Here is a 107630-nt window from a genome sequence, read left to right as displayed (position 1 = left end):
CCCCCCCCCCGTGAAGTGATTTTACCATTCATTGCAGCCTTCAAGTGCTTCCTCAGAACAAACTCAAAAGAAAAGGGGACCAATCAATCAACACCAAAAGTTCTGAGACTATGAGACAAAATGAAGCTTTTCTTGTTATAAGTTGATTTATCTTGGGCATTTGTTATAGTGATGAAAAGCTGACTAGCACAGAAACTATATGTAAAAAATCTTCCAATGAAAAATATCTTCTAAATACTAGAGAGAAAATAGCATACAATGCTACACATACACTAGGCATCTTCTTTCATCCTCAGGTGCTTATTCAACAGGGATACAAATCGTTTAGCTAAGTAGTACCACATGGACTTTTCGAGCAATGACCCTTTCATCGGGAATAAATATTCTGTGGATTGATCATCTGCCAAACTGTGGCAGCCAGACACATGTGGTGGATTCTGTCCCAAGCATACAAGTTACAGCATGTTACTTATCCCCTTTAAAGACTGAATTGGATTCTTATGATTGATTGTTTGGTGAGTTCATTGGTTGTCTTAATAACTGGTTGCTTAGTTGAATTGTTCGGGTTTTTGTTTTGCTTTGTTCTATCTAATTTTGATAAGACTTTCTTAAGAATTGATTGGACCACCTGAAATATGAAACTTCCAGAAATGAATATGAGGAATATCTTCTTGATGATGGGGTAAACAAAGAATTCTTAGAACCAGCCCAGACAGTACTAAATATAAAAATAATAATAATAATTGAACCTCATTGAAATTAAAACTTTTCTAGTAATCAAAATATGCTTAAGAAAAGAAATAGGTAAGAACAGATTGGGAAATGACATCAATATCTGAGAAAGGGCTTATCTTTCAAATAAATGAAGAACTCTTGTATATCTGTTAAAAATATAAGCAAAATAATTTTGAAATGGGCAAAAAAATTGACAGACACTTCACAAAAAAATATAAATACCAATACATACATGAAAAAAATTGCTTAAGAAGATAACTATTTCAAGGGAATGCAAATTAAAGCCACAATGAAACACCATCTCCCATTTAGTAGAATGGCTAAAATGAAAAATCCCTGACAATTCCAAATGTTGTAAGACTGTGGACCAAAGGGAACTTTCATACATTGCTGGTGGAAATATAAAATAATACACTTTGAAAATTGATGCTTTCTTAAAAACTCAGCCTAGGACCAAGCAATTTTACTCCTAGGTATTTATCCAAGAGAAATAAAAATATAGGTTAACAGAAAGACTTCAATAAAAATGTTCAGCTGGGCACATTGGTGCATACCTGTAATCCCAGCAGTTTAGGAAGCTGAGATAGGAGAATTTTGAGTTCAATGCCACCCTCAGCAATGGTGAGGTGCTAAGCAACTCAGTGAGACCCTGTCTCTAAATAAAATATAAAAAGGGCTGGGGATGTGACTCAGTGGTTGAGTACCCCTGAGTTCAATCCCCAGTACTCTACCTCCCAAAAAAAAGAATGTTCAGAGCTGTTTAATTGATAGTAGATAAAAACAAGAACTATCCCAGGCATTCATTCACAAGACAATGGATATTCATGCAATGGGATATACTCAGCAATAAAAAGCAACAAATTATTAGTACATACATCAATGTGGATGAATGGATCTCAAAAACAGTATGCAGAGCAATGGAAGTCAGACATAAAGAATGTGTACTGGGCTGGGGATGTGGCACAAGCGGTAGCGCGCTCGCCTGGCATGCGTGCGGCCCGGGTTCGATCCTCAGCACCACATACAAACAAAGATGAAGTGTCTGCCCAGAACTAAAAAATAAATATTAAAAAAATTCTCTCTCTCTCTCTCTCTCTCTCTCTCTCTCTCACTCTCTCTCTTAAATAAAAAAAAGAATGTGTACTATATGATTCCAGGTGTATGAAGTTCTAAAACAGGCAAAATGAATCGATAGTGATAGAAGTGAAAATAGTAGTTAGTTCTGGCAAGAGAAGAGGGACTAACCGGTAAGAAGCCTCAAGCAAATTCCTGGGGTGGGGTACATGTGGATAAGTATTTATCAAAAATGATCAGACTCATGTTAAGTGCATTACTGCATTTCACTGTAAATAAATTATGCATCAGTTAAAATATTTGAAAAGTAAATGGGCCATCTGGGGAGGGAGATGATGACATAAAGATGGAAATGACAACATTCAAATTCTCAAGGACTTTCCAGTGATGAAAGAGATTCTATCTATCCACCAAGATGGAATGGTTAGAGGAGGAAAGAATAGGATTACTAAACACATTTGTATTTTTAATTAATTTTTTGTTGGGGGTACCAGGGATTGAACCCAGAGTCTTGAAAATGTTAGCAAATGTTAGACAAATGCTCTACCACTGAGCTACACTCACAGCCCTGTTTGGCCTCCCTTTCTTTAAGTCCTGGTGAATAGAAAGATTTAGAAAAGTCAATTGAAAAGATGTCCCTCAGTCTAAATTAACTGTAGTAGTGGGGGAATAAAGAGTTAGTGTGGCCATCAACAGAAAAATAAACGTCAAGATTATAAACTCCAACATCACAATATTAGCGGGAACCACTTCACAGATTATGTCCCAAGGGCACTGAGTTTTAAGATTATCCACTGCACTGAGGTCAGGAAGTTCCGTTCATCTTCTGGGTAAGACACAATCTGCATGAGGCCTGAAGACCAAGAAAATATCTTCTCCTCCACTCTGTCCTCATATCCAAACACCCACATTACATGCCTTTGGGTTAAAGATGGACACTCAGAACCCAACATATTTTACCATGGTCCTCCTCTAACCCATCATGTTTAAACACCTGGTCTTCCTTTTGAAGGGATTCTTCCTCAAGTGACATCTATCTGTCTTCCCATGACCTTTCCAGCTATATTTTCTGCATCCTTAAAGATATACCTTAGCTGATAAATTCAGCCCTCTTTCCAGAATCTGAATACAAAATATAAGATGAATCCTAAGAAGGGACACTTGGTGCACTAGTATCCCTGGAGACCAGACCAGGAAAACTAAAAGGCTAAAAAAGTAACCTTAAACACTCTGACTCCTAAGCTTCTAGATGATTCTCCTGTAGTCATTGTCCGTTAACCATTAAAACATGGTGGCAGCACCCTCTTTGAAGGTTCAGAGTCATTGAGCACCCATTCAAGCCACCCCCTTCATTTTCCGCACAGGTCACCCTGTCTCAATTCATACTTAGCAACGAACAAGCCTGACCAATACAAACAAACACACTTCAGGCCAACAGAAGAGCCAAGATCTTTTCAAAATAAAAAACCACAAGCACTGAGAGGCAGAGTGGTGTGTTTAATCTTTTCATAAAAGAAGAAAAAGAAAGAACAATCAAACCTGAGAATAAATCCACCTGTGGGTCCCTATCTCTATTGAGGTCACCAAAAATCCCTCCTTTTTATTTGCAAACAGTTTAGAAGCCACTGAAGCAAGCCGGCCAATAAACGCTTTTCAGACCAAGATGAATGGCTGATTTGTCATCTGGGAAGGGAAAGGTGAACCTCCACACTTCAGCCAGAGGAAGCAGACTGGAGGAGGAGGTGGGGCAGTTGATTTATGGGCTTGTGGGGAGACTAATGAGACCCTCATGGTGGGAGATAAGGGAACCAGAGACACTTGGGAGAAGCCAAGAGAGGGCAGGGACACAGCACAGCACTCAGGGCAAACAGTGAGCTGGAGGGAGCAAGGAGCCAAGGAAACAAGCTCCAGAAGCAAAGCAGAGGGACTTGTGTGGATTCCAAGGAAATTCTATGTTTGGAAAGTTCCCAGAAAGTGGGAGAAAGGGTCATGTACCTACACCTAAATGAAATTCAAAAACAAAGTCCTATGGTTTCATTATTTAAAAAAAAAAAAAAAAAACTGACTTGATGGAACAGCCCACACCTTCAGACCAGTGTGCAGGGAGAAAAGTTGCCCAATGTGCCCTCCCATTCCCTTCTTAGCCCAGTGAACCCATGAAGCAGGTTGTTCAGTGGTTGGTTTGCTGAGCAGAAATTGTCACCCAAGACATAGCCTCCACTGAAGGGCCTCATTCATTGTAGCCACTGTGCCCCCCCTTTACTTCCTACATGTAGGGAGGAGACATCAGGGATGCAGAGGGCTGAACTTGGCCCTGGGAGGACCAGAACACCAAGGAGGGAAGACCCTCCACACAATGTGCCCATGAGAGAAGCCGGGACCAGACAGTGCCAGGGTGGCTACTTTAGAGAACAGGCGGGGTGCTCAGAATAGGTCTCAGCAGGACATGGAGCCCCGAGTGTGTCTGAAAAAGAGGGACTGGGGAGGAGAGGACCCTGACTTATTTTGCTGAGAAAAGTCCTGTCTCCAGAATGGCCATGTACCATTTATAGTGTGTATCAGAGAGTGTCCACAAGTGCTCAGTCTTCTCTTGCACCCTTCAAATAATGAAACTAAAGACAAGCTACCTTTATTGGGGAATTTCCTTTCAGGGTAGAAAACATGGATTTGCCTAAAACACAGCAGTCTTTTGTCCTCCCTCATTTCAAAAAAAAATGTGAACAAAGCAGAGGCAGAGAAAGAGGCCAAGGAGGGAGGGATAGGCAGGGAGGAAGAGAGGAGGGAGAGAGAGAGAGAGAGAGAGAGAGAGAGAAGGGGAGGGAGAAAAGGGGAGAGCCAGGGCAGGAGGAATAAAGAGAAAAAAAAAGAAAGAGAAATTTAGAATGGAAGAAAGTAAGGGAGCCGGCAGCTGGTGCAAGAAGAGTCTTTTCTCTCATTGCCCTGTCTTTTAATAAATCACTGTAGCAGTCTGTGACAGCCCTCTGTTATCCCTAAATGCTCAAGCAAACAGCTTTTCTTTGGGACCATTCAAGTGGCTGCCAGGGAGGCTGGAGCTGAGCAAGCAAAGGGGCCCTCAGACTGCCCCCCTGTAATTCAGGTAGAAAAGCAAGCATGAAGTCAATATTCATTGCATGGGGTAAGAATCACCCCGGGACAAAGAAATGGTAATGAACTGGCTCACAAAGGAGAAGAGCCCATAATCAGTGCCTAAAGAGGTGCAGTGGCACACGAGGCTACCAGGGCCTGGGAGGGTGGCCCAGGCACAAGGGCCCCCCACCTGAGGGCATGCCCTACCTCCCACCATCTGCAGTCATTGGCAGCAGGCCGACTGGAAACCAAGAAACTCTTGCCAGGCCCTTTTCCCCTGGCTATTCCTTTCCATGTTGTCACTCTGGGGAGTCTAACATGTGAGGACAAAAAGTCATTTCATAGCCAGGGCCTTTTTACTGACCTTCAGATGAGTCAGGGCAAAGGCTAGCAGGTGGGAAAATTGAAAATCCTGCAGCTGTGCCTGACACACATGCTAATATACTGGGGGTGGGGAGGGGGCAGGTGTCATTACCTGAACAGGTCAGCACACCTGAGTAGGAAGTTGTTCCCAAAATAATGAACACTGTCGGGGGACAGGTAAAGTCAGGTGCTGGGGCTATATGTAAGTCGATAATTTCAAATACACAAAGAAATCTATTTACTTTGCAAAATTTCATTTAATACTGCTTTCTCACAGCCCAATTTTTAAACATCTTTGATAAAAACTGAATTCAAGAATGATCAAGGTGAGATGAAGCCACCAGACAAAAGGCCACATGCAAACTGCCATGGTCATGGTCATGTCCCAGAGTTGAAAGGAAATTTTTGAGACTTCAATTTGAGTTTCTCTTCAGTATTTTCTACCAAATGTCTGTTTCAAGAGGGACCCAAACTTAGGCTATTTTCAATAGTTTCGGATTATTCCAGAGTGAATCTGTTGTTTTCAGCAAAAGCAACAATTTGTCCATGTGCCCCCCTTCACCAGTGCAAAATTAACTTACATGATCCTCAAAAATACACCCCACAGAGCAAGGTGATGTGCTTAGGCAAAGAGGAAGAGAGGAAAGAGAGAGAGAGAGAAAGGGAGGGAAGGAGGGAGGGAGAAAAGGGGTCAAGGGCAGGAGGAATAAAGTGAAAAAAAAAGAAAGGAGAGAAACAGAATGAAAGAAAGCAAAGGAGTAAAATGAAAGTAAGACATGAGAAGCAGTCCCAGGCTCTGTGTCCTTGCCAGAGCTAAGCTGAGCTCTGCTTCTTGGCTTCTAATAATCAGCTCAGAGGGAAAAACAATTTTAAAAACCAGCAAATTTCAATACTACCCCAAAGATTCTAATATATGTGGTCTGAGGATGGGGGTTCCCAGATATCTTCTCCCCGCGCGCACCCCACTCCCACCCTGTGGTACTGGGAATGATATGAACACAGGAGTGCTCTTCCACTGAATACATCTTCAGCCCTTCTTATTTTATATTTTTCAGACAGGGCCTTGCTAAATGGCTGAGGCTGGCCTTGAACTTTTGATCCTCCTGCCTCAGCATCCAGAGTAGCTGGGATTACAGGCCTGAGCCACCACACCTGGATGCCATCTATATTTCATAAAGCTCCCTAGTGAGGTAAAACTGGAACAGTTGCTCAGGAGACAATCATTCTTCATGTCCATTTATTGTGCTACATAGGATTAGGAAAAAAAAAAAAACTCAGTGACCCCTTACAGTGAGATCAGGAATGATCATTATATTAAGGCAAAAATAAAGCAAAGGAGATCCAGAAGGAAGGAGGAAGAAAGAGTATTTCAGGGAAGAGAAATGGCATGAGGAAAGAAAAAGAAGCACACAAGCAAATCAGGGAATACTTGGTATTCCATGGCTGGTGGAAACAGACACATGTGCCAGGAATCCTGCATGTTGATGTAAAGGGGACTGTGAAGAGTCCGGAGTGCCCTGCCTGTCATGAGCACAAGACCCTAAGGAGTCTAACTGCCTGGGTTTGAATCCCAGCTCTCCTACTTACTAGCATATAGCAACTAGGGCATATTGCCTACCTTCTTTGGGTCTCAGTTTCCCCACCTGTAAAATAGCGGTAAGGACAATATCTACCTTGTAGAAATAGATGATAATCTATGTGAAGTGTTGAACACAGATCCTGATACATGACTGCTATAGTCTGAATATCCATGTCTCCCCACCAATCCATATGCTGAAAAACTAACCACCAAGTGATGGCATTAGAAAGTGAAGCCTCAGGAAGTGATTAGGTCATGAGAATGGAGCTCTCATGAACAGCTTAGTGCCTTCACAAAAGGGGTCTGAGGAAGCTCATTTCCCCCTTCCGCTATGTGAGGTTACAAAAAAAAAGAGCTAAGAGGAGTGAGTCTTGCCAGTCATAGAATCTGCCAGTGCCTTGGATCTTGGATATCCCAGCTTCCAGAATGGTGAGAAATAAATTTGCTGTTTATAAGCTACACAGTCCATGGTATGTTATTATAACAGTCTGAATGGATTGAGACAACTAATATTATAATCATAATCATTGCTGTTACTATTCTCTATGCAATGAAAATAAGGTAATAAAATTATTTCCATAAAGTACCTTCTAGATATACTGGTTTTTATTATGTATTATCTTATTTATTTTTGTAACAATCCAGTAGAAGAGGCATTATTCTTATCCTCAAAGCCAAATGAATTTCAGCATAGGTCATTACTATATCCAGAGTTGTACAGAAAGAAAGTGGTGAACCAGATTTGAATCCCCCAAAACTAGAGAATATTCAAAGGATAGAATGAGGCCAATGTACAGTAAAATGAATAAAGGTCGTTTCAAGGGCCTCCTCATTTACTCAGAACCCTCCAAGTCTCTGAATCAAATCCTACATTCACACTTTTATCTTTTTTTTGCTTACAAAGAGCCCCCAAATTTGTATAAGTTAGGTTTCACAAATCTGGAACCAGCTGGATATGGTGTACAAATGGCACAGTATGATCAGAACCGTGTTCCAAAGAGTGAATGAACTGACCCAGGATAAAATGACAGAAGGAAGGCCAGGAGGAAATGTGTTTTGGGGTAGAAATAAAGAGTTGAATGTTAGCACATTGCTTTTGAAAGCACAACAGAGCCCAGGGAGACATCTCAGATGTTTGTAAATAAGATCAGAAGAGTAGGTAGGGCAGGAGGCTAGAAGCAAGGGGGTAGATCGTGATTGAACCTGGGGGAGAAATGATTGCCTGTGCAGACTGTTCTGGGGCTATGCTGCCCAATAGCCACCTGTCACATGTGGCTATTTAAATTTCACTTAAAATTTTAAAATTCAGTTCCTGAAGTCCACTAACCATATACCACTTGCTTTATGGCCCCCAGTGGCCAGTGGCTATGTTGTTCATGCAGATACGGAGCACTACCTCAATTGCAGATAGTTTTATTGAACAGCACTGGCCTGGAAAGTCAGAAGGTGATTCAGGATAGGTTCCTGGGGACACATCTGAGGGACAAATGGAAGAAGACTGGGGAACCTGAGCCATAGAATTAAGAAGAGAACCAGGAGACAGAGGTCCCAGCAAAGAGAAATTCAAAGGAAGAATTTATTCAAGAGCTCAAGGGTGAGCAAAAGGGACAGAGAAGCCCCAGCACAGAGCTTATATGCATTCCAACTAGCTGCCACCAAAGCCCGCGTCCATGTTCCCATGAAGACCTTCAAAAGCCACCATTTTCTTCCCACAAGTATGCCCTGAACTTGGCCCTGCCTATGAAGGAAACCTTGAGAAGGACAAATGTCAGCTTCAGTTAGCGAAGCAGATGCCCAGAGGCTTGCTTTCCTGCCTTTCATAAGGAGAAGCATTTAAAATTGCACTCAAACATACAAGGCACACGCCTGCCCGTGCCAACACGCACCTCACCGAAAGGCGGCTGCCTGCATACCTACGCAACTTCCTGTTTGCTTGTGCAATTACCTGAAGTTCACATAAGAATGCATGTTCTGAGTGCAGCCTTTTCTGGCCCAAACATGTATGTGCATATTTTGAAAGTGCAAATGAGGCACTAAGCACAGTTTTTTAATGTAGCCCTAAGGGGTACATTATTCAGATCAGCAAGAACATAGCCATCCTACATTCAGGCATTGACTTTAGGTCCCACTAGAGGCCACAATGTTAAATAAGCAAACAAACCTAGTTTCCCCATGTGGCCCACCGCTTTCCCCTTGTCCTTTATTCCTGTCTCCTCCTATTAAAGTTTCATTGCCTCTGAAGTGTCCACCTTATCCTAAAAGTCTCCCCAAATCCTTCTCTAGATTCCTGTCTCATTCCCCAGGTTATTTACACGTGTATCTAAATGTCTCCCCCACTCAATTAGGACCTTGTCTTTTTAACCTCTGTCTGCCCCACAGCATCATGAATCAACCTTTTGAAATGCATACCAGTGCACCTTCTCCTAGAATGAGTTCCCCAGTCACAGAATCTGTAACTGTGGCAGAGACTAGGCAGATGTTCAACTAATCATTTCCCCTCCCCCACAACACAGCTGGACCACATTTCCCAGCCTCCCTTGCAGTTCTATTCAGCCATATGACCAAGTTCTGGCCCCTGGGGAGGAGCAGAAGTGATATGTTGACACCTCTTGGTTGAGGTAAGTAGGAACAGACATTCTTTCTGCATAGTTGCGCTCTCTCTCTCTCTCTCTCTCTCTCTCTCTCTGTATGTGTGTCCCTCTCATCTACTGGCTGGAAACAGAGGACCCAATGGAAGGCACCATAGTGTAGAATGAGATAGCAACTAGGTAGAAGGACTCCAGGTACCTGAATGACTGCAAAGCAGAGTCCTTCCACTCCTCTGCCCATCTTTATTTGACTGTGATAATGAAAAGAAGGTAAACTGTATGGTGTTAAAATCCTAAGATCTGAGTTTTGTTTATTAGAGCAATCAGCCTACCCTGATGTGATAAATTAATTGCAGAATTTCTTCCAATTATTCCTCTTCCAGGCAATGTGATTTATCCATCTCTTTTGCCAAATGTGGGAGCCTATTTTCCATCCCTTGGACTGTGGCTTGGCCATATGACTTGCTTTGGCACATGAAATGAAGCAGAAGTAACAGCAGTTTCAAATGCAGGTCTCAAGATATCTTGCCATCTTTTGCTTACGTTCTGGGAACTCAGTCTCCACCAGATGAATAAACCAGACTAGCCTGTTGGAGATTGAGAGACAACAGAGTGGACAGCCAAGTTGTCCCAGCTAATCAGAAGTTGATACAGTTAAGAATCTCTTATCCAAAATTCTTGGAACCAGAAAGCGTATTATATTTCATATTTTTTGGACTTCATAATACTTCATGTACATAATCAGATATCTTGGGGTTAGGACCCAAGTCTAAACAGGAAATTCCTTTAAATTCATGTAGTTCTTATACACATAACCCTAAGGTAAGTTTTTAATTTTGTGCATGATACAAAATTTCATGATGTAGAATTTTCCATTTGTGACATCATCATGTTGCATCCCCAAAAGTTTTCAAATTGGGAGTATTTTGAATTTTAGATTTTCAGATTAGGGATTCTCAACCTGCAATGAATCCAAGCTAAATCAACCAAATTCAATTCAGATCATCAGAACTTCTCAGCAAAACAACCCCCAGACTTAAGAAATAATATGTGGTGGTTGTTTTATGTTGATAAGTTTTAGAGGTCTTTGTTACACAGCAAGAGCTAACTGATATACCCGACTTTATTATATATAACTATTTAAGTAGATTCTGTTCAAGCAGTGATTAATTTAAGCCATAATCATTCATCTTCTAATTAATATACATTTTTCTTTATCCTTAGCCAAATACAGGGCAAGTATAATCAGAGACTCACACAAAATCCTCAGCTTTTCTAAGACACAGATGTGCCATATCTTTACTCTGTGGTAAGTCGCAACTATTTCATATTTCCCTGTCATAGCCAGTAGATCCCAATAGTGTCCAGAGTTTTGCATCCCATTAAATATCTCAATGACTGCCATATTTTTGTTTTGGGGGAAAATTTGCTTTGAAAGCTGGCTGTTGCATTTTTGTTTTATTTGTGTGTCCATATGTCACATACTTTACAAATTATCTCTGGAGAATTCCCCCAAGAGCATTGTAGTTTAAGCTATGAGTTCCTCGTGCTTCATACCCTCCCCCCACCTCAGTTTAAGTAGAAGCAGGGGCAAATTCTGATTACTGAGGACTTCTCTTAAACACATGCAACTTACCTCTTACCAGTCTGCATATAGGAGTACCCACAAATGGGAGAGGAGGGCCATTAAATCTCTCAGGGAGACAGTCTTCACCATTGGGTAATGCAAGTTGATGGAGAAATACCTAGGGTATTTGTTCTTTGGGGTACACTTATGAAGTGCATTCTATATGAAAAATCAAAGGATTCCCCCAAATAGCTTACCCCTAGTTCCTTCTAATACTAACACACTATATAATGTACTCTTTTATTGTCTTTCTCTCTTTCCCCCCTCTTCCCTGCCCCCTCACTCCATCTTCCAGGGCTCATGTTTTTAATAAGCAACTTGTATCCAATTCCTTACAAAATAATAGGCAAAATGCTTTTTGTGTATGTGTGTATGTGATGTTTGGGTCCTTATGGCTTAAACCCATGGCCTTCCTCAATCAATCCTGGTTAAAATGGTTTGAACTCAGATTTGATTTGAACTCAGATTTCCTCCTAAGGTTCAATTATCAAAATGGTATTGGCTCACAAAGCTCTTCTATTTTTTGTTGAATGAATGAATTTGTTAATAAATATGAAACTTGATCTGCTAGCTTTCAAATATGGTCATTCTTTCCCTATTTTTATCAATAAGTTACTTTCTTACTTTCATTCATTCAAACACTTAATAAATATTTAGCATGTGCTAAGCACAGTGTTAGCTACTGTGTACATAAGGATAAATCAGATCCTATCAAACATGGTATGGATTGCATTTTGTTCATTCTTTCATTCATTCATCCACATTTCAGGCTCTAGACCTTCTGTGTAAGATTCTCATTTAAAACCCAACCTAGAATTGGTCAGGGAAGAAAATAAAACTAGCATAATGAATACCAAAGATGGCAGCCTAGAAGACACAGGTAAGGCAGATGGCATTCTTCCTAATTCCCCATGTGGCTCACTGGCCATTGATGGATACAGCTCAAGACAACAGAGTACCAACACCTCAGTTGACCTTCTCCTCTGGGCATACACCTCCTTTTCCCTCCCAACACCTCAGCCCCATCCTACTTTTTCATTCACATCTGCGTGTATCCCTAGAAGCTGTGCTCTCTTCAAGATCTTGTGCTTACAAAGAGCTACTTGGAAAGGTTTTTCTGTTCATTTGCATTCTCACTGTAGGTTTTCAAGACTCTATAATGGTGGAATTTTAAATATTGTAACAAATATCCCAAATGCTCTCTAGGCTTTACCTGTGCTATGACACCCCAAAACTCAGAGTGCTAACCCCAGGATGGAGGATATGGCAGGCAAAAATTGGAGCATCTTAGGGCACCTCTCTGCTTCCTGCACACAATTCTTATACCTTGAAAACCTGTTTGCTCTCCATGGCAAATAATAGGAGATAAAAATACTGTCCACCTTAGCTTGGCCTCACAGGAACACATAAACAACTAAGTAATATATAGACAAGCTTAATCTCCTTGAATAAAAGGGCCTTAGACCACTATGAATCAGATATATGAATATCCTTTTATTAATTGAAATTGGTGTTGCAAATATATTGTATTTCATCAAACAATTGAATATCCTTATCACTAATATAACTCATTGCAGTACTTTTTTTTAAATCAACTCACTTTGATTTAAATGTATTTAAAGAGAAATTTTATAACACTACCCAAAATGGGAAACCATGCCGTTTATCATAAATAGTCATTAATGTAAAACTTAATGTACTTCTTAATTAATCTTTAAATCAATAAAATACTAAGTAGATGAAAATAGACATCCATATGCCATCAAAAATATTCTTATGCATCAACAGGGATATACTTTTTATTCTTTGGAAGCACTACCTTAAAATATAGAGGGAACTAGACATGTCCACACACCCACCTCTAATGGATAAAGGAGGAACCAAGACAAACCCAAGCCTTCATCAGTAACCAAAGTCAATCTAGTATTTCACCTTCTGTCATGCATCAGATCAGTGAAGTTTCATCCACCTACTCTCCACCATGAAGGCCATCAATGTTTCCATCCACTCTCATGTTGAGAAGTTGATCTCAACTGGACAAGAGGCCACTGAATGTCAGGACGCCTTCCTTGGGATCATAAAAGGCTCTTGATGCTGAATGGGGAAAAGAGGAGGCCTTGCTTATCCCAACCTTGGGTGCAGCCTTGCCCGTCCTTGCTCTACAGCCTCTGCTCCACATCTGTCTCATATGCACTCAGTTCTGGAAGATGAGAAGCAGGTGGTCCAAGCAAAACCCTTCCCCACTGCCTTCCAGCAGAAAGTAGCTCTGTGTTGCAGCCAGGCATCAGGAGCTCCCAGTGAGTGCTCCCTCTCTGCATCAGTGAGCTATTGCTTTGTATCAAGTTAGCAAGGCTTTAATGAGCATAAAAAATAATTTATAATTGATCTGTTAAACCCTGCCAATGAAAGACTGCTTCTTAAATCTTTAATGTTGCTTTTAAAAGTTTGTTCTCTTTAGAAATTTAACTTCTCTGCACTAAATCTATTTAATCAAGCTTTATTTTGTAAATTATTCCTCCAATGGTCTTTTTAAAAGAAAAAAAAAAGAAACAGCAAACTTTAACCCTCATCCATTATAAATATCAATTTCCACTAATAATGGCTGGTGATATTTCAGAAATGAGACTGACAATTACGTCTGTGGGTTCGGAGACAGGGAAGGAATTTGATGATTCTAAGATCTTCCATTTAATGTAGAGTCTGAAAACAGTGGGAATCATAACAGCCCTTGAACAGTGGTGTTTTTCTCTGCACTAATAACTGTTATGCCTAAAAACCACATGCCTTTGTCCTTTGTGGAATGAAGCAAGGTATAAATATAAATAACATCTTCCCATACATTCACACTTGAGAAACACTTGAAGCACATCTTTTAAAAAGCTCTATTTGATTTTATATTCATTCTCTATCAGCTCACAACACTTAGCCTTACCTAACTTCATTGATTATTTGAATTACATGCAGTTTTCCAACTTTTCTGAAATATCACCTTAAGCTATTTTTTATTTGACATGTTTTTTTCACTAGCTCACTCAAGAAAGTATCCAGTTGTTTTGAGTAGCACATCTTATCTGCAGCAGGGCTCCCCAAACTTTAATATGCATACAAATCTCCTGGAGATCTTGTTGAAAATACAGATTTCAGTGCAGTCGGTAGGTCCAGGGTCAGGACTGAGATTCTATAGTTCTGACAAGTTCCTAAAGGAGACTGTGATATTGGTCCTCCTAAGGGTCTAAAGTAGTCTTATATTGTGCTGGATTTTCTAACACTTAAAATTTTACTCAGATGAAATATGACACAGAAAATGATAGAGCCACAAAATAGGCAGTGGTTTACATAATATCTATCATCGCCCTGTGATCACCCTCCTGAACTCAGTCCTGTGAAAAAACAAAGGTGTCATCACTTGGTGGGATTTGATTGAAATCAAGACACCCATTTTTGTCGCTGCAGGAAACAGAAGTACTGGGACGTGTTCACATTCTAAATTTGCATTTAAACCACTTTCACATTCTGAAGATTTCCCAGCTTGTCTCTGCAATTCTCTCTCCTTTCCTTGCCCAGCCCTATCTCCAATCTGCCATCACAGTAAGGTATGTAAAAGCTGGGTTTTTTTTTTTTTTTTAATCAAGTTGTTTGATCCACCTGTTCTTGACACCACCCCTGCAGGGGGCTGGCATTCTATTGGGCAGCACATTACAACCAAATCAGTAGGAAAGCATTTCTAAGGCACTGTGTAGCCACTGAGATTTGGTTTAAGCCCTTAAATATCTTTTAATGTCATGACCACGACATTTGGATCAAGGTGAATTTCTTTAGCCATTAGTTTACCATCTCAGAAGATCTGTTTCTCACAACTTGCTATGAAAATTGGGGTCCATGGATTACTAGAAAGGGGTATCAAATCAAATAATAGGAAATAAGTTTCTGGTTCCAACTCTATCCTTTCTTAATTGGGTGGGCTTGTACAAGCCATCTTGTTTCCCTGAGCTTCAGTGCTGTTAATTACAAAAACAAGTTTCCAGCTCTAATTTTTCTGCCAGATCTGACATCCTCTGACCTGAACTGCCTCCAGACCAGAAGCTACTCACAGCCAGTGACCCATATAGTACTAACAGCCCCTCATCCACACCCACTTCTGCAGGTGGGTCCTCAGACCAGAAAGAACATCTTACATCAGTTCTTTCATTTAGCCTAAGGGAACCAAGGAGCTTGAAGTCAAAATGACACCTCCAAGGTCACATGGCTCTTCAAGGCAGAATAGTGACTAGAACACGAATCTCTTAATTCTCAGTCCAATGCTCAGCACAGCAACCTATGAATTCCAGAAGCCAGGCTTGGAGAAGTCCCATCAGGATTAAAAGATGCCCCTCTGTGCTGGTTATCATGGCGCTCCTTATCGGACAGAAGTGTCTGCATATCTGTGAGCCTACAAAAAGCCACAAGGCTCACCCTTCTCCACGTTTCTCTGCACTACCAACTCATAGGAAGGGCTTTATAAATATCTGTTGAATGAAAGAATATGTGACTCCTTTTCATTTTCCCTTATTTCAGAGGCATATTTGTAGTTTATGGTCCTCAAGTATGGAGGGCAATTTGGTGCCCTTCCCCAACTCCCTTAACGTTTTTCTGAATACTCAAAGGATGTTTCCTGCAAACTTGAGGCTCACTTCCTTAAGGCCTCTTTTCTGGCCATAAGACCATGATCAGTCTAAGTGTGGGACATTCCCAAAAGTGCTAGACAATTAGTGTCACTAAAGTATCCCAAAAGCAATGATATCTGAAGAGTTGGTGGATCAGTACCTTCACTTCCTCACCCATTGGGTAGGATAGTTCTAAGGTGTTCTACAGTGTTCCATGGCTGTGCCTCTGCAGGAAGATGTTCCAGCTACCCACAGTAGATATTGGCTTATTATCACCCCCTTTGTATCTTTATTCCCTTCCCTATCTCATTCCCTACTCTCTAACCCGTGCTTCCTGGAATCTCTTCCCAAATAAACCATTTCACCAAAATCTTTGTCTTAGGATTTGTGTCTGGGGAATCCAAACCAAGGCTTGGGCTATGAACTTGGTGGAAAATGGAGTTTTTGCGAGGTCACTTGAATTCTTTTTGAGATGATGACTTAAATTTGATCTGACTTTGTCTTAGTTTGGCTCTCCACAAAAGCAGACCCTAAGAAAAAGATTTGGGTGCAGTTAGTTTATTTGAGGAGTCAGGAAACAGACGTGAGAGCTGATCAGACGTGAGAGCCGAATAATGTTCATGATTCAGCAGCTATGGGAAACTTTGGTCACAGCCCCACTGAGGACCTCCCGAGAGGCCATATGGAACACTATTCAGAAATGTGCAGGGAGGGGTGTTCGTTCACTGACATCTCTCCTGGGGGTATTAGCTCCTGAGTTTCCCTGCGTGCATCATGTAGTGGTGATCATGGAACACTCTAAGGCGGGGACAGCAGGAAGCTGTCAATGTTACTGGCATTGCCTACAAGAGACCACTGGGGAACCAACAGTATCTGCCATGGACTCTGCAGGATTTTGATTAACTCCAAATACTGTTCTGTTGGACAAAATAATCCTGCTACCCCTAAGACACTACTTTCAGCTTCACCAGTTCTGAGTTTGCCCTGTGTTGATTTCCTTGATAGGTACCCCCCAAGTGCCATCATTTCCCATAGTAAAGCTTCTAGATCAACTGAAAGGAAGGGAGAGTGAGAAACAGAATAAATAGTAAAAAATGTTTTAAACGAGCCTGAAACCTGCCCACCCTAGTCATGCGACAAGCCAAGCTAAACACTCAGTGGCTACGTCAGTTCCATGCCTGCCCTGTCTTCAACACCCTCCTCTGGCCGCAGCGCCTCACCCCAGAGGCCAAGCTGCTGTCAGGCTCGCGGGACCGCACAGGCCCTTTCTTTGATGCCTCCCTGTTCAGTGTCACTGAGACTGCCTGATCACGGGCCCCGAGGTCAAGGCACTATCAGGAGTAAGGTTTCTTAAGTGCCATGTGTGAGACACCATCTGACACTGTTTATAGATCGATTTAGCCCCTTATTGACCATGGGACAGAAGTTAAAAGCATTGCTTTTGGAACTCAAATGTGTTAACTTCTGAAGTGATGTTTGAATTAGGGTTAAGAAGAGCCCCAAGTTTTGATCTACTGATTAGAAAAAAAAGAAAAGACCTAAACTAAAAAAAAAAAAAAAAGAAATTTTTTTTTCCAGAAAGGAAATCAGCTTATTTTGACTAAAGCCAAGAGACCAGACTGTAATTAATCTGTCAACTTTGGAGTTGACAATGAGATGGCTACAGAAGTGTCTGGATTCCACAGCCGCCAAAATGTGCATGATCTATCAAAATGCAACTGGCTGGTCCCTCAAGTAGCTCACTGAAAGAAGTAACTTCCCTCTTCAACAGATCAAGGCCAGAAAGGGAAGCACCTTTAGGATACAGACCCCGAACAATCACATTTTCACAAAGTGTAAGTCAAATACAGCAGCATCTCTCACGTAAAGTTGACCATTGGTTGTGGAAGAGTTGCACGGTGAAAAAGACATAAATAGCCCCTTGGCTCCTGTTGCTGGCATTAGATATGCATTCCCTGAAATGTCTCTGGATGTGTGACACAAGGGATCTAGCAAGTAAATTCCCCACACTTTCATAAACTGTGTGATAAAATGCCCGTAATCTATGTGTTATGCTGTGGGGTTGACAACTTTTTAACTGATGTATTTCTTATCTACTATGTGGCATTATAGGAAGCAGGGGCAATTAAGATAATTAGATATGAATAGGAAATAGCTCTTCTGATTAGAACCAAAGACCAGGCATGCTGGATGTCCAACAAGTGGATTGGCCTGTTTGGCATGGTTTGAGCTGGCACAGACACACTTCTGCAATGTGATGATGGTTACTGCATTAGTGATGACCCTGAGGTATGACAAGGCCCTGGGGTCCTTTTTGTACCGAAATGATTGTTCAATAGTGTTTGGAAAGCCTAGTAAACTCTATTGTGCTCTAACCCTTTTTAAATGAATAAAGCAAATTAAATATGGGTTAACTCTCCAGTAAGCTTAATATTTGATGAACCAAAGGCTCATTAGAGAAGAGTTTTCTGTGGAAATTACCAGCTCAGTAGTAAATAGATAAGAATCCATAAAAAATAAGTGAAATGATTCTGTAAACAAAATATCCAGAAAGAAAAAACATTGTGTTGATATGACCTGAGAAGCGATTATAGGCAACTCAAAATACATTTTAAAGCAAATTTAGACATTTTTAAGAATAATAAGAAACAACAGAGACCTAAATTGTTTCAAATTCTATGAAATATATATATATATATATATGGACTGAGATATTTTGCAGGATCAAGACATTTGCTAAAGATGATTTGGTGCATATATCATCTCTTTAATTTGTTTCATATAAGATTTTTAAATTTGTTTTGAGCTCTAGGAACAAATATTAAAACTTTCATCATTCATGCAATTGTTCAATAAATATTTACATTCAATAAACACATTCTAACGATTTGGTGAGGATCACACCCAGACAAGGGAAGCATATTGGAGTGTAGGTATGGGTGGCAGGGTAGAAAGAGGGATGGTTTAGATACATCATAATAGAAAGGGCTGGAACTGATCGCCTTTCAGATCTGAGAGCAATCCCTGTGGTTCAGTCGGATGATGACTTTGCATGTAGACTTTGATAGTTATCAGGGTCACATTCTCCAAGAGCCTCTAAAAAGCTATTCTTTCATTCATTGTTTGGTGAAGAATTATCTACTGAGCCAGGAACTGTTCCAAGTGCTAGGATTTCACAGACTAGCAAACACAGACAAGGTTTCATCTCCCTGTCACTACAATATCTAAAAAAAAAAATTTTAGAAATATAATTTTTTAAAATTTACTCTTTATTACATCTTTATGATATACAGAGGCTTAATACTGAATAAAATGCTTGTGTGACAATTCCATTTGATCTAGGCTGAATTCTATTCCTGGGAAAATCATGTGAATTGAGAATTGCAGAAAAGTCAATTTTCTCACATTATTTTTATGGGAAACAGCACAGAAATTCATCAAAAAATTAAAGTAGGAACTATCATATGATCTAGCAACCCCAATTCTGAGAGAAAATAAAATCAGTCTCATCAAGAAAAGTATATATTCCCATATTCATTGCAGCATTATTATAGTAGCCAAGATATGGAATCAATCTAAATGTCCATTGATGGATAAATGGATAAATAAAATGTCTATATATATACATACATAGAGAACATATATATGCATTGTATTTTGATGACCATGGCTATACCATATATATGTATATATATCATGTGTCTCTATATATAATACAGTTTGTCATAATCAAAACAGCATGACATTAAAAACATATATGTGTATATGTACATATGTATGCATATACACAATGGAATATTATTCAGTCTTTAAAAAGAAGCAAATCCTAATATTTGCAACAACATGGGTGAACCTAAAGAACATTATTCTAGTGAAATGAGCCCTACACAAAAGGACAAGTACTGTATGATATCACGTATATGTGGATTCTCAAAAATCCTAACTCATATAAAATTAGTTTCTAGGAGCTAGAGAGGGAGTTGGGGGCAATTGGAAATGTTGGTCAAAGAGTATAAAATTTCAGTGATACATGATGAATAAGCTCTGGAGAATGAACTAATGAACAGCATGGTGTCTACAGTCAATACATGTATACATGAAATTTGCTAAGAGAGTAGACTGTGAATGTTCTTACCATACATACAAAAGTAACTTGTGAGATGATGGATATCATTGAGAATGTACATATATATCATAACATCATATTGTAAGCCACACACGGTGCTGCATGTCTATAATCCCAGCAACTCAGGAGGCTGAGGCAGGAGGAGCACAAGTTCTAGGCCCGCCTAAGCAACTTAGTGAGGCTCTAAGCAACTTAGTGAGACCCTGTCTCAAAATGATAAAAAGGGCTGAGGATATGGCTCAGTGGTAAAGCATCTCTGGGTTCAATCCCAATGACTGCCCCCCGCCCCTCCAAAAATCACACTATATACTGTAAATATATACAATTTTTATTAATTATATCTTAAAGTTGAAAATGATGCAGATGATCTTCAGAAAGATGTGAAAGTGAAGTTAGTTAATTGACATAAAGCAGTATTAAGCATTCATTAAAATTTAGCTTGTGTTGCTAATATTTCTGAGAAGTTGAACCTAAGTAAAATATTCATGGGAACTTAAATATGAAAACAGGGAAAAGCAGCCTCGTGAAGATGAAATAGGAAAAGCAGCCAATGTGAGAAGTCATCACGTTGCTTTCTGTTGCTTTTACCACTTGGTATCCTTAGAAACCACATCAACTGGTTAGAGGAGAGGATTCAACATATCATTCCAAATTTCTCCATTTTTTAAAATACAACTGTTATAATTTCACTTATTCAAAAATACTAAGAAGCATCTGGAGGAGGGGAGCTTGGGGAAGAGAATAAAAGGGATGGTTGAAGGGAAGAAAGTGCCTGTAAAAAAGGTAAGACCAAGCCACCGTGGACTTCCTCTGTACAGAAAGCTGACTTTGGACTTCAGTTAGATCTCCAAGTACTTACTAATAAAGAAAGGGACTTTTACAGGAGATGACATGGGGGTTTGATGAATGGAATCCTTCCCAGTAATCAAGTTATTGCTCTCTTTTTCTTGGTTTGGGTTTCTCCGAAAGTAGGCCCTTGAGGCAGATTGCTTGGAAGGCAACTCCCGAAAAGAAGATGAGAGAATGGGGACAGACCGAGAAGGGATCTAGGCCAAGCCAGATGTGCTAATGAGCAGGTTACCACTGTGGGCAACTCTGGCTTGGTCCCACTAGGGACACAATTGATTTTTGTATGTTGTCTTAGTATTCTGCAACTTTACCGAATTCATCTATTAGCTCTAACAGATACTTGGTAAATTTTTTAGGATTTTTCCACAAACAAGGTCATGTCATCAGCAAACATAGATGATTTTATTTCTTCCTTTCCAATTTGAATACCTTTTATTTCTTTTTCTTGATTAAATTTCTCTGACTAGGTCTTTAGTTCATATGAGGAGAAGTGGCGAGAGTAGATACCCTTACCATGTCTGGTCGCAGAGAAAGAGCTTTCTGTTTCTCACTATGTAGTATAATGTTAGCTGTAGGCTTGTCATTCATGACCATTATTATGCTGTGTTACATTCTTTTTATAGCTAATATGTTGATAGTTTTTATTTTAAAAAGGGGGGGGAAATGTGAAATTTTGCCAAATATTTTTTCTGCATCTTTTGAGATGATTGTATGCTTTTTTACCATTTATTCTGTTAATTTTGGTATATCACATTTATTGATTTGTATATGTTGAACCATCCTTGCATCCCAGGGATAAATCCCACTTAATCGTGGTGTAGGATCATTTTAATGTGTTGCTGAATTCCATTTGCTAGTATTTTGTGGAGATCTGCTGGAGCCTTGGAATGCAGGAGCAAGAGCCCTGGGGCAGTTCTAGAGCCTGGGTCTAGAGAAGCCTAAGAATATAAAATCCATCCTGACCTAAGGTGGGCCTGATGGAGCTAGCCAGGGCTGACTAGGGCAAGTCCTTTGCTGGGATCCATGGAGAAGTGGGGTACCCCCCCCAACTCTCTTTTCCCATGCATAGAGAAAGGGTAATACCAGTAATATAAATCTTTCCTTCTCAGCCTTCTCAATGCATCTTATTTCTGTGGTCCATGTGTGTCATTATCTCTCACCTGGATTTGTTAATTTTTATGAAGGTATTTTTTGTATGTAGACAGTTATTCCAATTAACATTTCTTCAAAGGAATAAGACCTGGAAACTCCTTTTCTGCCATCTGGCTGACATCACTCTCCCTCCATCATTTCTACTTAACAGATGACTGAAGGGAAATGAAGTACTTTGCCCAAAGACACCCAACTCCCAGTGTTAGAACTGAGATGTAAACTTAGGGAGTCTAGCCAAGAACAACTACTTTATTCCCATGTTAAGTGAACCCCTCTCAGGAAATGCTTATTGCTAAACAGATAGGAAACATGACAGAAACCTCCAGACCCTTGAAGTATGGCAATTAATTATAGTTAAGTAAAAGAAAAGTGAATTCACATCCTTACCCACTAACCCCAGAGCAAGTCAAAGTTGAAAAATTCATATGTTCATCATTTCATGTCAGTGTTATGGTAACCAATGGTTTTTTTTTCCCCTACATTTTTAATTTGATGAACATCAGTTTTCTGGTGTGACTCTAAATAGATGGTGGTGTCCACAGAGTGTTTTGACATTAAATATTTTTTATATAAACATGATTGGGTATTTGACTTGATTAGTGCTATGGAAGTGAATTCTAAGTATGGAATAGGTGAGTTCTACTCTAGGACTGCCTCTTTCTTTGCAGCACCCCAAAATACCCTACAGCTGAAATAGTTGAAGACTTGAGTTAGCACAGCTATTTCAAGTGTTGGTGAAGGGAGATGTGGCTTTTACTGTGAATATCTGGCTGAAGAAATAAGTGCAACCCAGGCTGGGGTATCCTTGTACATACATCTCACCAAGTGTTGTAAATACACTTACAATACAAAGAATGGGACTAGAGCTACTGTGTGTGTGTGCTGGGATGGGGGGATGGTGTTCTGGGGGATTTGTAAGATCTGCTCATGCTTATACATAACTATATAAAGACAAAGATGCATGGCTTTGTATATGGACACATAATTACAACAATGAACAGAAAAGCAGAAAGAAAGTGGAGAAAGACTAGGCCCTATGTAACAAGGAAAAATCAAACTTGTCCACAGGACTCCTAGATCTCTTGCCCATAAATGGGGCTATCAGTAGAAATGGAATGTTGTTGTTAAGGGAGAAATTAATTCAAAATACACATCTAATCTCAGCAAAGCCTGTTGATCTTGTCACAGTGGGTAGCAAAATAATGACAAAGAACCCAAATTTTTGAGTTATTTTTATTGGTCACTTGTACATGATTTTCTCTAGGTGCATGGGTTTTATAAGCATAGTTTGATATACATAAAACTGTAAGCTCTTTAACTTAACAAGAAAAGCTGCGAGACTTGGGTTCTCCCATTCAAACATCACTTTCCCCATCTCTCTGTGGTTTCATATTAAGGGAGGCTTCCCAATTCACTGACCATGCATGACATCACACCCTTGCCATTATTCAACCCTCAGCACATGAATGAGCCACAGAACATTTTACAAGCACAAAACAAGCCATTTTATCAATGGAAAGACTGAATTGTTTCTCCTTGTTTACTTCCAAGAACGGGGTGATTCCATAAACAAGTCTTGCTGGGAACACATGCAAATTTCCAATCAACACCTGTCTTTGAAAATTCACAGGGTCCCTTGTCAACAGTCCAACTTACAGAGTATCAGGTTTCCACTTACCTTTTTTAAAATCTAGCAATAAGCCAGAAAAACAGTCCTTTAGGACTTCTATTCCACTGTGTTCTAAGGAAGCAACACGTGCTGGCAGCTCTTAACCTTACTCTTAAAGGCCATTGAGAATACTCCAATTACACCTTCTCTGGGGTGATGATGGTTCCATTGCGGAGGGGGGGGGGGATTCTTTTCTCATTCTGCCTTTGAACTATAATAGAAGATATGTTTTCCTGATGTCATGGCTATTGCCAAAGAATAATAACAATCCTTACTCAGTGCAATGACACCTTGTGATCTATATAGGATCTCTGCATTCCAAAAGTTCAAAGGTATCTCTATCTTGCACTTCCATTCTCAGCAAGGTAGGTTGAAGCATATATGCAATTCTGAGGTTAAGCCAATTCTTAAAGATTGCACCATTCAGCAGATGGGTAATTGCATTCATTTACTAGACTGCCTTCTCTTCTCCTACTAAGATTCCAAAACATGAAAAACCTGACACTTCTCTAAAATAAAGAATAACAATGGTTATTTAAGGCAGAAACAAATATCACTCTCTTACTATCTCAAAAAAAAAAAAACAACACTGTTTCAGGACCTTAAAAATGGTCAGCTCTGCTCTATATCTTGCAGGCTCATCCTCCATCGGTATGTGGGAAAAGGCTAAAAGTTAGTAGAAGAGACAGAGGTACAAGTTTGAACACCTCAGTGTTACCTTCATCCTTACTAAAGGAAGATATTAAAACACATAAGAATAAAATAAAATTTGGGCACCATATCGCATCTATGCACGATTTCTTAGCAATTCCTACATCAACCTGTAAGGTCAGTAACCTCATCTCTATCTTTAGAGATGAGAAAAGTGGGGCTTGGAAGGTTGTTACTTATTCAAGGACCCCAGACACAAAGTGGCAAACTCATCTAATGTTCCTGAAAGTCTTCAGCAAATAATTTATTTTTGATTCTGTGTAAGGCAGAATGATGAGGCCCCTATAAGCAAACTTGAATGTATACAAGTATTTGCTGATAATCAACCATCACCTAACAAAATGGATACGTCATACAGTTCAAACTATTATCTGGGGCATCCCTGAGATGTACTTGGGGAGAAAAAAAAAATCTCAAAAGTATTTAGCACCAATGGCAAAGTCAAAAGCTGTCTTGGAAAGCACAACGGAGGACTTTAGATGAAAGAGGCAGTCTGATGGAGAATTGTAATTCAAAAAACACAACCGGTTCATAATAAGCTTAGTGAGAAAGGGTGGGTTCCCACCACTGGAGCAGAAACTTTTTTCCCAAGCCCTTCTAGGATTTTGCCTTTCCCATTCATCCTTTCTGATCAAATTCATCCTTTAGGTAAACACAGGAGGGATTAGAGACCTTTAATTGGCTTTGAAGAAGGAATGGTAATCCGAGATGCCTGGGCAGGAACTATCTTGTGGGAGAGAAGCAGGGAGCGAAAAGGAAATATTTGCAGCTTGACAAGCTGCTCCCAGTCAAAGAGGAGAGCATTGAAGAGGCAAGATGTTAAGCCATTCGCCCAAATTTGGCCGTGAGCTACCAGCATGTCTTTCGGATTTCTTTTTCCACTTAAGCTCTTCCTGTTTGAAGTGGAGAAGTTCAGTGGCATCCCAGAGTCTAGATCAGTGGTTTTCACACGAGAGCATGCATCAGTATCACCTGGGGTCTCCGGGGCGGAGCTTGTTAAGGCACAGGTTGCTAGGCTCACCCCAAGAGATTTTGATTGAGCACATCTGTGGAAGATCCTGAGAATTTGTACTCCTCTAACAAGTTCCCAGGTGATGCTGATGCTGCTAGCCAAGGAGCACACCTTGAAAACCACCACTGTACCTTCCAGCTGGGTGCAATTATATTGTATCTTCTTGCCAAGCAATGCAATTACCCAGTCATGCCTGCACATATGGAAGTCATGAACCAAGCGGGATGAAGTAAAGAGATGATGCCACCCAAGGGATTGTGACAATGGCTGCCATAACCCAGGCTCTGGTACAAGCTAAGTTGCAACAAGAATAATTATGTAGGGTTAGTATCAATAATAGCTAACAGTTACTGACTAGTATATGTCAAGCAGTATGCCAAGTCTCTACCTATAGAGTATGTACCATTATTATCCCTGTTTTATGAATGTAGACTCTGAACCTCATTAGCTTAAGTCTATGGTCACTTGGGCAGAGAATGGGGGATCTGTAACTAAAACCCTTGACTGTCTGACTTAACCACTGTACATTTTCCTTCTTGACTTCTAGCAACAAGAGATCAGGAAGAGAGTTCTGCTCCTATGTTGTTTGATGAAGGAATAAATACGGGTGAATGGGAGGCCACTGCTCACTCTTCATCCTGCCTATTCACTTAGGTCTTCTTTGGGCAGCTCTAATATTGTCCTTCAGCCCTGTTCTGTCCTCCACCTTACCAGTTGAAATGTGAGAAAATATTTAATGTGTTAAATAAAGTGCAAGAGGCTGGGGAAGGTGGTGCCCTGACAGCAGAGATGGTGTCTTAGATTTACTTATATTTCCCTGTTGAAACAAATACCTGATTTCTCATGGGAACATCACCCAGTGTTTGGGAACTCTGGCAAAAAAAAAAAACTGTTACTATGGTTTGGGGCTCCAAAGGGAGTTGATTACAAGGGGTGGGTCATCTTGAATGGCAAAACTTCTTGATTTTATGACACCCCATACTTGTCTATGTCATTTTTTTGATGTTGTGAGGGTGGTGAAGAGGGAAAAAGAATAGAGCTAGAGAGACACTGGGCTGTTATCTAATGGAAGATTGCTTTAATTGTTAATGTTCTGGCTTTGATATGCTACTTAATAGTCTCATAACTGGCTCTTTCACCCAGAAAGTTGCAACTTTATAGTTTAATCCAACACCTGGGTTCCAAAAGGTCACTTGCCTGGGATAACAAGCCTCAAGGGTAGGAGTTGAAGCCTCCCCTCTCAATGGAAAGATGCTGTGCATTTTCTAGGAGTTGAGCATTTAGCATACAAAGTTCTCACGCAACCTTATAGGCCATATCATTGACCAGGGACAGACCTTCAAGAATGCTTCCACACAATGACCCATTGCCTTGGCATCACCACATCCAGAAGAGTGGTATTTTATTCTATTTCTATCCCACCTCACCTCTTCATTTTGCTGGACTAGAAGACACAGACACATGGCCACATATCTGCCTCTAGTGACACATATCCTACTTTTCCTAGTGAGTAATCAGGTGGTACATTAGGCCCAAACCAATCACCCTTTTTTCTGACTATTTTCAAACCTGTTCATATATTTCTACGTTAAAATTTCACATACCTTTTGTGTTAGTCAGCTTCTGTCACTAAAACAAAATACCTGAGATAATCATCTTATAAAATGACAAAGTTTATTTTGGCTCATAATTATAGAGGTTTCAATCCATGACCTATTGGTCCCATTGCTAGGGGCTTATAGTAAGGTATCACATCAAATTGGGATGGGAGCAAGTGGCAGAACAAAGTTATTCACCTTATGGCCAGGAAGTAAGAGGGTAAGGAAAGGTTGAGGTCCAACAATCACCTTCAAGGTCATGCCCTCAATGACCTGAACACCTCCCACTATGTACCACTATGTACCACCTCCTAGAGGTTCCACCACCTCTCCATAGTGCCACCCTAGGGCCAACCCTTTCAAGATCCAAACTATAACACCTTTTGACTCAGAAACATTTCTAGCCATTTATTCTACAATAAATGTCTACATTATTATTCTACAATAAATAGAATTTCCTGTAGCATCAAATTATTGGAAACAATCTAACCTATTGAAACATCAATAAGAAACTAACCAAATCATGACTCATCCATAAATGGAGTAACATGATCATCAAGATGAATGAGGCAATCTACTTGTGTTGATATGGAACAAGTCACGAAAATGTTCTGCTAGGTAGAAAAAAGATATATGTATATCTGATAGGAACAGAATATGATTCCAGAATACCTCTGGAAGGAATGAAAAGAAAATAGTAACATTGCTGATCACTTCAGGATAGATACTAGATGATACACACTAAGTACAAGTTGAATGTCCCTAACCCAAAAATCTGAAGTCTGAAATCCAAACCTTCTTACATATAAGTGCAATGCTAAAAAGAGCTTCATCCTTTGGAGCATTTCCGATTTCAGGTTTCTGAACTGGGGATAATTAAGCAGCAAATTCTATGCAAATGTTCCAAAATCTGAAAAACTAAAACTAAAAAAAAAAAAAATTTCCTGAGATGCCTTTGAGATAAAGTGTACTCAACCTATATGGCTGGCATTTATTCATCTTTCTTGAGAGGTCTTGAAATTGATTGTGGACAACACTCCATGCAGCCTGAAATAGAATCAAAAAGGAAAGGAAATTATTTGGAACAAATCTCATACCTATCCTTGCCTCCTCCTCCTTGCTCCAAATGGAAGATCCTCCCACCCGCTGCCAGGACCCACACATATCAAGGGATGCTACTGACATACACACCATCCACTCCGGTTTCTATCAAGCCCTCTCCTGACTATTATAAAGCAGAATTTTCCTGTGGTAACTGTCAGTTTTTGTTAAAGAGAAAACAGAACTTGTAGGCATAGCACAGCAAAAATGAAAAGTCCCAAAGGACTTTGGGACAGGACTACCAAAGAAGGCCATCCCCTCATATGAAAGCAGTTGGGTATAACAAAGACTCAAGAGCCATGTTTCTTAAAATACAGAGCTTCTGGAGAACTTGAACTTCTTCTGCAAGCAAAATATTCAGAAAAATACAGCAAGTGTATACTATTTCCCATTAATCAACTACTATTTCTCAAAATGTACTTCTTAAATCTATCTCATCCTAATAACCTCTCTGCCTCCATGACACTCTTTTTTTATTATTATTATTTTTTAGTTGTAGACAGACATAACACCTTTATTTAATTTATTTATTTTGTTATGTGGTGCTGAGGGATTGAACCCAGTGCCTCACAAGTGCTAGCCAAGTGCTCTACCACTGAGCTACAATCCAGCCCCCTTCATGACACTCTGACCCACTTACTCCTTAACTAACTTCTGGGAGTGTCTTCTCTCCTGGTTTCCACTGCCTCTTTTACTGCTTCTTCTCTTCTTGGAAGAATTATCTTCCTAATCCCACTTTTGAAAGATTTCTTATATCTGATTCTTGTCTTCTTCTGTTCATTTTCCTGGGCTCATCTGTTTTTATAATTGTCTTCAGCCATAACACCGTGAACAAGTCTAATCTTGACTATTTATTTTAGTACTACCTGTGTACCCGTGATTCCCAAATATCTCATTTCCAACTTGATTTGCTTCTATGATCTGGAAGTCACCCTCCAACTTCTTATGGAATATCATCACTTGGGTGTTCCTCAAGCACATCAAACCCACATATGTGAAAATCTGAACACATCATCTTTGTTTCCTCCAAACTGACTAATATAGATTTAATAGGAATAATAATATAATCCTGCCAGCTACCAAAGGCAGGAAAGTTAGTCATCCTTACTTGATGCTTCTTCATAAATCTTATATCCTATCAGTTACCAAGTTTTATTTATTTGTTTGTTTTCCTTTTTCCTTTTGGTACAAGTGACTAAACCCAGAGGTGCTTTATCACTGAGCCATATCCCAGCCATTTTTTTTCATTTTTTATTTTGAGACAGGGACTTACTAAGTTTCTGAGGCTGGCTTTGAACTTGCGATCCTCCTGCTTCAGCCTCCTGAGCCACTGGGAGTACAGGCATGCGCCACTATACCACGCCTAGTTACCAAATCTCAATACCTTCATCTCAGAAATGCCCTTCTAAATGTATACCATTTTCTCTGTTCCCAGGCCATGATTTTAGTTTAAGTCACACTGCCTAGTATTCTATTAAAACTGTGCCCTCACTGTTGGGACTGTCTCTAACCTCTGTCCTTCCTAACCTTTGCCATTTGATGGCATTACTTTTTTTTTTTTTTTGGCAAGTCTAGTATTTGTTAATGGTGCATTATGATCACACATAATACTGGTATTCATTGTGACATGTTGGTATATGCACACAACCAAATTTAATTCCCTGGTCCCTCCCCTTTTGTTTCCCTTCTGTCTACCTCTGGTCCCCTTCTTCAACTTTATTAGCCTCTATTCTATTTTCCTGAGGTCCCCTTTTAAAATATTTTTCTCTCTAGTTTCCACATATGAGAGAGAACATATGATCCATGACTTTCTGTGTTTAGCAAGTCTGGCATTTTTTCCCCAGTGATATTACTTTCTTTGTTTAAATCTCTTCAGTGACTCTGAATAATATTTATATGACATTCCAAGCTCTTTAAAGGATGTACAGGATCTCCATGAACCTTTCCTACTTTTCCAGCCTCATCTCCTGCAGCTCCTCTAACTCTGCCTATATTGAATAGCTTAGCGTCCCTCAAATATCCTGGCCTGCAGCCCACCAGCAGGGGCTAAACATGCTATTGTTTCTGCCTATGATGCCCTCTCTTGCATCATCCACCTGCCTGCCTTCTAATGTTTCTTCATACTCAGCTCAGTTCTAACTTGCTCTGGAAGTTTACCTCATAGTCTTCTCTTTTCTTTTCCTACACTTGTGGATCCAAGGATATGAGAACTATTTTTCACTATACTTTCCATCTTTAGGGGCTACAGTTCTTGTGGATAAGTATAGTGATAGAAAATATTAGGATGTTAATTGTTTGTGTCTATATACAGTAAGTACCTAGCTCCTGGCAAATGATAAAAGATTAGGATATCATTAAGCAATCCTGAGCAAGAAGGGCTATGCTGGAGGCATCACAATAAGAGACCTTAAATTATACTACAGAGCTAGGATAACTAAAATAGCACAGAATCGCCACCATAACAAGCATGAAGACCAATGGGATAGCATAGAAGACACAAAGACAACCCCACATAGATACAATCATCTGATAATTCACGGAGGTGCCAAGAATATACATTGAAGAAAAGATAGCCTTTGTAACAAATGGTGCTGAGAAAACTTGATATCCATATGTAAAAGAATAAAACTAAATCCCCATCTTTCACCCTGAACAAAAATCAACTCAAGTGGATCAGATACCTAGGAAATAGACCAGAAACTTTGCAAATGGTAGAGGAGAACATAGGCACGACGCTCCAACATACTAATGCAGGCACTAACTTCCTTAACAAGGCTTCCAGAACAGTATTCTTTATACCAAATTTAAAATAACCATTTAATGGTTGTTTAAAGAAAAGGGCTGATATATATTAACAATCAGCAGTGATATGTAAAAAATGAGATATAGCTCTTCACACTATTCAGAAATATAACTCTACAAATCTCTTGTGATTTCAAAGACTGGATCACTGGAATTGTGGTCCAAGAATGGACCTAATCCTTATTTAAATGTGACCCAAGAATTAAGTGTTTCATTCAAGCATTTACAAGTGTCAGCCTTTTATTATTGGTTAAAGTTGGAGATGCCCCCTTCTGCCTAGATGAATTTGCAGAAGCCAGTTTCTTTCACAGTTCTCAGAGTGCACTGCAATTTGTAATGACTACTATGCTTCGAAGAGTCTGATTCTGTGGTTCTCATCAGAAGAATTCTTCAGCCGACTGGCAAGATTAGCCAGAAATATCCCAGTCCTTGGGAAAACCCTCAACTGTCTGGAAGACACAGAGAAAGCACTTTGAACAGTCCTCCTCTCCCACACCATCCCATCTTCTTCCACCTTCCTCAGCTGGCCAATTAAAATGTGGGGGTCAGAGAGCCTGATAAATCATGTTTAGACTCACTAAGTTTACAACAGTGTCATTTCCAGATTTCATGCCATAGGACCAACTTACAAGAGAGACTGCTTTAGAGTAAGCCTATTTGGAGGCCTAAATAACGATGAAATCATATTACAGCAAATTCCACTAGAAAACAAACAGAAACTTCCAGCAAAGAGCTCATTAAGCTGCAGCAATTAATTTGTACATAGATGTGTTTAGATCTCAAGTTTATTTTTTCAAAGAATCTAAATTATACTCATAAATTCAGTCTCATCTGTTTGTAATGCCTATTTAGCAGTTCTAACATTTAATTCTGAGAAAATTGGAGAATCTATCTGCCTCTTCCAGAAATTTGTGGGAAACAGTTTGTAACATGCAAAGTATCTGATTTTCTCACAACCCTTGCAGATGCAGAGCCTCTGTTTGAGGGGGACAAGAAGAAAGCCCCCAGAACAAGGCAAAGCAGAGTTGGCATGAGCTCTCAACTGCTAGACTGGAAAGGCTGTTCCTGCAACCAATCACATCCCAAGTAGGCATTGTACCTCAGGAGGCAGTTTATGGAGCTAAAAGGAAATTCCACAACATCAGACAAAATTGAGGGACATTCCACCAAATAACTGGCCTGTATTCACCAAAACTATCATGAAAGACAAAAACTGAGAAACTCTTAAAGATTCAAAAAAACTAAAAATGTGTTAACTGAAGGTGGCATATGATCCAGGATTTACTTTTGCTATAAAGGATTGCTACAATTAGGAACTGAATGAAATCTATGAACTGAATAACAATACTATGGCAATGTTCATTTCCTGATTTTGATAGTAGTACTATTGTGATGTTAGAGAGTGTCCTTATTTTTAGGAAATATGCATTGAAATATTTGAAAGTAAAAAGACATCAAATCTGCAACTTATTCTCAAACAGGTATGGGAGAATATATTCATATGTATAATATAATATACACATATAAGTAGACATATAGATATAATTATATATAAATATTAAAATGTATTATATAATATGCATGAATATATAGACATGAAATAAAAAGAGAAAAAGGAAAGAAGGAAGGAAGAAATGGTAAAATACTGTATGCAAATGTGATATATATACAGGAATTGTTTGTGAGTGTGAAATTATAATAAAAAAAAATTAAAGGATTTTCTACCACATTGTATTAACTCTCAGTCATGTGTCCAGGTGTCATGATTTTCAGTCCTGAGGTCTTGAAATCTGTCTTTTCTTTTGTAATTGTCAGTTGAGTACCAATCAAGCAATGCTCCAAGTCTTCCCAGGTATGGGGTCTCCTCTTTGGAAAGGTCATAGCCTCTGGTTCTTCTTTGCTCAGATGGGTCCTAGTGGGAAGATAGAGTAGGCTTCTAGCCATTTCCAAAGGATAGGCCACTGTGAGTGTTCTGAACAGAGGATTTCTCATTCTGAAGGCATGAGCAATCCTCGACATTTTCACCCAAAATGTTGGCTGAGCCTGTTTAATTTGGCTTTCCTCAGCTTTATTCTGCTATGCTTGGATAACTGCGTAGATCTATTTACAGCTCTCCCTGTTGTCTGAGAATGTGGCTTTGACATAGTGTCATAAGCCATTTCCAACATGGTTGCTAATGATTTCTTTACCATATTGAGATGTACTTCTGGGCACCTCCCCTCCACTCCTCCTGAAGGCCATCTGTGTCATGGGACCTGAGCTGGTTCTCTTTATTCAAGCAACTCACCCAGACAGCCTCCCTTGGCCTTCCTTCCAGCAGCTATCGTGGTAAAATGCTTGACATGGCCCTGCTCAGGCTTGTCCATGTGCCAAAATCAACATGCAATACGTACTTCTGGGCTTTATAGAGCTGACCCCAAAATATCTATTTACCCAGATGTTGACATTCTCATGAGTAATGGGCAAAGTTCCTAGGACACACTGTTGGTGGCAAAGCAGAATTCAGAATTCAATTCAGAACTGTAGACTTCGACAGGGACTTAGAGATCATCAATTCCAACCATGTCATTTTAGGCTAAGAAAAAAGGGTGAATAACTTGCCTATCAGAACTAGGATTAGAACTCAGGTACTCTGTCTCCTGGATTTATTTCTTTCAACTCTACCAAAGGAATGATCTCACTTGGGTGAAACGGCCCCAGGAGGCTGAGTTTTAGGTGGGTCATGGTGAAGGCAGCGTCCCAAATACATATTTTGGGATTAGAGAGGACAACATTTCCAAATCCTTTTTTCAGAGTCCTACACGAAGAAACCTCAAACCCAGGATTCCAGCCAAAAACAATGATTCTCAAGTTCCTATGAAATCCTGGATGGATGTTGAACTGGGCAACGTACAAGCTGACTCCCGTGGCAGATGCAAGCCTCAACAGAGATCCAGGGCGGACACTTCAAAGGGAGTGGATGTGATCATGTGAGTCTGAGTCACACGAGGTAGGCCATTTGCTCCTAGCAACAGGATGAGTTCTTATATGAAAATATGGAGAGCGCTTCTGAGAAGTAAAACCAAACCTTATCCCCCTTGTAACCTGATTCACATGTACTTCACAGCTTCTAGAAAAGCTCACTGAGAAACTTCACACAGAAACTGCCAGGAAAGTATATGGAAAGGGGGATATTTTGCCCTGAAGCCTAGTATAAAACAGGACAAACAAAACTATTAACTCATTCGTCTGTGCACTCCTTCACTTCTCCATTCACACAACACTTGACCTCTATTTTGTAACAGATGTCACATGGGACATCTCACCTTCAAGGGAAGTTAGAGTTCTTGAGTTGGGGTTGTATTCAGAGGTAGAGCACTTGCCTAGCATATGTGAGGCACTGGGTTCAATTCTGAGCACCGCATGTAAATAATTAAAATAAAGGTCCTCCTACCAAAAAAAAAAAATTTTTTTTAAAAAGAAACTCAGAGTTCTAATCCCCATAATATAAAAAGAGATGCTGCAAACAATAGGTTAAAGACCACCATATTGAATTAGGACCAAAAGATATATGAATATATTATTACAGAGAAAAAAGAGAAGCTCACAGAAAAAGGAATGCAAAAGCTGGCTAACAATGAAATTAAGAGTAAAATACCATTTTTAGATATAAATCCACTGAAATTTAAAATATTGACAATATCCAGGGTCTAAAGGCTATGGAAAGACATGATCTTAACCAATACCGTGAGCCCTAGAAATATAAATTGAGATGTTTGACAGTAGCTATCAAAATGCTTAATGTATATACATTTGACACTGCTTTCACTTGCAGAAGCCTATCTTGACTGGACATAATTCCTTTTCTAATCATGCAGCATTCTTTACCCTTTCAAGTAATTGAAATAAGCATAACTCTAGGGAACCACTCCCTTCCCCGTCTGAAGTCCACCTCACTAGGGTAAATGTGCCTAGGCCTGGCCAAGACAAACATTGCATCCCACTAGCCACAATAATTGATATAGGAATAGGCCTGGGAGTCAATGTTACACAATTTGGGAACATTTTCCAGGGTTATTGAGAGAAAATTGCCCTCTGTGTTCCAATGGACTTGGAGTTTTAAAGATGGAAGTTTAGAGATACTGGTAGCTATTTTGCCACTGAAAAGGAAGGCCTATAAAATGGACCATCATGAGGACCACAGAGAAGATGTGACCAGGTTCCTATGATACCCCTTGAGCCCTTGGTAGCTGCCCCTAAAGCCAGACTCATCCTCTTAACAATTAAATTTGCTTTTTGCTTAAGCTAGTTTAGGTTGGGTCTTCTACTGCTTATAACTAAAAAGCCCAAACAGAAACATTCATCTACAGGATGACTAACACATGTGTACAAGATATATGTCATAGCAGAATTTTTAAATAGGAAAAATATCAGCTCTGTAAGTATTCACCAACAGAAAAAATATCTAAATAATTATAGTTCGTCTTATACTGTGATGTACAAAGTTTCGACTATGGAGAAAGCAAGCTACAGTACAATATGTATAATGTGAATTCACATGTGTGAAAAGACCTATCTAGGTATGTGTTCAATTTCATTTATCATTGTATATACACACTGGCAACTGCATTTACATTTGCATGTATACACACATATATGCACAAATATATATATGGAGATAGTTGTACTTTTTAAATGTGTAAAGAAAAAAATGTTGCAAGTACATATGCCAAACAGTGGTTACTTCTGGGAAGGAGAGTAGACCGAGATGAAAGGGAGAATATTTTATTCTCCCACATCATTTTAGATGTTTACAAAAAGGAACAGAAAGAGGAATCCAGACGCAAACAATGCCATATGCAAAGACAAGAGGATGCTGAAAGACAACACAGAAATGTTTTAGGTTAGAATTCCTCCAAAAGCTAATTCTGAAATAAAGATTCCAGTGTGAGTAGTTTGTTTGGAAGCTGATTCCAGGAAATACCAATAGGGAAGTGAGGAAGTAAGGTGATAAAGGAAGAAAGCAAATAAAGGTGCATCAGGCCCAAGCTACCAAGGAGAGTTACTGGAGCTTAAGTGTGCTGGGGAATTACGTGAAACAATTGAACACATGCCAGAGTAAACCCAAGAAAGGAGAGCAGTGAAATATGTAGATACCCATTCTTCCAGGGATTACTAACTCCATAGCACTTGAAGTCTTCCCAACGCATAGGCAGAGTGGGCTATGCTGGTCACAGAGAATATAAGGTGATGGCCACTGGAATTTGGGTCAGTGTGCATAAAATTGTTAAGCGTTGAGGGAATGAGCATAGGGCAAAGAGATCTTCTGCTTTGAATGTGTTCTTCTAAGATTGATAGGGAACTCAATATCAATGGGGAACAGATGGTGTTGGTAGAGGTAGGGAAAGAGATCTGGAAAGATCAGAGTAAGGCTGGGAGATTGGGATGATAAAGAAGTCTTTTCACCGTATTAAGAATTCTTGCCAGTGGGAAGCTACCAGCCTGTGTAAGTAGAGGAGTAATAAGATTCACGTTTTAGGAATTCATTTTAGAACAGCTGGTCTAATTGTGGAAATCTGGTTGTATTTGACACATGGATGTATAAACATTCACTACTGTGTGTGACACATGTAACACCCCTTCAACAAATATTTCTTGAACATCCACTATGAATATGTATAAGGCCCCATGAATATGCTTTTGATAATTTGTTGAAACATGAAGTTAGCAGTACAATCTCTTAATGAAATGTAGCTAACTCCAAAATCACCCTATTTTTTTTTGGGAGCGGGGGTGCTACACGGGATTGAACTCAGGGGCAGTTGACCACTGAGCCACATCCCCAGCCCTATTTTGTATTATTTAGAGACAGGGTCTCACTGAGTTACTTAGTGCTTCACTTTTGCTGAGGCTGGCTTTGAACTCACAATCCTACTGCCTCAGCCTCCCAAGCTTCTGGAATTACAGGTGAGCACCACGGTACCCTGGCTTTATAATCATCCTATTCTATATGAGGTCCCACGTCCTCTCTTAAGGGGAAGAACATAAGAAAGGAGCCACGGCTACATGGGGCTATGCTAGTCAAGGATGCCCGTCTTTTCCCCAGGATGAGTATTACACATGAGTACCATCCATCAGAATTAAAATTTTTAAATGTTGGTTTATAAAATGGAAATAGAGCACAAGCTGGAGACAAGTAAGACAACTGGGAAGGATTCTTGTTTTTCCAGTCATTCAAGAAAGAGATAGTGGTCTTGAACTCCAGTGGCATTTTCAAAAATTGAAGGAATATGAATCTGGACTAGTCATCCTCCATTCATTGCTTATCCTATTGAATCCCTTTTGCCCTTTCTGAGCCCAGGAGCCAGACCCCAATGTCCTACAGTACTGAACTCCTCTGTCCTCTGATTTTTTTTTTTTTTTGGGGGGGGGGGGGCGCGCGGGTCTGGCCTTTGCCAACAGGAAGTAGTGGCCCAAGATCAAAAGCTGGGAGGAGGCAGAGTGGTGGGAGCAACTCCTTCCCCTGCTCTTTTCACACCCACTCTCCTCACGTTCCACTATTCAGTCCCCATCAGACAGCCCCTCTTGCACTGCTCCAAGCTCACATACATAGCACTTGTGGAAGCTCCACTGCCACCCTTTGCGCCTGATTTCCTAGGGATGATCACAGCATGCTGCATTCGTCCCTAGGTCTTTTCCCACTCTTTCTTAGTGCCCTCATCCCTATTCTGTGAGCAGATCCTATATTAATCTCTTTCCATTCAGCCCTTTGAGTATTCAGCTTCCTTCAGGAACTATAATTTTTTATAGAGAATTAAATCTTTCAGAGCGTATAGACATCCTATCCATTGGATGTGTGCACGGGAGGTTGAGAAGACCAAGACAGAGACTCACGGTTTCTGGTTGGAACAGTAAGGCAGAGAGTTGGCAGTGTCAGGTATGAAGCCAGAATCTCACAGGAGTGAGGAGGTTGAGATGCTGTAGGAATAAAGAGTGGGTGGAGTCCCTCACAGGTGTATTATGGAAATGCAGCCACCAGAATAGAGGAGTTAGAGTGGGAGATGAGAAATGGCATCGGGGTTGTAGATAAGCTTGACACACTTCCATCTCTTTGTTTTTCCTGCCTCTGGTTCTCCCTTAGCCCCAACCTGTTCCTCTCCCTTCAACCCAGATTCCCCACATCCCACGTAAGCATACCTTCACAGCACAGTATCCCACGTTTCTAGACTTGACTTTTTCCATCACCACAAGTTTTCTAGTCTAATCCCTCAGAGGCCTGAATACTGTTTTCCAAAGTGATAGTTAACTCCTCTGACATACTCCTCCACCTAAAATAAAAGCAAACTCACATATTAACTGTTCCAAAAGACCTTTGAGAGAAGGGAGGGAAACAGAAAAAGGAAAGAGAGCAAAATGAATCTGAAATAATTTTCCTATGTACTTATATGAATACACCATAGTGAATCCCATCATTAGGTCCATCCATAAGAATGGTTTCCTAACTAGTATGAAATGTATTCCATGCTTGTATAATTATACCAAAATTAATTCTACTCTCATGTATAACTAGGAAGAACCAATAAAAAAAAAAGAGTATTTGTGCAGTTTCAAAGTACAGTGGCTGGACCACCAACTAGACAATGAAGTCCTTCTTTATCATAAGAGGCTTCTCCTCCTGAAGAGAAAAGAGAGTATTCTAGGGAGTACTCAGAAATTCAGGGTAAACATGGTCCATCTTCCTGAAACATCAGTTGCACTCCAAGCTTTGGGAATGGGTGATAGTCTTATATTAAATTAATCATGAATATATTATGGAAAGGATGCAAAATTCCTAGCAATTTTTAAGATAATATTTAAGCCTCCAAAGAATTCACTGCTAAAAAGTTTATGCTGAATTTGACCTGCTGGTCAAAGTGAGGGCACTTGGTGGGAAAGTTGAGCTAAATCAGTGTTTCTCCAAGGACTATTCCAAAGGCAGGAATTTCTGGACATTGAAGGACAAATATTTTAGAGCCAGCAAGTCTTATGATATTCCCATAAATCATGCCTCTTTGGCCCACCCAGACACCACAGACAACGCCTGGCCCTTTAGTGACAGTTCCTTGTTTAGCTGCCTTCCCTAACTTTGGAACTTGGTGCACAAAATACCTTTCCAATGATGTAAATCCACCATCTCCTACAAGCCTTCTTTAGGTTTTTCTGTGGCACACTATTTTAAGTAAAACACATTTGCTTTCTTCCTGCAGTGGACATATCCTGATTACCAGAAAAGTCTGCCAGGGGATGGAGGAAAAGTGCATACACCAACTTCTTGAAACATTTGGCACCTGCCACACTCACCAATAAATCTAAACCGGACAGCTTGACATTTCCTCAAACAAGACCCCACCTCTCAAAGAACACTTGTCCTAACATGAAAAACAATAAAAGCCCAGCTGATAGACTGCAAACCCTTTTCCCTTGTCTGACTGGTGAAGCAAAAAACAAATAATTGTTTGCTTGGGCAGTGATCTAAGCCATTCCACAGTCGGTAAAAGTTATAGAGCTGTTCAAGTGGCATCTGTAATACCTATGAGAATCTTCAAATTAGAAGAATTCATATGCTGTGTCAACCCTCAATTTTCTGAAACCTACCTGTCTAAAGAAAACTGCACTCTGCTCTTCTTGAGCATTGTACAATCTTGAATGAAGGCTCTGGGGCTTGTCCCATCCTTTTCTGCTTTGTAAAAACACAGTTGTCAGTTCCGGCTTTAGAAACAATTCAACTTATAAACAATTTAATGGAGCTTTCCTGTCTCCTCCTTTCCCCTTTAACGTGGAGCTTTCCTCAGTTTTTTTCAAAGAAGACCTTAGCTTCCCCATCAAGGCCTCACTCCCACAGACCCTCCTCCTCCTCTCTACTCAAAGGCTATCAAGTTCTTCCAAAAAGAAGGCAGAATATAGCAGAGCCTCTATCAGTTTCCCAGTCCACAGAACTGCCCCTTCAAAGAGCTGGAAATTTGGGTCTTGACAGCTCTGATCATATTCATTCCAGTTCAGCCACTTGGGGAATCCAGTAGGTCTTTGTGATGGCCAGGGAAGATAACCATCCCTTGGAACATTGTTCTAAAGAAAAAATGCATCCACAGTTCCAAGGGACTTTGGAGCAGAACATTTTCACATGATAGGATGTGATCTACACAATATGTTACAGACTTAATGCATGGTTTCTATGGACTCACAAGATTTCATGGGAGTTTCCTAGCGATGTCACCAAAAATTAATCTAGGGGCCTTTGGGAAAGGCTGGGAAGACCATTCACTTGCTTAAAAAGCATTATTAGCAAAGTCAGGGCCAAAAGTTCATTCCTTGAATTTGGTTTTTGTTATTTTGTAAAAGCATCAGAAATAGTCACATTGGAGGAAATTGTAACTGCCTTGGACTTTCATTTATTTCATGGCTTGATGTTATTTTAAATTCTATATGGAGAAACCAAGCTTAAATCTTTTTAGCAATATTAAACAGATCTTGATGCTCAACAGAGAGGAAAAATATTAATAGTTGTATCGATGCTAGCCTTGGTTTTGGCACTAACTGGCTAATATCCCGAATGTACATTTTCTCATGAATTGAGATTGTCTAAGGATCTCTTCCAGTTTTAACATTTCATTATGCCTGTTATTTCTCCCTGTCTTCATGAATGTTTCTGCAATGGACTTTGTTTCCCTGGATTAATTTGTACCAATACCTTCGTGGTTTAATTATAAACACAATATGCCTCCTACTTCCATGAATTGGCTTTTCCAGATAATATGGAGCAGCAGATAATATGGAGGATCTCAGCAGATTCTATTTACAACCTCAGTACATATCATTTGCAAAACCACCCTAAGATCATTCAGAGACTACTGTTAAAATTTACAATATTCCATCATTACCCTAAGTAAACGTATGAAGACACAAAGGATGTGACTCTACTTTGTGTACAACTGAGATATGAAAAATTGTGCTCTATATGTGTAATATGAATTGTAATGCATTCTGTTATCATATATAACAAGTTAAAAATTTTTAAAAAGCATTTAAATTTACAATATTTAAGTTAGACACTATTGAATTCCATCTACCAAATACCAAACAGTTAGAAAATTTTCCTCAAAATTCATTACATTTCAACACACTTTACTGTTCACATTAACTTAAATGAAGTGGGTAGCAAGACACACTAGATTATGAAAATATCACAAAACTCTGTCAGTTTATGTAAAAGAAAAAAATTGAGTAAATGTTTTCTTCTCTGTGTTGTGTATCCCACTCCCATGTACACACACAAACACACTTGCACTCACCATCCCTCCTATGTGTATCAAAGGTTTCCTTTTAACAGTCAATGCACACTGAGCATAAACCAAGTCTTACTTTGCAGAAAGTCCTTGATTCCAAGGAACTTTAAATAAAACCACTTGCTAAGTCAAAACAGCTTTCATGATCTTTGAAACCAGATTTTTAAAAATGAGTCTGCTTACTATGGGTCAAATGGGCCTATGGGTCAAATCTGGCTTAACTCCTGTTTATGTATACCTACAAGCTCAAAATGGTCTTGACATTTTCAAATAATTGGAATGCAACACCTACTTGCTTCTATATTTTTTCATATCTACTTTCAGACTATTACACATAAGTCAAGAAATTGTAACAAGACTGTATGGCCCACAACTGAAATATTTACTATCTGGCTATTTACAGGGAGAAAAAAATGTGTGCTAACCCATGAAATAGACTTATACTTTGATTCTGCCTCTTAATATTTATGGAATTAAGTGAGTCCCTCACCATCTGTAAGCTCAGTTTTCTCTTTCCAAATTATGATGATATCCAACTTGTAAGTGATTAGATTGAGGCTTGGCCCCACATACATTGGTTCCCTTCTCTTTCTTCATGTAGCTGTCAGAGGCATTGGGCCAGCAGATGTTGGCAAAGTTCTATCTTGCAAAGAGGGCAAACCACATCATATCTTGGTTACAAGAACCAGTACTGGGCTTCTGGGTCTGTTTTATTAAGTAATGTTTGGCCAATACCTGGATTTTTTGTTATTTTCCTTTTAGCAGAGGTGAAAGTGGATATTAAAGAAATTGCATCTACCACTTTTTTTAGTTGACTCCTGGGAAACTCTGGACCACAAGGAAAGTGTATTTTAGTTATTCAACTGATAAACTATATAAAGGTAGTATTAAGATTTTGAGGGTTCAGACATCTCTCTCCATGGAATTTGGAATTATTTATTCAGCATGCAATTACTTCAAAGCATAACAACTCCAAATAAGAACCCCAAATCACAAAGCCCTTTGAGACTTCTCAGCTGTTCACTGAACCTCTGCCCACTTCATTCAAAAACCATTTTACCACTAAGTCAATTCAACATGGAAAACCATAGTCTGAAACCAGTCAAGCAGATGATTCCTACCTCAGAAGGAAACCACTGTGTTTAGAGAAGTCTGAGTACAAAGTTGGGTACTTTCTACCTAACTGGGAGCCGGGTATGCTTTTGTGGAATGAACTTTGGAAGTAAGCAAGCCTATGTTCAGATATCCAAATGACATTGCCCATCTGGCTCTCAGTTTCAGTCACCCTATCAGGGTAGTGAGGGAAACAGTTTTTACCACAAAAATTGATGGTAGTGAAATAAGATGATTTAGCATACTATGAGCTATAGGCAATGCCTTGCATTCAACATTTGCTCAGCAATTGTTCATTCTTTACTCCATACCCAGATTTCAAGTTAAGTGAAGGGTTTGGGATTGCTACTCTATTGAAGGCCTGCCAGCACCAGGAACTATAGCTACATATAAGATGTCAGTTAATATTTGCCAGAGCCCTGCGTGGGTGATGGTTTTAGTCAGTTTTGTGTTGCTATGACCAAAAGACCTGACAAGAACAATGTAAAGGAGGAAAAGTTTATTTTGGCTCACCATTTCAGAGGTCTCCATCCACAAATGGCTGACTCCATAGCTGTGGACCCCAAGGTGAAGCAGAACATTGTGACAAAAGAGCATGGCACAGGAAATCAGCTCAGGACACAGCAACAAGGAAGCTGAGCATTCTGCTTCCCTGAGCACTCTGCTTCCAGGGACAAAATATATACTCCAAAAGAACGCTCCCAGTGACCTACCTCCTCCGGTCACCTTTACTTACCTACAGTTACCACCCAGTTAAATCATATCAATAGCTTAATCCACTGATTAGGTTATATATCTCACAATCTAACCATTTCACCTCTGAATATTCTTGCATTGTCTCACACATGNGCTCGGTGGTAAAGCACTTGCCTCGCATGTGTGAGGCACTGGGTTCGATCCTCAGCACCACATAAAAATAAATAAAGATATTGTGTGTCTATCTACAACTGAGAAAAATGTTTTTTAAAAAACCACGTTTTTAGTATCTAGGGCTATTACTGTGGTAGAAATAAACTTGATGTTGCCAACCTCTTTAAAAAACTTTTTATTGAAAAATAATATACTGAAAAAAAAGAAAGAAAAACCAATATACTGAAAGTACACTTAAGCATACAGTTTGATGAATTTTCCCAAAATGAAGACAGCCTTAGAACAAATACCCAGGCTAAGAGCATAACCAGCCCCCACAAAATCCCCTATCATGCATTCTTCTAAACACTAATCCAAGAATAACCTTTATCCTGACTGCTAACAGTGCAAACTAGTAGTGCTTATTTTCGCACTGTATATAACTATAATCATATAATGTGTGCTCATTTGTGTCTGGCTTCTTTCATTCATCATTCTACATTTATAAAATTTATCTACATTGATTCATGTCATTTAGAAGTAGATCATTCACTGTCTATATTGTACAGTATCTTATTTGGTGAACATGTCACAACTTTTTTATGCATTCTGTTGCTGATGGGCATTTGGGAAATTCCAGTTTAAGCATATTTGAACATTCTACAACATGTCTTTTGGTTACCATTTCACATATTTCTGTTGCATAGACCCCTATGAGTAGGCTTAATGAGCCCTAGGGTAGCTTATATTCAACTGCAGTAGATACTACAAAGCATTTTCCCAAAGGGGCTATATCAATTTATACTTCATGGTACATGTGAGTTCCCATTGTCCCACATTGCTGTGGCTTGAACATACCCCCCCAAAGTTCATGCTTGGGGAGACTAGATGCCCAATGTGGAGGCATTGAAAGATGCAATCTTTAAGTGGTGTTTAGGTCATGAGAAGTCTGTCTTCACCAATGGATTCATGCTACTATCATAGGAGTAGATCTGTTATCTCCAGAGTAAGTTTCTTAGGAAAGGACAAACTCAGCCTCCTCTTGCTTTCTCACGTTTTCCCTCTCTCTCTCTCTTTCTCTCTCTCTCTCTCTCTCTCTATCTCTATCTCTATCTCTCTTTCCTTCCCAGGTGATGCCTTCTCTCATGTTATAATTTAACAAGAAGGCCATTGTCAGATGACATTCCTTCTGTCTTGGATTTCTCAGGCTCTAAAACCATGATTCAAATAAAGTTCTGTTCCTTATAAATTTCCCAGCCTCCTGTATTCTGTTATAGCAGCATGACATAGACTAAGACCTGGATTCTTGTCAACAATCTGTATCTTCCATCTTTTTCATTCTGGTGGGTGACTTTTGCATTTTTACTTGAATCCCCTACCCACAAAATATCCAACTATAAGAATGAAAGACAAGAAATGAGTATAAAGAGAACAGACTAAGGTAACATTATAAAAACTCCATGAAAAATATAAGGGTCTGAATGTGTAATTAGTCACTGGAAAGTATCATTATCAAATACATGTGGAAATCACTTTAGTGTTCAATGACCTCAGCCCTTCCCCTTTTCAATGGTATATTTAAATTAAAGTTGTGTAATAGATTTCTGTTTTTCCATCATCCCACGTTTTGACATTAGAATTGCATTTTCTTCCCACCACTATTTAGGTCTCCCAGGAGAAGCTTAATAAAATTTGGGATATTGGCAAGAAACAAGTAGGATAAATAGGAGAAGATTGAGCTCTGGACTCAGGAACAATCAGTAAACATAAATGTGTACTTCAAAATGGGAATGAGTGGGCAGTGAAAGGCCTGGGTGTTCTCAATACATCCAGTCCATAGGGACCACATCACCAGTTGGGTAAATGGTAATAGAAATACCTTGCATTTGTACAGACTTTTTTAATTTGTAAAATTCCCTGGGAATCTGTGGTATACCTAAAAAGAAGTAAGTCCTGTGAAAGCAACATGAGCAATCCCTTGTTGCTGCTTTGCTGGCTTCACACCAGAACTTTTACTGCAGCAGTCAGATAGGGGCTCCCCTCAGCAAATGTAGGCTGTGACAATAGCAGGAGGACTCTCACACTCCTTTTCTCCTGGTCCTGTGTTCTGTGTCATTACTTTGACCTTGAGGAAGTGCTTAAAATGGACTTGCCGCCATGAAAAATCCCATGCAACATACATCGCCATCTCCCACACCAATCTAAGGCAGTTGCAGTTCACTGAAAGTCCTATTAGTACATGACTGGTACTCCATAGCTCATGATAGCCAACACTTACCAAGTGCCCACTCCATGCTACCCAGTGTACTAAATGCATTACATGCACTATTTATTTTTATTTGGCTTAATCTCCACAAAACTCAGAGTCACAAAGCACATAATTCACAAGGCCCAGCATGAATCCAGATCTGTTCCTTCCAACATCCTGTGCACCTTCTACTTGGGCCACATGATCTAAGAAGGGCTTTCCTCTTTCCCTCTGCAAGCTACACTAGTGCCTGCTGACACTGAAGATTCCACATTTCCAACTTTTAACCCATGTCAAAAAGGGTGTTCATGCTCATATTCACCTGCATTATGTTTGATGAGCACATTATCAAATGATCATACCTTAAAGGAATGTTTACGAGGCAAAAAGACCCTTTGTAATGTAGAGGGTGTGATAATGAGCTTGCAAGAAGTAAAGGAAAATGAACTGCTGAGCAATTGTCTCTACACTTTAGTATTTCTAAATCCACAAATACTTTAATAGATTTCCTACAATTGCAGCCAGCTCCCTGAAACTCTGATGCAAGGCAGTAGGTAAGGACAAAGTAGACACCGAATGATTCCTCCAACCCCAACATAATAAAACAAATGAGACCCCCATTCATTCTCTTTCTTGGAGTTAAGTTTAATTTTGTTACCCAACAATGTATTTGCTCTTAAATGGGTATGGTTTAAGAAAATAACACGGACACTCGAAAAGGTCTTTATAATTCAAATGGGTCCTTGCAACCCCTTGGGATGTCCTGGGTATACATTCTGATGGGTGACATCAGAAGAAGCACATGCACAGCACCACATCACCCAATCCTGATGACACTGAAGTAGGAAGAGCACCATTACCCCTCACTTCCACTTAGCCTATTCTCTGGTTTCACCCAATTCCAATACATTTTCCACACTGTAACGAGAAAGCTTTCAAAATATGAGTACTTTATTTTCCAACTTAAAGCTCCTCCTTGACTACCCTTGCTCTTGGAATTAGATGTAAATGCTTAGCAATGCCAACAATAACCTGAAGAGTCTGGCTTCCAGCTCCTTCATTGAATTCATCTCTCACTAGTCTATGGGTACCTCGTATCCACATTTTTCATAATACACACTGAGCACTCACCCATATCCAAGGCTTTTCCATGCTGTCCTTCTGCATGGACAAATAATTCAAGTTAGTTCCTTCCCCTTGTCACCTAATGAACTCCAATTCACTCTCTGGGCCTCAGGTTTGATTTCTGGAGGAAACCTTTATTAAGTCCCCAAATGTGGCTAAGATCCATATCTTCTTTATGCCTTCCCTTGGGTTAACCCCACACCTATTTTTTTTTCACACTGACTACAATTGCCTATTCCTTTGTTCATCTCTTTGAATATCGCTGTTCAACCGTGTATCCCATGTCTTATCACAAGCCTGGCTCACTAGAAGCACTAAAATATCTCTCCATGTTGAATTAATTGAATAAATTGTCCATTAAACTAAGATCATTTCTTCTATTCAAATAACAGTAGATCCCCAAGCTGCCGTCAACCATCTAAGATAAGCTTGCCATTCTTTCTGAGAAGGGAAACTTAACAGAGAAGAAAGCTTACACTCTGTAAAACCAAATGAATTAATTCCACTTAGCCAACAAGTAAATACAGGATTAGGAATCCAAAGGCTACAAAACCCCCTTTCCTTGGCATGTGCAGAATGCATAGCCAACTCTGAAATGTCTTCTATTTTCCCAGACTGCTTTTGTTGCTTAATTGTTCAGCAAAAAAAGAAGGAAATTCAGGCACTCCCAGGTCGCCCTCCCACGGAAACCTGTTTTACTAGCTGCATTTTATATGGCTGTGGAAGGTCCCAGAAGGAACATATGGAAAAGAACAGGGGCTAACAACTGTGCATCCTTGAAGCTCCAGAACACACATTCAGGCTCATAAGAGACTCTGGATTGGTTAATTTTCCTCAGATTCCTTGAGGAATTCCTTGGAGCTGCCCCGTGTCATTAATTGAACTTGTATTTGGTACTTGTGCAAAGCATTCCCTCTGTGATTCGCTCCCGGTCTTAAACCTTGCATGTGACCACATGTAAATGTGTGTTTTTATGGTCCTATAATCTCAGGACTTTCAAATCTCTGTTGCTTAAAGGCATACGGTGAGTTGAAGCGGAAAAGCTAGGGAAGTTTCTGATCATTTAGAAGCAGTTTATGTGCTGGTTCCAAGTGGCTTCACAGCTTCAGTTCTTTCAGGGACTGGAGCATCACAAAGATAAGTTCCTGGCACCTAGTTAATGCTTTGGGACCTTCAAAAATAAAAATCAAAGAGCATTAGAAAATATGCAACCTATTTCTGTTTCAATGCCTCATTTGCAGATACTCATATCTGCAGACCCACTGGCAAGTTTCCTTCTTGGGGATTGCTTCTCGGCCGACTCACACGGCACATCCTCAGAATTGATCAGCAATCCAAGCTTCTGTGGATCTCTTTGAATGGCTCCAATGAAAGGTGAGAGATATTGACAAGGTAAAGGCAGGAAAAAGGAGAGAATTGGGCTCCAGATCCAGAAAATGTGCTCTTTGTGATCTGCTCTCAACCCCCACTTCTTGTTCTTCATTTTATAGTTGAACATTTTGCTGATCTAGAGCAGGAGCAAACAGGTTGGCAAAAATGGAAAAAGAACACACAAATCTTCTATTTTATATTTGGATTCTATTTTTCTACAGAACGAACATCATTTCTTTGGCATTGATCACAGGGTATCACATATCAAAATAATATTTGCAAGTTTAATTTGATGAAAAATACATTCTCTATTTTAATGTCATTAAATTTTCTATACCCAAAACTCTTATGTTTTTCCATTAAATTGTTTGTTTTTTTTTAATGTCAGTCAAGTGTCAGAATCCTCTTTAACTTTTTTTCTCTATTTCTTCTACCTTGTTTTGTTGTTGTTGTTGTTTAATTTTAAAAATCCATTTGTTTCTGAAAGATTGTCATACATGAAAAAAATAAGCAACAGGTTTTGTAGTTTGTGGAAGATCATACTAAATATAAAGTGACATATTCCCACTAACCAAAAAACATCTGCCCAGGGGTGTTGGTCAAGAATTCAGAAACCTACAGCCTTCTCACCAGATCACTCACTATGTACCGGGCTCAAGTCCCAACATTTTGGTTAACGGGGCCACTTCCAGGAAGTGAGTGGGAGTAGTTACACTTCCAACCACTCTACTTTCATAGTTTGAGTTTATTTGCGGCAAATGTTCTCAAGGTTTTGTTTTGTCTTATTTTGATTTTTTCCTTTCGCTTCCTCTCTGATCTGTATTTGTGTCAGCAGATTATTTCTGACTCAACTAAACTGTTTTACACATAGATGCCCCTGTTCATTTTCACTTGTTAGATTTGGCCCAAACTTGGCTGTTATGACCTTTTGGATTTTAAGACAATTTTAAAGTCAATTTAAGTCTGATATCTAAAAATCACATACTCTCTTCACATCATATTTTCAAATGTTCATCTGAGGCTCTGACTACAGTGTTGGTATAGGCAGGTCAAGGGAAAAGCTTTGGCATCCACAGTTAAGGGTGGATTTTAAAAGACTATATTTTTATTGCCACAGGTTTATAAGCAGACATGAGGAATGAGTTTTAGCAGTAACAACTGCTGAGAGATGATGAAGGTGTTACATTTTCAGCATTTGAGTTCTCTATGAATGAGAAAATTTACAGAAAAGACTGTCTTCTGATGAAGTGGAGGAAAAATCAGATAACCTCTTTAGGTTTTTGCTAAAGATTTATGAAATTGTTTTGCCTGGTATCTTGGAGAAGAAAAATGATCCTTCCTATATCAACATTTCTGTTTTGCATATTCATACATATTATAGGAGTTGGCCCTGAAAAACATGAGTATTATGTCAGCTTCTTTTGGGAAAATGAGTCTCATTCACATTTTGTAGGATTTCCCTAGCATGGGATCTTCCACTAGTTGGCCCTGCACATTCCAAGAATAAGCAGTGAGGTTCTTCTCTCTTTAGTGGAGGCTCAGCAACATTTCATAGCCTTATAGTCCATCCCTGAGCAGTGAGTAAAATCTAAGACAGGAGTTTTAGTTATCTCTTTAATTATATGTACCTATTCTTGAGCTATAAAAACATTTGAATTTGATGACCTAATGTTAATATAAGAATTTCCCCCAACACATTTCTCCCTCTCCTGAGGGTCCAGCTCACTTTGGTGGGTATTAGATATAGCATGAACTTTATGTAACATGGAAGGTTTCCTTCAGTACTCTGTGTACTTATTTGGTGTTTGTGAGCTCGAAGCCACAAATGATTATGCACTTTCTGTACTCATGGGATATAGTCAAATTACACCCATTCACAAAAGAATCCACATTCACCTTTTCCGTGTGTGTGTGTGTGTTTGAAATCTAATAAGAACCTTTAGAAATTATAATACCTACCGTGCAAGTGCATTTACAATGTGTGCACATTTGTAACTGTCACATTCTGATGGCATTTATTACTTGGGGTAAACAGTGAGAGACAGGAATTCAGTGATGCAGCAAATGAGTAATTATGAAAACCAACCTAAATCTCAAGAAAAGGAGATGTGAATCTCATGTTAAATACTGAATTTTCTCCACAATGTACTTTGCATACAAACCTATTGTTTCAAGCAAGAGTCATTGAGTAAAATTAATGGGTGAAATTATAATGAGAAACCAGATTATTTTTTGCAGAATCTCAAAGTATTTCTATTGATAAGAATACAAGAAGATATGTGATTTTATAGTGAAAAAACTAGCAGACACCACCTTATTCAAGTGACCAATGTTAATATCAGCAGGGATAAGATAGCAACATCATATCCCTCTGATATGAAACATTGATGACACATTGCTTCTATACTATTCTGACCCAAAGTGTATAATATGAAACACACACACAAAATGAAAAGACATTCCATGCTCATGACTGGAAGATTAATACTGCTAAAATGTCCATACTGCACCACACAACTTATAGCATCAATGCAATTTCCATCAAAATGCCAGTAGCATTCTTCACAGAAGTAGAAAATATAATCCTAAAATATTCATATGGAAACATTTATATGGAAACACAAAAAGACCTTGAACCCAAAGCAATCTTGAGCAAAAGGAACAAGATTAAAGGTATCACACTACGTAAGGTCAAAATATACTTAAAAGCTATAGTAATCAAAAAGGCTTGGTATTGGCATTTTTAAAAGACACACAGACCAATGGAATAGAACAGAGTTCCCAGAAATAACCCCAGGCCTTTAGAGCCAACTTATTCTCAACAAAAGCTCCAAAAACGTACTTAGAGAAAGGTCAGTTTCTTCAATAAATGGTGTGGTAAAAATGGGATATTCACACAAAGAAGACTAAAATGAGATCTCTGTTTCTCATCTCATACAAAAATAAACTCAAAATGAACCAAAAATATAAATATAGGACATGAAACTACTAGAAGAAAGTATAGGGGAAACATTTGGAAACATCAGTATAGGCAGCAATTTTTTGGATGTGACCCCAAAATAATAGGAAATAAAAGCAAAAATAGACAAATGGGGTTATATCAAACTAAAAATTTACTGATCTGCAAAGGCAATCAACAGACCAAAGCAAAAGTGAAAGAACAGGAGAAAAATTTACAAATTTCATCTGACAAAGGATTAATATTTAGAATATATAAAGAACTTTTAAAACTCAATAACAACAAAATCCACCCAGATGCAGTCACCTGTAATCCCAGTGGCTTGGGAGGCTGAGGCAGGAAGATTGAAAGTTCAAAGCTAGGGCTGGAGTTGTGGCTCAGTGGCAGAGTGCTTGCCTAGCATGTGTGAAGTACTAAGTTCTATTCTCATCACCGCATATAAATAAAGAAAATAAAGGTCCATCGGCAACTAAAAATATATTTTAAAAAAAGAAAAGAAAAAAGTTCCAAATAAATAAATAAATCCAATTTTAAAATGGGCAAAGGACATGAATATATGTTTCTCAAAAGAAGTTCAAATGGGGTCTGGGGTTGTAGCTCAGCGGTAGAGTGCTCATGTAGCACATGTGGGGCTCTGGGTTTGATCCTCAGCACCACATAAAAATAAAATAAAGGTATTGTGTCCAATTACAACTAAAACAAAATATTAAAAAAAGAAATTCAAATGGGCAACAAATATATGAATCACCCAAATTCATAGCCATCAGGAAAATGCAAGTCAAAACCACAGTGAGCTCTCCTCTCACCCCAATTAGGATGGTCATTATCAAAAAGACAAAAAACAATAAACACTGGTAAGGATGTGGAAAAAAGGGAACTTTCATACAAGTTTAAGGAGATATCAAAATGTACCTTAGTATAGCCACTATGGAGAACAATATGGAGAATCCTCAAGAAACAAAATATATCAACCATATGATCCAACTATCTTACTTCCTGCTATGTATCCAAAGGAAATGATAACAAAACATGAAAGATACACTTATACACTCATGCTTGTTGCTGCACTATTCAAAATAGCTAAAATATGGAGTCAACCTAAATGCCTATCAATGGATGAATGGATAAAGAGGATGTGCTATATATAAACGATGGGATATACTTTAGCCGTAAAAAGAATGATACCCTGTCACTTGCTACAGAATGGATGGAATTGGAAGACATTATATTAAATGAAATAAGTCAGATGCAGAAAGACAAATTCCATGCATTCTTTCTCATATATGGATATTTAAAAATTCAAACAGAATGTATAATAGTGGTTACTAGAAGCTGGGAGGAGGGTGATGGTGGAAGGTCATATAATGGATACTCAAGTACAATTAAATAGAAATAATAAGTTTTAGTGTTCCTCAGAGCAGTGGGGGCATTATAATTCACAATATGTTATAATCAACTAGAAGAGAGGAGCTCAAAGTCTCCAAAAACAAAGTTATGATAAGGAAAATTAACTACCCTAATTTGACCCATACACATTGTATCCACATATTGAAATATCACATTGTAGAATTATTATGTGTTAATGTTTAATGAGAAAGAAATTTGGGGAAATTTTACTACCTTCATTTGATCATTATACACTGTGAGTGTGTGTGTGTGTGTGTGTGTGTGTGTGTGTACCTCTGTGTTAACTTTTTAAATATTCACTTAGCACTTAACTGGGCAATGTCAACATTTAAAAATGAAAGTAGAAAAAGTATATATGAATTCAAAAATGCATTATCTGGCTAAGATTTGCCTCAGAAATTGTTTATCATCTCTGATATTGACACTGAAGTATTCAGTGTTGTTTTAGCAAGGGTATTTTGTTCTGCAAATATCTATATGGTGGGAACCCACCTGGAAAAGCACCAAGGGATTCTGGCTTTTTCTTTGCCTTTCATCAGACCTAGTTTGACTTCCTCAGCTATAAACAGAAAATATTGGGCAAGAGGGAGACTTCGGACGGACTTCTTTGACTGCCTGATGAAGTTAATGACCTCCTCAGTGGTCTTATCTGTGACTTCTTTTCAGAATGTTTGAAAATAGATTCGAGAATATACATATAATCCGCTCCCCCCAAATACTACATAAGCCCAGTTTTTGACATAATTTTAAATGTGTGATATGGAAACACATGTACTTTCATTGATAACAAATTAAATAGTATCTAGTAATTACAATGAATGAATGAGCATAAATGATCTCTTGCATTATTTACAACACTGTAATGTGATCTGAAAACAACTTTAATTTCTACTCTGTCAAAATCTTGGGTATAGCTGATGTTCCTATGCTTTGTTAACCCCATTTGAAATAGAAATTGTAGATTTAAATTAGAGGTTAGTAAAAACAAAAAAAAACACATTTCCCCACCCAAATTTACAGATCTCTTGGATTCTCTCCAAGGATCCTTTGATTACATGAACCTCTGAACCAGATGACATCTGGGTTCCCTTCTATCCCTGAAGGTTTGTCATTCTGTCTTCTCTAGCCATGCACCTTGAGAAGAACCCTAATCAACTGTGTGTGTGTTTGCGTGTGTGTGTGCACACAGCCACCTCTCTCAGAGGACCCAAGTTTAATGAGATATCAAAATATTTCATTTGCAAGACTTGGCTGCTGTACAGCACTTAGCAAAGCAAAGCCAGTTTTCCTAGTTGAGATTGGTCAACACCAGGTTCATTTGTCTAGCATTTCACAAAATATTTTCCCACATTTGTCCAACTGTAGTTTGAAGGCTATAACTGACAATATAAATGTGCCCTAAGGTGGAAAGTTCGACCCCATTTCCCTGAGTGATCTCCAGGGTTGGCCATTACCATGCAGATACCCAGAGTCTAGGGATCTCCACAGATCTGCTAATTATTCCCCAGACTTTTCCACCAGCAATAAAAATCCCATTTGTTGCAGTTTGTTTGCAGAACAGCCCCCATTTCCACAGTGGTGGTATTAATTAGCAAAAACCTGTGAAAATGACCAGAGTTTATATGCTTAAAGGCGAGGGACGAAAGGACCCTGAATTACCTCTAAATATTCCTATGAATTTCCCTATAGGAACCAGGGGCTAAAACTCACTTGTCTTAGATACTGTGAGTTTTAACACTTGTAGCTCTAAGTGGGAATTAGCTGGGGTCTCACATCCCAACTAGAGTAATGACGTGGACAAATCCTGAATGCAAAAAGATGGTAAGTTTCTCACATAATCAATCACCATTTCCTGATGGCCTAGTGGCACATCACACTGGGGCTGAAAAGAACCTCGGTGCATCCTACTTGGAAGGAAGCCCCCACACACTTAGTGGGGAACTGCTGAAACAAACCATCTCTCCAGGATTCTAAGACATAGTCCAGATGATGATATTGGGGGGTGAGGATTAGAGAGCCAAGGAAGGGTGTCCCAGCTAGTCTAGAAAGACACAGCAAGTTTAACCACAGAGAAATCTGATATACACACCCGGGGAGAGAGAGTAGAAAATTTTTCATCAATGTTTTCATCTAGTCTTTGTTTTAGAGCAGTATTGGAGGTTTTTGTCTGTTTGTTTGTTTGTGTTTGTGTTAGTTTACAAGTTGAGTGGCCCTCTAACAAGATATCCATAAGGAGAAAATGATCTGTCCTAATCTAAAACCCAGGACTTAATTGCTTTGTAAACAAGTAAGAGTCTAGCTCTACTTCTAAAGGGTTAAACAAATGGATAAAGGGTAATAAATCTTCCCTCTTCATGTTCAATGAGTGTTTCAGAATATTTTACTCCCTAATTTCTACCCTGAGCCAACAATCACTGCTGACTTTAGCTAAGAATTCTATTTTTTAATTTTTTTATAGTTTCAATGTGAGTTTCCCATGCAGTTTTTATTAACTCTGTTTCACTGCAAGGCCTTGCAAGCAAAAATGGCTCTTATTTTTATTTGGAGAAATCTATTTCGGTGACAATCTAGCCTCAGGGTAGCTATATGTCAATCTCTTTGCTTTTTTTCCTGTTGAAACAAGCATGGGAAAGTTTCAAGACAAATGCCACACAGGGCAGGGCTGAAGGAAGCAGCATACCAACCCTCATCTGTGACCAGCTCAATATCAGAAAGTGAAAAAGCAAGTGAGTGAAGGCAAAGTCCTGCTGAATAAGGTGGAAGAAAACTCCTGTATGTCTAGCAACTTTTACTCCCAACAGATGGAAGGACTTAACTTCGCACCACATATCAGCTTTCCCCAGAGATGACATTATTTGGGATTATGCTGGAAAGGCGGAAGTGTAATATGTACAATGAGAAGCATACTGTCTTAAAAAAGGAATGGGAGCTAGGTACCTGGTGTTCCAGGACTGCAACCTCAGGACTTCCAGAACTTTCTTCCCTATAACCCCACTGGAGATAAAGCAGGTCCTTCAGACCAGAAGGTCTAAAGTGGGGATGATTGGCAATCGGATCCCAGAACCTTATTCTAACAAAATGGTGACATGGCAGAAAGATGGGTCCTCCTCATACCATGAGGCCAATTGTCCAGCCACACATGAGCTTGTGGCTGATGATTGACTTAAAAATAAATTCTACAGAGCAGGGAGGAAGAGCATGAGAAGAAGATTACCATTAAATAGGGACGAGAGGTGCGTGGGAATGGGAGAGAGAAGGGGAATTGCACAGAAGATGGTAGGAGACCCTCGCTGTTATGCAAAATTACACATAAGATGGTGTGAGGGGGAAGAAAAAAGAGAGAGAGAGAAATGTGTCACAGTAGATTGGGTAGAAAGAGGGGAGGGGAGAGGAGGGGGGGACAGAAGGGTAGCACAATACAATAGACACTAGTATGGCCCTATGTATAAACGTGGCTGTATAACCAATGTGATCTTGCAATCTGTACACGTGGAAAAATAAGATTAAGATTACGTACCCCATTTGAATCAAATGTATGATATGTCAAGATCATTGTAATGTTTTGAGCAACTAATAAAAAAATTAAAAAAAAATAAATTCTAAAAACAAAAGGAAAAATATTTAATAGGGAGGAGGAGAGGGATGAATATCTTTGAGTGAGCCTGGCATTGTCACAGATCTTTATATTATTTCACTTAATCTTTCCACCAACTCTACCTAGGAAACTTTATTTTCCATATGAAGATGAAATTGGCAAGAAAATTAATTGCAAATAAGCAGCTATATGACTTATTATATGCTCTTGTTATATGATACAATCAAAGAAAGATGAAGTTGGAAGGAACTCTAGAAACCATCTGGTTTTCACCCTCATTTTTCAGCTGATGGGTGACAGAAGAGGGACAAATCCAGCCCAACACCTTTTGTTACAAATAAAGTTTTATTGGAACACAGCCACACTTGTTCATTTATGTATTGTCTATGCCTTTGCATTACAAAGGCAGAGATTAGTTGCAATTAATATTACATGGCCCACAAAAAACCAAAAACATTTACTATCTGCTCCTTAACGGAAAATGTCTGCCAACCTAGTAGGGTGAGTTTAAGAAGAACTGACATCTTAATGCCAAGTTTTCTAATCCACAAACATGGCATATTCTTCTATTTATTGGGTCTTCTCTTCCTGAATTGTTTTGTATTTTCAGTGTAAAAGTCTTCTACATCTTTTGTTAGAAACAAGTTTAAATGGGCCATACTTTTTGATGCTATTTTAATGGCATTTGTAATTCTGTTTTTCAAAAGTTTGCTTTTAATACACGAAGTCAATTGATTTTGTGAATCAACCTTGAGTACTGAAACCTTGCTTCTCACCACTAATATTATCATTACATATTAGTTCTACCAGCTTTTTTGTAGATTCCTTAGGTTTGTCTGCATAGATAAAAATGCTGTCCGTTAGTAAAGAGTTGTATTATTTCTATCAATCTTTATGCCTGTTTTTTTTTTTTTTATCTTGTCTGTTGTATTTGTGTGACCTCCTGTACAATGGTAATAGGAATGGTACAGGTGACCATCTTTGTCTTTTCATGATCTTAGGGAGAAAACATTTCATGGTTGTGATTACATACAACACCAGTGTTGCTTTCTCCCTGGGTTTTAAAGTCTTTTATCCTTGTATTTCTTTATATATTTTGACAGACCAAATGAGTGGATGAAAAGTCTAAATAATATGAGACGGGAAATTTTACTATTGAGTCCTGTCACCTGTTCAAATTGACTAGAGTTGACTGGCTTCATAGGGAGAGGAGGAGATGGCACTGCTGATCAATTTAGAGAAACTCTAGGCATGTGGTTTAATTGGCCCTGAGCCCCCTTATCACCTAGCCCATCACCTCCTGCCCCAATCTAACTGTATTGCAGGGTCAGAGATTCAGAAACAAAGTAGAGAACAAGGGCTACCTTAAGTTAAGGCAATGAAGTCATGTTCTGGTCCAGCTTAAATTTAGGCCTTTAGGGAACTAGAGAAGAATAGTACTTCAAGTATCTGGAGCAAACAAACAAGAGAAGAGACAGCCTGAACTCCAAACTTCAAACCTAGACCAAGCAACAATTCCAACATGGCCTCAAACTGGGGCACAACACAACATTATGTAACCAGAAGGCTCCATTATTTATTCCATTGGCAAACATTTCCTTCTTGCTTTTGTATAAACAAGGGTGCAGAATTTCCTAGCAGTCGTATCTTCTCCGGGGCCAGCTATCATTACCCTGTTTGGTTCGGAAGGTTGACCTCATTGTTTCAACAGCTCCCTCCTCTCTCACACCAGACACTTTCTTTGGTGTATTGGCTCCATTTAGGGATAGAGTTTGGGTTAAACACTTCTGAATTAACAACAAGGTTTAGTTGTCCAAAGGAGCATCAACAACATGAAAGAATCCTTCCTGCCAGAGAACTGGGAGCTCAACTGTAGTCCTTAGCTTTTTACAAGAGATGGAAAGAAGCAAAGATACTTAAGGGCTTCACTCAGGTAGGGTTCAGCCTTAGTAAGACCATGTGAGTTTGAAAGAATGCAATATATTCCAGGGCTATTGTTGGATATAAAGAATTTTAATTTTCACAGACATTAAATCATTCCATGCACACACATAACCTATAAAAGAGATAAAGAGACACTATTGTATTCTCATCTTACAGACAAGGAAACTGAGGCACAGGGAAGGAATCAAGGTGACAAGGTTAATAAATGGTAGAGCCCATATTCAAATCCTGATGGACACACTGAGTACTATGTGGCTTCATTCATTACACCACACTACCTAAATATAGTTCCCAGAAACAAATAGGTGGAATATATTTGGACGGTGTCTTCCAGTTACCTGCCTTAGTGACATGTTCCTTTCACATGACAACAAATTGGCACTAAGCACCACCATGTCCTATATTACCTAAGAGATTCAGAGCTAAATATAACATAGATCCTGTTCTGTAGACCTGCACTACAAAATACATTCACTACCAGTTAATTAATATTAAACACAATATAACACTTATTTCCTCATCTACACTCATCACATTTCAAGTGCTAAATAATGACTGGCATATTGGGCAGTGTTGGTCTAGAACATTCCATTGTCATAGAAATTTCCATTAGATAGCTGTTCTCTCTTTGCTACTTAAAGTTTCCCTGGACCAGTGACATCAACATCAACTGGGGGCTCACTAGAAGTACAGAGTCTCAGGCCCTGCCTCAGACCTATTAGACCAAAATCTTTATTTTAACAAGATCCTCAGAAGATTCATGTGCACCTTTTAAAGAAACACTTCAGTCTAGAAATATTTTCTGCCCTTAATTTCTATTTTGTCAATAATCCCAACCACTTTTGTTTTTATTTTTTACACACACACACGCACACCATTATTCCCATTCTCTGCTAGAGAATTCATTGATAACTAAAATAAATAGAATGCTTTCTCCCTAGAGGAATTGTCTGATAATAAATCATTTAAAGAACCAAATATATCTAAATTAAAAGAACAAGACAATATTGGAGTGATAGGCAGTAGGATTCTGTCCAATATCACCTCAAACGGCGTTATGGAAAGAGGCACTTTTTGCTTCTATAAGAAGCATCTGAGCAGAAAAACTTGGACAGAAGAGAATAGGGAAGATACCTGAGGCAGACTGTCAGAGCCATGTAGATGATTGTTGAGAGCCACAGCCGAAGGGGCCCCAGCAAACTTCCAGCTGATTGGCTCACCGTGGCCCCAGCAAACTTCCAGCTGCCAGCTGATTGGCTCCTCTGCAGTGATGCTCATTGGGCTGTTTCCCAGCCCTTTCAGACCATGGAGCTGCTCATTAGGGGACTCTTTTGGCTCCGCCCACACGACCCAGCTGATCGGCCTCAAGAGCAGGAGGAGTGGGGGGTTGAGAGGCTGTGGGAAGCCGGTGGTGGCAGTTGGGCTCTGAGGGAATTCCTGAAGAGCTGGTGTGGTGCTTAGCGTGTGTTCTAAAAATAAAGTTCATTTCTGCTTGATAAGTGGCTCTGAATTGTGCCCAGCCAGACTGCGGCAGATGATAGCCTTTGGTCTCTTCCAAGTCACCAGTTAACCTTAGACAAATTAAGGTTAAAACCCTCTGATTCCTAGATTCCCCACCTGTGAAATGAAGAAGACTGTGATGACCCTTTCTACACCTTAAACTCAGTGTTCCTGTGGGGCTGATGGGTAAAGAGAGCAAAGAAAGGAAGAACTAAACTTTTGGGGTGGGGTGTCATATTGGCAACAGAATGATTATTTCACTCACCTACAAGGGTATCTCACTATAAAGAACCTTCCTGAGCAGAAATCAGCATAGCATAGAGCATTGTGGATCCTGATTCCAAAGGGGTCAACTGAGGCTTATTGTACAATGTCTCTTCATGCTAGATTGACTGCATCAATGACCTCAATTCTCCATCCCTCTGTATCACACTCTCTGCCACGTGGCTCTGCAACTCCTCCCATTGAGTGGGATAGCCTTTTTCCTCTGCACTTTTCATTCTACCACAGAACTTAATGGTGCCCTTCTTGGACTCCCAGAATGGCCACATGACTATATAGCCAATAGGAAGAATATAAAATGACAGCATACAAGTCCCAAGCCTAGGCCTAAGGATTCCACTTGCTCTCTTGTGCCTCTCCCATCACCATGGCAACCTGCCTGCACTAGCCTCCTGAAGGATGAGAGACTCATAAAATAGAGCTGAGTGGTTACAATGGATGCAGTAAAGGCCATCCTAAATTAGCCAATGTTCATCTGACACCCAGACATATGTGTGATTCCAATCAAGATTAGTAGAGGTGACTTGCTTACCCACAGCTGACCCTAGATGCATGAGCATAAATGTTTAATTTTGTACGCTGTTCAGCTTTTACATTATTGACACACTACGCTATTGTGGTAGTAGGGAAAAGCTACACTCTCCTGTAAGAAAGCATCAGTGTGTTTCTAAATACTGCATAGAATAAGATTTGTGACAAAATCATCATCACAGAAGTTAAGTCCTTTTCATCCATTTTTAATTTAGCTCTTACAACTGCGCTATGACACAGCCTCTTAAACATAATGAAATTGGCATTCATAGAAGTTAAGTCACTTGCCCAGGATCACACAGCTTGCAAGTGAACCAGAATTGGAACCAGGTTGCCCAATTTCAACTCTGACTTGCATTTTTAAAACTCTGTGCTATCAAATAAACATCATATAATGACATGGAAAACCACTGACCTAACAACTCATCTTCTACCTCAGTTCTTGCCACAAAAAAATTGGGTGAGATTAAATATCTCATAGTTCCCTGTGCACCAATTTTTCTCAACTGTAACAAGGGGAGAATGTGTTTATTTGCAGTTTTCTTCTATTCCAACATTCCATTATACTATAAAATTATGAGTCTGATTTTCCAAATACCTCAACTCCTACCTGGAATGATTTAGGTATTTCAGATACAAACACACACATACATACATACACACATATACACACATATGCATTATACACATAAGATTAATATATAATATGTATGTGTGTATTCAATAGGCCTTGGATACAGATCCAAGTCTATTGGACCCTAGGGTTCTGCTGGGTGTCCTTGAAGATACTACTGGGGTCCAGCTTGAGGTTGGATGAACTAAAGTTGAAAACTCAAGATTCAACACAAGATCCAGATTGTTCTCCAGGGCTCAGAGTCAAAGGAGTTGGGTTGGTCTTACTACCTTCAGAATAGAAAATAGTACTTTTATGGCTTGTATCAAGCAAGGGAGAATAATGTCTCTGAAGACTCTGAGAAAAAAAAATGGTACAAAAGCAGATATCAATAATAGCTAGTTGTTATTACAGCCAAAATTTAACTTTTTACTTTTTTGATTTAAAAATTGCACATACTTATGAAATTCCATGTGACATTTTGATATATGTACACATTGTACAGTGTCCAAATAGGGGAAACACATCTCTCCCCTCAAATGTTTATTACTCCTTTGTGGCCAAAACATTCAACATCATTTCTTATAGCATTTTTTAAATAATGCTGTATAAATCATTATCCGTAGTCACATTACTATTCTATAGAATACCAGAACTTATTTGTCATAACAGTATTAACTTAGTTCTCTTTTTTTAAAAAAAAAATTTATTTTTTAGTTTTTTAGGTGAACACAATACCTTTATTTTATTTTTACATGGTGCTGAGGATCAAACCCAGTGCCTCATGCATGCCAGGCAAGCACGCTACCACTTGAGCCACATCCCAAGCCCCTTAACTTAGAACTCTTGAGCAACCTTTCTCCATCTATCCCTGCCTCCTACTCCCCACCCCATAACCATATTCTACTCTCATAAGATCAACTGCTACATGTGCATGAGATCATGCAGTACTTGCCTCTCTATTACCAGCTTATTTCACTTTTCATAATGCCCTCCAGTAACATCATGTCATTGAAAGTGCTATGTAGTCATGCTCTTCATGACTGTCTATACACTGTATTTTCTTTATCCAATCATGTGTCAACAGACACCTCAGTTGAATCCATATGTTGACTATTGTGAATCATTATTCACCATAAATATTGGATAAATATGCAATAAATATGGGAGTGCAAATGTCTCTCTGACATTCTGATTCATTTTCTTTGAAATATAGTAATGGGATTTCTGGATCTTAACAGTAGTTCTATTTTTAATTTTTTGAGAAATTTCTGTACTATTTTCCATAATGGCTACATGAATTTACATTTTCACCAAAGCTATGCAGAGGTTCCACATCTTTACCAATACTTACCTTTTGTCTTATTGATAATAGCCATTCTAACTGGGGCAAATGATGCCTCATCGTGTTTTTGATATGCATTTCCTTGATGATGAGTGATATTGGCACTTTTGAATATACCTCTTGTCCATTTGTATGCCTTCTTTTGAGAAATTTCTCTGCCTTTGGGAACTGTATAATTACCCAGGAATTGATGTTGAACTTAGCCATAAAACTTGTTTTACCAATGAAATTTGCATGTATGCAAGGGAAGGACAGAACTTGGATTGTTAAATGCTTTGGCTCAATTCTCTCCTGACATCTACCACAGAAAAACCACTGCTGTTTCAGCTTCACATAAGTGCAGCAGACCTGAACCTGTCAGATGAGAACAGGGTTGTTATAGTTAACCTATGGACCTTCAAGGGAGAAAAAGATATTTATGATTATAAGCCACTGAAATTAGGAGGAAGCTATTTGTTACACAGCAATACTGCAGTAAAAAGTGACTGATGAAGATATGTTCTGTATCTCCATTTTCACATGAGGAAGTTCGAGTACAGAGGAATTAAGTGACTTAACTAAGCTCACACAGATAAATTTATGGAGATGTTGGAATTTAAACCAAGCAATAAAACTCTAAAGCATTCTCCTTAGCTCCTGCTTTATATTGCATATACAGTGTTTGAGATAAACATTGTTTTCATTCCATGTAAAATGTTAACAGAGCTTTGAAGCCCACCACAAACCAAGATTCAATTGTATTTCATAATCCTTTTTTAGCATTCTTAAATGGTAATGCCTAGGAATGGGCCAACATTTAACATATGCCTACTGTGAGCATTATAACCAAAGAAATTACACCAAAATGTCCAATTATATCACTGGCTCAGGAAATATGCACAGTTTCCATTTCCAAAAGATAGTGAGTTATCATTGAAAAAATACCTGGTTTTCTTATCAATGGAAAACTCAGGGCAACTTGAACTGCAAGAGAGATGAGGAACACGTTAGAAAAGGCATATCTCTAAGCCTTTGTGTGTTAAGAGAAAGATATATGTGCAGGAACTATGACTTGCATTTAATTAATCTTTTCAATAAGTATTTTTTAAATTTTCTAATATAGTGATCAAGAAATCTTTCCCCTTGCTTTTCCACATTATAAGCAACCTTTTGCTACATGACACTCAAATGTGCACAATTAAGTCAAATGATTTATCGGAACACTCTCAGCTCCCTGCTTTTTCTTTGCATTTACTGAATTTCAACTATGAGAAATTCTTGAACCTTTCTGGGGAATTTCAAGACCCAAACAGAACTTCCATGCACACCCTTCCTCAGGACAACTCCATCCATCATCCCTTGCCACTGTGGCTGCTTTCACAGCCCTTAGAGAAGATAAACTTGTGACCCAGGCTGGGAAGTTAGAACTGATTCACGCTGTGCAGTTGAGCAGTATAAAAGGCATCTGGTACTTTAATTTATTCCTTAAACTTCCCACTGCCCTTACCAGAAGCTTATTGCCATGGTCCTCGGAGCTCTTTCAACTCAAACCATTTATACACCTCGCTAGAGATGCATAACTATAAAAGTTCCAAACCATTAGTCTAGATTCTTTCCAGACCCCTTCAGAAGGTCTGCCCTGAAGACAGTGACATGCAGTAAACGACCTCAAAGGAAACATGCCACAAAATACTTACTGGAAAGATGACCTAGGAAGGAAGAGGCAGTAACAAAGAAAGGCATTTTAAAGATTCTGCCTCTAATTATCTGAAATGAATTTTACCTCTCTTAGCCTATGTACAACATGAACAAAATGATAATAATAATAATATTGTCCCCCTCACCTGCATGCTGGATGAACAACTTGTTCTTTTGTGACTCTCCCAAGGATCAGTCCTCAGCAACTTTCAAAAGGCAACTGAAAAGGTAACAATGCATATTTAGAGCTATGAAACAAAATAAAATGCCTCCTGGTTTTACATACTCGTTATGAGGTCTGCCCTGCTCAATGCATGATGGGAAAGGCACAATCCTAATGGCACCATCATCCCTTACTTGAGGGTGCTCACAAAGCTGGTATTCATTCTGCAAATAACTGTGAATAGCAAGTTCACCATGTGTCCCAGTCCCTAAGAAAGAGTACCAGGGCAAAACCATCAATTATCTTTATTTCAAGGACTTCAGGGGAGAGAAGACTGACATAAAATCAATTTGCATTAAAAACAGGAAAGTGACATATGCCTAAGAGAGGCCCAGATGATGAACAACAAGAGGTTAAGAAGAAAAAGAGAATACTCAAAATTAAGAAAGAATGAACTGAGGAGGAAACTCTCCACTGAGAAAGTTTTGGAAGTGGGTCTTAAAAGACAGAATTTGGAAAAGGGGAGGGAGAGGAAAGGTTCTGGAGAATGAGACTGATCAAATCATGTGCATGTATGAATATGGCATAATGAACCCCACTATTATGAATAATTATAATGCATCAATAAAATTTTTTAAAAAAGTAAAAGGGAAAAGAAAACAGGATTTGGACTTGCACAAGTGAAGAGAAGGCATTTTAAAAACAGAAGAGAATTCTATTCAAATGAGCAAAGATAAAAAGCAGAGAAACAAAGGACAAAAAGTAGGGAAGCAAAAGGCATACAGTTCATACAGTCCCCAACTTAGAATGATTTACTGAAAATTTGTTCAACTTCAAAACTGTGAAAAACCAATACATATCCAATAGAAACCGATGCTTCAATTTTGAAATTTTGATGATTTCCTGGGCCAAAAATATGTGGTAGGTGATGTTAGGCATCAGTGGTAAGCTGTCAGTCACACAGTGACAAGGGTAAATAACTGACACTCTACAGTACACTGTGTTGCTAAGGAGAGGTGGACGGTAATTTAGGGATATTCAATACATTTTTGGCTCACTACACTTTCAACTGAACAGTGCATTTACTAGGGAAGTGAGTCTATTGTAAATCATGAAGCATCTCTATACGGAGTTTACAGTTTAGCTTGACTCAACTGCAGAAGAAATAGTTGGCTCTAATGGAACATTAAGATGGGAAAAGTAAATTGGGAATAAATTTCTGGTATCCATTACTATGAGGCAGGAAGCTGGGATTTATTTAAAATCTATTCTGCTGAGCTCTGGGTGTTGTGGAGACAGAACGGGCGATGATCCAGGACACTCTCCTGGTGTGACGAGAACAGCCTGCTTTTATCTAGTTGACATATTAGAGTTTCTGGGCAAGATTTAATTTGGGGACCAAATATGAAACCACGGCTGTCAGCAAAGAGAAGCTTTGCAAGATTTTTTTTTTTTTTTAAGAGGACCAGTTGAGTCAGAAGATCAGGTGCCAAAAGATGAATCTAGTAGCAGCACTATAAGATGAATTAGAGGGAGCAGAGAATAAACTTGAGAAGCTGAGAGGTTATTGCAACATCCCCAGAGAGGTACTGGGCAGCCAAAATTCAAGCACAGAGCTTTGGGGAAAGACTGGGCAGTTATAAGCACTACAAAGGGTAGAAACGTGGAATACAGACAGGACATGATGATTTAAGCCTGGGAGATGAGATACTGTTGCTAGAAATAAAGGACACAAGAATGTAGGACAAGTTTGGACATTGAAAAGCCAACTTCAGTTTGGGAAATATTAAGTTTGAGGTTCTGGCAAGATTTTCAAATTTCTTTATGGAAACATCTCGAAGGAAGTTGGAAAAAACTCACTGGTAAAATATACATAAGAAATGAGCACATTAAACAGCTCATTTTACATAGGGGAGTAATTTTTAATAAATGTGAAAGTACATGGCCTGCCGGACTCTACTTTCCATTTACTTCTGTTTTTCCTTCCTGACCCCCAATGCGACAGGTACACAAGATTTTTTTCTAGGCCTCTGTTCCTCCTCTTCATTACTTACAAATTTCGTTTGCTACCAACTCGAAAAGTCTACTATCCATATTTTTTAATCTCTAGTCCCATTCTGTCACTACTCATCCCACAACCCCATAGTTCCAATCACCTGCTGGAGATGGTGCCTGACTTGGTCAAGCCAATGTAACCCAACTCATTGTCTTCTCCCTCTTTTATCTAACACTTTCTCTAATGTCTCTTTGTACAGAGACTTTAAGCTATAGTTCCTTAGACCTTCCTTCATGCATGATGCACTCATACTTTTTCTAGCAAATTGTTCCCCTTCTCAAAATCTCTAGAGCTACACATGTGGACAGAATAAAAAACAGATTCTCATCCCAGATTTCAAGACCATCCATGAAGGAGCTCCATGCGTCCACCCAATATTACCTTTCTAACCACAATTCCCATAGGCTCCCTGACCCATCCTTGCTCCAAGGCCCCCAAGCATGTCCTCCGTTATTCCTTTCTACCTTCTCAAGCACACTGGTATTCCATCTTCTGCTAGGAAATATTCCTTCACAGGCCTTCCCCCATCTAACCAGGACCCATTCTCTAAAACGTAGCAAAATTCCCACCTTCTCCTGAAACTCTTCCTTACCCATTCCAGACTAAAGGTAGTACTTTCTTGTTTTATTCAGCTTTTTCATCTCTGTGACCAAAAGACTTGATGAGAACAACATAGAGGAGGAAAAGCTTATTGCTCACAGTTTCGGAGGTCTTAGTCCATAGGTGGCCAATTCCATTGCTCTGGGCCTGAGGGGAGGCCAATGGGTGGAAGGGCGTGGAAGAAGAAAGCAGCTCAGGACTGGCAACAGGAAGCAAGAGAGAGATCTGCTCACCAGGGACAAAATATAAACCCCAAAGGCACGCCCCTAGTGACCTACCTCCTTCAGCCACACCCGACCTACCTACACTTACCCAGTTAATCCAGTTATGTGGATTAATGCAGTGATTAGTGATTGATAACCCAATCATTTCACCTCCAAACTTTCTTTCATCGTCTCACACATAAACTTTTGGGGGACACCTCATACCTAAATCATAGCATATCTTCACTCTCGTTAAATGAACAGATAATGTTTTCATACCTATTTCCTCATGTGTGGGTATAGGGATTATGACGATACCTACATCATAGGATTCTTTTAAAGATGGAATAAGTGCTCAATGAATCATTATTACAATAACTATTACATATTAGACATCAGACAAGGCATTCAAGATAGAAGTAGGAATAAGATACAGTCCCTGACATCAAGGAACAATAGGGAGCAAATCCAATGGGAAGAACACATAAGTGAACTGACTGACCACTGCAATTCATAGAAAGAGTGTTCAATCCACTGGACTGGGGGAGAGGCAAGTGACAGGACCATTCTTTGCTACCCTGTCTAATTGCATTTTCGAGGATATCAGGTATGACTTCTACATGAGCCCTGGACAAAGTAGGAATTCTCTAATATTTTATTTAATAACTCTTTGTAAAGTGTATCTTATTCCTCACTTTTGTGCCCTTTACTTCTGCCAGGATACCATCTACTAAATAATTTTATTTTCATAGAATAAACATTTTTATTCTAAGAGTTGCAAAGTTTTACTCATCTGACTATGCTTCAAGACAAGAGTAATATTATTAATAATCCAGTATGTAACAACTTCCACTGATAGGTCCTTATCCTTATGTGTTTACATGCACACACACACACACACACACATACACACACACCTCTAATTGCTCAACTGTCATGTATTCAGAGACATTAAAAAAAATGTACTGCATCTAGAGCCAAAAATGCAAAACAGAAATTCTAGTCTCAGATCCACCACTAGCACAGGATCCTGCATGTTAATTATCCTTGTCAAGCCTCAGTCTACTTATCTATAAAATGTGTACACCAGATTGCAGATCCTGGTCCTATTGATTTCAAGGCTCCCATCTAGGGAGATTTGTTAAAATGTATATTCCATCTGCACCTCCTAGATCAGAACTTCCATGGGAGGAACCTGGGAATCTGTACCTCAAATAAGCACTTCAAGTGATTAGGACAATCAGCCAAGTTTGAGAATTCCTTTCCCAGTTCTCATATCAAAGGACCTGCTTTGGAGATCCCTATACAGCCTGGATGTGAAACAGAGAAAATGCTATGGCTCAAACAGGGAAGTGGGAATGACAGTCTGCCCTTTCCCCTCCCTTGTGCTCAGAAACACACTTACTTTTCACTTCCCAATTGCAGTTTCTGATCAATATAAATGTCTCAACCATGTGTAATTCTTTCACAATGATGGCTAAGAGAAAAGAAAACACTTTGATTATTTTGATACCTCTTAAAGGCTTAAAGCCAGCTTTCAACATGTGACACAAAATCTCCTTCATCAGATAATATTGTTGCAGTTGCTGAATTCGGGTTGAATCAGATGCATATCTTCAATTGTTTCACTTACTCAACTGTGTTATTTTTAAATCTTATTCCATCCTCCCTGTTTATAGAAAGATACATTTAAGGAATTATACTCAGCTTTACTGGCTTTGATGGAGCCTCTTCTATAAAATGCCACTTTGCTAGGGCTTTCACTCAACTGACTTAAGAGGAAAATTCTTCCCACCCTCCCAGGGGAGCTCCAGGGCTTTGCTTTGCAAACTCCAGCATAGGAGTTTTTCTGGATGAGCAGAACTTCCTGCGAGAGCTTCAAAGTCAAAAAGTTTCCAAACTCCAAACTAAATTGAGGAATATGTATATGCTCATTAAATACAATCATACCCTACCCCCCATATCATGCAATCATCCAATCCAAATCCTGTAGGAAACTAACTTTTAAGAAATAGAGATGTTGTTCCTTCTCAGGTTGTGGTACTAGAAACTTGATCCCAAGGAGCCCCATTTTCTATTGAAGGGTTCTCAGTTTGTAGAATTTGACTAACTGCCTGGTTCCAGCTTTTGCTAGTTACATTTGATTTAACAAAGTACTTATGCTTTTTGTATCTCAATTTCCCCCATGTGCAAAAAAAATAACAATGCCAAAATAATAGTGCCTACCTTAAGATGTTGGCTATGCGATTGTACTCATTCATTTGAAGGCCACATCATTGTTCTCTCTCCCATAGTCTGAGGGACACCACAGGCTGAGTCCCATGTGCTCCATTTCAAATTGCCATGTGAAGTCATCTTAGTAACTCTAGCACACCAACTAAATCAGAGCATCATTGCTTCAGCTCACCCCCTACTGCCACCATCCTGGAGATGAAAGATGTACAAGTCAACCTTAGTTGACCTCCCTTGCCGGCATCCAGTAGACAACCAACAAATATTTGGGTATTTAAAATCTTCCTTCCCATATCTCCCCGCTAACACACTCAGCCTGTAGCAATGGTCATCTAAAAAATTAGCAATCTCTATAAGAGTGGCCTTCCAAAGGGGGAAAAAAGTAGAGAGAACAAAGAGAAGTTCTGGCGGGGTTGGGAATGCTTTGCCATGAATAGCCAGGGATTGTTATATCCATTGGAAGGGAGGACGTGAGTAGAGGTGATAGACATTTAAATGGAATTCCATCTGTTCTTCAAAATTTAAGCCTTTATTTGATGTGGATGAGAAAGTATAGAACCCTGAGTCATGTCTAGGGAAATGACAGGAGAAGTATCCAAGACTCTAGATGAGTTACTTGGCAAAGGAGACTGACAGTCAAATGGTCAGGCGTGTTCGAACAGTTTCTCCACCAGAAAAGCTTGAATAACATCAGCACATTGGCCTTAGGCCCTCTCGAGCTCATTTCCTACTGAGCAAGATGGCTCTGCATTCAGCCAGGCCAATGCAAAACCAAAATCAAGCAGAAATTCAACTGATGGCCAAGTTTCCAGAAAGGGGGGTGGGGGGGAACTTATCACTAAAGTGACAAAACCTAAAATGTCGCTGATTTAAAATACGGGATTCTGAGAGTAGATGATTCTTACTAAAATTAGACTTGAAAGATGCTCTTGATTGACTTCAGAGTCATGCATAATGAAGCTAAGGATAAAAATTACTTTCCCTCAAGAGTTAAAAAATAGAAAATCACCACTAGTGAAACATAATGTTCAAAATACATGGCAGAGAGTTGGCTCTTTATGAAGTTTTTATTACATCCTGTTCACTGGAACACTAAAAACTCAGCCCGTTCCCAGAACCTATTATCATAGTTAGAATTCTGATATTTAGAAGAAATAGAATGAACTTTCAATATTTAATTCATATCTGAGGGGAGGGGACTCAGAACAAACAATTCTTCTCAGGAAAAATAATATGAATTATTCAGAAGAAAAGTCCCCATAATAGTTTAATCATCTCTGTTTCCACAAATTTGTAACTGATAGAGCTTCAGGAAATAAAACAGTTACACCCATACTAGCTCTAACTGAAGGCCCCACGGCATTCTGGGAGTGGTTTCTTCTTATCAGTGTTACTGTAAGGGACACAATAGCTGCTAGGTAATATCAACCATTGGGAGATCAACTGAATTGCCAATTCTCTACCACAACATAGTGGTTCAATTAATGTAAAACTCTCCAATATAGTATCTTCTATTTTTTAAGGATATAAAAAGGAGATGGCTTCTAGACTTCAGAATATCCCAATAAGAAAGTGGTGTCTTTTGGTTTTTTACTTTTTGGTACTAGGTATTATACATGGCTAAGCATATGCTCTACCACTGAACTACACCCTCAGCCCCATAGTTTTCTTATTCATCAAGATGTATGGGGAGTGAAGAAAATGACCTAGGAATGAATATTTACTTATACAGAGTTCCTTTATTGAATACATGCCTATTTTTAAGTCTGATCTCTGTTCTAGACAAAAACACATCTGACTATGTCTGACCCTCATTTCTGTTCTCTTTCTACATGTTACTTGTAGCCACCACAGTCAGTAGGGCTATGCTGCCCCAAGAAAGCCATGTATATGTCCTTAGTTTGGCTAAAACAGAAACAATTGGCACATGGAAAAAGAAGGTAACCAGCACAAAATTGTTCATGTAATAAAGGGCCACAGATATCTAGAGGATGTGCTACTTACAAGAGAGGAAAAGTAAACCGGACTGTAGATTTGGAAAAGAGCAAGGAAGAGAAATGGTTAAAGGAACTGAGATTGGCCCCCCAGGGTGGTTGAGTAATATATGGAGTGTTATTAGATCAAAGTTCTCTATCTCCAAGGAGAAAACAACCAAAAATTGGCTTTAAGTCAGTCCAGAAAGATGTCAGCTTAGCTTTTAGGATAAATTCTTGATGTATAAGTTGATGTGTATCATATTAGGTTACAAAGAGAAGTCTGGTCATCTCCCTCCCAGGAGATGCATGAGACAGGAAAAGTCCAGCAATGCGCATGACCACTTCAAGTGTCCAATTCACCCAGGGCCAGGGGAACACTAGAAGACTTCCTACAGTCATTAGAGACCTCAATTTTTCTGATAATTCAACAAACACAAGACTGTCGAAGTGACTGCTCTGCCCCACATCCACCAATTTTGGAAAATTCCAAATTCTTTTCCTTCCTACAAATGAGGTTAACAGCAAGAACAAAATTTTACAAGGGCGTTTTACAACCAATCAGCACGTTATGGAATGAGACAAATACCTGCTTTTTCCTTAATATGGTAAGTGGCTGCACAGAGTTTAAAGCCAGAGTCTGTTGTAATTAAAAGAATAGGTAGGGTGGGGGAAGCCACATGCAGAGAAATTAAGTAAATAGTGAACATTTCAGGAAAAAAAGTGAACCTAGCTTTCACACAGGGCAAATTCACTGGGTTCTTTAACCAAAGTCAATCTTCCTCATTGAGGAAACACAGGGTCAGGCTTGATGCTTTTAGTCCCAAGGGAAAGTTGTCCAGTTGCCAGAACATGAAGAAGAAGAAAAAAAAGAGAAAAGAAAAATTAGCTTACTTTCTGTTCCCACTATGAAGGGTGGCCTGAGAAGAAATGGGGGGAAAAAATGGATCCTATGTGGAAGCCTATAAGAGAACATCTCCTGCTCATTTCTCCCTTTCTCAGGTAGGTTTACTCCAGCCACACTCACAAGACATATGCAGGACCACAGACTTAGAAGCAAAAGAAATTGTGAAATTCAGTCTAAAACAGGCAGATACGTACATCTCAAAACACCTTATCAGCTAAAGACCAGCGACCCAAGACACTTTTTTTCTTCTTTCACGAGAAAACCACCCAACCCAAGTGAGAAAACACATTAGAAGACAGCCTCATCTCAAGAAGTCACCATGATTCCCAGTTCCCTCTACCCTGAAATGAGACCTCCAGCTTCCCCTGCAGGAGGACGTTTCTCAAAGAGATCTAGCATCCCTCTTTCACAAAGAGGTCTCCATAATCACTTTAATTGCAGAACGTCCAAAAAGCTTTTCACTTCACTTCAATTATGCCTTGAAAATCCCACACCCACATCTAGATATTTTGTGTTGTAGCCACGGAATTTTTTTAAGAAAATTCAATCAGAAACCTTCAGTCCAAATTACTCTGCCTTATGTCATATATGTGGAAATCAAACACCTTGCTAGAAAGCCTGGAACTGTGGTATAGGTGTGTCACAGATATGGTCTTTTCTTGGCTATACACACACACACACACACACACACACACTTCTTTCTTCTGTTTTTGTTTGTTTTTCTTTCCTAGGTTCTAAGGGACAAAAAGTAAAGAAGTCCATAATCCCCAACTTGTACAGTCACCCCCATAAAACAATCCATATCATGTGAAATAACAATACTATCCATTGATATAAAAATGGAAAGTTTCTTAACTATAACTAAGCAAAGATAGCAAAGGTGTCCCCTTTCAGAGCTGATAGGAAATCACAAAATTCGACATAGTACTTGAAAAACTAGAAATCCTAGTCTTAGGTCCTCATTCTTCTTTATAAAGCCAAAAGCTCTGAAAGCTTTCTGGATCCCAAACTGGCTCCATCCTACATTATGTTTTTGATCAATGACACTCTGAAACAATTACTGTTGTAATCAAATACACTTGGTCATGTATAGCCCTTTATGCCATTTATACTTACAGAAAAATAATTCTTAAAACTACATAAATATCAAAACAAAACAAAGTGATCTTGGACATGAACCAACACTGCACAAAAGTCATGGTTTAAAAAGAAACAACAAATAAAAAGACGGAACAAGTATTTTTGAAAGCTCGCAAAATTGGAAACAAGGAAAGTCAATAAAATTTCTTCCAAACCACCTTTCCCTACCACTGGAAAGCATTTTACGAGATAATGAAAACCTCTAGCATGGAGTGATGTGATTAAGTAATAAAGGCCTGAATTTTCCTTCCTATGTAACTCCACAGGGTGCTTCCCAGAGCATTGCAAAAGTTTGTATAAAGAGTTAACTGTGTGTTGGTATACCACCAGGTTACAGGTGTTTGTTAAAGGAGATCCCACTGAGATTTTTCTCTCTACTGTTTAAACAACAGCTTTATTCTGCCTGAATCTAATGGGCTGGTCAGTGAGCTCTGCTCTTCCTAGGAGCTCTGTGTACAGCCATTATAGATGCATCACCTCAGCCTTGAGTCTCCAGATAGATCAAGCATCGCTCTTGAAATCTCAATTCACCCATCAATGCTATCTGGTTGGGAGAAACTGCATGAAAAACCAACTTTCTCTCCACATGCTCACAAGAGAGTGGAGCTCAGTCAACGCAGATATTTTAGTCTATGAAGACAAGATGTATAGCCAGCTGTCAACTCTGAGAACGCAACATATGAAGGATGGTGAATGTGCTCCTTCCCGGGCTTAATCTCATCACTGCTTCCCTCTGGAAGGATGGCTCAGGTCACACAGGTTTGACACAGACTGCTGCTCTGCAGGTTCCCAGTAACACGCAGGTTAAGCCAGCCAATAAATCAACCATCTAACCAGGGCTTCATCACCTTACACCCTGGGCTCTCAGAGTTTTTCAGCCATCTGATATTTCCTTAATGGGATTACTCTGATGGACACAGAATTTCTGGACTCTGTCATTATAAAAAGGACTACTTCCAACAATATTTATGAGATCAAATTCCTCATATTTCCTCCCAATATTCAAACTTTTGCATCCTAAATTCTCCCCTCATAAGACCTTTATATTAATAAATATATATATGTATGTGAGAGGGTGGAGTGTCAGCTTTATTTTTCAAAATTTTTATCTTGAAGTTATTTTATATCTACAAAAAAACACATAGGAATACCACAAAGAAATCCCAATATCCTTTAACCAGATATGATTCAATAATTATTTTCAGTGATGAGGATGGAACCTAGGGCCTTACATATGCTAGGCAAGTGCTGGATCCCTAAGCTATACCACCAGGCCCAGATTCATCAATTTTTCAATATGCTGCCACATGTTCTTTAATAACCCCATTTATATACATATGTGTATAACCATACATGCACTCACTTATAAGTATTTATAAACTATGTGATTATATGCTGTGTGTATTATGCACTTATCCTATAATACTTCAATGTATAGTTTCTAAAAATGAGAGTCTCTTATGTAATCACAGTAGTTATCAAATTTATGAAATTTAACATTGATGTAATACTTCAATCTCAAGACCATATAAAATGTCATCATGCATCCCCAAGAATGAACTTTAAAACAATTATTTCTCCAGTAAAGGATTCAGTTAGATATTATAGATTCCATTAATTGTCATCTCTCTATAGTCTCCTTTAACCTGAAGAAATCCCTCAGCCTCTCAGTTATTTTGTAAAATGTCCCTCTACTTGAGTTTCTCTGATATTTCCTTGTGATTAGGTTCCTGGGTCCCATTTAGGGATAGAACACTACAGAATGACCTGTTCTTCCCAGAGAATCCTAAGAACCTATGAAACATCTTGTGTCTTTTTGGTGATGTTAATTTCTACAACTTAAATTCTCCTCCCATTTCTTAACTCCATAGTGAACTTTTTCCTTCTTTGTTTTGAAGTAACTTGAGATGGTATACATCTTCTATTTCTCATTGAATCCACACCCCTAGACTTAGTATCAATTGATGATTCTTACCTGAATCAATTTTTTCTCTGATGGTCCTGTACTTGCTTGTTAAAGTAGCATTGCAGAAACTTAGCTCCCTGACAACCACTACAGGGCAGAAGAAAACTTTAGACTGCCTTACCAATCAGCAGGCTTCTTCATTCACAGAGTGAGCAGACCATGAAAAGAGGGAAAAGTGAAAATGCATACACTACAATTGGGCCCCCTTTGGCACAACATGCTTCTCTTTTATCCTCATTTTTCTAAAAAAGTCCTGACCCCAGAGGTGAGAGTCGAAATCTGAAATCACGACACCATCTTCCACTCCTTTGATTCAATATCAAGCATTTTTCATTATGATTACATGCAGCCTCTAGTCCAGGGCATTTCCCCCCTTTTGTTTAAATTGCTTCTAGAATAAACATCTCAAAACTTAGGATGGCAGCCAACAGAAGATAATCTCCCAGGGGGAAACATTGGAATCTTTACAATTTCCATCAGCAAGAAGCAGAGGAAAATGAAAAACTGCCATTCATCTCAAAAGAAATTATGCTCTATGGTAAGGTTTCCCACCTTTCATTCCATGGATTGAAAGTATGTTTTCAAAATGTGAAGTTTTATAGATGGTAAAGAAACCACACTGCAACATTTCCCATGGAAACAGAAACACATATGCATATATTATATCAATCTGTACACACATGAACTTTTCCTAGTTACAGGAACTACAAGGATCTCAGAAACCTGATCTGCTAATCATCAAGAGAATACTGTACTCATTGCACATGAAATCAAAGAAAGTGGAACCTACTGTCTAGGGGAATCTATCATTTATCCCCTCTGGGGTTTATCATGTTCGCTAAAAATAAACATATTTCCTTCAGGACAGATGGAAAATGTGAGGTGACAATTCATTCCCCATGAAAAAAAAGTTACTTCCCAAGAGGCAAATTCTCGCTTTAAGGTGAGGAATGTCTACATGCATAAACAACTCTCTGATCCAAGGTAAGACTGTCTACTGAAGTGAGGATTGTATTAATAAAAGCAGAGTTTGATTAAAAATAAAAAATAATGAAAACAATATGATGAGGTCCAGTGTGTAGATGCTGATACAACCAGTCCTGCTTCTCTTATTGCTGATCAGAAGTCTAGAAAATTAGTTCAAGTTTGTCATCTAAGGAAGAGCTGTGCTTGTCTTGCTTCCAAAGTAGGTATTATATAAAGATACTCTATTAAACCGCAGAAGTTCCCAGAAGTGAAAAAGACTACACATTTATACTAAAGTGAAAGAATGTCATATCAAGTTGTACAGTGTCCTGTCAGGATGGGTCTTCTTGTATTTTAGAAGGAAAAGCAACTTAGATAACATTTTACAACAACTTTTACTTTATAGGCAATACAACAAAGACCCAGTTATAATACACATTCATTCAACAACAACAAAAAAAAATGTTTAAAGAGTATTTACCAAGCCCCTGCTTTGTGCTAGACATTGGGCTAAGTCAAGGATATATGCTGGAGAATAAAGTACAATCATCTCTAAATATCCGTGGGATCTGCATCTGTGGATTTAACCAACTATAGGTCAAAAATATATTTTTAATTGCACCTGTACTGAATATGAACCAGATTTTTTTCTTTTCATTATTCCCAAAGCAACCATTTATATAGCGTCTTTTCTGCTGTGACCAAAAGACCTCACAAGAACAATTTCAGAGGAGGAAAAGTTAATTTGGTGCTCACAGTTTCAGAGGTCTCGGTCCACACAGAGCCAACTCCATTCCTCAGAACATCGTGGTGGAAGGGTATGATGGAAGAAAGCAGCTCAGGATTTGGCAATCAGGAAGCAGAAAGAGTTCTGCTCACTAGGGAAAAAATATATACCCCAAGGGCATGCCCCCAGTGACCTATCTCCTCCAACCACACCCTACCTGCTTAAAAAGTTACTGCCCAGTTAATCCCGCTCAGTAGATTAATATACCAATTAGGTTTAGGTTGTCATAACTCAATCATTTCACCTCTGAATTTTCTTGTATCTGAACTTCTGGAGGACACCTCATCTCTAAACTATAACACATAGCATTTACATTGTATTAGGTATTATAAGTAATCTAGAGATGATTTAAAGTATATAGGAAGATGTGCATAGTTATATGCAACTATTATGCCATTTTATATAAGAGATTTAGAATTCTTATATTTTGGTACCCATGACAGGGAGTCCTAGAACCAATCAACAATAGATACTGGGGGATAGCTGTGGATATAATTCCTCCCCTTACAAATATTGTAACATACTCATAGAATTAGTTATTCATAACATCAAAGTTTATTAAAAGATTTTCTGTAGATCAGTAGTGTTCAACATAAATATGAATTACTTATGTAATTTAACATATAAGTAGATACATTGCTTAAAAATGTAAAGAGAAACAGGTAAAATTGATTTAATATTATACTTAATTTAACCTGATATGTCCAAAGTAATCAACATGAAAAATAATTATATAGGGCTTGGTTGTGGGTCAGTGGCAAAGTATTTGCCTTATACATGTGAGGTACTGGGTTTGATCCTCCACACCACATGAAAATAAATAAACAAAATAAAGATATTGTGTCCATCTATAACTAAAAAAAATTTCTTTAATAATAATTACATAGTCAACATAAAAATTTATTTGTATGTTTTACATTCTTTTTCATACTAAATCTTCAAAATCCAGTATATAGGTTACATTTACAAATATCTAAATCGTGAAGGTAAATTCTCATCAGAAATATATAATCTGTATTTCAATTTCATAAAAGTTGTGGTTTAAAAAATTTGTCAAAGTATCAGGTTGCAAAATCAGCACACAAAAAAATCAATAGCTTTCCTGCTACTAACAATGAATGAGTGGAGAAAGAAATCATGAAAATAAATCCATTAACCATAGCCTCAAAAACCAAATAAATAAATAGAATTCTTAGGAATAAATCTAACCATGGAGGTAAAAGAGTCCTACAATCAAAACTATACAACACTGAAGAAAAAATTGAAAAAGATCTCCCATGTTCACTGATAAGGAGAATTAATATTGTTAAAATGGCCATACTACCAAAAGCAACATAGAGATTCAATGTAATCCCCATTGAAATACCAATGACATTCTTCACAGAACTAGAAAAAACAGTTCTAAAATTCATTTGGAAGAATAAAATATCCAGAATAGCCAAAGCAATCTGTTTTAGTCAACTTTTTTGCTTCTGTGCCTCGAAGACCTGGTAAGAACAATTTTAGAGAAGGGAAAGTTTATTTGGGAGCTCACAGTTTCAGAGGTCTCAGTCTGAAACTGTGACAGCCTGTGACAGACATTAGACAGTCTGCTCCATTCTTCAGGGTTCCAGGTGTGGCAGAACATTGCCCAAGAGTGTGCAGAGGGAAATGGCTCACATGATGATCATAAAGCAGAGAGACTCCACTCACCAGTTACAAAATATATACCCCAAAGGCACACCCCCCCAATGCCCACATCCTCCAGCCACATCCTGCCTGTCTTCAGTTATCACTCAGTTAATCCTCATCTAAACCATAACACAATCCTAAACCAAAAAAGCAATGCTAGAGGCAACACAGTACCTGACATCAAATTATACTACAGAGCTAGAATAACAAAAATTGCATGGTACTAGCATAAAACAGACAAATAGACCAATGGTACAGAATAGAAGACCCAGAGACAAATCCACACATCTACAGTTATCTGATCCTTGACAAATGTGCCAAAAAACATACATTGGAGAAAAGACAGGCTTAAAAAGCAAACGGTGCTGGGAAAACAAATTATTCATACATAGAAGACTGAAAATAGACCCTTATCTCTTACCCTAAACAAAAGTCTGCTCAAAATGGATCCACTCAGTATTAGACCAGAAACTATGCAAACTCCTAGAAGAAAATGTAGGATCAACACTCTAGTGTTTAGGCACAGGCAATGACTTTCTCAACAGGAACCCTAAAACTCAAGAAATAATATGAAATGTTAATAAATAGGATGACATCAAATTAAAATGTTTCTGCACAGCAAAGAAAATTATTAGGAATGTGAAGAAAACATTTAGAATGATAGAAAATCTTTGCTATCTACTCTTCTGACAGAGAATTAATATCTAGAATATATAAAGAACTTAAACAGTATACCAAAAAAATCAAATAACCCAATTAATAAACAGTTTAAACACACACTTGAATTAAATAGACAATTCGCAAAAGAAATAAAAATGATCAACAAATATATGAAAATAAATGTTCAACATCATCAGCAATTAGGAAAACACAAATCGAACCTCATCTCATACCAGTCAGAATGGCAGTCATCAAGAAGACAAGTAATAATAAATTCTAGGAAGAATGTAGAGAAAAAGTAACTCTTTTACACTGTTGATGGGATTATAAATTAGTGCAATCACTATAGAAATTAGTATAGAGGGTCCTTAAAAGACTAGGCATGGAACCGCCATATGATCCAGCCATATCACTCCTTAGAATTTATTCTGAAGAATTAAAGTCATCATACTATAGTGATACATGCATACTCATGTTTATTGGAGCACAACTCACAATAGCCAAAGTATGAAACCAGCCTAGGTATCCATCAATAGATGAATAGATAAAGAAAATGTGGTATATCTACACACAATGGAGTTTTATTCAGCCAAAAATAAAAATAAAATATCATTTGCAGGAAAATGGATGAAACTATTATGTTAAGTGAAACACTATGTTAAACACAGGAATAAGCAAATTAAGCCAAACTTAGAAGGTCAAAGTTCACGTTTTCTCTCATATGTGGAAGCTAGAGAGGAAAAAGGAAATGAAAGGTATGGGGGGCAGGAAATCTCATGAAAATCAAAGGGAGATCAGTAGAGGAAAGGGAGCAGGGGGTGAGAGGTGGGGAGGGAGGGGAAGTGCTGGGGATTGACATAGATCAAATTATATTGTTATAATGTGTGCATATACAAATATGTATCAACAAATTATAATGCACCAACAAAAAAAGTGTGTAAAGAGAAAAAAAGTTTGTAAAAAAAAAAAAATCGTGCCAAAAACATTCTCAAGATTTCAAAGAGGGGCTGGAGATGTAGCTCACTGGTAGAACATTTGCCTAGCATGTGTGAGGCACTGGGTTTGATTCTCAGCACCACATAAAAATAAATAAAATAAAGATATTGTGTCCATCTGCAAATAAATATTTTTTTAATTTAAAAAAATGATTTCAGGGGCTGGGTGGGGTTGTGGCTCAGTGACAGAGTGCTTGCCTGGCATGTGTGAGGCATTGGGTTTGATCCCCAGAACCACATAAAAATAAAATAAAGGTATTGTGTTCACCTACAACATATATATATATGATTAAACAATATAATTCCTAAGTAACCCTCACTCCGTGGGGTCAGTGGCTGTTGTATTGGGTACAGATCTCAATGACATTTTTTTTTTCCTAAGAAATAAAAAACTAAGCAGGGCAGGTCCACTGCCTACATTGTACATAAGAAAAACAAACACAGTTTAGAGACCATAAAATGACTCATCTGAGCTATAATATTATCACAGTAAGTGTTAAAATCAGAATTCAATCCCAACAATTTGGAAGTCTACTGATCTTTCCCCATAACTGGCTACATTAAAAATCAATGTGAGGATTCTATTCTATTCACAGTACTATGTTAGGTCATAGAGATCTAAATGCCTGAATAATAGGTTTGGACTAGAGCCAGCCCAGAGGGCCCCAGGTAGTCAAAAAGTAGAATCTAGCTACAAATGGGTTATATTGGCCATGTGCAATTTTTCTTTTAAAAATCTGAATTTGAGAACTTCTTAAGAGAACATGCATTTTTCAGTTTACCACTGTCTCCACCACTCCCTATTACTGTGCTTTTCCTAGCCCCTGATGCACTTGAAACTTGCAAATCCAGTGAGGCAATTGACACCATTAAGGGTTTTCAAGCAAGGGAGGAATGAACCAATAGTACTTTCAGAAGACAATCTGGTCTTCTGTGAAAGCTAAGTTGGTAGCAATAAAAACTGCCACCAAAGAGACTCATTTACTTGAGTGCTATCCTTTTCAAAATCCGTTTTGCTTCTAGTTCTCATTAAAATATTTTTGATTCCAAGAGAATCTTCTGGAGTGTTTAAAGCTTTTATCCAATGGCTCAAAAGAAGTATCTAGTGAAAAAATAGAACCTCTCTTCCTCTCTCACATCTCTCTCTCTCTCTCTCTCTCTCTCTCTTTCTCTCTCTCTCTCTCTCTCTCACACACACACACACACACCTGTCTCTACCTGTCCTACCTGTGGAGCATCTGGATGACCCCTACTTAAGGCTTTTGAGCTGATGATTAAGGTTAGGATTTTAAAAGTTTAAAGACATCCTTTTTTTTTTTTTAATTTTTTATTGTGGGTTGTTCAAAACATTACAAATTTCTTGACATATCATATTCGACACTTTGATTCAAGTGGGTTATGAACTCCCACCTTCACCCCATACACAGATTGCAGAATCACATCAGTTACACATCCATTGATTTACAAATTGCCATTCTAGTGTCTGTTGTGCTCCACTGCCTTTCCCATCCTCCACCATCCCCCCTCCCCACCTCTCCCCTCCCCTCCCCTCCTCTCTCTCTACCTCCTCCACTGTGTAACCCTGAGGGTCTCCTTCTATTACCATGCAATTTCCCTTCTCTCTCCCTTTCCCTCCCACCTCTCATCCCTGTTAAATGTTAATCTTCTTCTCCTGCTCTTCGTCCCTACTCTGTTCTTAGTTACTCTCCTTATATCAAAGAAGACATTTGGCATTTGTTTTTTAGGGATTGGCTAGCTTCACTTAGCATAATAAAGACATCCTTTTTTACCACCATACCTGCCTGCTGAGAAACACTGGACAAAACCTATAACTTTCATATATCTGTGTTCTTTTCTTGTTAAGTATAAAAATTATTAATTTCTCACCTTTGTTACACAGAATTCTGAAGATTAGATTTCACATACCATCAACGAAACTATAGGAATGTTGACTTTGACATTATTGTTGGGGAAGAGGATGTGACTCAACTTTGAGAGGCATCAGTTTTTAGTTGCCCCTTATAGGTACAAAGTCAAAAGGGCAAAAGAAATTAACCAAGCTAACTCTACCAGATTAAGTTGATTGTTAATCTGTTGTAGCTCTGAGATATTATATTTATTATAACTCAGGAGAAGATGAAAATTTGTTTAAGACAATTCCCTAGAACAGCCCACCTATATTTTTGTAATTAATTTCAGTTTTTTATATATGAGAAAAATACTTTCTTACCTGTTGCAATGGTTGTATTGAGCAGGAAAATCTAAAGCAGAGATTCTCAAACCTGAATATTAAGAGTTATAATGGGAGGTGAGGATGAGGTTTAACATGCATATTTCTGAGACTCAGCCCCAGAAATTCTAATTCAGTAGATCTGGGACACTTCAAGTCCTACAGGTGAATCTGAGGCAGGAGTTACCCATAGATCACATGTTGGAAAATATGGCTTCAGCAATTGGACCTGGGGCAGAAATCCTAGCCTTATTGAAGATTATTTCCCAATTAAGATACAATGGATTATTTGCATTGATGATGCCAAGTAATTTTCTCTGTGTGTCCACACTCTCCCGTGTGATTCTGCAGTCCTGCCATCAAGAGGAAGAATTTATTTTCTTCCCTTTTGAATCCAGGCTGGTCTTGTGACTTGCTTATAACTGTGCAGTGGAAATACTAGTGTGTCAGTTCCATGTGTGAGCCTCAAGAAGTTTTGCATGCTTCTCTCACCCAGATCTTTGTCATCACCATCTGAAATAGCCCAGAGTAACCTGCCGGAGGATGGGAAAATGCTTGGAAGAGATCCCAGCTGTCCCATTCAAGATGATTGTGGACCACCCTACAGTCAGCAACCATCAAGCATGTGAAAAAACCCAACCTAGATAAGCACCCTGTCTGGCCTACAGCTAGCCAGAGATGCATCATGAGCCTGGCCAATATCAGAAGAGCTGTCCATCTGACCCAGAGGCAATAAATAAAATTCCTGTATTGGGCCACAAGATTTAGGGTAGCTTGCTATTTCACAGTGCTGATACATAAAGCAAAGTCCTTACTACTTGTCCTCTGTTCGAGAGAATCTGAATAGACGATTCTTACACAGAAGGTAACTCCATGATATTTTGGCAGATAAACCCATGGCCATGCAGGTAAACACCTTTTGGTTTCACTGATTTTTTATCATGACCCCATAACTCTCCCAACACTGGTGGACTGAGGCGATGGCCAGAGAGATAGTATAAAATGAGAAGTAAAACCAAGCACTGAACAATGTAATAGTAAATAAAAATACAAAGTGACATTATGTAAAAGCATTGCAAAATTAAAGACCCAAATCCAAACTGAATAAACGATTTTTTTCCCCACTGTTCCTTCAGGGTTTTTGTTCATCATAAAAGAACACAAAAGACAGAGAATGCAGTCTTTTGAATGAGAAAGGAGATCCATGTAATCTGGTATTTATCATAGTTCCTATAAAATCCATCTGGTCTATGTGAATTCCTCAAAAGCACTCAAAATCAGGTCTTTTAAAGCTCCCCAAATACAAAACCAAAATTAAGACTTTCCTAATAATTCAAATGCAGCTTTGCTGAACCTTACCACTACTAAATCATCACAAGCTGACTTGTGTATATAGAATCAGATTGTTAGAGAGACCAGGTCTCATAAGGGAAACACATCTCTGGGTTCCTAGAATATTCATAGCTTTGGCACCAGTTGTATCACTTTCTGCTTGTAAAGCAATGCCCGTGGTATAGGGAACTCTCAAGAGTGCTGGGCTGCAGGCGAGCACACCATATGTTCAACAGGGCACAGCACAATGCCTGTAAGTCAAGGGTGACGCTCTGACTAAGAATCTCTTTACAAACTTGGCTTTACATGAACGTAATGGGCACATTATATTCAAAGGCCAGAGAGTTACTCCTTTTGTGTGACAGATAATTATTTCACTCATATAGAAGAAAGAACAAAGCCTGGCAAAAATCATAGTGAATCCCCATCACTGCCCATCTACAAGCACGCAAAAATGGAGACAAAGAAAAAAAAAGTCTATTTGCCCATTAGAGCAAATATTGGCCCCATAAGGTTTCCATAACTTCCTGAAAAATTTAATCCTCATAGTAGTAAAACAACCGAAATTGCCATCAAAGAGCCTCAAGCTAAGATACTATGTTATGCAGTATTTTATATAATTGCATACACCAGACATGAAAACAGGAAAAGAAATTCATAACACAAATTCCAAGATTATTTCCCATATTTTCAACAAATTTCCTACCAGGTATAGGTCTCCAGGTTTTATGATAAGCCTAAAACAAGAAAAGTCCTATAGTATCACAAACCTCATACTTGGAAACACAAGTCTACGTGTCAAAATATCCCTATATATCTATTTGCAAAAGGTTTCCCACTCATTTTAAGTTAAACCTACAGTGCATCAGGATTTCTGATTGTATAAATCCTGATACTTGGCTATTTTAATAAAAGCTTAGTAGCTTCCAGTTCAAGTCTGCCAACACTCTAAGAGTGCCCTCTTAGTGTGAGCAGTCAGAGATGATTAACTGAAAAATATTTCCAAGTTAAACATTGATTTGCCTCTGCCTCCATTTATTCCTATCTTGGATGACCTTTCCAACTCTTTTTTTTTTAACAAAAGAAAGCAGGCACCAGTGGCTTTGCATTTCTCAGTAAAAACCAGAATTCTGCATTTGTTAGTTCTTGTGGTTTCACCTTGTAAAGAAATGAGCACAGTACTAGGACAGTCCAAGAGAGACTTTCGTTTTCATTTTTTGTACATACATTCAAGACACATACATTCACCCATATATACCCACAGATACACATAAATAAACATACACAAGCAGAAGCAAACAGGCAAACACAGACACACACATATACCTACTTATATGTATAAACAGATGCACACACATATGAAACACAGACACATATACACATGTATACACAACATACACAAAGGTACACATGACTTGAATGAGGTCTTTTTTGTTTCATTTCAGTTATGGTTTTACTTGGGTATTTATTCCACACAGATGCAGAAGGTATAAAACTAGCTTCAATTATGAGATAGGATGAAAACAAGGAGAAGGTTCAAGCTATCTTTTAGGAAATGGGAAGCACATATATATTTTTTAATCAGTACATTATAATTATGCATAAAAGTGGAATTCAATATTAGTACTGGGGATTGAACTCGGGGGCACTTTACTACTGAGCTACATTCCCAGTCCTTTTTTTTTTCTTTCATTTTGAGACAGGACCTTGCTAAGTTGCTGAGCCTGGCCTCAAACTTGCCATCCTGCCTCAGCCTCCCAAATCACTGGGATTACAGGAATGTGCCACCATAATCAGCCCCTTCTCTCACTGTTATTATTATTTTAATTAGTGCATTGTAATTATATAGAGACTGAGACTCATTTATATTCACACATGAATATAGCATAATTTGGTAGATTTTGTTCCTCAGTACTTTCCCATTCCCTCCCTTCCTTTCTCTCAATCCCTTTCTACTACTTTATTGATCTCCTATTGTTGTGGGTTCTTTTTTCTATTTCCTTTTCTTCTGTCTTCCAGATGAGAGAAAACCTGTTACCCTTGTCTGCACATATTGAAGGCATCCATCCTTTATCTTTCAAGCCACTGTTTTAACCCATCACCAAATCCTGCTGAATTTGAATCTCAGACTAATTCCAAAGTCAATAGAATTTAATTTTTTTAGAGATCATTATATTGACAAAGAGTGAAAATCAAGGTTGAGGAGAAAGAACACACTGCTAAGGTCAAAGGAATTGAGTTCAAGAACCAGTTATGTTTGTTTCTTTATCACCAATGTATCCAGCTGTCTTACAGATGCTAACATAAAAACTAAAGCATCTATACCCATGGAAAGGCTTTTTAAACTAAAGATTAATTTTTAAAATATTTCCCACTTTGGGCTGGGGATGTGGCTCAAGCGGTAGCGCGCTCGCCTGGCATGCGTGCGGCTGGGGTTCAATCCTCAGCACCACATACAAACAAAGATGTTGTGTCTGCCAAATACTAAAAAATAAATATTAAAAAAATTCTCTCTCTCTCTCCCTCTCTCTCACTCTCTCTTTTAAAAAAATATATTTCCCATTTAATATATCCTTATTCTAATTTTCAGTATCCTTAGAGAATCCAAAATAAATCTGTATAGCAGGAGATGAGCAAAAACCTCTTGGCAACAGAGCATTTATGATGTAAAATTATCTAAAATATTCCATGTCAAAAATACCTTTAAAAAAATCAGGCAAATATTTTTACAACTTTTGCTTATGAGAGATTTCACTAAATGAATATTGGTGGATGTTAAAGAATATTTATTATAATTATATTAATATTTTTAAGGATGAGAATGCTGTTGAGGTTTATGGTTTTCTAAAGAGTTCTTTTTTTTTAGGTCATAATAGCAATAAATGAAGTTATATAAAGTCAGGGATTGGTCCAGGAAAGTTAGGATTATAGCTGCAAGTTTAGCTATGATTAATTATTGAATATGGGTGAGGGGCATTTTTGCATCTGTTAAAAATATTCTAAAATAAGTGGGTGTTTGTTTTTTAGTTTTTCTATTTACTTAAAATCTTCCAATTATGAGTAATTTGCTTCCTTTAAAATAAATCTGTGCATCTGATATTTGGAAGCATTTCTAGAGCAATAGGCATGATATATGGAAGCTGGATATTGTTTCTTTGAACATTTAAACCAGTTAGCCTCTTTTCTTGGTAGTCACAGCAAGAGCGTCCCGAGTGGTTGCTAACTTCCCTCCCACACTCACATTAACTTCAGGTCTCAACTTCTACACATTAACCATTGCAATCTTCCTCCACCCCTGCTATCTTTTCTCAGCAATCCTGCATTCACCCTTGCCTGAGCCACTCTCTCACAATATGTTTTTCCGGGTAGCAGAATATGGAGCAAGGCTTATGTTGATTTTGTGCAGCCCGCATTCCTGGAATGTTAGTACTAAGTACAGAATTTGACCTGTAGCACAGTGAAGAAAGAGTTCAAATGCAAACTCCAAAGATATCCATCCCACAGAATAAATGCCAATAAGCAATTTCCTTTTCCCAGCCTACCAGAGATTTTCATCAGATAGCCCATAACAGACAGAACCCATGCCAATATTTTATAACCCATAAAATTTCTTCAAGCAATTGTACAGATTTCCAGTCACCCTTTGATCAGTCTTTGTAACAGCGACTCCAGGCCCTCGCCTAAAAATGATTCCTAGATCTCGATATATATACAATGGAAAAGACCTGGCCTTCAGAAAGCCTCTCATTAAAGCACTAATCTGTTCCACCACATTCTTCCAAGACACAGCGATCGGCATTCTAGCTGGCCTGAATGGCCAGTCCTAATAAGACTTATAGAAACAGCTTAAGTAATTGGATTGCTATATGGGATTGAATGTCTGACAACAAAAGATAGCCATCTCTATTCGACCACCAAATCTTTGTTCCAGCAATGAATTCATTTAGCAATGCACTTAGAGGCTCCTAAGAAATGACAGACTGGGGACACAAAAGCTGGGCCAGCTGATGAGCCCAAAGACAGAGGCTGCGCAATTCCAAAAAGTTAATTACAGTGAACAAAGGCAGCAGACGATGACTTGTTGAATCATTACCATAATCACATTACTGCACTCTTCTCCGGTTCCCAGCCAAGGGTGGTGATAGCTGCTTCTCATTCTGACCATGCACTTCATAATCATTTGCCACCTGCGATCTACTGTCCATGACTTCTTGGCTGATATCTTTTTTTTTTTAATATTCTCTTAACTAACTCAGTTTGTTTGTATATCCTAGACATTTTTTTTAATTTTTAGTGTTTTTCTATCAAAAGAACCTGAGAGTAAAGAAGTGTTAGAATAGCATCAGATGTTTGAGATAATGGATATGCTAATTATCCTGACTTGATCGTTATACAACCAACACTTGTGTGGAAATATCCTGTACCCCGTGATGTATACAATTACAATTTGTCAGTTAAAATGTTTTCTTAAAAAGGAGTTGACATACAAGACATTGGTGCTAAAATTATTTCATATTTGATAGGAAATATCTTGAACCCTTTAAAATATAATTGGAATATCAAAATCATATTTATTTATGTATATAACTTTAGATGGGTCTACACAGGATTAATATCATATACAAGACTGATTTACAACTTCAGATGAATCAAAAGAGGATTTAGATCAATCAGAATATTGATATCTCAAGCCAATCCTAGGGTGGACAAGAGGCAAGAAGTGCCTATACTTGGTGAGTCTTAAAGCAACATTTTCAATTCATAGTTTCCTAGAAGCATTGACATAGTTATTTCTTGACCACTGTGTATTTAGTTTCCTCAGCAGTGTAACATAGATTATTATCATATTTAACTTCTTTGGGACAGTTTTGGTCTGTCTGTAATGAATATCAATCAGCAAGAAAGAAGAGTATCTCATTTTATAATAAAAAAAAAGACGTTGGTATGATAATCATGGCCAAAACTGTAATATACAGCAGCAATAATCATAGTAGAAGTAGCATTATTAAGCAATAATCATAGTAGAAGTAGCATTATTAAACAATAATCATTTTAGACATGCCAACACGGAGAGAGGATTCTGAATATTTCTAAATGAAGTCTGATTTTGCCATACAACATTCTGTAAGAGGAGTCAGGGATCATTCATTCTACATTAAAATGGAAAGAAATCGCAAAGCCAGGATGCCTTTGCTTTTTCAAACAGTGGCACCAAAGAAACCCAAATACAAATGTCCTGACGTCTAGTCCAACACTCCACATCTTTAAAAAGCATCTTTCAGCCAAGATTCCTTACCCAACTTGGCAAAGGGAGAGAACCAGCCTCGTGGTCCAAATTGTGACTTTGGATCATAACTGAAAATACACAATCATATGTTGTCCAAAGTTGGCACATATTTCCCTTCCCAAGTTATCCTAATGCCAAATGGAGAATGTAGTCTCAAGTGCTGGGAAGTATAACCATGAAAAAGGTCAAAACACTTCTAATCATGGGTAAAGATCAAAGTTTTCATTTTTAACACAAATCATGAACAGAACCTTAGAAGGGTTTTCACTCAAGCCTCCTGAGTATAGATAGATTCCTAGGGGATTTGCTGAATTCTTCAAGGAGAATTTTTCAGAGGAAAGAAATTTCTAGCTGGCAACATTGGTTCCCTCATCATCATAGCCTCAAGACCACACCCTACTCATGACCTTCACATCACATGAAGATGAAGCTACCCTGACAAAAGAGGCCCCAAAATTCAACAAAATATCCCAAATACCTGCTTTAAATGCCTTTATTTTCCAAAGGAAAATTGAATCGCAATAACCTATGGTGCTGCATAAGTATGTCCATTCCTCATGGTGCTTAGTACAGGCTGGTGCTGCATAAGTATGTCCCTGGCTGATCAGCCATGAAAGCATCAGACAGACATAAATTGTTGAACTTATAATATTCAACAAATTCTAATGTCGAACATGCAATGTAAATATGCTTCCATGCCTTACTTTCCAGGTGCTCGCCAATTGATCAAGAAAATAGCAGGCTTTTACTTCCAGTGTTTGCTCTCTTTTTAAAAAACCTAAGGTATGACTGGAATAAATAAACCTCAAAATTAACAGTCACTCACAGAATTAAATAAATGCATGTCCACACAGACATCTACAAGGCCTCTATCCTAGAGCAGTAACTACCCCTGGCACCTATGACTGGCAGGAAAATCACTTCTTTACTGAGACTATGACATGGTCCCTTTCCTTTTGGCTCCTGAGATAATACAGGCAGGTAGGGCCAGATATCCCCTACCATACTCACTTCACTTTTTTTCCTTTCTTACCTATCCTTCTCAGCCTTGCCACCTGCTTCCACATGGCAATGGAAGGCCATTTCCTCTTTGAAAGGGTTCTGGGAATCTTGAAGCAAAAAGGCCTTTCCCTACCTCCTTGTGGTTCCTGTTGGGCCCTAGGATGAAGGCCTACAAAGAGGACAGGCTATTGTCTAACCATAACCCTGCCACCTACAGCAGGCCTGGCTGTTATCTGCAGAGGATGTGATTTTTTTCCTAGGTCTTTCCCATTTAACACATGCATCTAACATAGAGACTATAAATTGGCAGCCTAAAACACACAGGCCATATTTGGCCTGTGGATGAATTTTAATTATTCTTTATTTTATTTTACTTATAAATTCGGCCAATGGTATGTGGTTTGGATATGAGGTGTCCCCCCAAACCTCCTGGGTTAATGCAGGAATGTTTGAAAATGAAATTACTGGATGATGGGAGCTATAACCTCATTATTTATCCTAGTCTGAAGGGACTATGTGGCCACTATAGGCAGGTGGAAATGGAGCATGGCTAGAAGAGGTGGGTCACTGGAGGCATGCTCTGTGGCCTCTTCTCCTTTCCCTCTCTGCTTTCTGGCTGCCATGAATGGAGCAGTATTCCTCCACCATGCCCATTTACCAAGATGTTCTGCCTCCCCTTGGGCCCCTATCAATGGACTTGGTGGACCATGGACTAAACAGTGAGCCAGAATTAGCCTTCCTTTCTCCAAGTTGTTCTTGTCAAGTATTTTGGTCAGAGTGACAAAAATCTGATTGGCACACTCACCAGCATCTCTGAATCAAGACATTTTATACATTAATTCAGATGACTACACTTTCATTAGAAATGAAAGGTTTGGTTGCCCCTGGTTGGCATTCCTATCTGGCACCAATCAGCTTAAGCTGAAGAATAGCTGCTTTGTTAGACACAGAAGCAATGTTCCACATGTCCACTGCCCTCGATCAATCCTCATCGTCATATAACTAGACTGACACCTGCCATGGCAGAGACTGGAGAGCAGCTCACAAAAACACAATTCCTCTTCCTCCTGAACACACAATAAGATAAACCTTGTTTGTACACTCGTATTCATGTATCATTATTCACAACAGTTAAAACACAGCAACAACCAAAGTATTCATTGATGGATGCATGGATAAGTGGATAAGCAAAATGTGGGATAAACACATAATAGAATATTATTCAACCTTGAAAGGGCAGAAATTCCTGATACATTGAGGACATTATGCTAAGAGGCATAAACCAGCTACCAAAAGACATGTTTATAATTCCATGTAAATGAAAGAGTTGTCAAATCACTGACATAGAAAGTACAATGGTAGGTCCAGGAGTTTAGGAGATCAAGGAATAGGAAGTTATTTATTGTTCAATGAGTATAGAATTTCAGTTTTACAAGATGAAAGTTGTTATGAAGATGCATATTGGTGATGATTGTACAACATCATGAATTCATGCAATACCACTGAACTAGACACTTATAAGATAAAATAATTAAATTGATAAATTTTATGTATTTTGCCACAATAAAAAATTGGGGGGAAAAGAGGCCTATCTCCAATCCTCCCATGCAATTAGATGCAGTTATATAATGGAGTTCTGGCCAGTAGACTGTGCAAGCTAGTGATAAGTGTCACTTTATGGTACATGCCATGAAATCTCTCACATGTGATCCTTTACGCTCTTTTCTCCACTATTTGATAATAATAGAGCTACGAGTCAAAAATGCCAGTACCACTAGATAGAACAAATCTGATTTGGCAGATCCACCTACTGATTGATTGGGTGGAGCCTGTTTTAGACTTTATATAGCAAGAAATGAAAATACTCCTATCATCTTGAGCCTGTATGCATTTTAGATTTGTTACAGAAACTAGCAGGGTCTTAACATAGCTAACTTTGAGATAGCTGGCCTCATATCTCTTATCTGAGATAATTTTAGTCAGAGGAAAAGTTTACTATGGCTCACAGTTTCAGGAGTCTCAGGCTACAGATGGCCTACTTCATTGCTCTGAACCTGAGTGAGGTAGAATGTCATGGCCAAATGGTGTGAAGGAGGAAAGCAGCTCAGAACGTGGCAACAGGAAGCAGAGAGAGCACTCTACTCGCCAGAGACAAAATATAAACCCCAAAGGCACATCCCCAATGATCTATTTCCTTCAGCCACATACCCTATCTGCCTGCAGTTACTACCCAGTTAATCCATATTGTTAGATTTATCCACTAATAATGTTATGCCTCTCAAAATCTATTCATTTCACTGGGCACAGTGGCACATACCTGTTATCCCAGTGGCTCCGGAGACTGAGGCAGGAGGGTTGCAAATTCAAAGCCAGCCTCAACAATTAAGCAAGGCCATAAGCAACTCAGCAAGACCCTGTCTCTACATAAAGTACAAAAAAGGGCTGGAGATGTGGCTCAGTGGTTAAGTGACCCTGAGTTCAATCCCCAGTACAAAAAATAAATAAATAAATCTCATCATTACCACTTCTGAAAACTCTTGCATCATCTCACATATGAGCTTCGGAGGATACCTCAAATCTAAGCCACAACAGAGACCTAGCCAGGACAGGAGGCATGATGACTGATATGGCCAGACCTCTTTCCTCCTGGTCTGTCATCCTCCAGCAGTCTAGCCAAGACTTGCTCCCATGGTGGTAGCTGCAGCATTTCCAAAAATCAGGACAGGCAAGTACCAAGTCACAAGTATTTTTTCAATTCATTGCTTATGTCACATTATCACTATTCTACCAAACAAAGCATGTCACATTCCTAAGCCCAGTTGTATAAAGTGAGAAAATAGACTATTTCTTGATGGGTAGACCTTCAAAACATATTACAACGGAACATGAAGAATGGGATGTGAAGAATTTATGGACATTTTCAGTATTTCAAGTAATTTGTTTGTTTTTCTAGTATTTTCCTTCTAAATAATATTTGTACATGTCTAATTTTAAGTATTTTCCTCCAATAATTTATAACAGTTAACATCTAGATTGTTATTTGCTTTCTATAAAAAGTTCACATATACCTTTCACCCCAATTCTTTAAATGTTAGCATTTGACCACAACTGCTTTATGTACTTTCTTCTCAGAACCATTTGAGAATAAGTTGCAGACATGACTTCCCTTTTCGAATATTTCTGTGTATATTTCCAAAACCAAGGCTTACATAACCACAGTACAATTATCAGAAAACCAGGAAATTATCTTACTATCATATGCTGTACAATAGCATAGACATGAGCTACATGCAACTATTTATTTTTAAAATTAAGCATTCAGTACCTTGTTCATACTAGTTATACTTAAAGAGCTCAATAGCTACATGTGACTAATGGCTATTGTATTGAATAAGTGCGAAGAGTATTGCATCACAGAAAATCCTATTGGACCATGAGGGTCCATCTCTCTCAAGCCCTGTTAGGATACAGTTGCAAATGTATAGAGATGACATATGTGGATGGAAGCTAGAACAAAAGGTGGACATATATCATGAAAATAGAGGGGATCAGTAGAATAAAGAAAGGGAAGTTTCTCAGTGGAGTTAGAGAGAGAAGGAGGAGGGACTGAAAAAGGGAAGAATTACTGAATGAAAATGACCAAATTATGCTAAGTGCATATATGAATATAACAGTGAACTCCACCTTTATGTATATGTACAAAGCACAATTTTTTTAAAAAAAATTAATAAAAGGAAGGGGAATAGGGGGAAAGAGTAGAGAAAGGAAAGAGGCAGGACTGGAGACTGAAATGGAGCAAATTATATTCCATGCACATATGATTATAAATGAATCTCCGCTCTTATGTATAACTACAGTACACTGATAAAAACATTTTAACATAATTGTACAAATGACAAAAGTTATAGAGAATGAAATCTGTATTTGTTACAAAAAAGTCATACAGTGGTAATTATCACCTTTTTTTAGATAGGGAGACAAAATTAGAAAAGTAAGTGGAAGAACAAGGTAGATCTTTCCATCTTCTAAGGTCTTCTTTAATTTCTTTTTTTAGTGTGTTATAGTTTTCATTTCACCTCTTTCATTAAATTTACCATTTGACCTAGCTATCCCACTCCTCAGTGTATACCAAAAGGATGTAAAAACAGCATATTACAGAGACACAGCCATATCCACAGCCATATCAATGTTTAATAGCAGCACAATTCACAATAGCTAAATTATGGAACCAACCTAGATGCCCTTCGGTAGATGAATAGACAGGGAAACTTTGGTATATATATACACAATGGAACATTACCCAGCATTAAAAGAGAATAAAATCATGACATTTGCAGGTAAATGGATGAAGTTGGAAAATATAATGCTAAGTGAAGCAAGCCAATCCCAAAAACCAAAGGCCAAACATTTTCTTTCATATGAGGATGCTGACTCATATTGGCAATTGGAGGGTAGCATGGGAGGAATGGAGGAACTTTAGATAGGGCAAAGGGGAGAGAGGGGAAAGAGGGTAGGAATGATGGTGGAATGAGTTAGACTCATTACCCTAAGTACATGTATGAGACACAAATGGAGTGAAAATACTTTGTGTTCAATCAGTGTCTTGAAAAATTTTGTGCTCTGTATGTGTAATATGAAATGAATTGCACTCTGCCATTATGTATAGCACATTAGAACAAAATTTTTAAAAAAGTAAGTAGAGTCTGTGTTTCTATAATATTTCCATTCTGTAGCTCTCTTACTGTAATATTTTATCAAATGTCATAAGTTAGGTTCTTCAGAAGCAGAGCCTGAGGCAAGAGTTCTTGTGCATGTGACTTACTAAAGAAGAGTTTCCAAGAAAAAAATAGTAAAGGAATGGAGCAACCAGAACAGGGAACAAGGACAAGGTGGTGTTTGCAGGCAACGTTCCAGCCTCAGCTCCATCCTTTGGAGGATGAATGATACCAAAGTCTCCAGTCCACCTGGAAACAAGAAAGTTAAGCTTTTATATACCACATAAGTCAGTCATAATCTATAGGCCGTGCCAGGACATAAATCCCCAGGTACTTCTAGAGGTCTGCTTGCTGTATGAGCAAAGCAGTTCCACTAGACCAAGGGTCAGCCTAGGAAGAAGGCAGTAGTTCACACTGCACCCAAAAAAACATAGAAACTAAGGCAAGGGGCACACAGGACCAGTGAAAAGGATCTTAGAATATCTGGAAAAAGCCCCAGTGGAATCCACAACAGAATATTCTACCTTACTATGCTTTGTAAAATGTGTTCATGAAATCTCCCCTCAAGCCCTATTCTTTTTGTAGGAATAAAACTTGAAAATCTAGCTGGTTTAGAATAAATGCTCATTTATTTGCACTGGCCTATTCCCAAGAGATATTTGCTTGAGTCTATAATATCAGTTGAGGAATAATGGGTGGGGAGGGTGGGGCCACCTTGATAAAAAGCATAAAATGAAAGGGCAGGAACCATAAAAAACAGATTGAGGATCATCCTAGTATAAACCAGCTGACTGGGCAAAAGGGGACCCCCTCTTTTAAAGAATTATTTTTTCCTGCCCTATAATCTACCTGGACTACAGAAATCCACACAAACCAGCTTAAGAAGGGGAAGGCAGTGGCGCATGGTGATGTACAACTATAATTCCAACTATTTGGGAGACTAAAGCAGGAGGATTGCAAAATCCAAACCAGCCTAGACAACTTAGCAAGAGCTTGTCTCAAGTTTTTAAAAAGGGTAGAGGGTGCGTACTCAGAATGTAGCTCAGTGGTAGAGTACCTCTGGGTTCAATTCCCAGTACAGAGGGATGAGGGGGAAGGGGAGTTTATGATACAAAAGAGTTTGCCATATAACAAAATCAAGCTAGATACAGTGGCACAGGTTTGTAATCCCAGTGACTCAAGAGGCCTCCGCAATTTAGCAAGGCCCTAAGTAATTTAGAGAGATCCTGTCTCTAAATAAAATATAAAACAGGCTGGGGATGTGGCTCAGTGGTTAAGTGCCCCTGGGTTCTGTCTTGATACCAAACAAAACAAAACAAGATTATAAAATCTAGTGGGCATCACAAGGAAGCTGGAGAACCACCAGGAACAAACAACATACATCTCTTTCCCTTTTCATTCCTTTCTTTCTCTACATACTCCTGGATACCTTGGCTCCCGTAGGTGCATGTGCCAAAAGTGCCTGTTTGACTCCTGAAGTCTACAATCATACTGGCTTTAGAAATAGAACCAAAGATACAGATATTCATTCTCCTGGTCACTTAGTTAAAATTCTTGATCAGGACAAAATCCATGTAACCCAAATCCCATGTCAGGAGTCCACCTCTGGTCCACCATCAAAGACCAAGGGGGAATAGAAACGCTTCATATAAAGATGGTTTCAGGGGCTTGTGCAGGAATTTGGATTTTGCTCAAAAAGCCCATAAGCAATATTTCTGGACCCTTCTGCTCTTCAGAACCTTGACCCTTTTCCTTCTGGGTGATGCTGAGCTGGGACTTTTGACAGCTCTTGCTAACCAGTAGCAAATGGCAGAGATGGTACTATGTGACTTCTTAGGGTGCTGGGTCATTAAAAAGATACAGTGTCTGCCTGATGTTCCTCTCTCCTTCCCTGGCTACTCAGCCCAGGGAAACCAGACACCAGAGTGAGGAAACCCTCATCTCAAGAAAATGTTACCTGTCAGTGTTTCACACTCCAACAGCCCCAGCTAAGGTCTCAGCTCACAGCCAGCATCATCCACCAGACCTGTAAGTGAGGAGCTTTCAAATGATTCTGGCCCCAGCAAAACAAATATGCTGTTGTTGCTAGCTTGAGACACTCAGGTACAAGTAGTGTTCTGACACTATAGTAATATCTCAAGAAGCTTCGGTGTTTCCATCTTTTGTCCCCTGTTGAATTTATGACCTCCTGAATTTGGACTCCAATGTCATGTTTTCCTCTTTTGGTCTCCGGGCCTTGTGCAGTCAAGCTCAACACTGGGGAGATGTGGAACATCAGCTTTTGTTTATTGCTATATGCTTTCTCTTCTGTTGAGGATGATTTGGGGTCATATCTCTTCCAGAATATGCAGGAGAGAGAAAAAATAAATAAAAGATTATTAAAAAGTTCACTTGAAGCAAAAAAAGTATGAAAAATAACCAACAACTGAGCTGTCCAACTGGGTCAGGTATAGGCTTTTGAGTATTAATTTTCATTTGTTGGCATGACAAAATATATAGAGGTAAAGCCTGAAACCCACCCCCAAAATCATCCCAAATGTAAAGATTCTTTCATCTACCTGGAACCATGTTGACACACTTCCTTGAATCATTGTCTGTCCAAGACCTGTGGGTTCATAAAATGCCAAGAGAACCTCTAACATGCCATTCTGGAATCTCATGAATGGTCAAATTGCAGGACAGTTGGTAATGTGCTCTTCACTTCTTTCTTACTACATTGGCAAAGTGATAACACCCTGACCTACTTTGTTTTTAAAACATCATTAACTCATTAGTCCATTGGATTGATTTGGGGCTACTATTTCCAAAGAGCCTTAGGTAGTCTCAGGACAACTATCTGGTCAGGGGCAGGACACTTTGTCCAGTGTGATGATTCTCAAAATGAGTCCCCTAGACCACCTGAGACCAGTATCACTCGAGAACATGCTAGAACTGCAAGTGATTGATCCCATTTACACCTATTGAATCAGAAATCCTACAATTTATATGTTTCCATGGGGCCTTGAGGTTATTTTGATGCAAGTTGGAGTTTGACAACTGCTGGTCTATTCAGGCCCAATCAGGAGACAGAAATCACATCAGTGATTGAAGAAAAAATATAGTAGAAAGAATTGTTAACTAGGCAGAAAATTTTAACTAGGTAATTTAAAAAGCAAGAAAGGAACACAAAGTTTCAAGAAGTAGCAATTACAGGATAAAAGCTTTGTTCCAAGTTTCTCCAAAGGGAGGAGATTGGAATCATTTAACTTAGATTATTAGAGAAGACTTAAAGAACTGAAAAGAAGCCAAGCACTGTGGTGCACACCTGAATATCAATAGCTCAGGAGGATGAGTCAGGAGGATCTTGAGTTCAAAGTCAACCTCAGCTTAAAGCTAGGCATTAAGCAACTCAGTGAGACCCTGTCTCTAAATAAAATACAAAATAGGGCTGGGGATGTGGCTCAGTTGCCGAGTGCCCCTCAGTTCAATCCCCAGTACCCATCCACCCTGCCCCCTCCCCCCAAAAAAAAGAACTGGAAAGAGGCCACTGGGAGGGATTTGAATTCAGCTGTTGCTCCAGACTCAGGTTGGAGCAAGATTCTGAGAAAGGGACACTGGTAGTTGATGCTGCTGTTCCTAACAGGATATAATGATGCTGGTTCAGTGAGTAGTAAATGAACTACTAACTGGAACCAATTGCTGCTACTTGAGGCCTCCTCTGACAGCTGGCAGCAACACCTCTAGTTCACTATGTTCATCCCTGCTCCAGCCCCTGTCAGCTCCCCACGTCACTGTCAAGGTATAACTGCCAAGGGGGCTGAGATATGCCATAGCCAACAAGTGTTGCTCAGGAGACACCCAGTGAAACAGGAAGTCCCCCTCCCACTTCTAGCCTCCCAGTCTCAATCTAGCACCCCCTATTGGCAGCAGCTGGCAAAGCTGAACAGGGCTCAGCCCCAGCATCACAGAGCAGGACTTTGGAGGGAGAGTTTAGAGTTGAGAGACAGTCGCTTAATCATTGGCTCTTTGGAGCTCTTATTTCCAAGGAATCTTATGTGGTCTCAGAACAAGTACCCTTTGGGGGCAGGCTAAATCTGACACCCAAAGCCCAATGAGTGGTTTTCAGGGCATCACTCACAGGGAGAGCAATCTTTCAGAAAACAGGATACATTTTTATTGCCGTCTTCTCATGGTGAGATGGCCAGGGATTCTTTTTCCCACTACAGAGGATGAAAGCTAAAGAAGAAAGAAAAAAAATGGGATCACTGAGTGGGCACGGATTCAGGGAAAGGGAAAGGAAGCAAAGGCTACTGGTGTCCCAGTGCCTTTAGTTGGTTTTGTGAATAAAACATGCAGCAGAGTTGTCTATCCCTGTCTCCTTGGAACATCAACATTCCCAAGAAATGACAAACTCCTTGGATTTCCAGGGAGCTGGGATGAAACTTGCAAGCAAACTTCATGGCTATTTCAGAGAGCTGTGTCCTGAGCTTTAAAAAAAGAAAATCACACATACTCGAGGCCTCCTCTGACAGCTGACAGCAACACCTCTAGTTCACTATGTTCGTCCCTGCTCCAGCCCCTGTCAGCTCCCCACGTCACTGTCAAGGTATAACTGCCAAAGGGGCTGAGATATGCCTCTTTTTTCCACAATCTGGCTCTTCCAGGAAACAAAATAGATGATGCTTAGGGGAGAAGACAATATACGTTATAATGAAATTAAAAGATGTTTCGAGGGGGAAAAATTAATTACTGTTTAGGCAGGCAGTAGAGGAGAATAATGAGGAATTTTCCTGAGGGTCACAGATGCCCAGATATACCTTTGTATTTCTCCATCAAATCCATAACTGCTACCATAAGGCTTCAAGAAAAACCAAGAAGAATATGTTGAAAAACCCAGATAATAAAATACTTTGGGGGCTGAAGAAGGTGGATTAGTAAGTACTAAGTTATAGTTAGATTAGAGTAAGAAATTCTAGCATGCGATTAAAAAGTACAGTGACTATAGATAATTGTCATGGACTATATTGTTCAAAAAGCTAGAAGAAAGTATTTTGAATGTTTGCACCATAAGGAAATGATAAATGTTTGAGGAATTGACATATTTAACCTGACTTATACAGTACACAAAGTATACATGTACCAAAACATCACGTGATACCACATTAACATGTACAATTTTTTTGTTTTTATGTATCTGTTCAAAATTAGATAGCTGGGTATGGTGGTGCACAGCTGTAATTCCAGTGGCTCAGGAGGTTGAGGCAAGAGGATCCTGAGTTCAAAGCCAGCCTCAGTAATAGAGAGACGCTAAGCAACTCAGTGAGACCCCGTTTCTAAACAAAATACAGAATAGGAATGGGGATGTGCCTTAGTGGCTGAGTGCCCCTGAATGCAATCCATGATACCCACCTCCAAAAAGTAAAACTATCCCCCCCCAAAAAATTTTTTTACAGGATTAAAATAAAGTTTAAAAATGTGATATATTATTTATTAGACCTGAGTCTGTCTATCTTTGGCAATTTCTCAAACTCCAACTTTCCTTAAAGTTTGAAATTGATGTCTTCTCTAAATCCTAGATTTGTCTTAAATGCATTTGATTTTTATACAGAACAACTGCTTTGTCTCAGCTCACACCCAGCTCTGAATCGAAACTAATTTAAAGGATTTAGCACAAGGTCAGCCTACTTTTCCTGTTCAACTTGCCTCTTTGAAGAAAGAGAATAGTCAGTCAAGCTATTAAGTTCAACATATCATGCAGTTTTGAGCAATTAGAGAAATAGAAATCAAACTTACACTGAGATTTCACTCACACCAATCAGAATGGCAGTCATAAGGATACAAATAATAACAAATGCTGAAGAGGAGGTGGAGAAAAAGGAACACTTTTATACTGTTGGTGAGATTGTAAATTAGGACAACCACTATGGATCAGTATGGAGGTCCCTCAAAGACTAGGCATGGTACCACCATATCACCCAGCTATACTTCTCCTTAGTTTTCATCCTAAAGAATTAAAGTCATTTTACTACAGTGACACATGCATACCCATGTTAGTAGCATCACAATTCACCATTGCCAAACTGTGGAACCATCTAGTTTCCATCAACAGATAAATAGATAAAGAAAATGTAGTATATATAGACAGTAGAGATTTATTCAGCCATAAAGAAAAATAGAATATGCCATTTTCAGGAAAATGGATGGTACTAGAGACTATTATGTTAAGCAAAAAAAGTCAAACCCAGAAGGTCAAGGTCCTGTGTTTTCTCTCATATGTGGAAGCTAGAGAGGATAAAGGAAAAGAAAGGTGGGGGCAGATCTCATGGAAATCAAAGGGACCAAGGGTTGTGAGGAGGAAGGGGGGGAAGTGCTGGGGAATGATATTGGCCAAATTATATTGTTATATTGTTATATTTTGTGCATGTATAAATATGTAGCAACAAATCTCCTCATTATGTACAACTATAATGCACCAATAAAAATTTGAAAAAAATAAAAATAGCTAAATGCAAAAATATATAGAGAGATATCATGAAGTTTTGGAAGGATTCCTGAGAGAAGATGATTAAGTACAAATCTTTTTCATGACATTCAAGGTCATCCATCACCTGGCTACAATCTTAACTCTCCCCATCGTCAATTCTCTGTCACCTAAATATGTGTGGGTTTATGTTCATAAGCTTTCTTTCTTCCTACTTACACATTTAATCTCTTAACCAAAGTGCTACTCACCCTCCACCATACCTCTTTTATGGGGCCTTTCCCAAATGAACCAGTCTACCTGTGGCCTTTTCCTCCCTCTGCACTGTTAGCATCGATTAACTCTGATGATGTTGGCATGTAACCATAGAACTCCTGTGTATTCCCATTGTTCCATCTTTGCCCCTCAATGAGAACATGAGATCCAAAGATGAGCTGTATTCTATATAGTCCTCTTGGCATCTAATTCATTTTAAATGTGGAACATAGATATAAATGCACACATGTCAGAGTTCTTGGTTAGAAACATACACAAACCTGACAACAACAAAAAATATCAGGTACCTAGGAATCTAACAAAAGATATGCAAGTAGTTTATAGACAACTCCTTTATTGAAGGACTTAAATAAACAACTGCAACAAACAGCAATATACCATATTCAAAGTTGGGAAGATTTAAAATTATTAAAGCATTCATCTGCAAATTAAAATATAATTTACATGTAATTCCTGTGAAAATGTCTACACAGTTTTTCATGGACTTTGACAATCGGATTACAAAAATCTATATGAAAAAGCAGAGACCCATGGATAGCCATACCAATTTTTAAAGGGAAGAGTGAAGATGAACAGAGAAACTCATTCTTCCAAATATCAAATAATTTTGTGCATAAAATAATGGTAAATACAGTGTGTTATTAAAATAGGGATAAGCAAAGGTAGATGGATCAGAAGAGAGACCCTTGGAACAGTACTGCTGATACATGAAAATGTCACAAGAAAGGCATATTTGCTGAGAAAACAATGGGCTATGTATTAATGAGGCTGTCAGGATAGATTATTACACTGTTGTCCCTCCTCTATGTCACATATAAAAGTCTATTTCAGGTAGTCTAATGGTGAGGAAGCTGCTTGTAATTTCAGATAAGGATAATTTTTCTTAAAAAAAAAAAAAGGCCTCAATTAACCAAAGCAGAGATTGATAAATTAAACCACATTAAAATTTAACACTTCTGTTTATTGGAAGACACCATTTAACAGTGGAAAATGTCAAGGCATAGATGGGAAAAGAATATTTTTGATGCTTGGAATGATAAAGAATTACTATCTAGAATATTTAAACCACTCCCACTGATCTGTAAAAAAAAAATACAAATAACCCATAAGGTGAAAAAAAAAAAAAAACAAAAAAAACAATGGACAAAAGTTGTGATTCACTGAAAAAGAAATCTAGATGTCCAATAAATACCTTCTATAAAGGCAATGGATTTCACAAGTAATCAGTGAAGTACAAATGGAAACAAAAATACCAATACCTAATTATCAAAAACTAGTTTTAAAAAAGCTTTTAAATGTGATAATATTACTCAAAATAATATAAAACAATAGACATGATATATTTGAATATGAATACATGCAGTGACCCAAAATTCCACCCTGAGGAATAGACCCCCCAGTTAATGCCTGTAGGCAATGCTAATGCTACTTTGAGAGACAAGTTACTAAAAATTACCTGAAAGTGACAGTCGGCTCCCCTTTCCAAATGAAGGAAATATATGGGCTCAAAGCTCAATGAAATGTGCACTTAACACCTCAAGGTCTTTAAAGAGAACTCTAACACCACCAAGTACTCATTCCAATGGTTCTCAAAAAGCACAAGACACTTAAGAATGGCAGTGATCTTGATTTTTAAATAGTGAGCAACAGCATCCAATAGTGTTCTCTGTCTTCAGTAGCCACTCAGCACCTATCAACACAGATATGATTTAAATGGGCTTAGTTCCCAAGGATAAAATATCACAAGACTGGTACCTTTTGTACCTTCCTTCCTATGATCCATCTGAAAATTTAGCCCAAATAAATTTTAACAGCCGAGGACAGCCTCTGAGTTAAAATGTCATCATGTCAGCAATTTAAAATATGAATCTCACCTGAGAACACTTGTAAATAGAACCAGATTTTCTAGAATGAAAAAGACTAAGCTTTTGACATGAAAGGTCTAGGACACCAGAGTCATTTGGGTTCCACTTTTATAGCAAAATAGATGAATTATTCTGTTCACTGTATATTGGCAGGGGTGGGGGTGTGCAAAGTTAACTGCAAAAATGTAAACTAGGCAAGATTTCCAACAAGAGGCCTATCTTTTGTCTGTTGCTTTTAGTGGCTTCCAGTGTGACCTATTAAAGGTATACTCTGGGCCCCCAAAAAGGGGAAAGAAACTATAGCTTTGTATTCTCAACTCATGTATCTTTGCTTGCAATCTTGCATTCAATTTCAGTGTAATATGAAGAGGCCTATTCTTTTACAAAAAGTTCCCTCTTCCCACCAGGCTTGTTTGTTATTTTATGTGTTTCTGCATCATTTGTAGACTTTGCTTTGATCTGCATTCCTCCTGGATGTGGGGTTTCCTTTTCAGCTACCAAGAGGAAAGCTGGTTTGTTTGAAAATCTGTTTATTTGGATTTTTTTGCTAACCTAAAGTTCCTATCTTTATCAGGATGCGCAGAGCTCTGTGTCTGCCAGTCTGGGACATCACTAGTTTTCCCTTAGGAAAAGACGACTTGGAAATAATACAACTTGCCCATTTGTATTTGGAATACTCTGGGAAAGAGGTTTCAGAAGTTTCAGTTTAAATCTTAAGACAAGTGATTCTTTACCAGATATATTTAATCGGCAGTAGTTCTTTCATGTTTAAACTAAGGGGAAAAAATTGTTTCCTCTATCATTATTTCTTAGTTAGGAATTTTCTCAACAAGTAGAAGCTTACAAGTGTGCATAACTGACTACATCTGCATTCACTGGTAAGAACCTGTACCCTCCACAGAGAAAGGGAATCTAGTACAGTGCTGCATAGCTCTCCCTATATAAGCCTGCTTAGCCATGTGGACCTAGGGGAAAAAGTCAGATCACATGAATATGACAATACTACACTGTCTCAATTTCTGGGATATGTTCCTTTTAAAAGAAAAGTCAACTCTTGACTTGGGGATGCCTATTAGGTTGCAAAAATACCCCAAGTCTGATTGATGGGGCAAGTTCATTGAGCACATCAGGGCTCCTTGGGAAAAGGAACCATGGCCATGTGACCAGGAATGGCTTGCATAATATGGAAGCATGTGGCACACATAGAGCATCATCTGCTGAATGCATTTAAAAGTACACTGTATCAGAAAATTGTCTTGGATGTGTACATCTAATGAATACCATGTTTTTCTTGTTGAATACAGTCCTGGATTCCCTAAACCAACCCCATAGTCCACTACTTATTATCTATAAGTGTTATTGGCTCTGGACCAACATTTCTCCTTAGAACAGTTCTTAGGAAGACTGAAGTTGTCTATAGACAAAACATAGAAAGGAAATAAAAGAGCTCTCTGAATGGGGAAGACAGGAGACATTCTCCCACATCCTCTACATGCCTCTTTGACACAGAAACAGGATGTGTTCCCCAAGGACCTTACAAGACAGCCAACCTCATGGGACAGTAGTGGCCAGGACCCTCTCTTTGCAGGGTAACCAGAATGATTCAATCTGGGAATGCAAACAAACTTAGGAAAACAATAGGCAGGACCAGAAAGGAATGGGAATTATTTGTCTGTTTTTAATAGAATCCTGCCTTCAAATTGCAGCTTTGCTCTAGGAGGGGAAAAAAAAAAAGCTTTCTTTAAAGTTACACATGAACAGTTTCTGGCTTCAAAAGATAGAGATCAAAATAAACTCCAGTTGTTACTGAAGAACTCCCCCTTTTGCAAGGACACCAGGCCTCACTGCATTTAGACTGCCTTGGGACAGGTGGCAAGTCCACAACACGGGACCAGTTGGATAAGGCTACTCCACACTGAGGCTTGACAAGCAGTCAAGCAATTCCAAAACCCAAAGAGCAATTAAGATGGATTTGTTGACACCAAACTCAGGGCTGCTCCGATTTCTCAGTTTGGTCATCCATTGGGAGACCTTTGAATGTCCAAGAGCCAACATCACCCTTCTTTCCCCTTTGGTAACCAAACCCCAAAGTCCACAAGAAGGGGGGAAAAAACAGGACTATTGTTACACCAGCTTTGTTTTTGCAGAATATTCAGATTACCTATTGCTCTCTAGAAGAGACATCTATAGATGTTGTAAGAGCTATTTAGGAGATGCAGAAAAAGAGTAGGGTAGGATCAGACTAAACTGAGAATCTCATCCTGGTAAATCAAGTACAAACAAAAGGATCCCTCAATGAAAGTTTTGGTTTTGAGGCTGCAACTTCAAAGGAAGCGCAACAGAGTGGGCAAGATTGTCAAAAAGGATTAGGAGGAATGGATAAAGAAAATGTGGTATGCACAATGGAGTTTTATTCAGCCATAAAGAAGAATGAAATTATGTCATTTGCAAGAAAACGGATAGAACTTGAGAACATTATGTTAAGTACAGTAAGTCAACTCAGAAAAATCAAGTGTTGTTTGTTTTCTCTCATATGTGGAAGCTAGAGAGGAAAAAGGAAAAGAAAGTGGGGGATCCCATGAAAACTGAGGGGAGATCAGTAGAGGAAAGGGTCCAAGGGAAGGGAGGAGGGGAGGAAAAGGGGAAGAACTGGGGAATGATATTGACCAAATTATACTGTTATATTGTGTACACATGCAAATATGTAACAACAAATCCCAACATTACCTACAGCACCAAAAAAATATGAATAAAATAAAATAAGAAAAATTACCCTAAGTTAAAAAAAAAATAGAAGGATGTGTTCCTTCTAAGTAATCCCCCAAGTACAAAAAAAAATGTTGTTGGCAAACAGACTTTAAATTTACAAAATATTATAACACATCAAACCCTCATACCTTCAAATCTCATGTGCTTAGATGAGACACACTAGGAAATGGTGACTCTGGAAGAACTCTGACATCAAGTACTTCATTTTATACAGACTTCCAAAACAACTAGCATTTTGAATCCTCCTAATAAACTTCTCCCAAGAAGCTGCATCTGAAGCTAGCATTGCAACTAACGTCCTCTGGAGAATTTACTAAAGTTGAATCCCTTCTCCTAAGCAAAAGTGCACACTCAAGGATGCAGGGTTGGGGAAGGTGGAATAGGGCACAAATTCAGAGCTATTCAGAGTGTGAAGCAGCAGCTACTGCTGCAGCACCCAGGAAAGCAAATTATGGGGCCCCACCCCAGACATGCTGAGTCAAGCTCTTCCCAAGGGGAGGGACACAAATCTCTGCAACAACTTCTCAAGGTGATTTTTATGAGTGCTTAATTATGAATGACAAGCACAAAGCTCGAGGGATCTTAGAGAATTCTCTGAGAGGCTGGCCGGAAGGACTGAGTACATTGCAGGACAGCAGGTAGAAGAGAGTGGGTGCCCAGGATCTTGGTGTGAAAGGGAGGCTGGTAATCACTACCTGTGCCTTGGTCTAAAGTCATAAAACCAGCAAGGATATGTTACCTTTGATCTTTGGAGGAACATTGAACTCTTCCTGCTACCCTTCTCATTTTTCCTGTGGCAATGCAAAGGACAGGTAGGTTCAAGGGCCAGAAAATCAAAGAAGAGCCTCAGATAAGAGCAGGATCTTCACCAGCCTCCTCAAATTTGACTTGAATTTTCCCTCATCTGCCATTTCAACAGTATTACTTATGACTTATCAAGCACCTCTCAAACACACACACACACACACACACACACACACACACACACACACACACACACCAGTATCCTCTTTCTCCTGAGTCAGCTGGCTCCTCTTTCCCAGGTGCATTCACTCAAGCCCAGGACACAGCATTCTGTCACTGTTTCTGCTCTAGTCTGGCCAACCACCACCCACTCTGCAGACTCAAGCTTCATCTGAGTCTTTGTTACTACTCTCCTAGATGCTTCTGTTTTCTTCTGTTTCAAATCAAAATCAACTCACCAGGGTTTTCATTGAACAATTATTTTATATATAACTTACTGGCCAAATCCCTGATTAAATTATACTTCTTTTTCTCTGAAAATGCCAAACAGATTTTTTTTTTTCCTAAATAAATGAGGCATCTCAGAATGCCAAGGTACCAATCATGTTTTTTGAAAGGCCTCCTTTTGGCTTTGATTGAGGTTGACCTTAGGTCTCAATCCTATACCAACAGCAATGTTAACCAGACAGTGATAATGCAAAGGTAATTCAAATATGCAAAGAGCTTTCCACAGCTAAGTATTTTGCATACCTTATTCAATATTTCCAACCACCCTAGCAGGAAGGTACTATTATTACTTCCATTCTACAGATGGGAAAACAGAGGCTTAGGTAACCTGCTGGTGATTACAGAGTAAACAATAGCAAAACCAGAAATTTAACCTAATTCTCTGGGATTTACTCTGTATTGCCTCTGTAATTATAAGAGAAAATAATTGAGAAGTAATTTTAACCTAGAAAGTGCCATCCACAAAAAAAAAAAAAAAAAAAACACATTCTTTAAGGACTACTCCCATTTTCTCTGATTTCTCTATAATTCAGTCCTATTCTCCACTT

At 38.8% G+C, this 107630-nt stretch overlaps 1 long non-coding RNA gene across 2 annotated transcripts; it reads left to right on the top strand.

Moving 5' to 3' along the window:
- The first annotated feature begins 32870 nt into the window (after positions 1–32870).
- On the top strand, positions 32871–83210 carry LOC125619052. 2 transcript variants are annotated; one of them, XR_007350524.1, is made up of 4 exons: positions 32871–33431; positions 33510–33705; positions 47594–47726; positions 82622–83210. It is a non-coding gene; the product is annotated as an uncharacterized LOC125619052 (long non-coding RNA). The 2 variants fall into 2 exon arrangements; XR_007350525.1 differs by lacking the exons at positions 47594–47726; positions 82622–83210 and adding an exon at positions 38942–39141 and having other exon boundaries at positions 32874–33431.
- Positions 83211–107630: the final 24420 nt, after the last annotated feature.

Source organism: Marmota marmota, unplaced genomic scaffold, assembly GCF_001458135.2.
Source record: "Marmota marmota marmota unplaced genomic scaffold, marMar, whole genome shotgun sequence".
Classification (NCBI taxonomy): domain Eukaryota; kingdom Metazoa; phylum Chordata; class Mammalia; order Rodentia; family Sciuridae; genus Marmota; species Marmota marmota.
Note: the sequence above shows the minus strand (reverse complement) of the source record. Positions and strands in the feature narration are given on the sequence as shown.